The sequence below is a fragment of the Phragmites australis genome, chromosome 6, assembly GCF_958298935.1.
Source record: "Phragmites australis chromosome 6, lpPhrAust1.1, whole genome shotgun sequence".
NCBI classification, from domain to species: Eukaryota; Viridiplantae; Streptophyta; class Magnoliopsida; order Poales; family Poaceae; genus Phragmites; species Phragmites australis.
Genome location: NC_084926.1, coordinates 1,071,404 through 1,206,647, shown reverse-complemented (window position 1 = coordinate 1,206,647; position 135,244 = coordinate 1,071,404). Strand labels below are relative to the sequence as shown.

The window sequence follows — 135,244 nt, the reverse complement described above, 5'->3', positions numbered from 1 at the left end:
AAAAAGACAACATTATCTATTATATACTATTTTTTTTGGGAAACAATTATCTATTATATACTAAAAGTATATAGCAACCTTTTAGAGCTGTTAAATCAAAAAGGAAGAAGACGTGTTGGAAATTCTAGGACCCGTCTAGCTGAAACTCGAGCATCCCACTTTTTTTACCATAGGATCCTTAATCTGTGACTGAGATTAGATTTGACTTTTGTACTAATTAAAAATCGAGTGTTTCAGAGCTTGTAATCACCTGATTTTCCGACCTTCTGATTAGAAAGAGGGTTCAGATGTAACCAGCTAAAGTAGCCATAAACGTAGTATAAAGATATTGATGCACCATAGAAGTGCGGTTGAACAAATATATTAGGAATAATGTCATAGTTTAATTTTATATGGGATCGAAAAAGAAGGAAGATATTATCCGCTAATTTTCTCCTAATCTCTTCATTTACTTTTATTAGTAAAACGGATATCATACTTGTAGCCAGTAACAAGACAGAAAGACTGAAGGACAAAAATAGATGATAACAGTAGGTAAATTATTTGAATCTTACATTTTTTATGTTTCGCATTAGTCATTACTCCGTTGTTTTGATCAAGAACGACAAGAATTACCTGGTTCCAGATCATTTGAGGTTTTTAATTTACTTGATTTCCGGGGTGTCATTTCTACATTCCCACTATCAATTGAGGTTGTTAATTTACTGTTTCTAAAATAAGTGAGGGGTTCCCATGTATTGATCACGGTATAAAAAGGACCAACCAGATTCTGACAACCTGGATGAATAAATACTCGGCAAAAAATAGCATTAAAATTTACTTGATTTCCGGGGTGTCATTTCTACATTCCAACTATCATTTGAGATTTTTAATTTACTGTTTACAAAATAAGTGAGGTGTTCCCATGTATTGATTCTGACAACCTGGATGAATAAATACTCGGCAAAAAATAGCATTAAAATAATTATTCGTTTATATTGTCTATTGAAACGATATATACCTTGTTTCGTCATGTCACAGAGCATGTCTACAAGAGTAAAAAGAATATATTTTTTATTGATTGCACAATCGACTTATGATTTCCAAGATATCTTTGCTGCTATTCCCTGCAATATCTTACATCATTCCAACAGTCGCTTATCCTCAGTGCATCATCCATGCTGATCAAGCACATTCAGGGCCGATCCTGATATTTTGGTGGTCCGAGTTGAGATTAAAAATAGAGCCCTATTAAATATAAATTTTAAAATATTTAAGTACCACAGTGGTTCAAAGCAATAGTATTATTTTTTATATCAAACAAATAGCAGTTGTATGTATCATATGAAAAAAAATAGCATGCCCCAGTACACAATAACATAAATAGAGAAAACAAGATGTATACGAGACATATGACTATATGATAGGAAAAAATAAAGACATACTTCTCAATCAAGTCTCTGTATTTATCAGCACCAAGATTAGCAATCACGACTCCATCACCCAATTTAAAAACAGAAGCCAGCTTATCATAAATCTAAAACAAATATAAGAATATGATTATACATGTTAGACACAATGAATGTAGCTAAGCTTACAAAGTAAAATTGCATATGATTGTAATTTTACCTGTGGAGATCATCCTAAACAATTTCTTCTAACATTTACAGAAGCGAAGTCAATAATGATTGTATCAATATCAATCTCATCTAGTAAATTTTTCTCAATGCATAAGGTCGCCAAACCAGTTAGCCTTTCTTGAGACATTACTGACCTCAAATAGTTCTTCAATAACTTCAACTTTGAAAAGCTTCTTTCAGCAGATGCCACAGTCACAGGTACAGTAAATAAGATTCGATAAGCAATAGAAACATTAGGATAGCAGTCCACTTCTCTAACAAATTCAAAAACCTCCATAGCAGACATTATTCTATCCGACAAAGTCAATTGTATAACCCTTAATTCAAATATTAGATCATTTAAATCCACATCAGATGAACCATGCAGATAGAAAGTTTTTGTAAATTTAGTGCAACAATCTATTAGTTCAATATTATTCAGTGACTTCAAGGCTTTTGAACTCAGTAAAAACCCGAATATACCTTGAAACACTTGGAATTCTTCAAATCTATTTTTCAATGAAGTTGTTGCCATATCAACCATGACCAAAAAGTAATTAACTTCAAATGCCTTCTCGGCTTGCAGTATTTCTTCATTACAATCAATTTCATCAAATTGTTTCTTCCTAAGAGCCCGACGTTTTACTGGAAACGATGGCTCAACACCCATTTCAGATGCAAGGTCTTTAGCAATGTTCAAACTAAATGCATACCCTTCATTTCTGTACTTGTCAAAGTATTGAATCATACCTTCAATTTGGTGCAAGGTAGAGTCGATGCATATAAATGATGATTGCAACTTCTTGCTCACAGTATTTACATCAAATAAAATATCATACCAAATAACCATGCCAAGTGTAAACTCAAAGCTACCAAGAACATCGAATAAATTTTTTGCATCACTCTTGTCCTTGGGTTCGGTATCACAAGCTTGATATAACTCAGACAAAGCTGACCTTAGATAAGAAGCTTGATATCTAATTGCTTTAACACTGTTGATTCGACTCTCCCAACGGGTATTGCTCAATGATTTTACAGTCAAACTTGGAACATGGTCAAGTAATACTTTCTATCTTTTGGTGGAACCAGAAAATAATACATATATTCGTTGCACAATACCGAAAAATAAAATAGCTTTAACACATAATTTTGCCATGTCACAAAGAGTGATATTAAGACTGTGGCAAGCACATGGCATATACAAAGCTCTTGGATTGATATCAAGCAACCTTTTTTTACCCCCTGGTGTTTTCCTTTCATATTTGAAACGTTGTCATAATCTTGACCCCTTATATTAGCAATATTAAGACCAAATGACTTCATAGACTCAAGCAATACATTAAAAAGCTTCAAACCAGATGTGTCATCCACCTTCAAAAACTCAAGAAAGTACTCCTCAATTTTTGTTTTCCTCTTAGACATATTAACACATCGAACTATCAAAGTCATTTATTCTTCATGACTCACATCAGGGGTACAGTCAAGGATAATAGAGAAATATTTAGCCTCTTTGACAATCTTTAAGATAGTATTTGTAACATTGGAAGCTAAAAGAGAAATCAACTCATTCTGAATTTTGTGACTGAGATAATGATAATGAATTTCATTGTTTTGAATGCGCCTAAGGTGGTCTTGCATTACCAAATCAAATTCTACAATCATCTCAACACAAGCTAAGAAATTACCATTGTTATCATTATAAAGCTGCTCACTAGATCATCTAAAAGCCAAATTTCGTTTACCAAGATATTTAACTATGGCAACTATTCGAAACAAAACTTGCTTCAACCGTTCTTTCTCCTTTATGATTTCCTGTTGCAAATCTTTGTCAATTATTTCATTTTTCTCAATCTAGTACTTAATTCATTCCAAGACCTTGTGCTAGTAATATGCTCGACGCTAGTTTCATGTTCTTTGAGCCTTTCACTAAGATGCCTCCAATCTCTAAATCCATTATCTCCTAATGAACTTTTGCTATTGTTAGATTTGAAAATCTTACAACAGAAGCAAAACACTTTGTCAACATGCTTAGAATAAACCAATCATTTTCTGTCATGTACATCTCCATTGCTCATTATTCTAATTATTCTAGAATAATGAGCATACGAAAAATACCTTGAGTTACCATCTAAAGAAAATTTAAGATTTTCTTCTCTTATAGGTCCCTTCTCAACTAATACGTCCCTAGCTTTATTATCAAGATTACCCCAATTTCGTGGATCATAGATATCCATAGAAAAAAACGGTTGTTCATCAACACTAGCAGATGATTTAAATATATGCTCATGATCACTCACATTGTTATCATCCCTATTGGTATCAATATTTTCTTCTGTATGGCATTGGTCTTCTGAATTCTCATTAGGTTGTTCCTCCATAACAGCTATCGCCAACTCATCCGGGATCTTTGAACTGCTCGTATTACTCTTAAAAAATTTATTAATGGCTCCTTTTTGTGATTCCACCAACTCATCTACTCGTTTCCTTTTTTTTTCCTTTTTTCGCTGCCAGATGCGTACTTTCTAGAAGACATAATTCAAGAACATGCTGAAAATTAAAAAGAAAATATATTAGTGGTTGAAATACTACAAGGATCACCAACTAGACGATTAAGACGAGTTATTATCTCAACGATTAGGCCAAGTTACCGTCTCACCGTTGTCCCCAATCACCAATTCGTCGACTAAGACGACTAGACGAGCCACCATCTCGGCGTCTTCCCGCTGAAAATTAAAACAAATTAACAATTGATATACATACTTTGAAAATTGATCACGAACAAACGAACTATCGGATTCACAATTTACAAACACCAAAAACAAATCTATCTCGAAATAGAAATTGGATGATGTGATTGTAATTTGTACAGTGGCGATTGGCGTCTGACGTTCTCGGTCTAGGCGTCCGTGTCTCAGCGTCTGGCGTCGGTCGGCGGCTCGGACGCTCGGTGCCGTGCGTGATGCGTCAGCAGGGCCAGTCACTCAGCAACGTCAGTGATCGGAGAGCACACGCAGACAAGCGTGCGTGGGCGATTGGGCGTGGGCGACAGGCCGAGTGGCCGACAAAAATCAAAAATACAGATTAAAAAAAAACTCTAATGGAGTAATGGGGGCCCTAGGATTTGGGGGCCCGGGGCGGCTGCCCCGCTCCCCCCCCCCCCCCCCTCCAGGGCCGGGCCTGAGCACATTAAAAGTACAGTCACACAACTGGCGAAATCCCAACCAACTGCCGGAAGCAAATTGCAGCGAGTTCCAATCGAAACAGGGAATGTTACATATGATACAACATAAATAAACATAAAACAGTCGGCCCACCTTTAAGCCTTTGTTCTTTTCTTTTTTGTTGTTTTCTGAGCTACACAAACAGCCTATCAAGATAAATATAACCCACCCACAAACTCACTGCAATAAGCTCTAAACAGCTCAACCGCGACAGGCACCTAGCTACTACTCTTCTTTATTTGCCTGAGTACAACACAATCGCCCACGGCACCCAGCTCACCACCATTTATGCCTCTGCCGTAAATATCAATTATCCAGGGAAAAAAGCTATCTAGATGCACCATTAGTGCTGTTATCGTTATTTCCACAACTTGACAGAATTGTCATGGCTCGCAGAAGCCACCATCCCAGTGACTTGTGATTGAGCCAATGCCGCGATTAGACCTTCATGAGCTTGCACCGTCATGCTCTGGTTCTTCACCATGTTCCATAGCTCCAGAGACTGCACGATCAGAATGTTAATGAGAAACTTCCAGAAAATAAGCTACACAGATCAATGTGATCGGACTTGCTGAATCTGTGATCGGTGATTCCAACACCATACGTAGACTATGCCTAGAGAAGGGGGAAGTGCTATTGCTAATAAGACTTGACACAACAGGATGCATTAACAGGCTTCTGCTTGCGTCTCATTGTTAAATAGGAATCTGCTAACTGTCCAACATCAGGTGTATTGGATTATGCATATTCTTGTCAACAGAGATGAAACAAAAACATCTAGGAGACAAGTTTACTTGTACAAAAATACTGCCATACACTTCCTCCAAAAGATCAAGTCAAATTAAAGTAGAGATGATTAGACTCAATAGGAGAGCCATAATTACCTGGTAGCCTCCAATAACCAAGAGATTGGTATAGTTCGGGTGGAACACACAAGAATGGAACTTGTTTCCATTGGAGCTAAGCTCATGAATGCACTCTCCTGATGATATTGACCAAACTTTAACTAGGTCCTGACTGACAGAGGCAAGGTATTCCCCACTGTTGTCCCAGCACACTGACTGCACATCTGAGTTATGGCCCTGAGATTGAAAATCAAGTACATCAGGATCACATTACATGGCAAAACCCAATTAATTGCAGGTCCAACACAGAAAAAGGAAGAGATTCACTACACAACAGAGGAAAATCATGCACAATAATGCAGTAATGTCATATTGAATTGCAGAGAGTATGATGAGGGATCAAGATGTGCATGTGCAGGATGCTGAAGTAAAGTGTAGCAAGAGAACTTTTTGATAAAAGAAAAAAGGAAAGAAAAGAAGATATTCTGGTGTTTAAGAGCAGAACCTGTAGGGTGTGTTTTTTGCCATGCGTCTCAATATCAAATATGGAAACCACATTTTCAGCAGCTGCGGCTAGAAACTGTCCAGCATTAGGTTGAAATCGAACTTGGGCAGTACCACCCTGCACAAGGAAGACAGAATCGGGCAAAACTATGAGTTATAAAATCTATAAGTTCTTTTTTTCCACACAATCATTTAGGGAATTTCAAGGCGTAAAAAGTATAGTACCAACCTTTATGGCACGCAAACACGTACGCTGGGTCACATTCCAGTACCGGATATCACCACTGCCATCACAAGAGCACAAAAGGTCTGTCTTCTTTGGATGAAAATCTAATGATGTGACCTGGAAGTTATGCCCAGTGAACGTATGCAAAGAGAATCCAGGCTGCAAAACAAGTTACATGAGTAATACTGTACCAAATGAAAGTACATATATAAGTAACTTCAAACTCAAGGGTGAAGCCTGGTCACACAAATCACATACTTAACCAATTATCGGATATTGATGTATTGAACTAGGACATTCATAATATAATACAATTTGCAGATCAAGCCGCGAAAAGGGACATACATATAATATTTACATGCCAATTCACTCATGCCATGATTGGGCCTTGTTACCTTCTGAGACATGGACAATATGGAATAGCTGTGATTACATTTACTGCAATGACCAATACTATAAAACAAAGTCCATATCTGCACTAGTGTGCAGAATGCATAAGCATAATGGTAGCATTGCTATAGGAGGCACAATAGCATAATCTCCTGATTGCAAAAGGACATGTAAAGAGAACTTACATCTGCGGCGTTCCATAGTTTAATAGTTCTATCGAAAGATGATGTTGCCAGTTGACTAGAGTTAGGTCTGAAACGGACATCAGTAATAATAAGGGCATGCTCTTCTGGTGTATACTGTGTCTGGAAAGTTTCCATGTTCCAAAGTACAGCCTACAACAAAAATTAAGTAAGCCATATTCAGAAAAGTCAGAGGTGCAAAAAAGGTGCCACTTTCTAATAGAACAGAAATCCCAATTGCATGACATTTACTGATACCTTCTTCTCATGTCCAGCACTAGCCAAAATCTTGCCATCTGAAGAGAAGTGGCAGCAAACAACTTTGCTGTTGCTTGTGCGCCAACAATTAACTTCACTGAAGGTAAAACCTAAAAACAAAAGGCCATGTTATTTGACGTTTGCAAAAACAATAATAAAAAAATGTCACCTTTTGAAGCTGCTGGGTTAGGCTCTGCAGGACTTCTTTTGAGTGCAGCAAAAATATCTCTGGCATCTCCTTCGTCATTGGATAAAAAGGATTCAACATTATCATCCAAAGAGCCAACATCACCAAAATGGTCCAGATCATCCTGTCACATACAACAATTGTGTTCCTTATCCATATAACATATAATAATCATTATATACATCCAGGTGTAAGTTTAAATGAAGAGTAAAAGCTATAACCATTTGATTTGAAGAGGAGGCGAGCCCAGTTCCATCCGCCCCATACATCATTAGATTCTTCGGTACGTGGTGCATATTACCAGCCATTCCAAGTCCATCCCCAGGCGTATGTGTGGATGGTGTAGATGGTGGAGAATTGGCTGAAGGACCCACAGTGTTTCCAGTACCAGTACTATTTGCTGGTCCAGAAGATGCAGGTTGCTTTCTTTTTCTATTGCTCTGGAAAAAATAAATAATTACAGAAACAAGGATCAAATATAAGATAAACGGCAAGCACATCAGTTCTTAAGAACCAAATAGCAAATAACTATCCAATTGAAATAAATATAAGGATAAATAGCCGACTGTTCAGTATTAGTTATTGCAAAAAAGAAATAGTTTGCCATCACGAAAGAAAAACTGAAATAGATTGCCACGGAGCATTAACATTTAGTATGCACCCGTTAAAAGAAAATAAAATCTTTATAAAGTATGCAAATTTATGTCATTTGCCAAACTGGTCTTCAATGTATGAAAAAGGCAACTTTCCTCTTATCCTTTAATATAAGGATAAATAGCCGATTGTTCAGAATTAGTTATTTCAAAAAATGAAATAGTTTGCCATCTCGAAAGAAAAACTGAAATAGATTGCCATGGAGCATTAACATTTAGTATGCACCCGTTAAGAGAAAATAAAATCTATGCAAATTTATATGTCATTTGCCAAACTGGTCTTCAATGTATGAAAAAGGCAACTTTCCACTTATCCTTTAGAGTAAATACCATGTCAGTTTCTTTGGCCAAACTGGCCTCAATTATATGCAAAAGGGGAAAATATCGCAAAAAGAAATGTGGCATATAAATTATAGTAACTGTTATGGGCTTTAGGGCCAATCCACATCAGTAGCAAAAGTATACTACTAAAGTCCTACCACTAAGTTAATAGAAACATTCAATTCATGTAGTTCAACTCAGTGGTAGAACCAGGACTGGGGCATTCCCAACAACTTCCCTGGCTGATCTCACCAGCTTTTCTCATATTGTATATGAGAACACAAAGAATATATGCATTAGAATGTAGTTACAGAGAGTTATAGAACCGATTCTCCTAGGACATACTTGTCACTGATTTCTAGTTTCATCCTGCTGGGATCTGCATAATTGTAAAATTTAGCATCCAAACTTTATATTCCATTGATTCTGATGCCGCCAGCAATGTTCTTCACACGTCACTTCTGCGTGATATTCCCTCTTGGTATCATTATCAACAAAACTATTATTTCCTCCATCGACAATTTCATGTCATTTTGTCATCTTCATAAAAACCATGGTATTATTGAAAAAGACCATATTACCCTCATTGAATGCCTTAGAATAATCAGAATTCAAAAGAATGGTAAGGCTGCAGAACATCACCACCACACAATCTTGTATCTTAAGGCTTTCTCAGATAAACGTCTTAATTCCATTGTACACACTATATCAAAGTACTTCATAATAAGTTTGTAATTTGTTGATAGAAGTGCAGCGATAGAGGCACAAGACACGGTATTGCTGGGAAGATTTGCAGTTTCAATTTAACAGGGACAAGTCCACATGCAAATTACCTATCAAGAACAGAAAATGAAATGCATAGATTGGGCACACTGTCAGTACCTGTTGCATTTGTTGCTGCTGGCTCTGCTGCTGCTGGTGGTTCTGCTGATGCTGCTGTTGAAGCTGTTCCTGCGGTTCCTGCGAAGATGTCTGCTGCATATGGATAGTTTTAGGATACAGTTAGATTCCAACAAACCGGAGCCAGGGAATATACAAACTTCAAGATTAAAACTCTATGCAAAGAAAGCAAACTTCTAAAGCAAGCCAACCTTCATGAGATACTCTTGATCTGGTCTGACTTTCGGTGAACTGGACTGCATAGGGGAACTAATGCACCCATCAGTTCCAGCAGGTTGTCCGTCTTTACCGTTCAACCCACCCCTGGTCAGTGCTGTAAATCTGCGGGGATCAATATCCCCATAATTGGTTGAGTTGCTAAGGTTCCCTTGTGCTTGGGCCTGTGCTAAGAATTGCTGCTGCTGTTGTGGTGACATAAGTTGAAACTGTGACTGAGTTGAAAGAAATGGCTTCTGCATTTGAGCACCTAAATTTGGCCGCAATTGATCAATTCCCTGTAAGATGGTAGCACCAGTATTGATAGGTGGTTAGATTCCAAATAAAAACATGAACACATAAGGCAATAATTTTTTGCAGAGCTTACAGTTAATGGCCAGCCCTTCAACGGTAAACCACTCACACCTTGGTTCAGTCCTGTTGATAACAGAAGGTATCTCAAAAGAAGAACATACAGAACGAGAAATGCACAATCTTCTTGAAATGAATTTTTCACATTATATACGAGAGACGGTCCCCGCCAACCAAAAGAAAAACCATTGTAGTTAGTTAATTGCTTGCTTTCGTATCCATGTGTTGCAAGACTATATTGGTATAGCACAATCTTAGCTGTCAAAAGTTAATACAAGACAACTAACCCATATCTCGTTCTAAAAGTTCTTTATCAGGATTCATTTCCAGTTCAAGAATGATAGAACAATAGAACTGTAGTTACAATGTAAGATGCAGCCAGCTTCCAAACATAAATTTGCAAAACCAAATATTATTTGAGATGTGTAAAATATTCCTATTTTCCATTTTTCCTATTACAGATTGCTATTACTCCCTCCTCCGGTCACAAATAAGGGAAGTTTTGGGTTGTATGCAGTCAAAGTATCTAAACTTTGACCATCAATACCACTATACATTGAGATTGAACATCTGAAAATGATGAGTAGATTTGGTACACTGTAAATATATTGCAATAGAAACTAGTGTTCGAAACTACGTTATGGGGACCATGTCGATGCCCGAAACGTCACTTATATGTGACTGGGGGGGCAATATGTATCTGTAGCAGCAAGGGCAGGGTGTTCTACAGAAGGTGCCTTTATAGTGGAGTGCCAGCTTTAGTGACATAGGAGGAATTCACAACACACTGGGGAAAGGGCGCACCTGCACCACCCAATCCAGGTTTAGGCTGAACTATTCCCTGTCCATATAAGGATGATGGATCCATGGGCAACGATCTCTGGGGCACTCCCATGTTACCTTCACTCTTAATATCCTGTTAGAAAGAACATTTGGGTTATTAGCGCATACATTTAATGAACTGGTGGAAGAAATTGCAAACAGAAATGACACAACATGGGACTAATAACCCACAATTGTTTGCTGATTCCGAGCCTGGATTTGCTGCAGAGTTGTAGACACATTTCCAGGAGTCCCAGGAACTAATTGCCTAATTCCACAAAATGATGTGTTTAGTGAGACTACCACAAACATATCAATTTTAACCTCTCCCCTTTTACTTTTGTAGAAGTGTATAAGAGAAAAATGGGGGGTGGGGTATCACCCTGCATGGTTTGTTGCTGCTGACTTGAGAAGAGCCATTCTGCTAGCATCAAGAAGCTGCGACCCCTCGGCGTCCATTGAATGTGGGTGCTTCAAGCGCTCTTCATACATCTTGGCAGCTAAAACACTAGCTGTTGATGGCCCCAAAATGCCATCAGAGTTTAAAGCATTTAATGGACCATTAAGCGAAGGATGGCTTGCATTAATTCGCTGAAGTTGAGCATGTCTTTGCTGCATGAGTTGCAACTGCTGCATCTGCATCTGCTGCTGGTGCTCTCTTGCTTTTATTTGCTGTGCCTATATTTGCAAAGTGTTGTATAGTCAGTGAGATCAAAATAACAATATATGCATGGTGCATTGAACAATCCCAAGATACCTCGAGGTATGCTGCTGCAACCTCAGAATGCTTCTCATTTGTTCTTGCAATGAATATATCCCAAAAGACAGACCACCACTCAAAGAGAAACCCTCCAGGAGCATCAATTGCTGCATCACAATTTGTGAGTCAAGTACAACATAATGATACTTGGATGAGTCTCCTATGCAAACAAACTAATGGAGAAAGATTGTTCCAAAGAAATCACATAAAAGTGGTCTTGAAGTGGGCAGGTATCTATATATCAGTTATAACTCATAGGTATTCTTGTATCAGATGGGATGTTAGGCATCTTTGCAAGACAGTATCTTCTACATACAAGGGTTAAAGGTTCTGATATGACAGTTGTTAGGGAGGTTTTCATGTGACAAGTGGTACCAGTTAGCCCTTTCTAGCAAGCCTGGATTTGGTAAGCAAGAAGTCTAAAACAGCGATGGTACATTGGTACTATTTCACTCTCCATTTCCTAAGGATATTTACACCAAGTTTAGCACTGCATTCCTGTCATGTATGCTAATTTATATTGGTGCCGCTTTCCACTTCCTGTTACTACAATGCGTATGAGGCACTAGCCATTGAGGAGGGCCTCTTTCAGATAAAACCACCATGCATCAATTATTACTTCTCAAAACATAATATAGAACAGTGTGGTTTCTACTTTCTAGAAGTTACAGATATCCAATTCTGATACACAGCTGCAGTTATATTACCAGCTAGTTGAGTTTCGCAGTTGCTCTACAAGCATGTCACCCAGTTGCATTAAAAAAAATTCTTTTCTACTAAATAAATTAGCAGGTTAATGGTTGTTGTTAATTTCTATTTTTATCATGCTTGCTTGTGTTGAAAAGACACGTATATGAAGATCCACTGTAGCTTCCCCAAAACTACATCTCTGTAGCATCTGTGTAATAAACTCCACTAAACAAGTGATAAAGTAGTTTTCCTACTATCTGAATCTTCAGGCAAACTTTAACGCTTGAGCAAAACATAGCAAGATGAGATCCAATTGAAGAGTGTTGGATAAAATAACAACAGCATTTAGCTAGATCACCACTAGTAGCTTTTCGGTGAGTAGTGACTATATATGTCAAGATGCATCGTGTTTGCTACATGAATGCCACCCATGCAGCTTCTGCCTTGCATGCATCTCCAATCCATTCATACAATAACACCATGCACCTGACAACTACAAATGCTAGCAATTACCTAAATCGATATACTTTAAATATAAATAGGAAAATGGAAAGAACATAAGAAAAGGTAAAACATACATTTCAGATTCTAAAATTATTACATTTGAACTAAAGAACTCTCGACAAACAAAATAACGACAAAAAGTTTGTTATGCCACCGAATGCATCATTAATTGCTGCCTTCATCAAAATTCATGTGCACAAGCATGCAAAACGTCCATAGCACGCTAAGAATCCTCTCAAGTCTCAACAACAATAGCTAACGACAACTCTTTTGTGTGCCTAGCTTGGGAAATAAAATCCCGCGATTTCCCGCGAAAATTATGAACCTATCTCACCTTAAGTTTCACCAACTCCTCATCAAGTTTCAAAGCTACCACATTACTTTAGAGCTTCTCTGCACAAATTTTGCACAAAACTTTCTAGGTCCCTTTGAATTTCGAATCCTCTGTTCTCATTTGGCTGAACATCAATCTATAGATGATTTCAGATTCCAAATCACGCGCCCAATTTTAGGACAAAAAAAACCCCATCTCCTCCAAACCGAAACTCAAATTCACAGTCCTCATTAAGCTCAAGGCTGCGACTTCAAATTCACGCCCCAGCCAATAGCCAAAGTCTCGTCACAAACAAAAAACCTAACCCAGAAGCAAATACAAAGGGAACGAAGTAACAGAAGCAGTGGTGATGATTACCGACTGGATCAGCAGCAACCTTCCCCTCCGCCATGAACGCCTTCGCCGTCGTCTGCAGGTTCCTCTTCAGTAAATAATCATAGATATACACATCGAGCCTGCACCACGAGCACCGAAAATCAACCCTAATCGAGCAGATAAAAAACACAGAAACCAGCCGGAAAACACATCAAAATCGCTCACATCTTATCCGCTTCCCAATTGCTCTGCGCCATTCTGCAACCACGGGAAACCGACCAAAAACAGCAGAAATTAGCGTCGAAGCCAGAGGAATCGGGCTCAAACTCGCGGGAAACGAAGGGATCAGAGCCCACATTACCGATTGAGCGCGATCTCGAGACCCAGGGGTCGCGAAAAGCCTCAAAAACAATCCGCGATGAGCCGCCGAACAGGCGGCGGGCGGGGAGGGATCCAATGCTCGATCGGAAGTGGCCGCGGCGAGCTCGGAGGCGGAGGCGGAGGCGTCGGAATTTGGTGGGTGGAGCGCGCTCGCTCGCTCGCTTCAGTTGGCACCGCTTCGGAAGAAGAGAAGAAGAGTTACTACTACAAGATGAGAGAGAGAGAGAGGGAGATGCATAGGGGGAGAGAGACTGAGAGGCATGTGTGCGGGTTTGAGGATGGCTCGGTATGGTGTGCAAGGACTCAGGTTCGGGAAGGTTCGGATGCCAGGCTGCGGCCAGATATTTTGCAAAGTGGTCCTCGAATGAATTGTTAAATGTATATTAAATTTTTTATCTCGCTATCAACGGAGCTACTTTGGAAGTCACTTCGTCCGGTCAACTAAATGAGTCATTTTATATAGAGATCTAAGTAATATTATGTAGTAATAAATAGAAAATTATGAGACTATATGTTCATGATAAATTCTAATGTTATAGTATGTATGCATGGTATGCTCTCCTAACACTTATTAGGATACATGTGTGCAAAAATAATTCACCGTTGGTATATAGGATGTTTAGAGTTCATCAGACTCCATAATCTATATAGATGTTGCATGCATGTAAATATAGGGAGACATCATTAGCTGAACCAGCATCAAGCTAAGCATGCGTGGTTGTTAGGAAGGTTAGGTAAACCTCCCTAAAGCCACTCAATGTTATTTTTTGGCACTTCTATTTCTTTGCTCCAATGGTTCTATATTTTCCGATCAAAGAAAGTAAGATAAATTATTATAGTGTAACTTGTTGTTTAGATACAAACTTTGTAATTTGTGATATATGGAAGGTGTTTGTAGTTATCTTAAATAACTCGCACAATTTCTTACAAGGAAATAATAAAGTTAAGGTCCATCAAATAAATTATGTTCATTTCTATATATCCAATAATCACAAAACTCATACTAACATATAACAAATTGCCAAACAACTTACAATTAGCAAGACCTAAAGTGACACATGAACATCTGATTTCATTTGCGTGTCTTTTTTTATGCGAGGTGTTACGTGAGCTTTCACGTGATGTGTTTCTGAAATAAATTATTCCAAATTTGAATTGGCAACAAAGGTGTTTTTACTTGTTCGTAATACGCTAAAGATTGAGGGGTCCATGAGGTTTATCACGTCTAGGGTCGGACCCGAAGGAGTAGGCTCGGAGGCGTGGGGATTGGAGCACTTGATTAGGTCCGGACTACCATGGCTCTTCTGGTGCCTCGAGCCTAACACCAAACACAGAAACTGGCCAATTAAATGGAGGAAGAGGGTAACGTGGCCTTGAGTGATTGGGCACTGGCGTGGTTGGTGTTCGCGAGGGGATTTGTGAAAGATAGGGTGAGCTGGTGACCTTTCACAGTAACGATGTCTCGCACGTTTGGGGTTTCTCTGAGGCTGGCCTCTTTGTTGCCTTTGCTGCGGGGTATTGTGTGGGGTTACCGAGATGCAATTTGGTCCACCGTGGAGTACTATTTCTTATCCCATCAATAAATCAAATTAGCACTCCACGTGCTTCCCCCGCTTATTTTTAAAACTTAGGATTTGTTTTTAGTATTTATTTAAAGGAAAATAATAGTACCTAGTGGATATCCATTTGACTTGGAACATAAAAAAGTTACTTAGATAATTATTGGATCGTTCATACTTAACACCTCATCTCTTAGTTATAAGATACTATATATATATGCATCATAAAAAACTCACTTATGGTTAGTGGTAAACGCTGACTTGATGGGTAAGAGGATTTTTTCTTTCTCCTCTCCCTCTAATTCATAATAGAGTTAACAGTTAGTGGGTAAAGAAGGAAGAATGTAATCACAGATCCCTTAGATCTATTTATTTGTAGTGAAATATATGGGTGACAGTCTATATAAGCAATGGTATTATCAGATAGTCGATCAAATAGTTTTTCACATTATGATAAGAGATTGTGTGAGAAAGAGAAGATAAGCGGAGACAAAAAATCATACTTGTCCACGATTATATGTGCTGAGATAGAGACTATGCGTGTGGATTGTTTTTCTTAGTTTTTAATGATAGAATAAAATTATTCTAACCTCCGCATTATAAGATACATATAACTGACCCTAGTATCCTGACATCGGGCTCCTTGTATGCATCAAGCATTATGTATAGGCAAGCATTCGAATGCTTTTCGTTTCCACAGTTGCTATATTAATATGTACTCTGTGGGTCCTATAGTCCTCCTAACTTAAGTTTCTCCTCTCCATAAAAGGACTACGCTGAGATGCTCCGTGGGGTACGCATGCAAAACTTGGCCACAGCCTTGACCACAGCGAGCTGCGGGCACAGAACAGGGGGCAGATCGCGGTGGGCTGACCGGATGGTGAGGCCACCCAACGCTGCACTGGGGCCAGCGTGGTTACACCGTACAGCTCAGAAATAGCTCGCGCGAGATCCAGGCCGTCGATCCTGCGCGGACGGTCCCAATCGCCGACCCTTTTGAAGCGGTTTGCTTACTCCACGGCCGCACAGGTGAAGTGAATATTTCAAATAAAGCTCCGGCTCTACTATTATTTATATAAGATTTAGAGTTTTTAAAATAAAATAGGATAGTTTAAATATCTATTTTTAATTTAAAATAAGAACAATATATTTAAATCAAAGATTGTCCATCTGCTTATAGGTTATAAAAATTTCTAGAGCTAAAGATAATTAGCTTCAATAATTTTTAGAGACAAAGCTAAGCTAAACATACTCTTGCTGTACGGAGCGCCTGATTCCCCCCTCCTTCCCGCAAATAGAAAATACGTTTTTTTATTACTTAATGTGTGACGGAATAAGACGGGTGATGATTTTTATGGTGGCTTTTGGGTCTCTCCATCGTGTTTCCACGGCGCCGTCCCGTTTGGCCGGTCGTCTTCACCTTTTCCTTGCGAGTCCCGGTTGATTGGGTTGGTGTCGGTAGTTTTTATAGTTCTGATTCGTGATGGTCAATTCCGGACTATTATTATCCTATCGCTGTCTTTAGTAAAGATGGTTGGGCTATCATACCTCCACGTTTAACCAACAATCTTTTGTTGTAAACAAGACTTTTCTTAAGCAGCAGGTGAATTGGGCGCTAGGAGTTAACCATCAATCTCTTTTATTATCATACTACAACTTTCTTTCGTCATGTCATCGATGAAAGAACACCGGCATTAGGCTTCTCATTTCCAAATGGGAAAACTAGAGACCTACTGTAGCACAGTACAGTTATCAAAAATATTGTAGGATCAAATCTCATCCATCCGCCTTAAATCTAAAGGTTCACATCAAATTAAAAGTCATTGACTTCATCAGTTGGTAAACAGTTATAACTAAAATAAACTAAAAATTGATCAACATATTAAGATGAGCTTTTCTGTTTTTTTCTAAAAACTAAAAATTTATTATAAAAATTAACAGCCTATCTAAACGGTAACATGCACCGTGAACAGTAACATAAATTCGACACTGTCTTTCCAGAAAAAAAGAGTGTCGAAAACATCTGTAGAAGATGCAAGAACCAGGCAGTAACAATTCAGAACATAAAATTAACGTATCTTGTGAAATTAATCATCCAACGGTGCAAATTAATTAACCTAAAGTACCCACCAATCCTCTTTGATTTAAGAGATCTTTTAGAAAATTAGTATTTTTGATTGAACTAAGAAAAAGGTACGGGCAGTCCGGTTGCAATGAACAACCAAAATAATCAGACAGACAACATAGTCGTAGTTTTCATACGGCGGCAGCGGCACGGAGTAGCAGAAATTCTCAATCTGCTGCAATGCGTTACAGCCTGATGCTGTTTGCAAAGCGCGTCGCAGCAAGCATCCAGAGTGTAGCGTCTAGCCCTGCTGCATTGTGGCGCCGTTGCCGTGGCGCTCCATGACCCGTCGCATTGCCAGCGCCGCCGCCTCGCTCGCCCGCAGCGTCCCGCTAGCCATGATCGCCGCGAACTCCCGCATCACCTCCTCTTGCACCTTTCCCCTCGCGTTCCCGAGCGGATCATTTGGAGAAGCCTTCTCCGCCGCCGGCGCAGGTTCTTCTCTCTTGGCGCCGGCGCCCGCGGCCGTGGTGGAACTAGGCGTTGTGGTCTTCTCCGAGGGGGGCGGCGGAGGCGCGGCCTTACTGGACACGGAGACTGACGCGGGCGTGGGAACGAACTGCGTGGCCTGCGGCGCGACGTTGTTGCGGAGCGTGGCCTCGAGGTTCTGGATCATGGGCATGATGAGCGGGCCCATGGGGCTGGACATGACCTCAGCCGGGAGGTTGAGAATGTAGTCGGGGATGACAGCGCCGACGAGGAACTGCGCGACCTCGTTGCTGAAGTTGTTGCAGTTGTGGGTGAGCAGGCGATACGTCTCGGCCGTGTAGCGCGGCGCGATATCGCGGAGGTAGTCCTCGAACACCTCGCGCGGGATGCGCGTGACGCCCAGCTCCACCGCCCGCAGCGGCCGCCCGTACGGTGTCGTCCCCGCCGGCGACGCCTGGATCCCGCCGCCGAAGTAGTACTCGTTCCCGTACACCACCACGCCCGTGTGCCTGCGACATCCAGATGGCCTCGATAGGTTATGCTTGTAGTAGGATTGAGATCCGGGAAGTAGGGAGCGCGAGCTTACCAGATGGCCTCGATTGGCTTGCCGAGGAAGGAGGTGGAGAGCTGCCGCGCGAGGCCATTGCTCAGGTCGTACACGTTCAGCGTAACCTTGTACCCCTCCTGCCGCCATTAACAGCCACAACCATGTCAGATCTCCCTCTCCACTGCGCACGCCGTGCGACTAAATTCATTGCGGGTACCGAACAACAAATAAATCAAGCAATTGAACGGGTGAGCCTTACCTCCGCCATTAGCCGATTCCCGTCCGGTGCCGCTCGAATCAGGAAGAAGAGCAATAAATCTCCCCGAGAGTCAGAGGTCAATAAACGCAGCTACCTAAACGCGTGGATCTGGGACAGGAGGGAGGGGGTGGAGAGGAGCGCGATAAATAGAGAGAGATTAGATTAGATTGGATTAATGGAGGAAGCTTCTGGAGTCGTCGGGTCCGAGTTGGCTGGTTGCTTCGTGCTTGGAGAAGGGGCCGGGGGATCGGGATCCTCTGCAGTTGCTACTGGCAACTGCAGAGAGGCTACTGTAGCACAGTAGAGTGCATTTAGGTCTGCTCTGAGCCGTTGATTTCAGAGTGGATACATCAGATTCGTATGCTACAGTATCTACAGTAGCGTGCTACAGTACAGAAACGCTGTATATAGAACCAGATATTGTTGCTACAGTAATGTATCATTAACTAATGCACAGCACTGTAGCATCAGACTCATTTTACTGTATAACAGTGATCCTCTGCATTAATGATGTATTAATGCAGAGAATCCGGGTCCGGGGCCGGGGGGGACGGGAGGGAATCGCTTCGCCTTGGGCTCCAGCTTGCGAGGGAGTGGGATGCCTGCCTGCGGGTTCTCGTGGCCGTTGGATGGGGACCGGGCCGGCGTTGCAGCGGGTGGGGACGGGTGGGACTGGGGAGGTAGTAGGCAGGTAGCTTTCGCGGAGGATTCCAAGCGCGTTGAGAGAAGACGGGGATCTTTGGAAGCAATTTTTCTAGAACGCTGTCTTGAAAGATCTATATGAAATTTTATTTATACTATCATCTCTTGATTCAATAGCTGAATCAAAGATTAGAGAGAAAAAATAGGGAATCTTTATAGGATCGGGTGGTGGAAAATTTACTTCTGGAATCTTCTACAACGGAGAGGGCTCGGCTCGAATCCGACTCCGACGCGTGGTTGGTTTGGCTGCCTGGTTGGGGGAGTTGGCGAGGGCAGCGCTAGAGGTGATGACGTGGCTCGTGACGCGCCTCCGACCATACAGAGCAACAGATTGCTGCTCGTGCTCGTTTGACTTGGCCTCGCAGCATGCAATTGCTGCGCACAGTACGTGCTCCAACACAAGACAAAGACAGAGTCGTCGTCTCGCAACAATGAACTTCGCGTGACGTAAACCACGAGTAATCCTGCATCTTGTGTTTATACAGATGCCATGAACACACAGATAACATTGAAGTAGAGATCGATAATCACACGGCAGCTCGTGCTAGCAGAAACAGATGTAGAATGCAAATGTCCAGTGTTGATAAAGAATATCCCAGAAAAAAAAAATCAAACGGTGTAAATTACACAGCAGAACGGTACAGGCATCGCGATCTACGGAAACAAATGAGTCAAGCATTTTCGGAAAATGTTACATTATCCAGCTACTTACATTACTCCTCATGCCACAGCTAATCCGTAACAAGTGCCACACCTTGACATCAAGCAAACTTCACACTAGAGATGCATCGCATCAATCAATTCTTAATATTTGTTGAGCGGTTAACACTCATTTCCTAAATGACAAATCACGTCTAAGGTGATTAATTGAGACCTGTACAATTTCTGACAGGTAATAGTACGTACCGTTCTTCATGACCATTAATTTCTTACTGCTTGATTTCTCAGATAGCCAAACTCGTGTTTACTATACGAATCAGTGCGATCTCATGGCCCTTTCAGCACATTGGAAATACTTATGCTACACATGGCTACCAAGATTTGGTGTTAACAAAAAAACTAAACGGTCCTGGAAATGGCATAGCTTCCATCTTCACCCACAAATAGGTACTGAAACGTGTCGTTTTCAGCCTGGATATACCAGCTTCAAAGATTAAGAGTACCAAAATGCCCATAAGAGTACGATTTGACCTACTTTTGGCTGGGCCCCAATTCATCGTGGTTCTACCATGCCGAATAAATTCATCGCCGATTAAGAATGGGAAATCAAATATCATTCCCATGTGAGCGACAAACCACAAAATTACTCAGCCCAAAACATCTGCAGCATGTGAATAAAACATGCCAGGTACTTCACAGGGCAAAAGAAATAACACTAATGCAACATACTTCAGAGATACTGTTGAAGGAGTTTAGTTGATGTATTTTTCAGTCTGAGCTCATTTCCAGATGGACATCAGTAGAAAATGTCAAAATGTCCTTGTTGCTGGAAACAGTGGAAAACTAGGTTGCAGACCTGTATTCGGTGTTCTGGAAAGCCACACCGAGCCTTTGCATAGTCCCAGCGACAATCTTCGTTTCTTAATGGGCCACGGAAAGCTGTTTATGCATAGGAACTTGAAAACTGAAAGTCGAATCAAGGAACAATCATACTTTTCAAAGAGTTCTAGTTAAAGCAAACCTTTCGTCACAAATTTTGATTTCGAATCAAAGTGCATATCATGCCACATTTCAAGCCACAACTCACGCATTAGAACTGGCATCCTAACAATATTCCTGTGATTTGCTGTTAGGAAAAGCACTTTCATATTAGATCTTCGTAACGAATATGGAACAAAAGATAGCTATGGAGAATGTGGATTGTGGAACACACACGAATAAAAGATCAAAACTAAGAGGATCCTCGCAGGGAAGCAATGCAGAATGTCAAGTACAAGGAAAAGCACTACAACCAAACTACAAAACGAATTAGAAAAGAAACTCTAGATCTGCACCTTTATCAAGCTCCCATACTGCTGTTCTCCATACTGGAATACTTTCAGCATCTTCATAGTAGGTTATGTACTTCACATGTGGAGCTCTCGTCATGTTTGGGAGTATATCCTGGCTATGATGGTGCTCAATGTTCATGCTTGTTTGTAAGTCAGAACCATCACGTTCTGCCTGCAAAAAGAGGATGTGGTTGTAATTATGAAGGGTGCATTAACATTGTGATATACTGCTAGAAAGTAGAAAATAGTCAGTGAAGGTTCCATTAGCGTAAACAAAAGTATGAATATCCAGGCCTCAAGTTTGCCATGCTAAGAATCACACGACTAGCAGAAATAGAATACCTGTGGAGCCCTTGTTATGTTCACTTTTGGACCAAGCCAATTCTTGCACCATGAGAGAGAGGTGTAGGATACCTGCCATGAAACAGCTATTTAATTGCTTAAACAAACCACTTCAGATAGTTCAACAAAGTCACAAAGATGTTGAATTGAACTAAAAAATTCATTTGATAGCACATACCGTTCCATCACCACCGGAATTATTAGGCTTCCCAGAAACAGAATTACCTGATCTGGTAAGAATAAATAATGCTACAAATGTGCCACCAGGTAAATATTTATGCTGATCAAAATTAATGCCCTGAACGTTGTAAGTTGTATTACTGAAAAAATATGAGCTTGATAGTGTTCTCCAGAAAAAAAAAACTATTAAAACTTTCTGAAGACTACAACATTCTCTCAACGTAACGAACAATTCAATGCCTCTTTTAGCCCCAGTTCTGCTGAACATTTCATGATGAGTATAAATATGGAAACTTCAATGCAACAACAAAAAGGTGAACAAAAATATCTAAGTAATGCTTCCCAATTATCTCAAGGTAGCAAATCTCCTCTAATCTAGTTGCCCCTTGCCGATCCGGCGGCCAGCAATGGCCTCAGCCGTGCCCAGAGCCCCCACACGCATGAGCGCAAGACTTGGACCCAGCCGTTCCGCCGCCGCCGTCCAGCACAAGACGCAGGAGCCCCCAATCTTCATCCTCACCTGGAGCTCTTCTCCCTAACCCTAGCAACTGGCGGCTCTTAAGCCAAGTGACTGCAGGCCTGGGCCAAACAAAGGGTGAGAAGGCCTAGCCAACTGCTGAGTTTCGGCCCACAACAAATTTTCCTCACATTAGAATTTCCGAAATTTACAACATAAATATGATATAAGCAATAAATTATTGCATTATAGATTATTTTTACTGTATAACCCATGTATATAATTGCAAATCAGTACTTAGTAGGTATAAGTTTACCTGTTATATAACCAGAGTCCAACTCCGAAATTGCAGAAAGACCACTATTGGGCCTCGACTTGCATTTTGGATGGTCTGTCTGATTATAAGGTTCAAGCAGCATGCATTTAAGCCAGCAATTTACCGCAGAGAAATGCTGCACCGTATTGAACATATCAAAACCAGTAGATTTGGATACCTAAGACCATCTCCAACAGCTAGCTCAAATTTTCATCCTCAAAATACTATTACAGCATCCCCTATCACTATTACAGCATCTCCTATCTCTAACACTGTAGCAGTACTGTATCACTGGATAGAGCATCTGTTGGAGATGGATTTCTAGTACTACAGTATACCGCAAAACACTGTAGCACTAGAATCCTCAAATTTGGAGACTCCGTTGGAGATGGCCTAATAATAGAAGTAGAGAAAATATATCCTCTACACACCAAACATCGTTGCGATGCCCTATCCTAGTGTGGGACGAACAAAGTGTTGCCATGTTATGTAGCGACATTAGTCAGATATGGCTATTCTTGGTGGCATACTGGCATTAGAGACTTGTAGTAGTAGATGATTCCTAGAAAAACTGTCCACACCAGCTCGAGTTAAGCTTTTCTTTTCTTTTGCTGTCGGAAAGTGATGATGGAATTCAAGCAATTGGTGGTTTGCAAATCTCCAGAATAACAAAGGTGTTCCAAAAAATCTTTGTTGGATATCCTAGCCTAGTGTGGGACGAACAAGGCGTTGCCATGTGATGTGACGACATTAGTCATATATGGATATTCTTGGTGGCATACTGGCATTAGAGACTTGTAGTAGTAGATGATTCCTAATAAAACTGTCCACACCAGCTCAAGTTAAGCTTTTCTTTTCTTTTCTTTTGCTGTCGGAAAGTGATGATGGAATTCAAACAATTGGTGATTTGTACGTCTCCAGCATAACAAAAGTGTTCGGAAGCTGATGGTTCCCGCTGGCCAACAGGGAGCGCTGGTGGTGACGCCGGCCACCCATCCGCCCGCCCCGCGTAGGTCCGGGCAGATCGTAATCTTCACCTCCTTCGTCGCTGCTGGTCCGGTGCCGCTATTCTCGACGTTCTTCTTGCAAGTGCTGGACAGCTAGCCCATTTGAGCTCAAACTCAGTGGTCATCCTGGCCGTCTTCGCCCACCTCTGTGAGATGTTCGTGGGGGTGCCGCCATCGGTCGTGCTCTTCTGGCATTTCTTCATCCTCCGAGCGGCCGGGAAGAAGAAGGGGTCGGACGGCGTGGAGGTCGTGGGCTGCTGCAATTTTCGCCTGCGGGAGGGGTTCGGCGACGCCTACATCCAGCAGACGTTGCGCGGCAAGTAGGACGACTGGTGCCGGGACTGGGTCTACGTCGACGTCAGCCCCCATGACCGCCTTTCGCTACCCCAATCGCTGGTGGAGCCCAACAAACTGGTCTGGGAGTCCGCCCCCACGAAGGATGCCCGCCTGCGCCCGGTGCTGAACTGAATCGAAGACCTACGCCGGGCAGGGCTTACCTCAGTCATGGTGGTTGCCACTTCCTGCGCCGCCAGCTGGCCCCCCTGAGGGAACGCGCCCGCTTCGCCTGGATGTACACCGAGCCTCGTGACGTGACAAGGACGTGTGTAGGCGAGGACGTGGACCTCAATGAGGGAGCCCTGGTGACGCTTCTTAAGGTGGTGACCAGCGTCGACGACCTTGCCCGGGCGGTCCTGCCACATGAGGACCTGGCGCTTTGCTCAGACCCGGGCCGGGCGGCCCTACGAGAGTCGATGCTGGCCTTTGACGCCCTGGGGCCGATTGATCGCCCGGGGCACCGAGACCCTGGGACTCTGCACATCCCCGGGGCGAACGACAATGGAGGGCGGGGCGCCGCCACCGAGCCGAGACGACAAGGGGAAGCGTCCCCGGGCGTATATTCCCCAACTGTCCTCATCCTCTTTGTCGTCGTCACCTCCGCGATCCCCGCGCTGAGGACCTCGGCCGATGGCTGACGCGCACTCTTCCGCACTCTGCTCCGCTGTCACGCGCGTGGACAGTGAGATCTCCCTGCCTCGCATCGTGTCGCGTCCTCAGCCGCGCTGCTAGCTGCCGCGCACGCCGCCTCGCCCTGGCCTGCACTCCACCGCGCCCTACTATCCCACACACGCGTCGTGCTGCCGTGGCATCCCGGCCGCCGTACTGCCGCGCTCTGCCTCCCGCGCGCTCCAAGCCGTCCTGCGTCGCAGCTGGTCCGCGCTGCCGACCGCCACACACGCGTCCTCCGCGCCTCCAGCCGCCGACGATCCCAACTGGAATCCCCGGCCGCCGTGCTCGCCCGAGCCTCGAGCCGCCACCCGCCGCTCGGCCGAAGAAGCATGACTGGCCTCTCTTCCTCCGCGCTGCAGCTCCGAGCCGACCATCTCCATCGCCCCTCTCCGGCGCCTCCTCTCTCTCTCTCTCTCTCTCTCTCTCTCTCTCTCTCTCTCTCTCTCTCTCTCTCTCTCTCTTCGCCGTCTCCTCTTACGTCGCCTTGGCCATCTCTCCGACCGACGAGCCCTCTCCTCTCCCGGTCATCCTCCCTTCCGCCGGCTTGCTCCCCCTCTCTGATCTCCCTCCTCTCTCCTTTCGCCTCTCTCTGTGAGCTGCACCGGAGGAAGTGACCCGGCCGGCCTTATCTCCATCTGGCGTGTGGGCCTCACCAACCGGCCAGTCCACCGGCCTGGTCCACGGTGGACCATGCACTGGCCCACGGCTTCGGTCCATCAGCCATGGGTCAAGTCCTCTGCATAGTACCCCTCCGGCCCACGGCTCTTGGTCTACGGTGGACCGCCCTCACAAATTTCCCTCGGTCCACAAATTCTGTCGACCAAGTTCGCAAAATAGTCTCCCTTTTCTTTTTCCAAGATTATCTTTCCGATAAATCTTTTTCCGATAGCCATATTTCCTCCGTTTCAACTCCGATTTTGGCAATTCTTTCGCCGATATTCCTCTAAAATCATAATCTATCTCCTGACCAAATCTTTTAATTTTTGGAGTTCGTTTAATTTTCTCACCCGGTATTTAATTCGTATCGTGGCGTTTAACCTAGATTAGATTTAGTCTTTTATTAAACTAAGTCGAGTTAGATAATTCGATAATTATGTTTAGGTTATAATCGTAATATAGTCTTATGTGATAACCTAACTTAATCTTAGGTTAATCATTTTTTTAATTAGAATAACTAAAGATTGCTTTTATTTTAATTGGAGTGGATCGTTATTTCATACGATAAGCTATAGGATTAATCTTAGTATACTTAATGATAAATTAACTAGTGCAGCGGTTAAATAAATAAATACATGTTACTAGAATATGATAGAATAATTTAACATTGGTAATTAATTAATTGAATAATCTTTTAGTAATTAATTAATTAGATTCAAAGAATAGATTAATTTAATTAATTAATTACATGCATGCTTTTATGATAGCAATAAATATAACTTAAGTAGTGTGGAAATTAAACAACACTAAGTAATTAAGATTAATCACTAAATAACCATATTTAGTGCTATAGATTAGAATAATTAATCTTCACACTTAAAGCATAGATAATCGTCTAGAGTTGTACTTACGTATATATATATACATGCTCATATACATATAGACGTAAGTATTACACCTACATTCATGCCTGTACCCGTGCACTCACCTACACGTAGAACCTCTAGCTGTCGCCTTCCGGCAGTTAATCTAATAAACGCTCACCTATTTAATCGAGATTTGTTTAGGCTTTCTCTTAAGTTAATAAAATAGCTAAGTTACCAGTTTAATCTAGCTTCACTAGATGATCCCGCTATTCTTTGTATATTAGCTTCGTGTTGCTTAGAGTTGCCGATCGTCTTCTGCTAGGTTTAGCTTTCGTCGTTTTCTCCGTCGTTCTTCTTCCGCTTTGGTATTTCTTGGTTTTATTCTGGTGTTCATTTGCTTAGTCGTTGTGCGCTTTTTGTCGTTAATATGTGTAGACTCAAAGTCAAGATTCTAAGTAAGAATGTGAGTAAGAAACTGAAGGCAAGGTCCAACGATGAAGAAGAACCTCGGATGACTCAAGCGACAAGACTAATCATGAATTGACCCCTTCAAGAAGGCAAGTGCTATCTCCTTGATCATACTGAACCTATGTTTTCAAATAATATACATGATCAATTAAAACCAGACTTATTATCACATGTGCTATATATTGTGTTTTCTTTCAAACTACTTGTAGTAGTTAATCCTATCAACACTGCCATGCTTTACATATCATCGTTCAGAATACATATCACCTTAGGAATACCTGTTGTTGAATATATTAACAATAGGTGACGCCTTAATATCTAGCATGCTTAGGATTGAATACATCTCCTCGGAGATGTCACTTTTAAAATATGTCTCATCAGAGATGTCGCTTTTAAAAACACCTCTCCTCGGAGACAAGATTTACTGTTATCAATGACAACTCATATACCATGCCTCCTTGATGGTTGTGAATTCCATGATGGTCGTGAAATCCTTGATGTTATGTGGGACATAGATGGTAATGTGTAAAAATGAGTGAAAACTGTTTTGACGCGGGCAGGTAGAGTGGTCCTCAGGGGAGGATGCTCTTGGGGGCTTGAGTTACATGATGGTATTTATTGCCCATGAAGATGCCTGGCCCAGCCGCTTAAGGACCGAGTCATTTCACCGCCATGACTTAGCAACCCCGTGCAACCATGCGTCCTGTATGGGCAGGACTTGATTTTTTCTTCACCGGACTGAGTTGGACATCATACCAGGAGGCTGAGAGCAACGAGCAGCCAAGGGTCCATTTGTCCCGCTGTTTGGAGGTTTCAGGGACTGGATTAGGCTTAAAAAGGGATGCTGGCCTTCGGAACATGCAGCTCTGGGACTTTGCGTGTCTCGTGGAAAAGCTCGGTAGGAAAGGTGTTTGGAGAGTCTCGATATGATTCGCTCCTCCGCTTTTAACGGTTGGAGGCTGGGCATATCGTATGGGTAAAGTTGTACAACCTCTGCAGAGTACAAATCTATTCGAATAGTTGTGTTCACGGTCATGGACGTGCGAAGGCATGGTCACGCTTGAATAGACTCCGAGTGCGTGCGTCTTAATGAGTGAGTGTGTGGACTAGATGTTCGTGTGATGAGGTTCCTGACTCAATCCACCAGAAGCTGTGTGTTACTAGAGGTACACCAGATGTGATAAAGGGACTATGGAGTGATGTATAGCCCCTCCCAGGACCGAAAATCCCCAGATACAACTCATTGCCTTGGTTTTGGCTTTAAAACTATTTCGACAACTTTATTACCAAGTCACATTCTAATACGTTGGGGACTTGAGGTGGTACTCAGTACCAACAGAAAATGCCTGAACCGTTTTATTTTTAAAACCGTTTGACAACTTTGTTACCATGTCACCTTCTCATACGTTGGGGACTTGAGGTGATACGTTGGGAAAAATATGGTTTTCATATTTTCAGAATGAATTTGATTTATATGGTAGGGGAAGGGTTATCAGTGACAGCTCATAACAAAAAATTAGTATTGATAGTTTAAATATTAGTGACGCTTCTTAATTATGAACCGACATTGATATTTATTATCAGTGTCGACTAATAAACTAGTATTGATAGTTATGGACTATCAATATCAAGTAGACTGTATTAATTTAAAAATCACCATTAATAATATTTTTAAATCGATACTAATAATCCTGTATGTAATAGTGCATGTAGATCCGCCCTGTGTGCAAGCAGCACTCTATACTTTTTTCGTCGGTCTTGGTCCTTGGCGTCAAGGGCAGCGTCCGGCTGCATGCAACAGTGCTGTCAAACGGTTATCCGTATGCTTTGCTTGCACAGGGCTAATGAGATACTTTTACGTCGAATGCTCTTCGCAAACTTTGGTTAATTTCGAAGCATGCATGCATGGCACTATAAAACTACTGAAGTAATCAGATTTCAGATTTCTTCGCGTGTGTATACCTTTTGAAAGTTTTTTTTTTCTTAAAGACTTTGTCCAAAGGATTGGTGGAGGCGAGTGAAACTTGTAAGAGAGCGGCGACGGGATTCAATCATTCAAACTATAGCTAGGTTGGTAGTAGTTGGGTGATACAATGCTATAGCTAGATTGGTAGTAGTTGTTGTTTCTTAAACAGTTTGGATATGTGATTCAATCATCCAACCTATTTCCAGATTGTTAGTAGTTAGGTGATGTGACTTTAGTACTATAGTATTTTAAAGTGAAAGGATAGTTGCAGATGAAACTCTTAAATAAGTTACTAAGTACAATCTCGAACAATCTTATAGGATAGCTATGGGGCCACCGCTCCTGCCATTGTTTGGATTAAAAAAAAAACTCCACCAAGGGTCACGACGGAGCTGGCACATGGTTTTACTGCATCCCATTATTATTAAAATGTTATATGTAATTGGGTTTAAAAATTTTGATACCGTGTCCACGCCAGCTAATCTAAAATCAAAGGCATGCCACGTCTCACGGCCCATCTTATCTGCAGAGCACAGGCACTGGACGTGGACGGTTCTGAAATCCAGGAGCTCCACCAGCCACATCAGTGGCCAGTGAGCCAGCGAGCAGCCATCCATTGGAGCTGGAGAGTCCGTGCTGCGACTGCGAATCTGCAATGGCTGCGGCGAGGGGCCTTGTGCGTAAGCTCCTGAATACCCACCGGCTCTCCGCGATGGGCGTCGGCACGTCGGCTGGCTTCTTCAGCGCCGCGGCCGTCGCGTCGGCGGCGTCCGGCGAGGGGCGGACCACCTGCCCGGCCTACCCGTGGCGGCCACAGGACGGGTAAGCGCTCGCGCTCCCAACCCTCGTAGCTGCGCTTCGTTTACTAGGCGACTAAGAGGTGGGTTTCGAGCAGAGCGCGAGGCGGGCAGGTGTTCATGCAGCACGACTGCGCGGCGTGCCACTCCATGCTCCCGTACGCGGGCCTCAGCGAGGCGGCGGCATGCGGGGCAGGAGGCCAGGTGGAAGCCAAGGCGGTCGAGATCGTGGTCGTCGAAGAAGAGGCGCAGCCGGCGACCGCTGGGCCACTCCACGGCGGCGCCTACCGGCCGGACCTCACCCTCGTCACAAAAGTAAGCTGTTATTAGTTAATATTACTGCGCCTCGATTTCGAAACGAGTAAAAATCCATTGTTGAAACAAGCTTGCCCTATTTATGCAAAAAATAGATGCTGGAGGGGTGCAACCTGTACAGCGCCGAAGAGCTCAAGAGGAGGGTGTCGCTGCCTACCCCTGTCTGGCTGCAGTTTCTTCAGCCATACACGAGGACTCCCCAAGCAGCCTGAACGCCTGTTTGATCTGCCCAACTCCAGTGAAATTCTATGCAGCAGTTTGCCTGTTTCTCTTGGAAGCTGTCATGTATGGAAATGACATTGCACCTGTGCTGGATCCTCTAGTAGAATTGAAATAAATTTGTACTCGATAACGTCGCTATATAGTATGTGTTGTGTTGCTCACAGTACCCTACCGTGACAATAAAATGAATTGGAATAAATTTGTACTCAATAACATCGCTACGTTTATAGTTTGTGACTTGTGTTGTGTTGCTCACCGTACTCTACTATCGACAGAGTGGAAAATGGGTAGCAATAATCCGTATTATCCGATATGCAAAAATGTGAATGTAATAAGGAAAATCTGTATCCGACCATCAAACGGATATTATTCTGGATATATCAGGATTCATTTTTAAGATTTAGATGCAGATGAGGTATCCAAAATATTGTTGAATATGGATATTATCTGTATCTGTAGATAATAAAACAACGAAATCTACAAAGCAACCCACTCTATTCCACTACATGATGCTTGACACTTTAGTTATATATGTCACTAATGGAAGTAAGAATAAACTGTAGTTCACTTTAATCGGTAGTGGTGATTTTTGACAGTTTAGATAAATATGATGTCAAATATCAATCTATTATGACTCGTGATGCCTACAAATAACTAATATATATATGTGGTTGTCTATGTTTAATTATTGTCATGCTCGTGTTACATAAATTTATTCTTCTGGAATTGTCGTTAAAGTTGTAGGATATTCGCATACAACTGAATTGAGTAGATATCCGGATGCGGATTCAGATTTGAACAGTCTGATTTATATTCGAATCTGCATCCGTATTTGTATTAAAATATGTAAAGTGTACTGTTTGATTTGTATCTGTTGACTACTGAGACAATAAAATGAAGTGAGATGCAGATGCCCATTCAGTGTGTTAGATGGACTCCGGCGGTGGCTCTAGGGTCCTGGTTCTTGCGGTTTCACAATGCTCTCTTTGTCAACGGCGGTAGGACGGAACGAAGGTGTGCGCCCTGCTTTTGTCGTCCTCCGCTATTCTGCTCTTGCTCGTCAGCGGGCGGACTGGCGGAGGCAGTCGGAGCGGAAGAAGATGGCGAAGAGGACTGCATTGTTCTCTTCTGTATTTTCTTTGGTTTCCAGGTGCGGTTTGTAATTTGGGGATGTAATGAGCTGTCTTTTTAGTATAATATAATCCCCTTTCGCAATAAATAAATAAATAAAATGAAGTGAGAAAGAAGGGGGATGTGTCTGATGCAGAATGGAAACAGGTCAACAATGGATTGACTCTGATATTGATGAATCATAAAATACAGTCCAATACTGTTTACAAAACAAAAAACCCATATATTGGAAAGTGAAAATATGTCTACCAAAGGCAACTCACAGTAGGAAAGTATCTAGAAAAGTTAAACTCATCAATAAACCAGCTGCGCTAACTCTTATCTGAATAAAATTGGGATCTGCTTTCACTTTCTACAGCAATCAGCGACTCTTTTTTAAAACAAAACTGCTTTCTGCTGGCAGTGAGCTCACGTAAAGTCGCTTTCTATGACCATTTTCATTTTCCCAGTAGTTCTGCTGAATTAGTGCATACCGTCCGTTCTTCACATGCTTTACTGTCACCCAAAACCGGCTGGGATTGATCTCGAAAACCTGGTAATGCTCCGAGCTTTTTTAGGCTTTCACTCTGCTTTGCAATTATCATTTCAAGGTACTTGCTGTGTTCCTCAACTTGCAACTGCAATTTTCTTTGGATCTGTGGAAAGGAAAATATAAGTATGTGCATGGCATGTCTTTTGATTCACCATTCCAAATTTTTTAAAAAACTATCTTCTTGTTTCTAAAAGAATATGCATGCCTCAAGTTGTTCATGAAGTTGTTTCTGCAAGCCAATCTGTGTCCTTAATCCTTCAATGCTCCCCGTGCCTCTGCAGTAGGTACAAAATTAAGAAGCCAAACTGATTCTTAAAAAAGGAAACTTTACTGTCAGTTGGTGTACATAAAAAAATAAAAAATATATTGGACATAATATAGGGCACTGAAAATTCTTCCAGGTTGGTGGATACGTAAAAATCTTATGCATGACTGTCTTCAAAATATGTCAAGAATTTAAGATATGATCTATAAACAGTAGAAAAGACTTGCAAATATCAACTAAAGATCGTCTCACTTCAATTGTAGAAGGGAAACCTCATCAGTTTGGCTGCTTCTCTTTGCACATGCGCCTGCCAGAGCAAATGAACAAAAAAAAAGGTGTAAAATTCAAAATATATTCAATTTTCCCAAGTAATAAATTTACTGTAATATCCTATTCACTAAAATATGACATGCATCACATATCATACAATGATGGCATCAAACCAAAATTACAATATATATAGAGAGACTGACCATCAGATGATTGAGATCGATGTTGAACTGCACGGTACTTCTGCAGAAGAATAACGCATGGCCATCAGTAGAAATGAGAAGAGTGATACAAAAGCATTGGAAACTCAGAAGCACCAAATATAGACCTGTAGATGGCTTTTTACATGGTATATAGTTAACCCTTCGACCTTCATAACCTTCTGGAGAGCTTTTGGAGTTGCTTCTGCAGGAAGAAAGAAAAGGGAATGAAGTTTTCTGGTGAAAAGAGAAGACAACAGACAGTGCAACTGAAATAAATAAATTAATCAAGACTTGCACTTCAATGAGTAAAGTCTGATTGGCGTAAAACAGATCCTAGAAAAAACATCAGCAACCTACTTTCACTTCCACCCAGCTTGTTAATAGCATCAACAAACCGCTCATGGAGCTCAGGTGTCCAGCGTATCCTTGACTTGGTTGGAGTGGTGTTCGAAGAGGGGAGATTATCAGCGCAATATGCATCACAGTTGAAAGGATCAGGCATGCTACTCTGTGTATGGCAATAACAATAATTTTGCGGTGTTGCAGTTATAGCATCAACTGCCTGCAAATAAATAGTTATAACTGTATTAAGCATGCTGGATGAAGTCCCACAGTCTTCTTTTCTATTGGAATCAATGCCAAACGAAAATAGAACAGAGGGGAAGGATTCCTGAACTAAGGCCACAGCATGAGTGAAGTATCGTTAAAACCATATACCTCCAGCACAGATCCAGCAGATCCTAGAAACTGCACTGAACTCCCAGATGGAAACCACTCATTTTGCTTTGCAAGGTGGGTGCTAGGATTCACTGTAATGCTGTCTTGAATTTGTTGGCCAACAGTGGTCGGATTTTGTTGATCGGAGAAATCAAGATTTGTTGGATAATCAAATACTCCTTGGAGTGGTTCTTGGTTCCAACTAATCTGTTCAGATACTTTCGGAAAAGCCATCGTTAGTGAACTTGAGTCACCCTTGAATGATGAGTGCATTGATGGCAATGGAATGTCAGGATCTGATGGTTCAGTAGCATCTGATCCAGAAGAAAGCATCCCATTATTAGGTGATTCATTGATGGTATGAAGACCTGAGGTAAAGTGAGAAGCTAACGCACACGTTGACTGGAGGGCATTACTTGCTGCCACAGAAGCACCGAATGAGGTGATAGAACTACCAGGCAGCTCGCTGTCAACATAAGATGGTCTACGCTCTGGACAACTAAGAAATGTCACTTCTGAGGGTGCTGGCAATAAAACTGTAGGTGATGAAATACATGTAGGAACTCTTGTATTGTGAAGCTGATTCATGGTTGATGTATGGCTGTATGCAGTACCCATACGATGATCCACTTCAATCTGTTAAATTGGAGCTTTCGTCATATCAATTGTCCAAGTACTGTAGCCTATTTAATCAAACATGAAAAGAAAATCACTGAAGAAATAATTTTCTTGGTATAATTCAGAAAATGACTTAGTTTTCAAGGTCCCCCAACTGTGAGAATTAGCTAACAAAGAAATTTCCAAGGAAAAATCATTTTTTTCTATAAACCCCAAATAGTGAATCAGTAAGGCACTTAGGATTCAAATATCACATGCGAATAAAGAAAAAATATTAGCTGAACACCAGAATCTTGCAATTAAACTCAAGATTGTAATAATGAAGTAATAAAGAAAAAATTGAACAGGATCAAGACAAATCTGTTACATGAATTGCAGAGTTACACCACTTTTTAAACAGAAAAGGGAAAAAGAAATGAAGTATTCAAGAACTGACTAGAACAAGTCTCACCTATTACAATCGTTTCTGAATAAAGCCGATAAATGAATGAAGGATAGAAGGAAATAAAAGAACAAGGAATGGGATCAGAGAGGGAAATCAGACCAAAGAAAGCTGCAAAAAAAGAGTAAGCTGGGATTGGCTTCTGTGTTGCTAAATAGTTGGTTACATAATTTGTTGCTACTTACTTGTTTCTTCTGGCAATGGAATCAAAGAAGAGAAGGTGTTAAACTTTGAATCGAAGATGTGAGACTCAGATCATCAGCCATCAGGGACTAAGTTCAACTCATTTTTCTTTAGAGGGTGTGGGATGGGGACTATGGGCTCTGAATCTGGTACTATTACTACTCTCATGTTGTAGTAGTTTGATAACATGTTATCTTAATTTAAAATGGGCCCCACATTGAATGCAACTACCTTGTAATCGAAATTTTAAATCCATGAGCTATTACACACACCCAGAAGCTACATGTATTGGTTCGATTTCCAAAAGCTTTAGGAGTCTCAAGATAGATACGGTAGATTGCTAGTACAGTACTGGGACTGGGACCTGTGGCTTCAGATATACGAGTGCCACTAAAAGTTGTATGATGAACTGAAGGTTTATTTAGTTCATAAGTATAGTTTTGATAATTAATAATAATATCTATGAACTAACAATTGTATTGAGGATTATTTGTAGAATGTTTCATAGGTTTTGCGTGATTGATACAGCATAGATTTATTGAGAAAAGCCATAAAGATCAAAGGAGATGCATCAAGACCAATGAGCTCTAAGTGATGCTCATGTGATGAAGAATAAGTTATAATAGAAGAGAACTCAGAGTTTGAGGATGATCTCAAGAAGATTGACAATAAGTGTGAAGACAAAATGTACTTGTAGAGATCAAATAACTAAAGGTATTGAATTATTAATTGAGTTTTATAGATTAACCCGTGTGCTATGTGCTTGAGAGTGAGTGGGTTCAGATTTCATATGAAGATTGATAATAAGAGAGAAGACCATGTTACTTGTGGAGATCAAGTAACTAATGGTAAGAGATTGTCAATTAAATTTTATGGACTAATCCATGTGTTTTGTGCTTGAGAGTGTGTTGGCGTTAGGATCCATAAGAAATCATGAGTTGAATAAAGATATTCAAAAATGCCAAGTTGAAAGAGCAAGATCAATACAAGTTTAATGGGCAACTTGTGTGCTTGATGCTTGTGGTTCATATTTTAGTGGTGAACCAAATAAAGATAACGTAAAGAGTGAAGGCTTCTATGCTTGGTGCATAGAAAGCTATCAAGTATGCTTCATCAAGCTTCCCGAGATCAAGTGAAGATCGAAGTGGGAAGCGAGGATGATCATCGTCATCAAGATGAAGAGAAGTGATGACAAGCCTAGAAGAGCTATGAGAAGCATCGAGATTCAGATTATGTGTTCGTCAAACCCGATAGGATGACTCAAACAAAGATATAACTAGAATATATTTTCTAGTTTTGCAGATCTCAATGTGCTTGATAGGAGACCGTGCTATAGGATTGATAATCGTACTATCAAGAGGGGCTGTCGGATACTGTCGGTGAATCAGGAACCAGGGGTCCCCGAATCCCGAGGCTAGGCCAGCAATCCGCCACGTGGCACCTTCCCGCGGGGTTCACCTCCGCGAGGTACGAAAAGACTATGTCCCGAGAGAGGGCGCTCGGGGCCACAAACAGTGGTCCCCGAGTACCCGGGTTCCCCGATGATCTGCGAAGACTAAGTGACCGGGAAGAGAGTGCTCGGAGAGGTGAACAGTGACCCCAGAGCACCTAAGTCCCCCGACGACCAGAAGAGCCGAGTACCGGGAAGGGTGCGCCCGGGGCTGCGAACAGTGGCCCCCGGGCACCCGAGTACCCCGAGGACCCAAGGAAGGTAGTTCCGGGAGAGAGAGTGCTCGGGGCTGCGAACAGCGGCCCCGGAGCACTCGGTTCCCCGAGGATTCGAACAGTCAATTCCGGGAGAGAGTGCTCGAGGCCGTGAACAGTGGCCCCCGAGCACTCGGTTCCCCGATGACCAAGAGAGGGCGTTCCCCGATGGCCCAAGAAGTCCTTCGTCGGTGGCCCCCACAGAGGTCCAGCGATGAGGTGTCAGCTTGTGAAAGGCTCGATGCCGCATTTAAGAGCGCGCATGGCCTGTCACCTCCAACTGCTCCCGCCACACTCGATGTCAGTCCTTGTCATATTCTGGCAGAAGGGTGTGGGGACATTTAATGCACGGGTCCCATCCCGCGTCATCCGGCGCGCCTCGAGGCCCGAGACGCCCCGTCTGCCGCCCTGCTGTGGCAGGCGTACAAGACCGAACGGGCACGCCGGGCCGCTCTGCGGCTGCCCAGTGTGCCCTCTCCACGGCGACCGTTGCCAGCGCCATTATGACGACTGAAGACCAGGCGGGGGTGCGTTTTCAACCCCCGTCACTTCGCGCAGAGGCCATGATGACTCCCTTTCTATTTATGGCGCCTTGGAACTCGTGCTATCCCTTTCGGGGCACGCTACCACAGGCGGGTATTTAAGGCAGCCGGCAGGCACGGACAAAGATGATCCAAGCTAACAGAAGAACCCAGAACAGAGGAACGCCCGAACTCTCAGACACTCACTCAGAAACCGAAGAACATCTTCGTACAAGCATAGGAGCTGAGACCACCGAAGAACAAGGAGCCCAAAGCTCTAAGATAGACAAACATTTTTGTAACCAGCAACATTCCTGAGAGACATTTTCAGGGCATTTATAGCATCTACACAGGAGTAGGGTATTACGCTCAGTGCGGCCCGAACCTGTCTAAAAATCCCTCTAGTGCATTTACTGAGTTCTGCATTAGATCATTCCACCCCCACCTGCCATTGCATTTATATCCATTTATTTCTCCAGCAAACATATTCAGAATCATCCCCCCGGACGAATCTCAAAAAGAGGTCCCTCAGGATCCCTGCGATAGGAGTTAACCATCCAACAAATACATAGCTCACAAGATGTCAAATGCTCATGTCATATGCTTAGTGCGTGAAGGGTGTGTGAGTAGATCTTGCTCAGTGTGTCAAGGGTATCTAAACGGTGGTTTAGATTTAACCTTTTGTGTGGTTGTCACCTTTGTGGTGGATATGTGCCTTTGCCAAGTCCGTGTGGCGTTTGGTGTGTCATGTGGTACCTAGTTTAATCTTGCATGATCAAGGTTAGAGCTGTCCAAATGGGTCGTGTCTAATGGGTCGACAAGCGGCTCAGTACTATAGGCACGTCACGGCAAGCTGGGCTGTGCGTGGGCCGATGCCTTGGCATGGCGTACCAGCGCGGCTCGGCCCACTCCGCCCCGCCCTGCCTCGTCACCCCTCCCCGCCCCACCCCGTCCCAGCGATGCAACCGCCCTGCCTCGGCTGCCCCGCCCCACGCTGCTGCTCGATTGATTCGCCCTAGCCACCCCACTCACCACCTCGCCCTGCCCCGCGCCGTCACTCCACCACACCGCCGCAACTGTGCTTGGGCCAGCCTGACATGACATGGTCACTCACGGGCCGTGTCATGGGCCATGCCTCTAGCACGTGGATCGGCATGGCACAACCCGTTTAGTTAACCAAGCCTAACGGGCCAGGCCAGTCTGTCAGGCCTAGTTGGCCAGGTTTGATTAAGCTTAGTAAAACAGGTAGAAGTGTCTGAATTGGTTTTTGGAATGTTTCTAGGTTTGATCTAATGTGTTTGAGATTAAGCAATCAGTTGTTATGTGTAGCCCTATAAATAAGCTTTCTATAGAGGCTAAGATCACCAAAAATCGGACATCAGGTTTAAAGAGTGTTAGTTGTGCTGATAGGAAGTTCTGATCTATGTTTCTATGTGTCGGAAGTTCTGATGGGTAGATCGAAAATTCCAATGTGTATGAACCTCCGATTTTCAAAAACATGGGGTTCTCGGGTCCGGATGGATTTTGGATTGAAAGTTTCGATCCATACATCGAAAGTTCTGATGTGTGCTTTTTAGCAAGTCTGGGTGTGCTCTTTGACCCAGAATACGACCATTGGGATTCATAGTATCAAAAGTTCTGATCAGTACAGAATATGTCCAATGACTAGTTTTTGAGTTAGGGTATTTATACCACTTTGCCTCCTTGTGTGGGGGCAAGCTTTTACAAGGGTTGGAAATTGTTTTACTGTTGCTTGCAAAGGCTTGAGAGGTGTTGAAACTTGGTGTTCCACCTTTGAGTACTCTCCTCTTCTCTTTTGGGTTGATTTTGTGATGTCCAAAGCTTTTATGGCGTAGTAAGGATACATAAAGGTGTGGTGCTTTGGTAGCTCACAATTGGCGTATTGGTTGCGTGTGTTGAGCACTTGGCTTAGCGTGAAGCATGAATTCAAGAGTTTGTTACTCTTAGAGACCATCGTCTGCTAAACGGTTTGGTAGTGGATTGTCGGTGATTTTCTCAAGTGAAGATTATGAGGAGGCACAAAAGTGATAGCGAAACTCACTATCTCTGGAGTGGAGGAAGAGTTGGCCATAGAATAGACGATGAGTGTATTGTGCAATCTCGTGAGGAAAATGGATGAAAGCGACCTGACTCAAGTGTGACCGAGCTTCCTCAATGGAGATGTAGACTATTGGTGGATATCTAAACTTTGGTAACAAATCATTTGTCTTTATATCTTTTTACATTTGTGTGATACATTGATTTAATTGCTTGTATCCTTATATGTATTTTTATTGAGTTAATTTCTAGATATCTTTCTAGCTTGTTTTACTTGTATCGGGATATCCGACAGTGAATCGTAACATCCGATTAGCTATTGTGTTCTTGTATATCTTGTTAGAGTTGAATATTATCTTTGTCACCTTATGATCGTAACCATTCACAATTGTTCTAGGGTGTTAGTGTACTAGTTGAGTTTAACATATTTAAATTTTTAATTGTGAAAAATCGTTAGTTTATTTTCTGCTAGTTTAGCCTAACTATTTAAAAATGGGATGAAGTTTTTAAAACATCTATTCACCTCCTCTAAGCAACGTCGAGGTCCTTTGATGAACCATTATTCATTAGTCATAGTTTTTCAAATTATTTTATGGCGTTTCTTGGTCTGACCTAAAATTTTGCTTACGTGTGACGATAGTTATTGTCATGTATTGGTCAAAATAATGTCCTACAATTGTTTGATTCAAATGTCTTTACAATAACTATCGTCACACGAAGGACATTATTTAACTGATATCTTTGTGCATGGCTATTGAGACATTTGAATGACCATTTTTTTTATTGTTCTTCGCAATACTATATATCATGCCGTATCAGAATTGTAATTGGAAAAAAGAGATATGTCATTAGAATCCTTAGAATTGAGAGGACATGATTCGCATACATACATATAGAAATCGACATCCAACAGTTAATAACCATATATCCATTCCATAATTTGACATCACACAACCTAAAGGCCTTGACTTGCTACTTTCACTAGCAAAAGATGGCTTCTCAAGAGTAGTAGCGCTGGGGCATTGATTCTTACATTTCTCCTTCTGAAGATAGTAGAAGACTAGCTAGAATGGCGGGTATTGCTGCCTTTTGTTTTGAATAAATGTAATACTGGAATGTTATGTGATTTGTAGGCTGTGTTTGAAAGGTAAGATAGGTTTTTTTTTTTTTTTACAGACACGATCATTAAAATGTTATGATTGTAGCTTTTATTTATTACGTAAGACCCATGGATCAATTATGCAGTCTTTTTCTGTCAGGTATTTATGTGCCATGTTGATAAATCGACAACGGTGCAATTTTTATCTATTGTTTTATCATTGCCGTTTTTAAGTATGAATTGTCAATAGTGAGGAAGTGGATTCGGAATTTTGACCCGAAGAAATTGCCCTGACGACTGAAGTTTCTGAAGGGAAACGCTAGATTTTATTTGATCTCACGTGTACGAGGGAATAAATGAGAGAAGTATTAATTTGAAAAATGAGGTTGTGAGTTTTTTTTTTTTGCCAGCGACTAAAGTTTCCGCCGGCAGCTAAAGTTGACTAGAAGAAATTGCCCCAACGACTAGAGTTTTTGGAAGAAAACGCTGGATTTTATTTGGTCCCACGTGTACGAGGGAATAAATGAGAGAAGTATTAATTTGAAAAATGAGATCATGAGTTTTTTTTTTTGCCGGCGACCTAAGTTTTCATCGGCAGCTAAAGTTTCCGGAGAAAAATGTTGAATTTTATCTAGATGTACATGTATGAGAAAATAAATGAGCGAGTTTTTTCTACCGGTGACTAAAGTTTCCAGAGGGAAACGCTAGATTTTATCTGGTCATTCACGACTAAAGTTTCCGGTGAGAAACGCTAGATTTTATCTATGGCATACATGTATGAGGAAATAAATGAGCGAGATATTTTGTTGTTTTTAGAATGGAATAAATATTTTTTGCTGAATATCTAGGAACATTAGTTACAATACGGCACGGTATTTCCTCATACTTGCCATGCCATGGTAGTGCGATGCAGTAGCTCTAGTGCGTTATTTTTTAATTTCTAGTGCTTGGCTGAGCTCATGGGCCGTTTTGTTTTATATATACTCTGAAGACGTGTGAGCACCAAAACTCGCTGGAAGTGCTGATCGGCTGACCGAGAAATAAAGTGGCAAGGCCCAACTGTCAGCACAGGAGCTACAGCGAGGGAGAGGAGCTGAGAGCACGCCAATTCCGCGCCACATAGATAGTATAGTATTGATTCAACCGCTGCTGGTATGGTCCAAACATGTATGTTGTGACTCAAGCAATTACATTGGTCGGGTTATGGTATGGAGTAGCATCGAAACTTCCAACATAATCTTTCTATAAGCAGTCTGAGAACATTATACAACTACCTTGGAAAATCTTCTGTTTGGTGTACTAATTGAGTGGATGAAGCGTAGTCCATAATGAAATCCAAACAATGAGCTTGCAATCTAGGAATTTTTTTTGTGCAACTAGGTGCCTTGGAGTTGACAACCCCAATTTGGCATGTAACAGGAGCTTTTAATGAAAAGCTGGCCTGACAATGCCTTGATCTGAAACCATGCATCTTTTGATTTTTCAAACGAAGAAACAACAGGAATAAAAAATTGGGAGTTCTTAGCCAGCTAATTAATTTACGTTTTGGAGTTCTGATCTGGTGCAGGTAGAATCTAGAAGCGCTAAGAGGCACAAAAAAATAATTGAAAAAAAAAGTGAACCAGGAATTGCTTTCGTTGCTTGTTGGTCTGTCATGGATGCCATCGGACTAAGATAGAGAGGTGAAATAGAACTGATCTTCATCTTGAAGACAAAAAAGGAGGAGCAAGAACTTGTTAAATCTCCAGATTTACATTGCAGTAGGTATCTCTTCCAACTGAACTATTTCCATCATGCAAAAAGGCGAATTCTATTGTTTCTCTGCTGTTTGGGGTTCATCTAATCACTGTCATACATGTGAAATATTGATTGCAGTCAGCTTGGAAAAACAGTTACTCACTTAAAAGTGAATAGTCAGAATTGACGTGCATATTCCTAATCTCCAGCAAGTCTTAAAATATAATTAACGCCACTACATAACCACTAGACGAGGTTGTTGAATATGGAATGTGTAGAGACATTGAATCCTTTCAGCAATCTCACCTAGAAGGAAGAAAATTAAGCTTTATTTGAAGAGTCGGAGCACTCAAATGCTTATTTCATTTGAAATATGAGGAAGGAAGTATTTGCAACTGTGAAATCACTTACAGCTATGATGCTGCTCTATTTGATCTCCTCTGCAGTTACACTTTCTGAAATTTAAACAATCAACATAAACGCATAAGAATTAAATGTGGCATTATCTTGCATTAAACTTCCTTGTTGACAACATACTGATTTGCAGGAGCAGCTTCATGAAATTGCTTATCTATTTCAGCAAGGTATATCTCGAACAAAGTTGACCTATATATATGATCCGTTACAAACATCAAATTATCACAAAAATGATGACACAAATCAACTTAAAAGGCCATCCCATAAGGTAAAAACTAAAAAGCAATCAGCTCACCCTGGTGGCGTCACGGCGGCAGTAAGGACTGGAGGTAGAAGCCAAAATATATACGGTTTACTCTGTAATGACTGTCTTGCATACTCAAGAATATCCTTTTCCTGTTGAAATTCAAAGCTTTGGTTGAAGATGCATTCTTTCGAGATAAGATACAAACAGATTTGAGAAAGGATGTATATACCAACATTAACAATTCATTTACTCTTGCTAACATTATTACATTACCCATTACACATTTTATTTCCACAGAGATCTCTGAAAGGCATGCTAGTCATAACCAATAAAACTATAGGCAGCCAATTCATGAAGTCTTTCTACGTTAAAATTTAAAAGATATCAGAAGACCCTAGAAAGCTCAATAAATTTTGGATCAGTTGATCAGGTTTTGCATGTCAGGTAATAATCACAAAAACAAAGATAGGATATATTATGAACCAATTAAAAGGAAATATGCTAGTCAAAATGAAGATAAAGATATCAGAAAGTAAGAGCAGCACATAAAGTTTGGGAACTAATTCAATGACTCAAGCAATCTTATCTTATACCAAATATCAATTGTACATCGAACTAGGCCAGTGGTATAAACGATTAGTTGTTCCACAACGGTAATAGCATTGCTGAACGAGGGCTAAGCATTGGCAGTAGTATCAAAGACGGTTCAGTTTCAATTTCCTGTCAAATGTGAAAGCATGGTTCCAATAACTGTACTGTAGATCTGATTTGGCCTACTAGTGCTTATTACAGTTCCTTGGAGAGGAGTCTGACCATAGGTATTCCCCAGATTTTAGTAACAGAAGCACACTGAGGATTCACAGAAGTGCCCTTGATAGTTGACAGTTTGACATGATAACACCTGACAGTATTGATTGTCGAGTGACTCAAAAGGGTACAACCCTCTTGTTTCAAAAGGTGCTCATTGAAGTTCACGTTCCCAACACACAGAATACTTGGCAAAACCTATTAACAAGACATAAATTTAAAATAGGAAGAACCTCCAAATCAATAAGCTTTTCTTGGCATTTGTCCCGAGAAGCTCCCTGAAGCAACTGGTGCAGATCAGCGTACTGCTTGGATATAGGAATGAAATCAAAAGTGTGCGACATGAAGCCCTCTATCAAGGGACTCCATCGCCTTGAAATCAAACCCAGAAAGCATAGCTCCTATAAAGACAATGCATACATGTTGATTTGACAATGTAGATTGTTCATGTACTAGAAGTGTCTATGATCAAAGGCCAAACCATGAATAATTACCATGATTTCAACAAGATCACTTTGACAAGATTCTGTTGAACCTTTTAAGGGTTCAAACACTCTCATCCACTGCTCTTTGGGAGCTCTAAAGATCAATCTAGCTCCAGACACAATCCGAACGGTCCTTTCATCAAGCAAGTATGACAGACACTTTGCTCTCCACTGCTTCCACAGGACAAACTCGTCAATCATTTGTGATGTTCTGTGTTGTAATAGTTTTGGGTGAGTTCAAAGTGGAGCATGCTATCATGTAAAATAAAGGACACAGATATGTGGATTAACAACAGTAGCAATATATAGAAGATGAATGTTTACTTCGGAATTGATGGAGCGCACAGCTTATTTCTTGCATCATCAGAGCTGTTCTTTTTCACACTGTTCAGAAGTATTTCCAGTCCTCTCTCAGCCAAAGAAGTACAAGATGCTGAATCTAACCCTTTCAGAAATTCTTTAACTAGAATCCATGAATAACCCATGGGCATGGATTGTGCATACAGTTCATCAGAACTGGTGGGAAGTCCAACATCACAAGTATTCGTGGTCCGTGTCAGACTTGGCAGATCCATATCCAATATCGACTTCACGTACTCTTGGCACGCAGTGTGCACACCACCAGCACAAATGCCATCAATATCCATTTCAACAACTGCTTCAAGAAGAGCACCAAAATTCTCTACACTCATTGTTTTTGGTTTCAGAAAATGTCTTATAACCAACATACTTGCCATGGATAGCGTTTCCGACCGTACATCAGCAAGACCCTGAACACAGAGGTAGAACATCACTACTTGCAAAAACCAGAATCAACACATACACCAAACACCTTGTTCAAAAACCAAAAAAGCAAACAGTTTTCGGAAAGCACCTTTGGGAACTCCGGACTTGAAGTGAGATCAACGAGGGCTGCATCGAGCTCATTTGCAGAATGCTCGTACTGGCCCGAGTCACGCAGGTCCTTGAAAACCTGAACACAATGCAGGTACAAATGAGCAATTCACAAGCTATGTGTCCTCTAGCACGCACTGATTGGCACTACATACAACGCACAAATTCTGCAGGTGGCTAGTATGCGTACAGCGCGCATCAAGGCGCACCAATTCTGAAGCCGTTAACACAATGCGTAAGCGGCATTGCGAAGGCGGGAATTCAAACCCCGAAGTACGCAAGCTACCACTGGAGGCGGAAGACAACACGGCGAAGGGCAGGACCGCAGGAGGCGAAACTAGCGCAAGGAGCAGTTAAGCGAGAGGAATCGCCACAAACCTCCTCGAAGAAGAGCGCCCACCGGAGGGCCTTCTTGACTTCGTCGGAGCTCCAAGTGGCAGCGGATCCGGACGAGGTGCGGCCGCCGGCGAGGACGAGGACGTCGACGAAGCCCCGCACCAGGCCGAGCACCTCCTCCATGGCCACCGCCGGGTGCGCCCACCCCATTTTCGTAGCCCCTTTATCACAATTCTGACTTCTGTAGGGACTAATGAGTAAAAACCCTCCACTGCACTTTCTACTTTATATTCAGGACCCCATGTTTATGCGCTTTCGTTTTTCTTTCGCGCGCGTCGTTTTGGTTCGCACACTATACTAGTATACTAGCCCGAGGACCTGAAAAATATTATTGGAAGTAATGAGGGTCAAATCAAATAATAACCGCAAAACCCTAAGGCCAAGCCACCGTATAAACCAGCCAAACGCCCAAAGCACTGCGCCGCCGCCACGCGCCGTCACTTGCGTCTCCTCCTGCTGCTTCCAAGATGTCGAAGCGAGGTAAATTTCCTTCTCCTTTTCCGATCAGAGCTTCCCCTGTATGCCTCGCTGTTGTGCTATTGTAGTATCGCATGCTGGTTAGATCATGTTGTAAGATGTTTCGATCTGGATGGTCTCTTGCTAATTACTGTACGTAGTAAGCTACAGTGTGCCGTTTTGATGCGTCGTTCGAATCGTTGTGATCTTGTATCTGCTGGCTTATATTCGCGGTATTTTTCTCAAATTTTTCTTCATGTTGATGCGTATGATCATGAGTTAGATCTCATGTTTCACGTGGTGATTTCTGTTTAGCTCGCTGTTGGTTTAGGGTTGTTAAATTTGTATACTTGCGTGCAGTTCTGCCGCTTGTAATGTACATCTGCCTTGTTTGTAGATAGATCCACTCTCAGAGGCTTGGAAATGAGAATGCTTATAATTTTATAGGTTTTAGATGTTTGTAACGATAGCTTCGCTTAGCCTAGCATGGTAGGCGTAATTATTAAATGTTTATTCATACACGTTAGATGTTCTGAGTAGCTTAGCTGCCATTACCCTCCTATGAGGAACACAGGAGCATCATAGTTGACGTGGTAAAAGGTTTTGTATTTTGTATTTTTTTCAATCTTCTCTTAGTATATAAGATATTTCCAATGGTGTTCCCTTGCTTCTTGTTCTAATAGCTATTCAATTAGATCTTAAGTAAAGCAGCGAGTCATTACATGTCACATTTCTCTAACTTGGTGTCTGTAAATTTCCTCATTTCCTTACGTTGCTCTGCTGATAATCAGATGAAAGCATTCTATTAACGAACTATTAGGATGATGTATAATTTCTCACACAGAACTTGTGCTTTACATGTGGCTGTTATGCATCTCAAGCTTAGGTACTTAGTTTACAACAGATGTATTGGAGTTCTCTTGTCTAAATGTGTGCTTGCTGGTGTTCTTTTGTACTGCAGGGCGTGGAGGTAGTGCTGGTAACAAGTTCCGGATGTCACTGGGTCTACCAGTGGCAGCCACTGTGAACTGTGCTGATAACACTGGAGCCAAGAACCTGTACATCATTTCTGTGAAGGGAATCAAAGGTCGTCTTAACAGGCTTCCTTCTGCCTGTGTTGGGGACATGGTTATGGCTACTGTGAAGAAGGGAAAGCCTGACCTCAGGAAGAAGGTGATGCCAGCTGTCATTGTGAGGCAGCGCAAGCCATGGCGCCGAAAGGATGGTGTCTACATGTACTTTGAAGGTACATCTCTTATCAAACTGGACGGATCTCTTGAATTTGTCGCTTATGTTTTGGTTTTGTTTCTGTAGAGTTTGCTGTCTACTGAGCTATTATTCTGCTTTGATGTCACATCTCAATTTTGATAAACCTGTTGATCAACATATCATATTCATTTTCTGCGAAAGTATATTCTTCACCTTTATTCCGAGAAATTATGATGAGATGTTCGGAAGTTTGTTATGCTGTGGAAAGAATCTCAATGTACTCTGTTCATATCTGGTACTGTTGCTTCGTTACATAAAGAGTGACCTTCCACTCTGGTCATTTGTCAGAAGGAAGCATAGATGCAAATCAGCCAGTATTAAACAGCATAGTGCATTCTTCTCTTGTACAATGTTACCTGTCTCCCGGCACATGTTATCTGTATTTGTGGCACAATACCTGGTAGTATACATAAATGTTTAAGTAAGTATGTTTCTTTCTGTGCACATATAGTTCATTGTGGACATTAGAAATTTAGTACAAGCTAGATATTGCATCTGGGCTGGTTTGTATTCTAGTTATGGTGTTATAATATAATTTGGTATAATGCGTAGCTGCTTTGAATTATCTTTTGTTTGTTGTCTGCAATTTTTTGTATTTCCTGGTACTGTGTAGATCATTTGTTTGTAAGATCACAATTACTACTTTAGTTATGGTTCATGTTCTGATGTTCTGTTTATGACATTTGCAGATAATGCTGGAGTGATTGTGAACCCTAAGGGAGAAATGAAAGGTATATTCCTGGAAGTTTTTATGGTTTTATACACAATGCAGCTAATTTGTAGTTGGAAACCTGAAAATCATCCTAGGATATTAGTGAGCTGTTTATGTTCGAGTTGTGCTAATTCAAGCATTCTTGAGCTAGCATTGATCTTTAAGTATTCATAGAACTGTTTCGTAGCTGGATGAACAATTTGAATAATATGTACTTCTATGTTGCAGGTTCTGCCATCACTGGACCTATTGGAAAGGAGTGCGCTGATCTGTGGCCTAGGATTGCTAGTGCCGCAAATGCGATCGTCTAATGGAAGCTTAATAGCATTTCCTTGTGTTAAAACTTAATGGGAGAGTTCTTAGCTAGTGGAGAATTTGATGGCCCTAAAGAATTTCCCTGAATGCTGTTTGTGCTGCTGGATGTTTTCTCTACTAGCATCGAAGACATTCTCCCAGCATCGATATGAACTTGTTGCTTAGCCTGACACTTGGCAGAGTTCAAACTTTATGCTAGGTTTTTGTATCGTGTGCTGATTTCCCTTTTTGCTTTTCGTTGTGCGCTTACCCTTCAATGACTTTTATTTGGCTCTTCGCATATTGCCATTCGATGATGTTGTCGAGCCCTGCCAAGCTGCCATGCCTGATGGAGGATTTCATGGCCAACCTGCCATCGCTGTAAACTAATCTTGCTGGAGCCCTGCTAAATAGAGTCTAAATTGATAGAGTTCAATATGTGTGTAAGCCTGGCCAAACAGAGTCTAATTTTAAAAAAGTTCAATAGAGTCTAAATTTATAGAGTTCATCTTGTGTACAAGCCCTGCCAAACATAGCCTAATTTTAAAAAGTTCAATCGGAGCCTAAATTTATAAAGTTGAATATTGTGTATAGCTTTAACGTTTGATAGCTTCTGGGCTTGTAACTGGGCCAATATCAGCCTACTGGGCTGGGCCCAGACTGAACCATTACCCCTTCTGACTCCCGAATCTCTCCGCCAGAACGGATCGTAAATATTGTCCGCGATCCAAATTCGGGTCCGGCCCATTCCAACCTCGCCTAAACAGCTCCACTCAGAGGTGAGTGCTCTATCTCTCCGGCGGGCGGCCGCCGGCAAAGACATCAGACATGTGGGCCACACCACCTCCGCCGCTCCCCCTCCATCTCCGGCGAGCGCCACCTCCCCCCTTCCTCATCCACCGCCGCTGCCGGCTCAACCGCATCACCGCCTCACAGGACCCCCTCACCGCCCTCTCCCGCCTCCTGTGGGGGCGCGCGCTGCCCCCGGCGCCCCTCGTCCTCGCCGTCCGACACAGCTGAACCGCTGCGTGGCGCCTCCTCATGCGCCAGCTCGCGCCCTGCGACCCTGCAACCGGTGCCTTTACCCGCACGCCGTCCCGCTTCCCCGCCGTCGTGGGGAATCCCTCCGCCTGCCTCCACCTCTACGTGGGCCTCCCCTGCCCCTGGGCTCACCGCGCCCTCCTCGTCCGTCGCCGTCCCGGGCTCCCGGTCTCCGTCGCCGTCCCGGGCGACGACGGTGCGTGGTCCTTCACGTCGGACAGCCCCGACGGGCTCTACGGGAAGCGCAAGCTCCGGGAGGTGTACGCCGTGCGGAGCGGCGGGTTCGAGGGCAGGGCGTCGGTGCCGATGCTCTGGGACGCCGAGCGCCGCGAGGTGGTGTGCAACGAGAGCATCGAGATCGCCAAGTTCCTCTGCGGCCTCGCGGATGCCGAAGGCGGCGGCAGCGGCCTGAACCTGTGGCCGTCGGAGCTGCGCCAGGACATCGACCTCAAAAAAATTGATTTAAAAACAATAACCATGTTCCCAGGCACTCCATTTCTCGCTTTCGTCGTTTCATTTCAGACCATGAGCTCAAGGATATTCCTTTGTTCGGGCGGCGTTACACATGGTCGAACGAGCGCGCTTCCCCGACGCTCGTCCGCCTGGATAGGATGTTGTGCTCCCTGGAATGGGATGCGTTGTTTCCGGATTGCTTTCTTCAAGCACTGTCTAGCGATTCTTCCGACCACTGCCCCCTGCTTCTCTCGACCACGCTGCAAATCCCCAGCCGTCGCCGCTTTCGATTCGAAGCCTTTTGGACTAGGATGCCCGGCTTCCTGTCCGCGGTGGGTCAAGGCTGGAGGTTATTGCCTCAGGAGCGCTCCCTCCCTCCTTTGATTCGGCTAGACATCCTTCTTCGGCGCACCTCTGCCCATCTGACTAGTTGGTGCGCCAGAAATGTGGGCAACGTTCGCGATCAGCTTCTCATGGCACGGGAAGTGGTCTCTCGTTTGGATGCCGCCCAGGATTGGAGGCCTCTGTCGGTGGATGAGGCGCAACTCCGCAAACACGTCAAGGTCGTCTCCCTCGGCCTGGCTTCGCTGCAGCGCTCGATTGCCCGGAGTCGCTCCCGTCTGGCTTGGCTGCGGGACGGTGATGCGGACACGCGCCTGTTCTTCGCCTTTGCCAACTCTCGCTCCCGTAAGAAGCTTATTCCGTCTCTTCTGTCAGAAGACGGTCTGATTTCCTCGCATCGTGGCATGGAAGAAGCGCTGTTCCAGCATTTTGACTCCATATTAGGCGTCGCCACCGCGAGGCAGTTCACGATGGATCTCCCTGCTCTTGGTTTTGCTCCGCTGGATCTGCAGTCCCTTGAAGCCCCTTTCAGCGAAGAAGAAATTGCCCACGTCATTAGGTGCTTGCCGGCTAACAAGGCTCCCGGTCCGGATGGCTATACTGCGGAATTCTACAAGTCTGCTTGGCACATCATCAAAGCAGATGTATTTGCTGCGGTGTGCGCGGTTGGTGTCGGCGACCGTCGGGGTTTCAGACAGCTCAACAACGCTTTCATCTCTTTGCTGCCCAAAGTTCAGCCGGCTACAACTCCGTCCGATTTCCGCCCCATCAGCCTCCTTCATAGCTTTGGCAAGATAATTTCGAAGGCTCTGTCCCTCAGACTCGCTCCGCTGCTTAGCCAGTTGGTGTCAAACAATCAGAGCGCTTTCATTGCCGGTCGCTCCATACATGACAACTTTAAATTCGTGCACTCGTCGGTTCGGGTTCTGAAGCGGTCTAGGCGCCCGGCTATCCTTCTGAAGCTCGACATCTCTAAGGCTTTCGATTCAGTTTCCTGGCCTTTCCTCCTTGAGGTTATGCGGTCTAGAGGCTTCGGACAGCGGTGGTGCAGCTGCATAGAGAGTATTCTAGCCTCCTCTACCACTCGTGTTCTCCTCAACTCGTATCCAGGGCGGACCATTCAGCATGTCAGGGGCTTGCGGCAGGGTGATCCCCTGTCGCCATTCTTATTCGTCATTGTGATGGACACCTTGTCTCAACTCCTGGTTAGAGCCGAGGAAGCCGGGGTTGTTGATCCAATTGGACATGCCTGCATCAAGCACCGGTGCTCTCTCTACGCGGACGACGTTGTGCTCTTCTTATCGCCGTCTCGGCGAGATATTCTGGGCCATCTCGCCGTCCTCCGCTTCTTTGGGGAAGCTTCTGGACTCCGAACTAATTTGAACAAAAGCACGGCGGCCTCGCTTAACTGCTCTGAAGAGGAGATCAGCCGTGCCCGGGAACTCCTTCCTTGCGGGCTTTCTGATTTTCCACTGCAGTACTTGGGTGTCCCGCTGTCTCCCGGCCGCCTCCGTAGGTGTGATCTTCAACCTTTAATCGACAGGGTGGCGGCCAGGTTGCCGACTTGGCAGGCTAAGCTGATTTCAAGACCCGGCAGAGCGGCTCTGGTGCGTTCTGTGCTGTCCTCTACGCCCCTGCACATCATGCTGTCCATTACCGTGCCGCTTTGGGCGATTAAGGAGGTTGACAGGATAAGAAAATCCTTCTTATGGGCCGGAGAGGGGACCTCTTCCGGGGGCGGCAACGCCGTCGCTTGGTCCAAGGTTTGCCGGCCCCTGGACTATGGTGGTCTCGGAATTCTTGATCTCCGACGTGCCGGGGTGGCCCTCCGCTTGCGCTGGCTGTGGTGGCAGAGGACAGACCCGGATAGGCCGTGGGGCTCTCTTCCTTTGCAGCATGAGCGCCAGGTTCTCGCTCTCTTCGACGCTTCGACGACTGTGGAGGTCGGCAATGGTAGAAGAGCGCTGTTCTGGCGAGATGCTTGGTTGGACGGGAAGTCTATTCGCTCTCTGGCTCCTGATCTCCTCCCTTGCGTTGCGCCGTCGGTGCTCAACTCAAGAACGGTGGCTGACGCTCTGTGTGGGCGGCGTTGGACCAGGGACTTGTCAGGGCCGCTCCATCTGGACATGCTTGCCCAGTACATGTGGCTTTGGGTTCGGCTGGATTCTGTCCATCTCTCTTCTGGTGTAGACCGGCCGGTGTGGAGGTGGACCGCAACTGGCGAGTACTCGGCCCGCTCCGCCTATAGGATGCTTTTCCAGGGTTCCGAGTTCTTCGTTGGGGCGAAGTTGATCTGGAAGTCTTGGGCGCCCAGAAAGGTGAAATTCTTTGCCTGGCAGGGTTTGATAGGGAGGTTGTGGACGGCTGATCGACGGCGGCGCCACGGGCTGCAGGCGGATGGCTCCTGTGCGTTCTGTTCCCAGCTCCCTGAGACGACGGACCACTTGCTTCTCCACTGTGTCTGGGCGAGGGAAATCTGGTGGCGACTGCTAGGAGTTCATCCTCCTTTGGATCAACCGTCTTTCGGTGATTGGTGGCTCGACTTGCGAGGTGGCGTTGTTAAGGACCTGCGTCGTGGATTGGACTCTCTTATTCTCCTTGCTGCCTGGACAATTTGGGTGACGCGTAACAGCATCGTGTTCAGTAACAGTCGTTCTTCTACCGCATCGTTGTTGGCTTCCATCTGGAGTGCGGCGGAGCAATGGTGCGCAGCCGGAGCAGTTCACCTAGCTACGCTTTTGGCTCACTTGCGTAGCTCTCGGTCTATCCATTAAGCTGTGCATCGCGTGGTAGTTGGTTTCTGTCTGTTGCTTTCCTCCGTGTTCTTCTTCCTTCCCTCTTCCTTTCTTTCTTTCTTTCTTTCTCTCTTTCTTTTTTCGTCCGTGGTCCCTTGGGTCCATTGTATTTAACTTCTTTTTTTGGCCTCCGGACCTATCTCTTCCGGGTCCTTCTTAATGCAATGATACGCACGTCTCCTGCGTATTCTAGAAAAAAAAAAATTGATTTTTCTGCAGCATTGCTCTGATCAAATGATTGAGATGAACTGCAGCGACTGGATTCTTTCATCCTAATTGTGAAAAGATTTCGATGACGCAGGTGTGGCTTCGCGCAGAGCCAGGAGGCGTACGACGCCGCGGCGAGCGAGCTGTTCGGCTCGCTGGACAGGTTCGAGGACCACCTCACCGGCTCCCGCTACCTGTGCGGGGACAGGTTCACGCTGGCCGACGTGTGCCTCTTTACTACGCTGATCCGGTTCGACGCCGTCTACAACCCGCTCTTCCGGTGCACCAGGCGGAAGCTGGCGGAGTACCCCAGCCTCAACGCCTACACGCGCGACATCTACCAGATGCCCAAGGTAGCCGAGACCTGCGACATGGAGGCCATTATGGCGGGATACTTCAAGACCCTCTTCCCTCTAAACCCCGGCGGTATCCAACCCCTCGCGCCGTCGAGCTGCGACCGTGAAACACTCTTGAGGCCGCATGGAAGGGAGGCCTTGTCCTCTGCTGCTGGTAGGCCGATAGAAGCAGCTGGTGCTTCATAATTTTGGCTATGAACAAAGCTTCTGAAGAACAGCGGAAAGAGTTTGCACGGGCGCTAGTTGCTCTTTGTAGTACCAAATACTGATGCTCCACGTCACATTAGTAGTAGCTGTAATTTGCAAATTCTTCCTTGACCATATGAACTGCAGCTTAATATGTTTTCAAGATCTCATCATGTTTGTCAGTGATTTTTCGTGATACAGGCTGTTTTAGATCAGATAGAATTGGCTCTTCGCAGTTCTCCAAACTGTGAATTTCCACATACTTCTTACGAATCCCTGGTGTATCTGCCATACCCTTGCAGTTATGTAAATCTTGTAATAGTAGCTGAGTTGTATAAAGGCTGACTTTATTGATTGACGGCAGGTGTGCTGTTTCGTATAAATAATTGTTCATTACAAGCTGAGCTGGTTGTACTGTGTTCTAGATAGATCATCATCTAACTATGCATCAGAATTGTGTGTAAGTGAAACTTCTCTGATATCTTAATGTACATAACAGCATATCCACACTCGCTGGTTCTCTAGAATCAGTATTAGAACATCGGATGGAACTGACAAATAAGTAAAACTGAGCATCATATTGTTGCGAGTGAGAATTTCATATGTAGCAGTTGCTTCAGCAATATTTTCCGCTTGACACCAAATTAACGAAGATACAAGGATGATTTTAATATTGTTCGAACCATATATACAACAGATGAGAAGTGTACTCTCTAAAATTTCCAGTCGCATTTGGTCAAAATATTATTTTAATTGTCAGCCCCTTTTATTTCATGGACTTTGTGTCGAACAATTGCCGCTCATCATGCACGATCCAGATGTTATCCCAAGATAGACGTCCATAGCCCATACATTTGATCATGGCAAAAGCATTTAACTGCATAATATTGAAAATCTGCATCAAAACCACAAATTCCAATTCGGATTCAGATTGCGTGTGTGATCTACAAACATGATATATGTTCAAAGATGGAAAAGAATTGCATATGAAAATACCTCCAAATACCACCATTGTCACAATCTTGTATCACTGCCTTCAGCTTCCATGAAAAGCTTGTGTTCTCTAATGTATTCAATGACTTCATCACAAGTAAGATACTTTATTGACAGACATCTTCTTATGCAGTCTCTGCAATTTAATCATACATAGATGCATCGATATTCAATAAAGGATTGTGAACAGGAATAGCATAAAATTATCCAAAAATCAATGTCTGTAAGACTGATACCTTACTCTGGATGAACTGATCTGATTTGGCACAATCTCTTCAACCAAGATGATGTTATCCTGAAAAGGAGTTCAGAAAATGGTAATATACATACAACATCCTGAAAAGATGATACTAAAATCCTCAGACTATAAGTTTGTACCCTGCATTCTTGCAGTACTTCACTGTTGGCTATCAATTTTCCAACATCTTTCCCTTCTCTGCGTATACATATGACACCAAAGTCCTTGCATATGGTTCTGACCTGGAAAAAAAGCAGGTGTCGTAAAAGTAAATTGATCTAGAAAAATCAAAATGCAACTAAAAAGGGCACCATAAGTTTGCAAAAAGGGTGCAAAGTTTTGTATTGTTAGCAAAGTTCAGATTTCTACCTGATCTGGGATCCAAACTCCTGGAGTACTGAATGACTCAAGCAGGTCAGAACCGCATAAAAGCATTACCTTCAGGCTGCCTGAAATAAAATTCTTTGTCACTACATATCGAACAGGGAAAGGTCACCTGTAAAGTGTGCATTACGTTCGCGAGGTCCAACAGTATGTGAAAAGGGGGATGCTATGTTGGAACAAACAATCCTTATATACCTTGGTCAGCTAAACCATCCTTGTGCAAAGAGTTTCGAATTCTCGAAAGAACGGTCAAAGTGCGTTGATAACATTTCTGCATTGCCTATCAAGGGCAAAGCATTCATTTGTGTGAGATGCTGCAATACCCAAATTACAAATATCGTATTATACATAGCAAAACTCTAAGAAACTTATGAGTGGGAGTATGTAAAATCAAGTTACCTCCCATGAATCAACCATCACAAAAGATGAGCTTTTGCATGCAAGTTCACAAAAGTGAATGCGGTGAGCAGCCGGTAAGAGGTCCTACACAACTTCAAGATCTGAACTCAATCACAAGAACAGCAGAGACATAGTTCCATATGCTCTTTGCGAAGTCACAATATACCTTCTTCTTATACGCATCATTCACCGGAGACATGTAGCCACCCAACACACGATACCCTCGCTGCTGAAGCTCATCCTTTGCCAGCTCTACAGGAAACATACAAAAAGAGAGACACACTCTTTACTGCTCGCTCCCAATCTCAGGCTATTCTTGGGGTACGCAGAAATTAACAAACTTTTAATCTTACCAAACATGCGCAGGTGCATGTAGGTGGGAGGATTGAAACTCCCGGTGGCCACGAGCACGACACCACCCCAACCACCTCCATCCCTTCCGCATCGAAGAGAATCAAGAATCAGATGACAGACGAGGCCATCCGTCACACGATCGAAACAAGCCAAGATGAATTTTTTTGCTACCTGTTCGTGTCAACGGAGAGCTTTCCCGTTGGGAGAGGCACCTCCACACCCACCTCATCCATCGCCGGCGACAAAAGAGAGGCGCCGCGCGGCCGTGCGGTGGGAGGAGAAACGAGCTCGTCGGCTCTTTTTCCCTTTTTGTCGTCGGCTGCTGCGTGGGGGTGGGGGGGGGGGGGGGGAGACGCTCGTACGTACGGGCCTGAATGGGCCCTGGCCTGTTTAGAAAGCAGAAGGCCACGAGGCCCATTCAAGGCCCATTAGCGACTAAACCTTCCGCTCTGCTCTATAAAAGCTTCTCCCTTCCGCTCGCTAGGTTTTGGTGCGCTCTTCTCCTCGTCCTCCTCCTCGGCGGCGGCAAGCGAAGGAGGCGTAGGCGAAATGGTGAGAGATCGGAGCACTATCTCTCTTGGTGGCGGCCTCGTGGTCTTCTCTCCTAGATCGAATGAGCTAATTCTTTAGCTGGTTGGCGTGTGCAGGGCAAGGGTACCGGGAGCTTCGGCAAGCGCCGGAACAAGACGCACACGCTGTGCGTGCGCTGCGGCCGCCGCAGCTTCCACCTGCAGAAGAGCACCTGCTCCTCCTGCGGCTACCCCGCCGCCCGCATCCGCAAATGTAAGATCCCCAGATGCTTGATTCCGTCCATGTTCGGTTTCCTTGTGTTTGTTAGATTCGACGTGGACTCTGTAGTATGGTTAGATATGACTGTGGAAGCAACGCAGCGACCCTTGGTGTGTGCCTGGGATCGGTGTTCTTGTGCGAAATTGTTCGTGCTTGGGTTTGATAGATATGCGTTTTGGATGTGTTATTTTGATGAAATTGCATGTTAACTTTATGATTAAATTGATAGGATGTGGTTTGATATTTGAGTAGTCACTGTAAAAGCAGCTATATTAATCTAACCGTTAATGTTTGTAGCCTGTAATCATTAGGTTTAGGCCATAAGCAAGGTGTTGACCGATTTATAGATTTTGGTACAAACTGATATAAGATTGAACTTATAATTTTCATGTTTAATTACATTTTATTAGCACTTGAAGCCACTACTTGCTGAATTGGTGGTAAATTGGCTGTACTTAGGTATATGGCTCTGCCTGTTTTGGACTGCTTTGTAGACATGTTTTTGCGCTTGTATATTTCCTTCAAGGAACTGTCATGTTCAGTGGTTATTGTTAATTCAGCTTAGTTATGATTGATAGTTAGCTAATATTTGTATTATTATCATGCATTCATGCTGCCTAATTCCTATCCTCGTTAACTGGGCACATATCTGTAGCTAACCTTTTGTGATTAATTTGCAAGTTGCTCGTACTACCTCCATTCTCAAATAGATGTCGTTTTAGAAATTTGATTTTATTCTTAAATAGATGTCGTTTTAGGTTTTCAAGTGGCGTTTAACTAGAGTGCTCATATTAAAAGCTATTGGAAAGTGGAGTTTTAATTCAATGAGTGTGGTGGATTGGTGGCTTATGTGCCATCGATTCAATGTTGAAGGAATCGAGAGAGGTAAACATGTCATGCATGAAAGAATTTATTGCAAACTTGATCTGTGTGCCAATGGCTAAAATGACATCTAAAAGAGAACTGAGGTAGTAGAAGGTCTAGCTAAGTACCTAGTACTTAGGATGAGTGTGCTGGACATGTATTTAGGATTCATGAGGGGTTCACACGTTGTGTTACTTAGGTTTGATATGTGCATCTTTCTTTGAAATGTCATGTGGTTCTGATCCCTTCATTATTTCTCCAAAAACAGACAACTGGAGCGTGAAGGCCATTAGGAGGAAGACTACTGGCACAGGGAGGATGAGGTACCTTCGCCACGTGCCCCGGAGGTTCAAGAGCAACTTCAGAGAGGGTAATTTCTTGTTCTCTCGTCTTGTTATATCATGAGATCCATTGATTATTGATGTTGTCATAACTATTGCCTGCAAATACGGATCAGGAACTGAAGCTGTATCAAGGAAGAACGGATCTGCTGCTGGCGCTAACTAGATCTGGTCTCCACTTTGAAATGTGGGTCTTGAAACTAGTGTTTTTGTTGCTTTTACTGAAATTGGTTGTTCCTAAGTTGAGAAGCAAACGATGCTTGGTTATGTTATTTCACATGAAGGATGTTAATCCTTGAGTTTTGAATGTTGAATCGTGCTAGATTGTTAATGTCCATCCTGAGTGTTAGATCTACAGTTTTTTTCACCCAGCTTCTTTTGTGATGTGTGACGGGCGCAGTCTAAATGAATCTGTGATCCCTATTGCGATGCGTGAACTAGACCAACCGATCGTGTTTGTGATGTCTAGAATGAACAGGTGTAAGTGACATTCTCCTGGTGAAGAGTGCTGGCGTGTGCTAATTTGTTGAATTGGCTGGAAGTGTTACAGCTTATACTGTTTAAATGGTGATGTGTGCTCATCGCTCAGGTCTCGATCCCGGTGTTTATGCACTTCATGGCGGGGTATAGTTTTAGATATGCAGCTTGATGCCTCCTCCGATCGCCCCCACCCGGCCGTGCCATTCGTTGCCCTCCATGGCCGGGCGGACGTGGAGGTCGTCCGCTGATGCACGGCTGCATCTGATGTGCCGAACGCATCAGGCCGCTGTGAATTGATATGGCCATTGTGAATTGATTTTGGGAGATCGGATGGCTAGATAGAGTAAATAGAGTGCTCGTGCTTTTGACAAATTCGACAGATATAAACTGTTGGAAAACATACCTTTTCAAATCCAACCTGGAATACCCCAAAAATACACGCAGCAGACCTGTGGGCAACTCTGCAACCAGCCTAAACTTGGTTGACATATAATTTTCCTCTTCGAAGGCCCGCACCACAAGTTTTTCTTGTTTCTTTGTAGTAATTCATTTGCCCGTCTCGTTCGACGTTTTGATCTCCAGCCGGCGCGATGTCGGCGGGAGGAGGGCACGGCGACGGCTGCTCGATGCCGCCGCTACTGTCTCCGTCCCCGTTCCACCTGCTGGAGGTCACCGTCATCTCGGCGCAGGACCTGCACCGCCGCCGACTCGGCCGCCGGGTGCGAGCGTACGCCGTGGCGTGGGCTGACGAGGCGCAGAAGCTGCGCACCGACGTGGAGCGCGCCGGCGGCGCCGTACCCACGTGGAACGACAGGTTCCTGTTCCGAGTGGACGACGCCTTCCTGCGTTCCGACACGGCAGCCGTCACCGTCGAGGTGCGCGGCGCCCGGAGCCTCCGCGCCGACCTCGTCCTCGGCTTTACGCGGATCGTGGTGAGCACGTTCGTGCGCACCTCCGGGCCGGTGCCCACCCACGGCCGGCAGGTGGCGGCGCTGCAGCTCCGGCGGCCGCGGTCGCTACGGCCGCAGGGCATCGTGAACGTGGCGGTGACGCTGCTGGACGCCGCCCACGCGTCGCGCACCGTGCCGCTCTACGACGCGCCTGATTCACCCGGCGCGTTCGCCGTGAAGGACCTCGTGATGCAGAGATCAGCGTCGCTGTGCAAGGTCGCCGAGGACAACGATCACGAGCCGGACGACGAGGACCAAAAGCCGGTAAGCGTTTATCACTCCGGGCGGCTGGACCCCAGGAGCGCGGACGTCGAGCAGAGGAAGCTGGAGCTAACGCTCGAGAAGTGGAAGGCGGACCTATCGCCGGGCCGGAGGGAGGACGGCCGCGGCGGCCTGCGGAGGCGAGGCCGGGTATCGTGCTTCCGCGGCAGCGGCGAGTGGGACAGGTAACAACGATCATCCAAGCTCTGGACGGCCCAGGACGCGCGCGGTTGATGCATGCATGGGCTGCATAGAAAGCAGCGCGGCAGGAAGCGCATGTAACATTGGTGAGTAGATGAAGTCCGGAACAGACGGAATCGACACCGTTGAATTGGTGATCGAATTGTTAACCACAAATTGATCATGGAATTAGCTGTTTTGAGTTTGAACGCCCTAACTAAAGATTAGCTTGCAGCGACACTGAACATGGAAAATGCGTTGCAGAAAATTGCTGTGATTGTGCACAAAGTAGAATCTTTGATATTTTAGCACGTGATCCTATACGGAAACAAACACAAAATGGAAAGAAATAATACTGTTATGACTTTAGTATGCCATGACTCTTTTAATCTTTAAACTTCGTATTTTCGATATTTTTTTAAAAAACAAGAACCACAGAAAAAGGGCCCACGTGTCAATGGCTCGTTTCACACCACCACTTATCCCCTCTTCCGTCATCCCTTCCCACTGGCCTTGCGCCCCTCCACATCACACGCTCACCGCGACGAAGGCGAGAGGGAGCCAGTCAGCCAGCTCGTTTCTGTACACCCAGGACTGTACAGTATCCCCGTCCCTCTCCTCCACCTTGCAGAAACCATGGCCAACTCCTGCCTCTCCACCGCCGCGCACGCGGCGCTGCGCCTGCCCTGCCCCAAGCTCTTGGCCGACGCCGCCGGGACGCAGCTCCAGTACGCGTCCGTGTTCCCGCGCCCGGCGGCGCGCTCGCACCTGCACCGCCGCCTCCTCGTCGACCACGTCACCGCGCCCGTGGTGCCCGTGGCGCGGAGGCGCGGGCTCGCGGTCACCGCGATGGTGTCGCAGGAGGAGGCCGCGGCCACGGCTGTCGAGGAGGAGGTCGCCGAGGGACAGTTGCAAGAGCAAGACGACGAGCAGGAACAAGACGGGGTCGTCGAGGCTAGCTCGGACGAGGGCGGCGGCAAGGAGGAGGGCGAGGGCGGCCCGTCGGAGGAGGAGGTGAGCACTACCACCACCAAGCTGTACTTTGGGAACCTGCCGTACAACTGCGACAGCGCGCTGCTCGCCGGCATTGTGCAGGACTACGCCAGCCCGGAGATGGTCGAGGTACGTGAACTGTTTACAGAAATGCTTAGCTGCAATCAGATGTCCGCGTAAGAATGTGCGTGTGCTTCTATAAAATTAAGGGGCAAAACAAACTTTGCAGGTGCATCAATCAGATGTCCACGTAAGAATTAAAACAGTATGTTACTGAAATATTTTAGTAAGATTCTTTATGTAGTTTGAATTACAACCAGTTGCAGTTTTGATTCGAGCCTGTTGGTTGATGGCCATAACTTACCACACTTTTGTGCCATAAGTGTGGTGGACAAATCGTTCACTACAACTGTGACAAATTTTGCAATAAAACTAAGTTTATGACAAATGTATCCGACCAGAGAGAAGGTTTGGCGCGTCATAATTGTGCAACAAAGCAAACACGTGTCTTAATCGGTGAAGTTTGGCTACCTAAGGTGTGGCCAACTGCGGCAAGTAACCAAACATATTCATTTGCAGATTGCGCACTCACAGCAGTGGTTATTTCGATTGACAGCTCGAGCCTTCAGAATGTCATTTCATAAAAAACACACCTTTTTTTTAGGTGCAAAACGCACAACTTAATCAAACAGAGACCCTGTGGACCCTATTTCTAGACAGTTGTTCCTAGAACAAATTAAAGAGGAGAAGCCATTCGCCCAATCGGTAGTTTGTTGCTCACGAGACCTGTCCGAGACTGGATAATTTGATCTCAAGACTTCCATTTTTAGGTGTTGTACGATCGGACCACGGGGAGAAGCCGAGGGTTCGCCTTCGTGACGATGACCACCGTTCAAGACTGCGAGCTAGTTATCAAGAACCTCGACGGCAGCGTAAGTATTGTACTCTCAGCTACCACAATGCTAGTAGCATTTCCATCACCAATCGACTTCGTCTGTGATGGGCTTTGATCTCCCTTGGATCATCAGCTGTACGGTGGCCGCACGATGAAGGTGAACTTCGCCGACCGGCCGAAGCCCAAGCTGCCGCTGTACCCAGAGACCGAGCACAAGCTCTTCGTCGGCAACCTGTCCTGGACGGTCACCTCGGAGATGCTCACGGAGGCGTTCCAGAGGTGCGGCAACGTGGTCGGCGCGCGGGTGCTCTACGACGGGGAGACCGGCCGCTCCCGGGGCTACGGCTTCGTCTGCTACTCCACCAAGGAGGAGATGGACGAGGCTCTCTCCTCGCTCAACGGAATGGTACGTAATGCGTATTCCACAGTATAGATTTGTCCTGCTTGATTTGTCAAAAACTTGCTCATATGTGTCTCTGAAATACACTTGTTAAGCTTTTCGAATCCAGCATAATCAAGCTGATGATTCAAGTAAACCTGTTCAGCTTTGCAACATAGACATCAATGGAGGAACGCATTCAGATAAACGTATTGTGCTGAAATATGTTTGCTGAGTAGTACAAATTAAAACACTGCAAAACGAATTTGTTTTCATGAATCTTTTGTTCGTATAATTGTAAGACTTAGTTTTACCTGTCGTTTCTTTCGACTGAATAAATGAGCATACTTTTTTCTTAACTAAAATTCCTCGAGTGTTCGTTGATATAAATATGCAGAATACATTGAGCTGACTAGTGATGTGTCTTTCAGGAAATGGAAGGCAGGGAGATCAGGGTCAACTTGGCCCTTGGAAAAAAGTAGTAGAGTTCAGATAGGAGAAAGTTGCCTTAGATATGTGATTCTCCCTTCCAATGCGAGTTGAAAGCAAGCAAGGGGGCGACGCTTACTCATGGAAGCGCATTGCAACAGCAAGCACAGGAGAGGACATCTTTCAGATTCAACATTGCAGAAATGCAGACATGATATATCATGCATTTTTTTTAAGCTGCCCTCAGATGTATATCTATTGAAGACTGCTCATACCTTGTGAATTGTGATTCGACGATTTTGAGATGCTGGTTACCGGAGGTTCATAGACTCATAGTTCCATCCTTTTGCTTGCTGGAACGGAAATTATCTTTCTTTCCATTGGAACTGAAATTTTCAATCTGCCTGCACTTCCTTTTGCTGTTTGATTGTCCAATGTGATGGGTGAACATTATGCAACTGTTATGCTTCTTCCTGTAATTATTCTAGCAGACATTTTGTTGGATCCACGCAGAGTTGAAGCTGCTGTTTGGCGCATCAACTAAAGATTACACTGTTACTGAACGATTTCATAGACTGAAGTCTGAAACTGTCAGCTGGGTATCACGTACGCGAATGACAATACTGACTGGTGCCGCAAAAACAAGAGAGCAAGAATGTCTGGAGATCATTATCCATAGTCCATAAACGCACAATTCCGGCTTCTGAGAAAATCTTGGTTGCTCCAGTTAAAGTGCCGGACAAAATTCAGAATTTTCTCGTCATCTCAATTTCAGCCATACAACTGAATAATTCCTTACCAGAGCCAAATTTCTTCCGTTTACAACCTTTACAAACCTACGAGATTCTAATGATTTCTCGAGAATAAGCAGGATCGTGACATACATATATACGTTATACGTAGACAGTTCCTCTATCAAACTCAACTGAAAAATGATGAGAGATTTTCTTTCTCACAGAAAAAAAAGAGAGAATAAGAACAACGAAGGGAGAGCCACATGTGTTTGTTTGCGTGGCATGCTCGCATCTCGTTGGCGCCAGGCGCAACCACCAGTCCACCACATCCTGCACCAGACAGCCTCCGCGCCACTCACCACTCCGCACGCCTGAGCGACCAGAGGTTTCTCCACCATGGCCATCTCCACCGCCTGCAGCATCCGCCTCCACGCCGCACCCGCGGCCCACCGCCGTCGCCGCGTCGTTGCCTCCGCCGCCGCATCCGCCGTGCGGTTCGATCGGCGCTCGGCCGTCCTCCTCCTGCTGTCCGCCGCGGGGGCCGCGCCGGCGGCGGTACCTCCCGCGAATGCGGCGTCCATCGGGCTCTTCGGCATCCGGAAGAAGCTGGAGCGGGCGGAGGAGGCAGCGGCGGAGGTGGTGAGGGAGGTGGAGGAGGCCGCTGTTGAGGCGGCAGAGATCGGCGGGGAAGCGGTGAAGGAGGCGAAGGATGTCGGCGGCGAAGGCCTGCAGCTGGTGGCCGGCGCGGAGCTCGCCGGAGACGGGCTGGTGCAGGCCGCGGTGGTTGCCGGCGCCGAGGCCCTCGGGGTCGTCGTGGGCTTGTCCGTGGTCAGCGGCATCCTACGGCCCGAAACATAGATGCTGTCCTGTATGTGGTCTGTTGTTTAGGCCCATCAAGTGTTTGGGCTTAGTACTGAACTCCTATTATTAATTTTTAATAATTTTCTGTTGTGAATTAATATCGGATAAGTCTTTGTTGTAATATGTGCGATATAACGAGCATATATATACATATTCCAATAAAAAAAACACGAGTAGAAGGAAACACATGACAAATAAATGAATATGAGTGACATAACTGTCATAACACGAGCACAGAAAATATTAATCATGTATTTAAAACTGAACTGAACTTGATGTGGTATTAAAATGACTCTCAGAGGATTCTTGTCAGCTGGCTCCAGATCATTAAAGATAAACTCCCACACTGACCTATTAACCATATCACAAATTAAACTAGAATATGAGATCACACCTAGATAACAACCTTGATATGCAATTCTCTGAATTCTACAAACTCTGGACAGAATTACAAAAAGTATTATAACTGAAAACCAGAATTCAGCACTTAGGCAACTCTCTGTTCTCACAAGATAGAAGTTCAGAACACTAGCACCTCCCTGCGCAAGTGATAGAATGGAGTACACAAGCATCTCCAAGCAACAGATTGCAAAGCAATCTTCACAAACGTGCTGAACACAGAGACAGTTACCACTCAAGCCCAGGAGTACAAGCAAATAGGCAGTGACAGACAACTAAAATCAGAATCGGCTAACAGGAGATCAATGTTCACATAAGCAAACTGAAAATCCTATCACTGCCTATGCCAATTGCAAACAGAGAATCAAGGTTGTATCTATTGTACTCAACATCCTAGTTCAATTCCAATGAAATTAATCATCACTGAGAAAGTATACCAGGCATCCAACAGTTCAGATCAGAGGGAGAAGAAAAGCTCACAGTGAGATATGTTGGAACGAGCTGGTGAGTGAGGCAAGGCACGGCTCAGTTGCCGCAGTCCGAGAAATCCAACCACCCACCGTTGCCGCCGGAGGGAGGGATGACGGAGATACAATACCTCGATCGCACAGCCACTGCAGTGCGGGCGAGCCTTGGCAGCGCAGCTCCGGCCACCAACAAGTCACCTTCCTAGTGCCGCAAGAGCTTCAGCCGAATCACAGTTGGAGCTCGAGCTCCAAATTGCCAAAGCTCAAATCATAGAGGGCAGAGAGGGGAATGAGAAAATGTGAGATGCCCAAGTTTTCCTCTGTTCCGAATCAACTCATAGCCGCAATAGAAAAAAGGGAAGGCCGGCAGCATCCTCACGGCGCAAAGGGGCCATGCCCTCCAAACCCTACGCGCGCACCTTCCCATCGGGCTGCTCCATGTGCATCAAACGGCCAGCACACGCCTGGTCGACGCCCAGCTCGGCCCTGAGCTGCGAGATGCCCGGAGAGGCAGTTTCTGCCGCCGCCATGCCCTCTCCCCCGAAGGGGATTTTTTCCTTTTCTTCACCCTGTCAGCCAGCACCCCTTAGGGCACACCAGACAAGGGCCTGAGCCCAAAACCAATAAGAAGGCCCAGCTGCTAATGAAATTCGGCCCAAAGAAGCAATTATCACATTAAAATTTCTAGAGAATATACAACAGTCTTTGCCACAGATACAACTTTGTGGAAATCAGATCTTCCACATTTCATATATTTTACCTTTCTTGATTGCTCTCTCACTTTCAATTTCTGATGAACTTGCTAACGCACCACGAGTCGCACTAGATACAAAACGCGCGAGCCCCGTAGTCTGGCGTCATCTCCTCACTGTTCACGAGCCCCTCCAGAGTCATCCCCACCTGTGCTACTGTCCACCCAATTTATGTATACTCTTAGATTGATCTTCACTGTTATCTACCTATAGCGCCGAGTTTATTTATATGGTGTGTTGTCTCCTACACTTCGCCTATAGTGCTGGCTTTTTTTGAGAGGATGTGTCGCCGTCCGCACGTTATCTACCATGGAAGTCGCCTTTGTCAAACTTTTTTACACAAAAGGCACTATACGAGAATTATTTTTATCCTCTCATAAATCGGTCACCATTTTGATCATGCTCATAGCGTTACTACGGATGATCAACTCTAGATGATATGGTCTCCTCCACCCTTATATCCAAGTACTCGCAATTCTCCTCCCTCCTACATGATTATGTTGTAAATTTCATGTATGCAAAACTTTATTTTATTATGCTATATTATTTTATTTATTCAGATTGCTATATTCTTAATTAATTTTACGTACATAAAACACATGTGTAGTTGCTAGTATGTGCTCGGAGGGAGTAGCTCTGAAACTTCTAACCCCCTAATGTTTTTTTATTCTCAGCTTGCTAATGGATGTAGATGGATACCAACTTAAAAGAGTTTCTCTCCTCTACCCACTTAGCATGTGTGGATGTGAGAACTAGAAGAACACAGAGTGTGCTCACTCGCCTCGCGGGGGTGCGAGCGTATGGCACAAAATGATCGATATTCAAACAGTAGTTGAGCATGCTCATGAGATTCAGTGCATTGTAAAAGAGCTCGAGCTCCTAAAGTGTACCTTATCCGATAAGTTTATGGCTAGGGGCATCATTGTCAAATTACCTCCCTCGTGGAGGAATTTTGCCACTGCTCTAAAACACAAGAGATAAGATATTTCTGTTGAGAATCTGATCGTGTCTCTTGACGTTGAGGAGAAAGCTCAAGTTAAGGATGTGCATAACGGATGCGATGGACAGTCTAGCGCAAATATGGTGCAATAGTCCTCTAATGGTAAGTACAAAGGGAAAAATAATAAGATCAAACAAACTACCACTTTAAGAAGAAGAAGAAGAACAAAAATGATAAACCTTGCTCCATGTGCGATGAGATTGGCTATTAGGCCAGAGATTGCCAAGACCATAAATGAAGAAACATTAATCAAGAGAAGAACATTAAGTTTGTCAACGTGACCATTGGCAACACTGGAGATGAAACTTGTAACATCCTGAGTTTTAACATGTGAATTAATTGCAAATTTTGCTCCAAATTAAAACTTTTTATGATCAATTAAGTCAACTAAAATCAAGAAAAAATACATATTCAAATATATTAAGTTGATTATGTGTTCTAAAATGCACTAGAATTATTTCCAAAATAATCCTTGTATTAAATTAATTTATATGCATTGGTTTATAGTTTTTTTTCTTTGTGTAGATATTTGAAATTGAATGTCTCTCAATTGCAAATCTACTCTTAGATTATAGTCAGCTCAATTTCAATTTGAATTCAAATCTTTTGATACAAATCATCTTTAAAATCTCAAGATCCAAATCCAAATCACAATTCAAATGTCCCTATTTGAATTTATGCAAAGACCAAACTCAAATCCAAATTCAAATAATCTGTTTTGAATCCATCCCAAAACCAATTTCCCTTTTTCTTTTTTCTTTTCCCCTTCTCTTTTCTCTCTCTCGGGTCGATTTCCCCTCTCCTTTCTCATTTGCGTGGCCCAGCTGGCCCGGCTCCCTTCCCCCTTTCTTCTTTTGCGCCTGGGCCGCAACCACGCTGCCGGCCCAGCTCTCGCGTGCGTCAGCCCGCTAGCGTGCCCCGCGCTCGCGCGCGCTGCGCCAACCACGTGTCGCCTATCCCGCGTTGTTATTTGATTTTCCATTTGGTGCTATTTGATTCTTCTCTAGTATAGCTCGCAATTGATCGTAGTCGTAATTGTAGAGTTGTCAGAGTTTTACGAGCATTGCGCAGGGAGCATCAAGAGCGAGGAAGATCTTGACTTCAACCAAGATTTAGAACAAAACATCGGAGAAAGCAAGTCATATCTCCTTGATTGTATTGGAACTAAAATATGACTTATTATCGCATGTGTTATGTATCGTATTTTCTTTAAAACTGTCTGTAGTAGTTAATCCTATTAACATTTGTCATGCTATAAATGTTATCATCCAAAATACATATCACTCTAGGATTACTTGTTGTTATCTGTATTAATAACATAAGACACCTTGATATCTAGCATGCTTAGGAGATAAGATTTACTATTATCAATGATAACTCATACACCATAAATCCTTGATGTTTGTGAAATCCTTGATGTCACGTGGGATGTGGAGAGTGGTGTATAAAAATAGGTGAAAATTGTTTTGGTGGGGGCAGGTGGAGTGGTACTCTTGATGAGGATACTCTTGTGGGCTTGAGTCACCTCTGTGGTGTTCATTGCTAGAAGATATCTGCCCCGACTGCTTAAGCATCGAGTCATTGCGTCGTTTGGTCTAGCCACCCCGTGCAACCATGTGTCCTGAATGGCCATGACATGACTTTTCTTCACCGTACTGAGTTGGGTATCATACTAGTAGGCTAAGAGCAGCGAGCAATCAAGTGACTATATGGCCCTTTGTCTTTATGTGCAGAGACTAGCAAATGATTAAAAAGGGAACCTAGTGTTCAGTACAAGACCACTAATACTTCGAGGTAAATCTCGTAGAAAATCTCGGCAGGAAAGGTGATTGAAGTGTCTCGGTATGATTCGCTCCTCTGCTTCTGACGTTTGGAGACTGAGCATATCGCGTGGATACAGTGTACAACATCTACAGAGTGTAAACTTATTCGAATAGCCATGTCCACGATCGTAGACATGCGAAAGCAGCAATCGCGTTGACTAGACTCCGGGTGTGTGTCTTGATGAGTGAGTGTGTCGACTAGATGTCCGTGTGATGAGGTTACTGGCTCAATCCGCCAGAAGTTGTGTGGTACTAGTGGTACACCAGATGTGACGATAGGGACTATGAAGCGAGATGTAACCCCTCACAGAACTAAAAACCCCATATATAGCTTGTTACCTGGTTTTGAACTATTTGAACTATCTTAAAGTTCATTCTAGATGATAAAATTGGATGCCTACATAAAATTGCTTTGCGCTAACTAAAATCGTAAAGTCGCATCTTTGAATTACCCTTTTATGCATCTATCTACCAATTGAAGTAGTATAGGGTTTGTTGAGTACCTTTCGTACTCACTCTTGCTGTCATTCAGATGAGTAAGTTTGTAGGACCCGCGTTACCGGGATCTCCTGTGCCTCCTGTATCAGTCCCTGGATTACGTAGCTGATACGCACAGTACAACAGTTGTAGTATTATAGTCAAACTTCGTACAATACATTAACGTACAGTGTACTTTAAGTTACAAACCATATTGTCCCTTACAAATATGGCCTAGCGGCCTTCATGAAAAGCACAGCGGAAAAGGACCCAAGCCACAAGCAGCGAGGGTGAGAACACGACACTTAGACTACTCTTCGTCTCCGGCTTCGCCCCCGGCAATGTCGGCATTATCTTCTTCATCTGAATGACAACAAGAGTGAGTACAAAAGGTACTTAGCAAGCCCTATACTACTTTCAAGGGTTTGATAGATGCATAATGATGTATTTCAAGGATAAGGCTTTACGGAATAGTTTTAGCGTAAAGCAATTTATGCAGGTATTCAGTTGTATCATCAATGATTAACTTTAAAACCGTTTTAATAGTTCAAAACCAGTAACAAGTTTTATCTGGGAGTTTTCGGTCCTGGGAGGGGCTATACCTCACTCCTCAGTCCCTTTTTACCACATCTGGTGCACACCTAGTACCACACAGCCTCTGGCGATATCGAGCCAGGAAACATCACCATACGGACATCTAGTCCACCCACTCACTCATCAAGACACACGCACCCTGAGTCTAGTCAACGTGATTGCTGCTTTCGCATGTCCATAACCGTGGACACGGCTATTCGAATAGTTTTACACTCTGCAGAGGTTGTACAACTTTACCCATGCGATATGCTCAGCCTTCCACTGTTGCATGCAGGGGAGCGAATCATACCGAGACCCTCCATAACACCTTTCCTGCCGGGCTTTTCCACGAGACACGCCCAAGTACCAGAGCTGCATGCTTCCGAAGGCCAGCATCCCTTTTTAAGCCTTGGCCGGTACTAGAAACCTCCAAGCATGCAGGACAGGATAGTACTTGCCTGCTCGTTGCTCTCAGCCTCCTGGTAGGATGTCCGACCCAGTCCAGTGAAAGGAAAGTCAAGTTCTGCCCATACAGGACGTATGGTTGTACGTAGTGGCTAGGCTAGACGGGTCGCAATGACTCGGTCCTTAAGCGGCCGGGGTGGGCATCTCCCAGCACGAGTATTTCCACAATACCACATGCCCCCAAGAGCATCCCCTCCCACAGAGGACTACTCTACCTGCCCCCGTCAAAATAGTTTTCACCAGTTTTCACACATCTCCCACCATAACCCACACACCATCAAGGATCTCACATCTATCACAGAATTCATATCCATCAAGATTCATGGCATGACTTTAATACTGGATAATGGTAATTTGTCACCTCCGAGGAGATGCAGTTTAAAAGCGACACCTCTGAGGAGACGTATTCAATCCTAAGCATGCTAGATATCAAGACGTCTTCCATCGTTAATATATATAACAATAGGTAATCCTAGGGTGATATGTATTCTGGGTGAAGTTCGTTATGGCATGGCAGTGTTGATAGGATTAACTACTACAAACAATTGCAAAAGCATAATACATAGCACCTGCAGTAGTATTCCCAGTTTTAGTTGAGCATGTAGATTATCGGAAAACATAGGTTCAATATGATCAAGGAAAATAGGACTTACCTTCTCCGGAGTTCTCCTCTTGATTTTGGTCAAAGTCAGGATCCTCTTCAGCCTGAATAATCCCAGCACAGATCTCGCAAAACAAATGTCCTTGTTCCCGCTCTTGCTCCTCTGTAATTCACAACTACGATCAACACGGCTAAACTAAAGAAGAACCGATTAATACCAATTGAAAAGCCAAACAAGTCCTAACGAACACCACGAGGTGATCAATGAGTAGATCTTGATTTTTGATGAATTTCGGCGAAAGAATCGCCGAAATCGGAGCCAGAACGGAGAAGTTACGGTTCTGAGAATATTTAAATCTAGAAAACATGGAAAGACACTATTCATGGGTGGGGCCCACTGAACAGTGAAAGGGGCCCATATGAACAGTGACCAGGTGGGGCCCACTTGGGCTCCATCCGGGCCTGGATGGGCCGGGCCTGGGCCTAGGCCGAGCTCAGATCTACAGTAATGGGCCAGCATAGTGCGGCCTACAGAGTCATCGGGCCGGCGGCCTATGGCCTCTAGAACCTGGGCCGGCCCAGGGGGCATGGCCCATTTGCGGTACAGGCCGGCCTGGCCGACTGGCCGACCGGTGGGCCAAGCGGGGGTGCGCGGCAGGGCAGCCCACGACGCACGCGCGCAGTGTGCGACGGAGGGGAGGGGATTTGGCGTCGGCGGCGAGGGCTACGACGGCGTGGCGCGGAGAAGCTCGCCGGTGACGAGTCTTCGCTAGGGTTTCGCCGCGAGAGCTAGACGCCGGGGCACTACGCGGCATGACGAACTCGACTGACTGCACGACGACGACAGTGAGCGGCGGCGGCGGTGTCAGATCAGTGCCGGAGGGGGAAGCGACGGCGCGGCAAAATTTGGCAGCACCTCCCCTGCATGGGGAGGCGTTCTTCCTGCAAGAAAACGGGGCTCTAGGTCCCGAAGACCTTGGCACGATGGCCGGAGAACACACATACTACGCAGGCACGCGCCGGCGGCGACCAGACGCTGCGGCGGGAGAAAAATGCTCAGCGGCGCGCGACTAATAGCCTCTAAAGGGCTCGGAAACTTCCACTAACTAGCCTAGGGGGATCCTAGGGGGCAAGGGGCTCACCGGAACGGCAGGGACGAGACGAAGGCCGGCGGCGAGTTGCGAAGAGCGGTGGCAACGCTTGCGGCTCCTCTTCGCGGACGGCTTGCGTCGGTTTCTGACGAACGGGAGGCGGCACGGGAACGGCGTTCGACCTCCGATACTCCTTGACAGCCCGTCGGTGGTGTCGACTAATCGGCGAACGATGGTGGCGTAGATTGAGACGGAGGCGGCGGTGATTTGGGCAGCGGTGTGGATGAGGTACGGTGGGGGGGCGAAAAAGGGGAAAAAAAAGGGGAGCCAGAGGCTCATATTTATAGCCGGAGGGGAGCGGGGCAGCGGCAATGGCGCGAGCACGCGGCGCATTGTGCTGGCCCGGTGAGTACGGCGGCGAGCGGCGTGGAGGGCAGCGAGGCGCGCGGCGTGGCAGCTTCGCGCTGCTTTGGTATGGGCGCGGGCGCAGAAGTCTCCGCAGCAGGGCATGGGCGAGTGGCGCTGTGAGAGGGAGGGGGAGAGAGAAGAGAGAGCGGTAGCTCAGGGAAGTGAAGGACGGCGGTGAGCGGCGTCCTCACTGGCGGCGGGAGAAAGGAGAGAGGAGAGAGGAGGCGCTTGGTCGGGCGGCTGGATGACGCGTGTCGCGGCGAACGGCTAAGAGGAAGGCGTACACGGGCGCGGACGCCTTCGTGCGCAGGCGTGCCAGCGGCCGAGACGTGTGGCGGGCTGGGCCGAAAGACGGCCCAGGCGTGGGGATAGGAAGGGCGGGGCGGCCGAATGGGCTGGGAGACGGTATGGGCCGCGCCAAGGAAAAGAAGAGAGGCCGATGTGGGCTAAGGGAGAAGAAAGGAAAAGAAACCGGCCCATGGGGAAAATTAGAGAAGTAAAGAGAGAAGAGAAAAAGAAAGAGAGAAACAAACATGAAGTTTGAAAGAATTCAATTTGGCAATTTTTGAATTTGGAATCCTGACTTTGGATTAAGATCAACTTCAATTAAATTGAAGTTGATTCATTTTGGATATCCGGTTTAAAGGGGATTTGAATCTAAAATTGATTTTTGAGCTGACCAGAATCTAAGAGTAGGTTTGAGTTGAGAGACATTCACTTCAAACCTCCACACAAAGAATCATAAAATCCAATAATGCATGACAGTCAACCTAATGCAGTGATCTTGCTAGAATTTGCACTGGTAAACTTTGGAACAACTAGTCAACTCCATACCTCCAACATGTGTGAAGGTGTATGTACTGGCATACATACACATCCCTGTACATGTACTAGCTTACTTAATTATCCTCAAAAAGTTTTAATTTGGAGCTAATTCTGTAATTATACAATATGCTAAACACAGGGTGTTACAAAGTTGGTGCCGACTTCACCAGAGGTGCAGGCGAGGATGAATAGTAGTTGTAGAAGTCGTGTTCGCACCCTAGCTGCTTGTGGCTATGGGGTCCTTGCTTTTTGCTTTATTTTTTTGCCGTTTGTCCAGGTTTGTATTATACTATATGGTTTGTAAACTTTTTGTACTTTAAATCTTAATATTTATATACGAAGTTTGATTGTGATACTACAATTGTTACACTGTTGGTATCAGCTACTTGATCCAGAGATTGATACATTAGGCATAGGAGAACCCGGGTTCGGGGTCTGACAGAACTAGCAGGTATGGTAATTTACCTATTGTTTTTTCAATGAATCGATCTACCAGTAAGTAGATTAATACTTGGGCTAATGTACACGTGTGTGCTGATAGTTCAATGTTCTCTTCATATCAGACCACTTGGGATTCTTCCTTCTTAATGGGGAATGGATCTCGTGCTTCTATTCACGGTGTTGGTACGATAGATCTGAAATTTACTTTGAGAAAGATTATTCAGCTGAGGAACATGCAGCATGTCACTTCAATAAACAAGAATATAATTGGCGGTTCCTTTCTCTGTAGAGACGAGTTTTAGGTGGTACTCGGGTCCAATAAAGTAGTCATGTCAAAACATGAACTTTTTATTGGTAAAGGTTATGAGTGTGGAGGCTTGTTCCACTTTTCTCTTTTTAGTTTCTGCAACAAATATGTGAACCATATTTGTGGTAATATTAATAGAGATGAGACTAGTGTTTGACACTCACGGTTATGTCACATAAACTTTGGTTATATGACTCGACTTTACAGCTTGAATTTAATTCTGAATTTTCCATTGCTAAAAGTTCTAAGTACCAAAGTTGTGAGCAATCTAAGCAACATCGTAAGCCTCACAAGGCAATCGAGGAGAGAAATTTGGCAACATTAGAACTCATACATTCAGATCTTTACGAGATGAATGGTGTGTTGATAAAGGATGGAAAAAGATATTTCATGACTTTAATCGATGATGCATCTATATTTTGTTATGTGTATTTGTTGAAATCGAAAGATGAGGCTCTAGACTACTTTAAGATCTATAAGGTAGAAGTTAAAAATTAATTGAAAAGGAAAATCAAAAGACTTAGGTCGGATAGTGGTAGAGGGTACTTCTCGAGTAATTTCGACTTATTCCGTAAGGAACATAGAATTATTCATGAGAGAATATCTCCCTATTTGCCCCAATAAAACAAGATAGTCGAGAGGAAGAACCGCACCCTAACTGGCTTGGTTAATGCCATATTAGACACTGCGGGTTTATCTAAGGCATGGTGAGAGGAGGTCTTATTGATTTTGTGTCGTGTTCTAAATAAAGTTCCTACTAAGAATAAGGAGAAAATCCTATTTAAAGAATGAGAAGGGAGAAAATCATCACTTTATTATTTTCATACTTAGGGATGCTTGCAAAAGTCAATTTACCAATAACTAAAAAGCGCAAGTTGGGATCTAAGACAGTAGATTGTGTCTTTCTGTGATATGCTCATCGGAGCATTGACTATAGGTTTTTAGTAGTTAAATCTGAGATATCTGACATGCTAGTCGATACAATTATAAAGTCTAGATATGCCACTTTCTTTGAGAGCATATTTCCTATAAATGATATATATATATATATATATATATATATATATATATATATAAATATAATTCTTGAACCTATCACACCACTCGAGTATTTGAAACAACCATTCGAGCCAGTTCCTGAGGATGATGACAGTGAAGCTCCGAGAAGGAGTAAGAGACAAATGACAATAAAATCCTTTAGTGATGATTTTACTGTGTACCTTGTGGATGACACTCCTCAGTTGATTTTAGACGCATATACATCTCTAGATACAGACTACTAGAAGGAGGTTGTTCGGAGCGAGATGAATTCCATCTCGCCAATGTGACTTAGGATGTCACATATCGATCTTATGGTTGTAAACCTATAGGTTGTAAGTGAGTGTTCAGTAAAGATGGCAACAGGTATACCCTCGTTGGGTTTTGACATCCCACACCCAGTTCATAAACTGATTCTTCAAACCTGACCTGGCCTCAATCAATACCAAGCACAAAAATACCCACACCCTCAGCCCCGACGGGGACCCAAAACCCGATGGATCAACCCAAATCACGACCACGTGTGAGGTGCACACGGGCATGCGGTGAGGCGCACCGGGGAGGGCGGCGCGAGAGTGCAGCGGGGCTCGCTGGGGAGGACGGCATGGGCACTGGAGCCAAGGAGGAGGAAACTGGGATGGAAGCCCTCGCCATCACCGCTCCCACCATCGCCCACGCCGCTCAAACCGCCGCCCGTGCCCTTGCTGACGCCGTCCCACGCTTGTCCGCGCTCGTGCTGATGCCATCCCGTGCTGTCTGTGATTACGCCCTCCTGTGCCCACACGCGTCGCTCACGGCTCCTGACTGTGCCACCGTGTATGCCCACTACCCGCGGGCGAGGTCGAGGTGGTGCGACCTTGGGAAGAAGCCGACGAGGGAGCACGAATGAGCCGCCTGCCAGGTAACGAATGTGAAAGAGAGCGTAGCAGCGTCGGGGAGGATGTCGTCGTCCGTGCCAGGAAGCGGGAGTTGAGGGACGCGGAGGCGGGGTAGAGCAGTGTGACACAGGGTGAGAACCCATCGCGGCGGAGGAGGCAGTCGGGGGTGGAGGGGTTGCACCAGAGCATGACCACGGAGAGGACCAGTGGGTGCACAATGTACGCACCTATGATGGCGTGGAGGAGCGGAAGCCAACACTCCGAGTACCCACTCAGGAGCACCGTTAGGCGATCCAGCCAACACCACGAGAATGAGATGGAGGCGGTGATGCGAGCGCGGCAACATGGATGAAGACACAACGGTGAGATTTGCTCAATGCTTCAACTAGACGAGTTGGGTGTGGAGAATAAGGTGCCACGTGAGTGTATAAGGCTTGAGGGCCAGGTGAGTGGACAAGGCAGGCCGGGATTTTCGGTTTTCGGGTGCCCTGAGGGTGGAAAACCAGATCTAGACCCGAACCTGGTTCGGGTCAGGGGCCTGACACGACGACCTCGTGAGGCCATTTTTTCACCCGAATCTAGCCCCGTCAGGTTTGAAACCCACGGGGACCCGACCCGATGGGGCCAACTGCCATCCCTAGTGTTCAAGAATAAGCTTAGTCCTGATGATACTATTGAAAAGTATAAGGCTCAGCTTATGGCCAAGGGTTATACCAAAAAAAAGACGAATATTTCTTTGATACTTGTTCACCGGTCGCTCGACTGGCCATGATAAGAGTACTACTTTCCTTAGCTGCCTCACATGGTCTTATCGTTTATTAGATGGATGTTAAGATAGTTTTCCTTAATAGAGAGTTGGATGAGAAAATCTATATGAATCGGCATAATGGGTTTGCAGTAGAAGGTCAGGAGGACAAGGTATGTAAGTTGCTGAAATCTTTGTATGGCCCCAAACAAGCCCCTACGTAATGGCATGAGAAATTCGATAGAATGTTAACATGTGTGGGCTTTGTTATTAATGGAGTTGATAGATGTATGTATTATCGCCATGGTGGGGGTGAGGGAATTATTTTGTGCCTGTATGTTGATGACATCTTGATTTTTGGAAAAAATCTTGATGTGATTAATAAGGTCAAATCATATGTATCTAAAATTTTTGATATAAAAGATCTGGAAGAGGATGATGTGATCTTAAACATTAAGTTGATTAAAGGTGAGAATGGAATTACACTTCCGTAATCCCATTATGTGGAAAACATCTTTAGCCGTTTTGGTTACATGGACAGCAAGATCGCTCCAACATCTTACGATACTAGCTTAATACTTCAAAAGAATAAAAGAATTGCTAGGGATCAACTAAGATACTCCTAGATAATCAGATCACTCATGTACCTAGCTAGTGCTACAAGGCCTGACATCTATTTGTTGTGAGAAAATTGAACCAGTTTACTTCTAACCCGAGTGATGATCATTGTCATATGCTTGATCCAGTCATGCACTATTTGCTCGGTACTATGAATTTTGGACTTCACTACATTGGGTACTCATCTATACTCGAGGGTTATAGTGATTCAGATTGGATATCCAATATTGATGAGATAAATGCCACAAGTGGATATGTATTCACTCTTGGTGGTGCTGCAGTTTCATGAAAGTTTTGCAAACAGACCATATTGACAAGGTCAACCATGGAAGCAGAACTCACAGTGTTAGACACAGCCACTGTTTAGGCAGAATGGATGCGTGAGCTCTTGATGGATTTGCCAGTGGTAAAAAAATTTGATAACGGCTATCCTTATGAATTGTGATAATCAAACAATTATTATTAAAGTGAACAATTCTAAGGACAACATGAAATCCTCAAGACATGTAAAGAGAAGATTGAAATCTGTCATAAAATTGAAAATCTCCAGAGTGATAGCGTTGGATTATATCCAAATGGCTAAAAACCTGGTAGATCAATTACAAAGGGACTATCACGAAATATGATAGATAATATATATAAGGATATGGGTATGAGATCCATATGAGTTATACAGTTATGGTAACACAACTTATATGATCGGAGATCCTGTGAATTAGGATCTATGAAGAACAAGCTATTGATTAACTCAAGGAGAGTACTACACAACTCACTCGAGTAAAGATGCAAGACTCTCAAAATCTATAAGGCATGTTGGCTATTGCCTTAATGTGTTCTATTGGCTTTAATTAGCGAAGATGCTAACCTATATGGTATTCTTGAAAGAACACACCTATATGAGTCTGACTGTTAGTCGCAATATATGAGACTCGGGTGATCTCTAATAAACTCATGAAGAGACCATGGAGTACAACTTATATGCTCCATCGGCGGGGTAGCCTACTGTAGCCAAGTATCAATTATGACTTCAAGTGAAACTTATTTGCACAAGATTTGCAATTCAAGGCTTAGTCCATTGTTGTGAATAAGTGTAGCTTGATGTCCTAGGTGAATGTTTAATTTAACAGTCTCCACTGGAACACTGGTACATCAAAAAGTATTGAGAAAAAAGTTAAATCTTCGTGGGACTTTGAGATCTAGTAGGGGATTATTAGAATATATGGGCTTAGCCTATTATATTTATATAATTTCAAATAAATCTCAAAGACCTAACCATGTGAGGGATGCATCTTTCTTTAGTCTCACCTTGCCCGTGAATGTTGATGGATACCAACTTAAAAGAGTTTCTCTCATCCACCCATTATCATGTGTGGATGAGCGAACTAGAAGAACATGGGCGCGCTCGCTAGCCTCGCCGGGTAGGGGCATATGCGCACGTCACCTACGTGAATGGTCTGCCGAAATCGGGTCTAGTTGCTTACGCGGGTCCGACTTCCTTTTGCAATTTTATTCTTTTTGTTATGTGGGCAAACAGATAAATATATGGAAATTATGTCGGTCAAGACTTCGATCGTGGCAGCATAACCGTCTTCGATCATGATGCGTCTCAACCGCACGACTCTCTCCCTACATATATTTGTCATCCGTCGCAAAAAGAAGATACGTGAGTTGCATACACTCAATTAAGGTTTTGCCAATATCTCTCTACTACACTGTCGCATGTAATCTACCCCATCCCGTTGCGCCCTTAGGATCCTGCACTAAAAGAGTGTGAATAAGTTTTTTGGGAAGTGCTCGTCGTGACTGCTCACGATCTACTTCATTTATATCATCGCGATCTATTTCGACTACTTCGTCTTTATCATCGCCTACTGGATCGAAATCATTGTGGCCTTTTGTCGGTGAATCAGGACCCAGGGGTCCCCGAATCCCGAGGCCGGGCCAGCAATCCGCCACGTGACGCCCTCCCGCGGGGTTATCTCCGCGAGGTAAAAAAGACTAAGTCCCGGGAGAGGGCGCTCAGGGCCACAATCAGTGGTCCCCGAGTGCCCGGGTTCTCCGATGATCTGCGAAGACTAAGTGACCGGGAAGAAAGTGCTCGGGGAGGTGAACAGTGACCCTCGAGCACCTAAGTCCCCCGACGACCAGGAGAACCGAGTACCGAGAGGGGTGTGCCCAGGGCTGCGATCCGTGGCCCCCCGGTCACCCGAGTACCCCGAGGACCCAAGGAAGGTAGTTCCGGGGGAGAGTGCTCGGGGCTGCGAGCAGCGGCCCCCGAGCACTCGGTTCCCCGAGGATCCGTACAGCCAACCCCGGGAGAGAGTGCTCGGGCCATGAATAGTGGTCTCCGAGCACTCGGTTCCCCGAGGACCAAGAGAGGGCGTTCTTGGGAGAGAGTGCTCGGGGAGGTGAACAGTGACCCCCGAACACTCGGTTCCCGGACGGCCCAAGAAGTCTTCCGTCGGTAGCCCCCACAGGGGTCCAGCGATGAGGTGTCAGCTAGTGAAAGGCCCGATGCCGTATTTAAGAGTGCGCGTGGCCTGTCACCTCTAACTGCTCCCGCCACGCTCGGTGTCAGTTCCTGCCATATTCTGGCAGAAGGGCGTGGGGACATTTAATGCACGGGTCTCATCCCGTGCCATCCGGCGCGCCTCGGGATAGCATCGCGGGGCCCGAGGCGTTCCGTCTGCCGCGCTGCTGTGGCAGGCGAACAAGACCAGGCGGGCACGCCGAGCCACTCTGCGGCTGCCCGGTGGGCCCTCTCCACGGCGTCCGTTGCCAGCACCATCATGACGCCTGAAGACCGGGTGCAGGGCGTGTTTTCAACCCCCGTCACTTCGCGCAGAGGCCATGATGACGCCCTTTCTATTTATGGCGCCTTGGAACTCGTGCCCTCTCCTTCGGGGTACGCTTCCGCCGGCGGGTATTTAAAACGGCCGACACGCACAGATCGAAGAGGGAGCCGAAGTTGAAGTCTACGGTGAATCCAAGCTCAGACAAGCGCACATAGAGCCAACAGACTCTCGCTCAGAGATCGAAGAACACCTTCGTATGAGCATAGAAACTGAAGAACAAGAAACCCAAGACTCTAGAATAGACAGAACCGGCACATTCTTGAGAGACATTATCAGGACATTTATAGCATCCACACAGGAGTAGAGTGTTACGCGCAGTGCGGCTCGAACCTGTCTAAAAAGTCCCCAGCACATTTACTCTTTTCTGCATCTATTCTAGTTCATACTATGTTAGAAATTAAATTAAATTAAAAAGTGCTTTTATTTTCAACAGCGATCGGTCATGTTGACTTATCCATTTGCGATAGCCTGTAACAGGGCTCTTTAGAAGAAAAAAGAAATATTTTACGTACAATTTATTGTACATCTTTGTTGCCCTGAGGTGTTTTGGCCCTTTTGATTTATAAGGGAGCCATTACTCAAGTGATATGAGACTCTCTTTTTTTTATCTAGTTGTAAATAGTTGCACATACCAGTGATATGAAATGAGATGTTTGATTCCATTTTTGGTGAAGTGAGTGACTTCAACGAGCTGCGTTGATTTGAGATAAATAGTTAGATTTGATGTTACAATGTTATAAACAGTAAAAATTATTATAGTAACGGATATATTTGTTATAGTTTTGAGTGATATATATTGGGCACTGGAAAAAAAACACCTCGTTCTAGTCGCGATCCATTTTGAAAACGAGTTTAAGCCACGTGTCTCGTGTGCGATCCTCTTTGCGATCCATTGGAAGCGAAGAGATAGCGTGGGCCAACGCAGAAAACATGAGATCTTTCCGTTTCGAAAATAAAACGGAATCTAGAACGAAAAAGGCAAGAAAAGATAACAAACACTGCCGTTTTCGAATGGCCACGGCCGTCGTCCGCCGTCCACTCCTCGCCGCGCTTCTTCCCGCCGCCTCCCGCCCCTCCCGATTCCGTATCCGGCGGCGTCGGTCTCCGCTTCCGTTCCTCGCCGTGTCCTCCGATTCCCCCAAACCCGCCACCTCCACCTCCTCCTCTTCTGCCGGCGGCGACAATCCCGACGAGGAGCCACCTGTCCTACCGCTCCTCCAGGAACTCGCGGTGAGCCGCCGTTCTCCTTAGATATAGGTTGCACTCTGTTTAAAATTTAAGTTTTTAAGTTGTTTGCTTGTGCTGTTTGGTGGTAGGATTGCTTGGTTCTTCCGCCCAAGTTCCTCTCTCAGCTCCCCGGCGACCTTCGTCTCGACGTAAGCGGCTACTTCGGTTCATCATTCAATTATTTTGGGTGCTTGGGTATCTGTTATGCTGCTCCTGCATAAGGCAGCACAACAGAAACATTTTAAAACAGTTATACTTTATATGAAACTCTACGGCTAGCAGCCTAGCACGAAGGAAATTAAGAGAAGGATTTAAATTCAGTAGACAATATCTACGACAGTTACATTGAAATGCTAATATCTAGTAGCAAGTATGTTTCGTTCATTTGATTCAATAGGTCTTTGTTTTCCTTTCTTGAAGCTCAATGATGCAGCGTTTGATCTCTCCAATGGGCCGGTTCTTGACGAGGTGGGCATTAAGGAATTCAGCCATTGGATGTGCTATAAGTTTTAGTGTAACCACATTTACAGTACTCTTTTAACCATTTCTTGCTGAGAAATAGTGCGGTCAAGAAGTTGGTGATCTGCTCCTGAACCTGGCGAAAGCATGGGAGATGGCTGACACATCAGCGTCAAATAACTTTGCCAAGCAGCTTCCATCAATGGAGCCCTACTTGATGGCCAGCGCCAAATCAGGCATGAATTGCATTCATATGATGTTGTCAACTTTCGTGTCTTTGTGCAACATGCTTTCTTGATTGAAGGCTGCTTTGCCGTTTACTTTACCTAGTGTAGCATTTGGCAAGCGGCTGGTGTCAGCTGGAAGGAGATTTCAGTCAATGGGGCAGTACAGCAAGGGAGAGCTCACGACGGTTAGCCACTTGCTCACTAACCATGCTGCTATTCCTTGAATTAATTTATGTAAGCCCGCTCGTTCCTGGCTAAGTACATGATATGTCTCAAAAATAACACCATGTTGATCTTATGATTGGGTCAGTAACCAAATTGTTTCAACATCAAACATTTCTGTACAATAGGTTCTGACTGGACAAAAACATCAGGAATGTGGATGTATTACTGACAGAATCTAACCTGTGAAAAACTGTCAAAGTCATCCTGTCATGGTGCCTCAGCGTTGCTTCTGTCTCATTGCTAAATTACTAAATTACCTTGTATCAGTGATTATCAAAAAGATTGAACAGGACATGTATATGCAAATGTAACATGCTTTTGCAGTACTTTTGTAGATTGCTGAAACAATGATCAAGAATGGTACGTTACTATCGAAACGCCCAGTGATTCAGTCTGATGTGCAGGCTATGAAAGAAAAAAGAAAGCTGAAGGTAAGGGCTTCTCTACACATTATTGACCATTAGGTGAATGTGAACATGGATTAATTGCCATCCTGCGGTCTTGCCAGTTTGGAGAACTTGAGTTAGAACTGACAGCTGAAAAGGCCTATATCGGTGCTGCAGTTGGAGCAGTGTTCGGGTAACATTCAGACTCACACAACATTTCTTTTGTTGAAAGTACCATTTGGATTAATATTGGTCAATTGCCATGTATACATGTGAAGACAGATGGATTGTTGAAGTATCATTGAATTGCCCATATTTCTCTATCAGTTTAGTCTTTTGGGTGAATTGGTTGGTACATGTAGCTCAATATGATATTAGAGCTAGATGTCTCGAGTTCAAGTTCTGACAGACGCAATTAAAAAAAAATACATATGACTTCTATTTCCACATCTAAGGTTTGAGGGAGCCTCCACGTGAGAAGGGAGGTTGAAGTATAAGTGAATTGCTCACATTTTCCTATTTTCGCTATCAGTTTATGTTTTTTGAGTAAATTGGTTGGTGCATGCAGCTCAATATGGATGATAGGTGGTTAGATATAATACTAATGTCCCTTTTCAAGTGACTACATATTATAGGTTGACATGATTCTCTGTTGAAAGATTTGTCTAAGTTATCTGCAACTAGCCAGTACCATTTATCAAATAGATAGTTGAGTTGTATCCAATGATGTAGACTCACGCACATCACGCTCAAGATTATTCATTGATTTCATTCTAACCATGCTCTTTAAAGAATTCAACACCCTACATACTTTGCATTATAATAGGAATGTCCAACTAGCTGGTTTAGTACTTCTCTCATGTTGTAAGGTAATTACATCTGACGTTATTCGTTTGAGCCAGATTTCTCTCATGGCAACTAGCCCAAGGTGTGCAAAGCATTCCAGATAATTCGATGCAGTATGCAAACGGCAACGCACCGCAGCTGGCTACGGTAACTTTTTTATAGTAAATTTGAAGATTACAAGTTCCATGTGAATGCTGTTTTACCGTCCAGCTAACATCTCACATACCCATTTCCCCCCAACACAGTCGCTCAAGGTCGCACTTCTTTTTCTTGTCTACACTTCCACCGGCCTATCCGTATTCACGGCGCTGGGGTTGCTGATACTAGCTCAGCAGATCAACCCCGAGAACAAATCGGAGTAACTACATACCATTTTCTGAAACTGTGGATATCATGTCTTTGTATGCTCGAATAAGGCAACGCTCATACGTTCTGGCGTGTGAGCAGCTGGGCTTTTGACACTGTAACTGTGAGAATGTATGCAATGGTTTGTACAAAAATAAAGAGCTATTTCTTTGTGATTATGAATAAAATTTATCGAGATCTTAAAGCAAATAATTGAGAAAGCTTGGGAATGGCTGATGGCTACAGAGCTTTTAAGTGTGCTCATATCTGCACTTTCTTCAAAACTAGTTTTACTCAACCGTTGAAGCCCAAAACGGGAAATAACTTTTGCTCAAAATTGTACTTGAGGCCATGAACTTTATTTTACATATTTACCAATGTTGTTATGGCATTGGTATGATGATCTTTGAAGCTCACAACAAGAGGGTGCGCAGGATACAAAGAGTTGACACTTGAAAGTACCTTATTTCCCTCGTGAACCTCTTTTTTCGAAACAGAATTCCCATAAGGACCTCAGACCGATCCGCCAGGCTGGATATCCCAACAATTCGGAGTATTTTTTATTTTTTTAAATAAAAAATTACAAATATGCGCATCCGTTTTGAAAAATTACAGATTTAGACTCTTGTAGCTTGTTGTAGCCTATGCTTCACGTGGGGCCTACAGAAAAGCTATCGACCTTCGGATAGCGCTACAACTTTTCTTATGTAATGTACCGAGAACTTTGTATTCGTTATAGACGTTTAACTCTGTGAATCAAATTGTCAGCTTCTACTCTTCTCGTCTGATTAATCTGCAACAATTCTAATTTAAAATCAATCCTAATTTCATTTTTAAAAATAAACATGTCACCTTTTAGAAGGGTAGCACACCGGTAGCAAGGCATGTCCACGTTGGCAACAGGCGACATGAGTCTAGAGGGATGTTTGGTTGTTGCCTCTAAAAAGACAAGCTAAAATTTGGCCACATCTAGAAAATTTAACTTTCGTTTGGTGTTATATCGGACTCCGAAAAATTTGGTTAGCCAATTTTTTTTTCTATAGCAAAGCTAGCCAAGATTTTAGCGTCCAAAATGGCTGCCTTGATTTTTGGCTAGCCAAGATTTTGGCTTAGTCTCAAACCAAACATTACTTAGCATGGCCAATTTTTAGCATGATCTCAGTTTTGGTATGACCAAATTTTAACTTGGCTTTCCGAGGGCTAGAACCAAACAACCTGTAAGGATCCGTCTAAATTGTATTCGAATTAATCAAATTGGATGATTATTTAATAAGATGAGAGGTAGTAAACTTCCATTTTTTGACATGCCATGTACTAACCCATATCTCACCATAACAATCGCAGCTACTAAATGATTAAAATGAATCCAATCTCGACAGTCCTGGTATGTGTGTTTTGATAATTCTCAAGATAGCTATTATCCATACATATCTCTACCAACATGTACATCATAACATCACGATTAAATAAGGATTCAAGTCACTACAAGTCGATAAAATAGCAAAAGACAAGTATCAACTAGCGTAAATATACATAAATCACAGTAGAATAAACATCTACAAGAAAATGAAGATCGGTAGTGCCATTTACCCATAAGAAAACCGACCAGGGTTAGTAGTAGTATGTTAACTATTCATCACCACACCGCTCTCGGTGGGACATAAGTAGTTGGCTTCTAAACTTTTTCTGCAAAAAAAAAAAAAATCAACAAAGCATGATGAGTACAAAGGTACTTGCAAGTCTTACTCGTATGAGTATATATATTCCTGACTCCAAGTATAATATATTTGGATAAATTATCAATGAATATGCCACTGTTAAATTGAATTATGTGAAATGTAATTTAACCTACAACTTAAAATGTGAGCACTTACATAACTTAGCACTTAAGATATCCTATCATAACCATAAGAACATAATCATATACGACAGGTGAATATGATTATCCCAATATAGAACATAACCGAAGAATCTCATCTCATCCCACATAACATCCACATCACCAATATCAAACGAGACTCTACGGTGATGTCTAATGAACATTAAGCTTGCTCATAACCGAAAGTGTGACAATTCAAATTGATTTTACACCCTGCAAGAGAGTACATATATACCCACATGATACAAGATCACCCTCCACGCAGTCTGTCGGTTGCACGCGATGATTCACATGACAATTGTTCACGTACCCACTCCAAACATTTGTTCTCATGCCCAAGTATACGGATGCCACCTAGGTCTACTCACTGAGCAACCTCATGTGCCTCTACAAACTCTATCGCTCACATCACGGGCGCATGAGTCAAATGAATGCGGTGACTTATGATACTTGGCTTATCTTTACCCTATTTGGATATATGGTAATACAGAAAGGTGCTTAAGTCAACAACGCCAATAAACAGTGCTTAAATGATGCAAGTGGTCTATAGCACCCGAATTTTTCTCCCGATCTGCCTCTATCGCTGCCCACATCTCGTCTTATGCTCACAACTCATAATTCCACCCCCATTCTCATAGTGAAAGTAATTAAACCTATAGCTCACAAATGATGAAACGTTTCACCGCTCGACTTCTACCGGTGACCTATGCATTACTAAGTATTTCAAATAAAATTTAAGTTAGACTTTAATATGATTATCCTCATATTATAAGGATTGAGATCATCAATATACCAGGTAGAAACATATGCAACAAGATATGTTCTACCCGTTTCTCAATATCAACTAGCTAAGTATGCATATACGTCACATAGAAATATTTAACAAGTTGATCAACAATTCACCAAAACATAAGAGAAATATGCATCGGTACTTGTCTTGGTGCTCGGCTTCATAAACAAGATCAACCACAAAATCTTCTTTAAAAAATCCATCACTTTTCGGTTCGTCAATCACTAAAAGAGAAAAATACGTCGCAATAAGCATGATAAAATACCATAAAATATACTTTATGGTGTATGATTCATGAACGAGATGCAATGTGAAATTTTATGAAAACACTTTTCCTAGCTACTACATATCATAAGAAGACTAAAAAATTGGTAAGAAGACTAAAAAATTAGTTTCATCAATTTTGGACTTGTAATGAATTAATGATGAATTAAAGCATTAACATGATTAATATATCTCAGAAACTTAATTAATTATTTCATGTATATAGATATTTTTAATAGGTAGAGTATATTATTATAAAACCAATAAAATTGGTTTCACAATTTGTAGTAAAGAATTTATTATGAATTTTAAAAGTTTCAATAAAATAGTAAACTGCACTAAAACGATTTATCTGAGTTGACTGCGGTCAGAATGTTGGGAGTGGCGGTGGTACCATAGAGAAGGGCAGTCATACTCCTATTAAGTTTGTTGATTTGATATTCAGCGTTCAGACTAGCTCGGGGGCGATCTAACTATTGGAATGATGGTCAGATCACTATGAGACACGGTCAAACCACTGTGCTTAGCCGGTGGCACTTGATGAGTTCAACGATGACGATCCGATGACAACTTCGGCCAAGGCCAGCACCTGAGCACTCTATATAACTGAAGGCTATTTTAGGTGGGTTGAGCAACATGTATGGGGCCAAAAGGTTAGGCCCCATGTATCAACGTCTATAGTTAGGTGGAACTCGGTCCTATGGCTGCGGGGAGTGGCGGAACTCAGGGGAAAAGAGGGGAAAGTGGTTGGGGAAGCTTCACCTTGATATGTGAAAGCTTTCTAGAGCATTGGCCGGCTCCGGGGAAGTTTCAATGTGAAGATCTACTTCGGGGTGCTCCAATTGGCCTAGAGGTGAAAAAATGCTTGGGGCTTGCTCGGGCGAGTGGATGAGCTCGGGGACGACGTGGGAAACTTGTGAGCGACCTCTTTCTTCAATCTTCAGCCTCCGTTGAGCTCGAAGTGGAGGAATGATGAGGGTGTTCTCCTTTCTCTCTCGGCGGGGGAAGAACATAAACAAGTGGGAGAGTGAGAGGTGATCAATAGGTCTTAAGGGGCCGCTCTGAGCCCTAGCGGTTAGATCATGGGCTAGACTTACATACAAAAAGTTCTTTTTTTTCCTATTTCTTCTAATTATTTTTTTATTTTTTCCTAAATAGTTTTAGGCTATCTAAACTATTTCAAAATGATTCTCACTCATAAGTATATGGTGGGAACTCGTGTTAATTAACGACGTAACATTTCCAAAACGTTTTTGAATACTTAAAACAAAACTAAAAGCATAAACATAATGTCATAATGCATATACAGATTTAATGACTAAGTTAGGATTTTTGAGGTTAGAGTGTGACACGGCTTTGGATCTACCATCTCTAAAAACGGACGCATATATTTAGAATTTTTTATTTTAAAAAAGCAAATAAAAGCTTCCAATTGGGAGAGCCCAAATCTAGTTGGCCCGGCCCAGTTCATCATCCACTTCTCCGCCGCCTTCTTCTCCCCTTCATATCCCCACCTCACAGCCACATCCTCGCCGCTCAACTGCTCACTCATCGCACTCAACCTCAAGGAAGAAATGGCGTCTTCCACCCAGGGTCAGGTCATCACCTGCAAAGGTAACCTACCTGCTTTATCTTGTGTTCTTCTAGTTTACATCGGTGGTAGTAGTGTGCTAGTGTTGTTTGTTGTTTCTAGGAACGGTTTGGTTTGATCTGACGTGGGCGGAACTCATGGTGGGTGCTTGCGTGCAGCGGCGGTGGCGTATGAGCCGAACAAGCCTCTCGTGATCGAGGACGTGCAGGTGGCGCCGCCGCAGGCCGGCGAGGTCCGCGTCAAGATCCTCTTCACCGCACTCTGCCACACCGACCACTACACCTGGAGCGGCAAGGTTTTTGTCTTCTTCCCCAACTAATACTCGCTTGGGTGTTTCTTCAAATCTAGGTTTCGTCGAATTCTAAGAACCGGCCACTCAGTCACTCACACTGGTAGCGTAGTAGTAATACTACTATTCCTACTTCCTAACCACTGAACTGGGGGCTGATGGACGATGGTTAGCGGCTGCCCGCCTGTGATTGGGTTCTTTTTTCATCGATATTCCAGTGCATGGTGTGGCTTTGTTTCTAGAATTTTATGCTGTATAGTAGACGTGATGCTACCAAAAGAATGGGAATGGGTGCAATAGACAGTAATCTTGGTCCAAAGAATATTTTCCAGATCGCAGAAACCCTGATAGTTTAATTAGATGTGTACGCGCCGTTGTAGGTATTTACTAGACCTTGTGGTCATGTCACAACTGTACTATTAATACCCCATTTGATATGCAGGATCCTGAGGGTCTCTTTCCTTGCATTCTTGGTCACGAAGCTGCTGGGTAAGCATATAGATTTATTTCAGTTTCATATACAGCTATGATAATTGGGTATTGTAATGACAGATTTTCTTCTGCTTATATAACAGAATTGTTGAAAGTGTCGGCGAAGGAGTAACTGAAGTGCAGCCTGGGGATCATGTCATTCCTTGTTACCAAGCAGAATGCAGAGAATGCAAGTTTTGCAAGAGCGGAAAGACCAACCTCTGCAGTAAAGTTCGTACTGCCACAGGGGCAGGCGTTATGATGAATGACCGCCAGAGCCGGTTCTCAATAGATGGGAAATCCATTTACCATTTCATGGGGACATCAACATTCAGCCAGTACACTGTAGTGCATGATGTCAGTGTTGCAAAGATCAACCAACAGGCACCTCTAGAAAAAGTCTGCCTGCTCGGCTGTGGTGTTTCTACCGGTAGGTTCTTTATGTGATTTCATATATTTTTACTGGGTTGTAGGAGTTTTTTTTAAACAAGCTTGGTTGAGTTTTTTTTAAACAAGCTTGGTTGCAAGATATAAGTTGCTAATTCTAGCTAAATAAATGTTTGTCCACTAATAAATTGCCCACCATAATTTGCATTCACAGCTTTGAGGACTTGTTTATGCGCAGGATAGTTTTTTCATCACACTGGATCATTTCGTAGCTATATATGGTACTGAAATTACTTTGCATGCAGAACACATTTATTTGTTTGCCTCAATGTGCTGTTGTATCACTACCAATGCATTTATTTTGTTCACTCTGTGCACCTGAAATGCAATAGTTAGATCAATATGCTCTCTAAAAAATATTTACACCAAGATGTCCATTTATCTGTTTATTGTTTCTTTTTTGCAAAAATGTAGCAGTGAATTTTATCACACATAGAAATTCTCACACTCCTAGTGTCCATGATGCCTCAAATCCCTTCTCATGTTCAGTGGAAGGGATAAACTACAAAGGATCATGATATTGTTCCAAGGAAAGTTGTTATTTACTTTGTCTATACATCTAACATGTTATAATAGGAACTGAGCTTAGCTCAGTTGGTTGAGGGAGTGGATGTATGCTTAAACCACCCAGGTTCGAGTCCTCTTCGACACGAATTTGGGTGCCTATTTCTTCTGATTTATAATGCCACTTAGTTCCTTGTTCGAGTTTTTTTTAACATGTTATAATTATGTAGGCCTTGGAGCAGTGTGGAATACTGCAAAGGTCGAAGCAGGCTCCATTGTTGCTATTTTTGGCCTTGGCACAGTTGGACTTGCTGTAAGTTCTCATGTTGGGACATTCTCATATAACCGACTCAGGAAATATGACTTTGACATCGGAGCTTTCTGCCTTTTTTAGGTTGCTGAGGGCGCAAAATCAGCTGGTGCTTCTCGGATTATTGGCATTGACATTGATAGTAAAAAGTTTGATGTTGGTACAGTTAAAATCTTGTAGTTCTGTTCATCTTACCTTTTTTCCCTGTTAAGTTGCATGGGTTTTTGATCATCTGGTGAAATAAGCAAATCAAATTCCTGTTATTTCAAGAAGATGAAAGTCTCTTTCCCATGTGCAAGTTGTGGAACCTTTTACTAAATTTCTGTTGCTTTGACTACAAACAGAGTGCTCCCACCTGTGTCTCATATGGAATAGAAAATCTCCAACATCATGCTTGGTAGGGTAAATCAAACATATAATTTCTACCATGTAACTAATAGGAAAAGGTTCAAATTACTCCCCTAAACTATGCTTGGTATCCAGATAACCCCTTAAACTATTAAACCGTTTATTTTACTTCCCCGAAGTTCAAATACCGGACTACATAACCTCCTGGAGTGGTTTGCAACAGCGGTTTTGATGACATGGCGACGGTTTCATTGACGTGGCAGCCCACGATGTCATTTTTGCTGACATAGTAGTGCACACGTGGCGAGTCGCCGTCGCCAGTCCACGCGTTGCTCTCCCCACCGTGCGTGCTCTCTCTCTCTCTCTCTCTCTCTCGGGCTGTCCCGCCACCACCACTATGCATTGCTCTCCCTGCCATGCGTGCCTCTTCATCGAGCGCCATTTCCTAACGCCTCTCCCTCCCTCTGCTCACTCCCTCCCTCTCATCTCTCCCTCACAACCGACATAGAGAGCAGCACACCAAGCTGTTGCTCGTCGAATCCCGACGCACCGTCGCCAACTTCGATGTGCCGCTGCCAAATCCGCGAGCCCTGAGCCGTGAGGAGCAAGAGAGCGCAGAGAGACTCGCCAATGTTTCCCTGCGCGAACCCTGCCGATTCCGTGCCGGATTCGAGCCTGCGGCATCTTCTTCCCCGGCACCAGCCAATCTCTCCGCCTCTCACCATCACATCGTCCATTTGCTGCTCCTCTCTCGGGTCCATGAATATGGTGAGCACCGAGCGTCCTTCCTACACCTTCCGTGCACGATGGTTTTGCTCCGGCCCGACGCCGACGCACATCTTTGCGGGACAGTCGTTTCCTGCTCAGCTGAGTTCCCTGTGAGGTGTTGATGCTGGTGCCACCCTCCCACAACTGGTTGGCATCGTCGTTTGTCGGCGACAAAGAGCACCACCGTGGTAGTGTGCGCACCAGCAGGAGGCCTGCTGTGGTCAAAGATTTTGATCGGGCTTGTGGTCCTCGGCCCGCCCGCGCACCAAGCCGCCCAGCTAGCAGGTGACGCTTGCACGCCCCGGCCCGACCTGCACTGCTGGCTCTGCTGGCCTCCTTCCTCTCTGGCACTACTTCCCCTCTCTGCTCTTCCTTCTGCCGTGGTGGACTCCCGCGCCGACCGAGACCACGCCGCACCATCGTCCTGCGTCATGCGTGCAGCCCCGCCATCAAGCCGCACGCCATCCCTTCGCGTCGAGGAGCGGCAAGGTGGAGGCCAGCAGGCTGAGAGAGAGAGAGAGAGAGAGAGAGAGAGAGAGAGAGAGAGAGAGAGAGAGAGAGATGACGCGCAAAAAACCGGGTGACATGGCAGCCACGTCATCAAAACCGCTATTGCAAACCACTCCAGGGGGTTATGTGATCCGGTATTTGAAGTTTGGGGGAGTAAAATAAACTGTTTAATAGTTTAGGAGTTATCCGGACACTAGGCATAGTTCAAGGAAGTAACTTGGACTTTTTCCTAACTAATATATCTAGATCTAGCATATATAAGTTTGGAAGCATTTTGTTCTTAAAAGTGCATAGGGAAATTTTGATGCTGCATCAATAGATACTGAACATTATAGAGCACGAGTTCAGATAGTAACATTTTTATCATGAAAACCTAATTTTCCGATCTCAAGATAATGTATACGCAATGGTCGAAGGTGTATACTGGGGTTGTTGTCAACTTGTCAATGCCCAAAACCACCCATGAGTACAAATGTATTCTTGCAACTAATTACTTTGCTTGGTGATCACATTGCTTTTAGTGACCTTGCTTAGTTATCACATTGCTTATGGTTACCTTGCTTAGTGATCACATTGCTTCTAGTGCAGGATGTGCGGTTACTTGTGCTGGTTGAGCTATCATTCATAATAAACAATGTATTACATTATTACCTTAGTTGTCTATGCATATCAAACACAGCATGTTTTCTAATTCTTCTTCAACTGCTCCTGCCTGCCTGCAGCAAAGAACTTTGGAGTTACAGAATTTGTGAATCCAAAAGACCATGACAAACCAATCCAACAGGTCATAATTGATCTTACAGATGGTGGCGTGGACTACAGTTTTGAATGCATTGGAAATGTTTCTGTTATGAGGGCTGCACTGGAATGCTGCCACAAGGCAAGTATTATTTCCTTTGCAATATCTGTAGAGTTGCTGCTTGTGTTTGAGAAATTTTTATGAACTTTTGGACTGTAAATCCCGCATACTATTTCACAGTGATTCCTATAAATAGCCCTTGATGCTGTCAACCAATATATATTTCCAAATGAATTAGAGATATTTGAGCTGAGCGGAAAAGGAACAGCATTGCATTATAACATGGTTTATATCTGTATTTTAAGGGAAGTATGGGTTGACTGTTTCAACTTTTCACCTAAGGTATCTAATATTGTTCTTCAAATATCTTTGCTTTCACTGATTTGAACTCTATGGGCTTATATATAGGGCTGGGGAACCTCTGTCATTGTTGGTGTTGCCGCATCTGGCCAGGAGATCGCCACACGGCCATTCCAGCTTGTCACTGGCCGTGTCTGGAAGGGAACAGCTTTCGGGGGCTTCAAGAGCCGATCCCAGGTTCCATGGCTTGTTGAGAAGTACATGAACAAGGTATTACACTGAACAGACAAGAATCGCGTGTTGGGTGAGTTTTCCATTTCTCACTCACAAAAAATTCCGATTGCCATCCGCAGGAAATCAAAGTGGACGAGTACATTACCCACAGCATGAACCTCACTGACATCAACAAGGCATTCGACCTGCTGCATGAAGGTGGCTGCCTGCGCTGTGTGCTGGCAATTGATTGAAGTTTCTTTTTCATGTGCTTCTAAGCCAAGCAGTTCCCGTCTTGTCAAGTTATTATCCGTATCTAACTGTCTCTGGATGAAGAACTCTTTTGCCCCGTTTGGCCTGGAAACACTCTGAATGTAAACCTGCTGTTATAATAGTATGTTCTGATGGATGGCTGGTGTGTTAATTACTGCTGGAGTTCTAGTACGTGGTACACGTTTGACTTATATCTCCATTGCATTGCAAAATGTGCCTTTTAAATTGGTGAAATTTCCATGCTATTACAAACTGATCTTTATTTGACAACACAGTTGTTGAGTTTATCCAAAAGACGACCTGTAAATTTCGGTGTAAAATGTGCACCATACACTTAGAACTATTCTAGAAGGATTCAGTTAGTGCAACGTTACAGTGTGGCGAAGGAAAGGGTACAATATACAGCTATAGTAATACATCATTTGGCAATTGGTTTGTTTGATGATGAGAGCAGAGTCATCTGACGCCAACAAAAACTCATGCCGCTGGTATCTTTCGATGCGTACAAAAGCGCATTGGACAAGTGTCAAAAATTCTGAATGCCATGAATATATTCCCGATACCTTCGGCTCATTTCACAATCGCACAACATTGCTTGACTTCATCGCTTCTGCTCTACTTTCATACTCCGCTGCCTGCTGATTAGAGTTGAAAATAAAAACATAAATAATTGGCAAACAAACTGATGGCATTAAAATAGGGAATTACACATTATCATGCAAGAGTGACCTATGAAATAAACTACCAGCAATTGACACCAGAGTCCAGAACTACGCAACGTGGATGTACAGAAAACACTACACAAACACTAGCTATCCTAGATCCCCAGGACAGTTGATATTTAGACTAAGGTGATATTTTCTGCACGGGCAATAACATCTCCCAGCTATTGATCAAACAACTAGAACACAAGTACACAACTAATGTGTAGGGCTGGAAACATGAAACCACAAACAACTGTATAACTGTACAGCAATAGAAGGAACTTCTAGATGCTCAGTTTTATTTCGTTTTTCTAGAGAATAACAAACAGTCATATTTCTCTTTGTACTACTACAGCAACAAAGCCTTTTAGTCCCAAGCAAGTTGGGGTAAGCTAGAGACGAATCTTTCTTAAGTTGGGGTAGGCTAGAGACGAATATTTCTTAAGTTGGGGTAGGCTAGAGATGAATCTTTCGTTTAGGTTTCATCTCCGTAAGAGTGGCTGGGTTTTTATGTTGGCTCGCCAAGCCTATCACAACCGTCCTTCTTAGCCTGGGCTTGGGACAAAATAGTAATCTTTAGATATAACCCCATTGCATTATGCTATGTTCCTTCATCTAAGTATGATTCACTATTGTCTTAGTTTTTACCTTTTAGATTTGTCGTTTCAAGTTCAAAATTTCAATAAACAACAATGAAAATTACCCCCTTCTGTTCCAGGAAGGACATTAGTTCACAAAATTTACCATGTGAAAATTTAGGCAGCGGAGAAGCATGGTACAGCATTGAGTACTTTAACATGGACCTCGTTCAAAAGCAGGATGTATGTATTTATTACTTGTCAATTAACAGTGATTAATTCGACACACACATAATACCAATTAATTAACCAATCCTAAGTGCAAGACATGATAATACGCAGAGGGTCTGAGTTCTAGTGTGCATGATAATTGATAAGAACAAGATAAAAGGCAGATGGAAGCTGTATCTGAACTACTAAGAATTGGAGTGATTACCAATCCGAACACGCGGCTTTCTCTCGCCAGTAGAGGGCTTCTTCTTCATATAGCAGCTATTCCAATCGCCTCCGTCTTGTGAATAATAATCCATTGGATACTCACCTCCAAAATCCTCGCCAGAACAATCACCAGCACTGCAATCACAATTTCCACAAGTTCCTCCTGATCCCGGACAGCACCCACTACCACCTTGGCCACCCCATTCCCTGCTCCCCTTCTCCCACCACCCAGGAACATAGCCCAGCGCGACATCAAACTCGAAGGTCGTCAGCACTGGCTTCTTGAAACCCTCCCCCCAATCGATGGACAAGCGAGGACACGCAATCTGCACCCAAGCATCAACTGAATCCCCAAATAGCTCCATCCTTGCCGGGGACAGCTCCGACATGAGCACCACCGTGTACTCCAACCCTTTCTCGTCCAAATGCTCCATCACCCTGTCAAGAACCTTGACGCTCCCCTGTCTCCCGAGCGTGCCTAGTACAACTCCCCAGTTCTTGGCCTTCCTCGCCGCCAGCACCGCCGCTTTCCTTGCCTGCTTCATGCCAACATGATCATACTCCTCCAGCACAAGGACCCCAAGAAATGGGTCAAACCGGTAGGCCTTCACCCCGGGATTGGCGATCATAAACGCCTCGAGGTGGAACCTCCCGTCCGCGACGAACACCACCGCGCCTACCCCCTCCGACTTCTTCAGCGCCGGCGCGGTGCAGCCAAGAATCTCGCCAGCGGACAGCGGCTTCGCCTGTGGCACGACGATGTCGCGGTACCCCTCCCTCGTGAGCATCTCGCGCGCGGCGTGCACCGCGGAGATGAACTGCACGGTCCCGGCGATGGCGAGGCGCGGCGCGGCGTCGGCGTCCGGGAAGGCATTGCGGACGGCGGCGGCGAGGCGATTGGCGTCGACACGGATCTCGACGAAGACGTAGAGCACTGGGAGTAGGGAGGATGTGACGGGGACGAGGCATGAGTGGCCGTAATGGACGAGGACGTCGGCGGCGAGCGCCTTGGCGGGGCGGTCGGCGAGGCAGCAGGCTCCGTAGGTGGCGTCCGCGAGGACGAGGACGTCGTTGGCAGGGTCGGGCTCGAGGTATGGCGCGAGGAGGTGCGAGAGCGGGAGCGAGAAGAGGAGCAGGCCCTCCGGAAGCTGCAGGGCGACGCGGCGCGCGCCCGCGGAGCGGATGCGGTGCGCGGTCTTGGGGAGCTCAAAGTTGTAGTTGGCGGGGAGGAGGGAGGTGGCGGCGGCGGCGAGGGTGGGGTCGGAGAGGATGGAGGGAGGGATCGGGGTGTGGACGAAGCGCTTCGGCGGGTTGGCCGGCTTCTTGTTCTTCTTGGTGGGGCTCAAAGGGGATGGCTCGATGGCGGTAAGGGCGAGCGAGTTGGAGGGGTCGCCAGCGTCCATGGCGGCGGGTGCGAGAGGCTGAAAAGGGTTCAGGAGCACCGAGCGGACTTGCCTGAGACGGAGCATGGTATGTACCCAGAGGAAGCCGACGAAGCGAGGTCGGAAGAGCAGGCCGGGCCCAAGATGACCGAAACGGCCCAATAATCCAGACCTGATTCGGCCCGACCCGCGGCTGAGTAGGCGTAGCCCAATCCCTCTCGTCGTCGTCTAGCTCGGGTGCTCTCCCCTCCCTTGACAATTCCGTGGCCATTATCCACCCCCGCTAAAAATTCTGCAATTTCGCGTGGAGCCGAGTGGAAAAGCGGCGACCCCAGAAAAGGATCGGGATGCCTCTCTCCCTCTCCGAGTCCTGTCCATTCGAAAAGCCATCGCCGACGCCGAGTGAGCGAAAAAAGGGGAGAGACCAATGGCGACGTGCTCGCGCCCGCGCTTCGTCTCCGCCTCCGCCTCACCGTCGCGGGTTTCCCTTCGCCGCCTTCACACGGTGGTCACCTCATCACGCTGCTTGCTTGCGCGCTCACCCATCAATCTCTGGAGATCTCGTGCTAGTATTTTAGTAAGCAATTGGGCACCGGTCCGTGTGGGCCGGTGTTGGACGGGAGCCAGCGAGTTGGTTTTGTTGCTGCTGCTGCTAATTGGTTTTGTTGCTTGGTTGCTTCTACTATGACCTTGTTGATGCTGCGATTCCAAACCATACTAGGCTATCTAGGAATGAATTCGGTGACTCGGCCTGTAGAGTTGCTAATGACTCCGTGGTGCAATTCGTCCATTGATATTTGCTTACTTGCTACTAGTAGAAAATGTACTAATGCCGCTGCTTGGATTCCCAGCTTACCTTTGTGTTACTGCAATTTTTTTGTTGGCTTATGTAGTTATGTTTTGTTTACCCTTCAGAGTGATCACCATTTTGAACCATTCTTGATTGAACCACAGGTAGCAGTTGTATCTATATGGGAACCTCGTCCACCACTGCGAGCTGCCGGCTGCTGCTTTTCTCAAACGAAGCATTGCTGTATGAGATCCACCAAATGTTTAGCGAGTGGACCGTCTGCCTCCATATTGAAGCGGCCAATAAAGAGACTGCTGTCTCGTTACTCTTCCCTGATTATCATATTGCGTGGTAATCTCGACCGATGTTACAATGCTGTGACCTCAATGCGCCAGGATGGGGCATCCAAGCACTTTATGTCTGTCGGTTTTGGACGCATGGTTTTAGGGATGGTGCTCGTCATGTCCATCTCGGCAGCCACCTATACAGCACCGTCATGTAAGTTCTAAGTTTCCAACATTGGGAGAAAGCTGCAGCTTTATTCTTTTTCTGAGTAGTTATGTCTACTGACACCTATTTGTAAATTTGTCATTGGGTAATCCAAGCATCGGCACTTACAGAGGAAAATTTGCTTTTCCTGGAGGCTTGGCGTGCAGTTGATCGCGCATACTATGACAAATCATTCAATGGACAGAGTTGGTTTAGATACCGTGAGAATGCTCTTCGCATTGAACCAATGAATACACGAGAAGAGACATGTATGATTTCTGAATTTTGCCCTTTCTACTTTTTATCTAGAAATCATCTTGCCTTTCAACCTGATATCTGTAACAAAATCACTTTTTTGTATGGTGTATTTAAATTGTGCAAAGTATAACTGCATCAGAGCTTTGACAGCCATTATATAATGATTTCAAATACGTTTTTGATGTCAAGAAGGACATAAGAATTCAAGTGTCCAAAAGAAACCATCACTGCATATTGCCCCAAGCTTTTGTGCCACAGACAGAGACAGGAATTGCAGGGTGCCTCCTTTGGTAGGAGCTAAAATTCAGAACTGCAGTGTTAGTATATATCTAATTAGCTAATGGGAGTGCTACGATCCAGAACTCAAAAGCATTATAGATTTGTGCGAAAAGCCAAAAATGAGCCTTCATACAGTTAGTAGTTTGATACCATATGATACATTTTGCTTAACCAAGATTGTATTTCAGATGCAGCAATCAAGAAAATGCTTTCAACATTGGATGACCCATTCACTCGTTTCTTGGAACCTGAGAAATTGAAGAGCTTGCGGGTATAAAACTCGATCATTTGCATCCATAGAAGCCATAAGTGCAATCCAGTTAGTTAGTATAATCTGCTTTATAAGGCACACCATTGTCTTTTCTGAAGGAAGTCTGGCACGCAAGGCACACTCACGGGTGTAGGTTTATCGATTGGCTACCCAATGGCACTTAATGGATCACCTGCAGGGGTTGCTGTTATGACAGCCACCCCAGGTGGTCCTGCAGAAAAAGCCGGCATTCTTCCTGGAGACATCATTTTGGCAATTGACAACAGAAGTACAGAAGACATGGATATATATGATGCAGCACAACGCTTACAGTAAGGCCAATTATCATTATATGTACTATATGATCAGTGACAAAAATGCAGTATACTTGATCAGCGTTAGAAAAACAGATAAGTTGTATACTTGTACGCCTTAGTTTTGCCCTTATTTGATGCTTCTCGATAGTTTTAAGAGGTGATGTTCTTCTATCGACTCTTTTCTAGGGGGCCTGAAGGAAGTTCAGTAGATTTGTCTATTCGTAGTGGGGCCAATACCATGCATGTCGTTCTGAAGTAAGTCCCTGCATACAATCCATTTTTACATCTTGAGAACAAAAGGATCTAATTTGTTTAATGAAAAGTATCCCTTTATTCCATCCTGTTTGATTTTGCCAGGAGACAAACAGTCACTTTAAACCCAGTGAGGTCGAGGATGTGTGAGATTCCTGGTGCAAAAGATAGCTCAAAGATTGGTTACATCAAATTAACAACTTTTAATCAAAATGCTGCAGGTTTGTAACTTCAATCTCTATTGTCATTGGCATCATAATGTTTTTCAGATGCTAAGTCCTGCTGATCATGTTAATCCTCCCTCAGAATCCGTTAAGGAGGCCATTAAGACATTAAGGGACAACAACGTTAAATCCTTTGTGTTGGATCTGCGGAATAACAGGTTTGGGCCTGCAGAAACTGGGATGTATTTTCACCTTATCTTATTGGAATCTTAACATGGTTATGTCTGATGCAGTGGTGGCCTTTTTCCTGAAGGAATTGAAATTGCAAAGATTTGGTAAGCTTGTTTAAATCATATTTTGATTCATGATGTATGAGTTTTATGCACATATATTGGTCTGCTACTTAACTGTCCATGTGCGCATGCACGTATACACCTAGAAAAAATCACTGGAATACTGATTGGCCTCCTAAAAACTTGGAGCTTCTATCTGTCACATTTATGTAGGTTGTACAGGTTGCCGTAATATATTTGGCAGCTCATGCAGGGCTTAAAATATTTAGCAACTGCTCTCTAAGTTGATTAAAGTGGTAAAATTCAACTGCTATCTAAGTTGATATTAAAGTATTAAATTTTACTCCTGCTTTGCCAGGATGGACAAGGGAGTTATTGTATATATATGCGATAGCCAAGGCGTTCGTGACATTTATGAGGCAGATGGAGCTGATACAATTGCTGCATCGGAACCTTTGGTTGTGCTGGTATGACCTAGCACTGCTTAAAGAAAACAGTGACAGATAGATTCAGTTAATTTACCAGGATGATTGCATTGCCTGTATTTTATTTTATTTTTTGAGGGGGAAACAGTAGGGGAAGCCCCTACTGTGATTGCATTGTCTGTTATTCTGCTTTCCCTTTTTTGATGTTGCTTAGGATAGTACACATCAAACAATACCACTTTTGAAATTGTTAGGTAAATAAAGGAACTGCAAGTGCAAGTGAGATCCTTGCTGGAGCACTGAAAGACAATAAACGGGCAGTCGTATATGGGGAACCAACATATGGAAAAGGGTACTGCTTGCCCCTCCCTGTGTCATCTCCTTGTTCTAATTCTGTATGCTTACTATCTTGCCTGCAAACATTCAGGAAGATTCAATCGGTGTTTGCATTGTCTGATGGATCTGGCTTAGCTGTGACCGTAGCGCGTTATGAAACTCCTGCACATACCGACATTGACAAGGTAAGCACTGCCCATTGGATTTTTGCAGAAAAGATGACAGGTGGATGGACTCATTCTTGGCCACATTTTTTTTTAACCGAGTATTTGATGAAAACGAACCACTTTTGGTTTTGGTTTGGTTTCTTCTGAGTTGTTCTGAATGATATTCTTGGTAGGTTGGTGTGATCCCAGACCGACCACTGCCATCGTCATTCCCGTCAGATGAAGATGGCTTTTGCAGCTGCCTCAGGGATTCAACGTCCCCTTGCAACCTGAATGCTGCGCAGCTGTTTGCGCGATCATGACCAGACCATTCTCTCAACATTTCTGGGTTGGATGGGTTGTACAGATGAGCAGGGTGCTTCTTAGGTGATGCTTGTATGTGTCCGTGCGTGCTGGGTAGTTTCGCGTCCGTAATTCATTTCATTAACATTGATTCTGATTCCAGTTTTATCTCATGAGTGTAAAATGAAAAGGTATTATCTCTGGCTGTAAGTCGTGGCTGTGTTGAATGGAAGCACTGCGAAGATGTGCAACTTTTCTTCCATTGGCGCAGCGTCGCTTTCACTGGGCCGCTCGGCCACAGCAAAGATGCTCATCAATCAAAGACTCAAAGCCCAAATGCATCTTGACATATATGGTGCAGATGAGGAGTGCATGATCCCAGTTGAGAAGTGGCCATCTCGCGGTTCTTTAACACGGCTCCTGTCGGAATGGAGTTTACAGCCATGCGCCAAGCAAAAACATGAAGCTTGGATGGAACACGGATTGCAGCATACATCCACTCTTCATGCATTGCTGTACGCGCGAGCACCAACACTCAGCTTGGGGATGCGTTAACGCCGCCAGAGCGCTTTGCACGGGCGCTCGAGTCCACCGCTGCGGAAGCGCTGAGCCCCGCCGTGCGCACCATCGCCCAGTTGAGCACGGTGAAGCCAGCCTATGGAACCCCGGATCTCGGCCGCGTACTCGCCCCGCGGCCGCTTGCGCAGGGAGGTGGAGGCAAGGCCGGCCCTGCAGAGGGTAAGCAGGGTGGCCGCCCTGGCCCTTAAAACCAAGTGAATGATGAACCCAACAGATGGTTTGGTACTTAGCAAGATGTGTATACCGGAGTATTTTTTGGAGAAATATTTTGGTGCAGAAGATTTGCATACACTGGATTGTTCGATGTTTAGAGAGGATATACACAGCGGAGCATTTCTCCAGATAATTGTTGAATATTGAAAGATCTACACGTTGAATGGTCCGGTGCTAGGAGGTGTACATGCCAGATAGTTGCACCGGTTCATTTTTCAGGAAAAAGTCTCAACGGCTAGTTTGGTATGGTTGTACATGCCGGATGGTCTGGTGTCGTGAAGATCTACACACCGGACAAATGCACAGTGTGATGTGGCTCGATCAGCTCGAGTATACACATCGGATAGTCCAGTAATACAGTTTAAGGTTACATTGAAACATATGGTGTCCACAATGAGTTTGAGTTCAGGTCCAACGGTTAGTTTCTACTGCTATACATATCGGATGATCTGATGTTTGTATTGTTATTAACGTCAGATCATCTGGTGTTCAGAGCCTGTCTGAGTCGTTAAAGCAACGACTAGTTTGTCAGCTTGAGGCTATAAATACCCCCCTCACTTGACCATTTGAGCATGTTGTAATCCAAGAAAGCTCATAGACACTTGAGAAGATGTACAAGCTACCAAAATACTAAAACTGATCATCCAAGCAATTAAGCACAAGATTAAGAGAGTGATTAATGTTAATAGGCCTAGATAGATGATCAAGGAGTGATGAAAGTGCATCTAGGCCTCCTAAGTATGTTTTGGCTTATTAATAACAAAACGATTAAGGGACTAATGTATTTATTGAAGCTATGAACAAGTTTTAGTCTCATTGGTGAAGATACACGACGTTGACGTCCCTCGAAAAAAAAAAGAGAAGCGGTTTGTAGTACTCAATGGGATTTAAATTGATTTTATCTTTAAAATTGAGTCTAGGAGAGCCGTACTATCAAGAGGGATACAATTGTTAGTTTTGATGGTGTCTCAATGCTCAAAATAATCTACTGGAACCAATAGTTGAGAGACACATTCACCCACGAACACCGGGGTATAGGCAGAATGTCCTGAGTCCGGAGTCTCCGGTATACTCCGGTACTCAGTGTTTTAGGCTGGAATCTTCGAGTGAGACTCCGCCAGAGAGTCTCGGTTCTGAATTAATTTTAATTGTCCAGAGACTCCGGTGTTCACCGGATACTCCGGATAGATGTAGTTTTTGGCGGGAGTCTCTGAGTGAGACTCCGCCAGAGAGTCTCGGTTAGCATTTAAATTAAATGGTTGGAGTCTCCGCTATTCACTGGATACTCCGGTACCTGGAGAGGCCGGAGAGTCCGACAAGTTTACCGGAGTATCCAACCTTCACCGGAGTGTCCAGTCTCTGAATAATCCGCTGGTGAGTTTTAATTTTCAGAAACGCCTATTCACCTCCCTCTAGGCGACTTTAAGTAAATTCAATTAGTACCAGAGCTTAACCTCCTACAAGGCTTCACTGCTTGGAGGAATTCGATATGTCAACATCCGGAAGCCTGAGAAGTCTAAAAGATGATCCGTCAAAGAACGACCAACATCCGGAAGCCTGAGAAGTCTAAAAGATGATCCGTCGAAGAACGGTGAAGGTAATAGTAAGGGAAAAGAAAGTGAAGTGCCTTTCAATTATGATTGTTTAAATTTCACACGGTGCCAGTGTTAGACGTGGAGAAATCGTTCTTTTGGGAGGTTAGGTTCTTGCGGCAGGGTGGCAACGGCAGTAGACTCGGCCCGCCTCTGTGTTCTTTTACTGCATCAAATATTATCTTTACAATCTATATATTAATTAATTTTTTAATATTTCAATTTAATATATTATGTTTTTAGTTTCGTATGGGGCCACTGAAATCACAAACCAGCCCTGGATGGAGGCCGATGGCGCGGGTGGTCCAGAACCAAACAACAGCCATCGGAGAATCTCGATTTGCCAGCGACTTGTATGTCCAAAAATACCACAAAAGTTCATGGAGAAGGGGAATAGTTCATCTAAGTACCATACAAAATTTCAAACTATAAAATGATCTATAAAAAGAGAACTCAAAAAGAGAAATTGATGCCTGAGCCGCAACCATGAAAAATCCCAATTTGCCAATGGAGTCGACATCAAAAAATCCCATAAAAATTCATGTAGATGGTTAATATAGTTACACATCATCCTACAAAGTTTTAGACTCCGAGACATTCTCTAGTGGGAGTAATGGAAAGGAAAAATTTCTGCTCAGGTGGTCGGGGAACCAAATACCGACCAGGTCCAGGAGTGCAGACTCGTGTATGTCCTCTGCTGACTGATCTCGTGTGTGCTTGTGCACGGATGCAGAGCATCTGCGATCTGGACGCGCGTCCCGTGCTGGTGACGGACGAGGGCGGTGGGTTCCATTGGGTGCGTGCCGTCGGAGCTTGCGCGCTGCACAGCCTGGGCGGGAGCTGCGACGACTCGGAGCTGCATGTCACGGCTGAGATTTATGAACCGCCACCCGCGGCTGGTGGCATGCTGGGCGACCTGAACGAGCGGTTCTGCGATGTGTTCGTGGGCATGAACATGCAACGGATCCAACCACCTACCGGGTAACCGCCTCATCGCCCAGTAGTTCATGGCCGGATCACGCCCATGAAAGTCAGCACCATCCTCGCGGTCGACAGCGACAACCAGCTAGCTGCAAACTTACTCCACTGCATCGAGTCTTGGCGACAGACTAGCAACTCAAAGACTGTTTATTTGTGTTGAGATTTGTATTAGAGGGATATGTAAAAAAGTCATAAGTAGATAAGAGAATCGACGGATAGATGAGTATTAAGTGAGAGATATAGACAAACAGGATAGACCGTGCGTGCGTAACATATTGCAGAGTTCACAGGCTGAGATGCACGCGCACCGTGACAACTCGATCACTCATGTGACTGACTATCGATCAGCAGTGGTGGGCTAGTGGTCATCTCTCAAATCTTTAACACACACACACCCTGGCTGGGTCACCTGAGCGCCAGCACGGGCGAGTCCCCTGCCGCGCCGGCGCTGAGCCCCAGCGCGCGCCCCGACCGGCCGGGAGATTGAGCGAAGGCCACCTAGTCATCGGCGACCTCGGCCATGTACAGATGCCGAACCTAACACGGGCTCCGCGTGCTTGCACGATTGCACCAGGCCGCTTGCGCACGGAGGAGGAGGGCGAGGCCCGTCGGGGGTGGTCGGGAAACCAAACAACGACAACGAGAGAATCCCTATTTGCCGATGGTGCAAAAGCTTAAAAAAAACTGCAACAAAATCGTGGAGAATGTTAATGGAGCGCTTGTCAATCATTCAAAATTTCAGACTCCAATACGATCTACAGACATGGAAATCAAAATGAGAAATTCTTGGCATCGTAGCTGTGCTTTGGTACTTCGGTTTGTCCATCTGTGTTTCATGTGCACCGGCACGCTGCGCCGGTGGCTGGAAGAACCGTGCTTCCTTGGCGAGGCGCTTCAGGCAAGCGTCAAGGCGGCGGAGCCCATCTCGAGTCGTCAAGGCTTGATTGCCGTCCTGTTGCCTGGATACACGCGCGTCGCGACAACTAGACCACTCCTGCGACTCGAATTGTTTACTCGTGGAGACGATGCATTCGCACGTGCCGTCTGGACATACTCCACAAGAGACCTGTTTAAAATCAGTACGTGCTATCCTCAAAAGCCACAGAAAACAACCCAACCTGGTGCCGCGACGCCAGTGGGAGCCATTTACCGTCATGCCAAGCAGAAAAAACACAGTAACATCTCAAAAATTCTCAACAGCCAAAACTTCCAGTGTATAAAGCGTCAGCGCAACTGCAACATCACTAGCTCACAAACTACATGCAATAGGGATAACATTACAGGCTCTATCGTTAAGATTATCGGTGAACAATCCTCCACTAAAATACAGCCACAGTTGTGCAGACTAATGTTCTCGATCCAATGGTAACGACTTTGAACTTGCACAATCAGTAGTTCAAGCCCAACGACCTCTATCGTCCACCATCATGACCTGTAATGAGAGAAGAAAGGGATTCTGATAAGAACGGTCAATAAGTTTCAATCACCTTAGGATGCGACCAAATGGAACAGGAGAGAGATGAGCATTTAAAAGCGTAATGCGCCATAGTGAGCAAACAAAAATCAGTCAAATTTGCAATGGGTTATTAAAAATAGCATCGGAAATTTGTGCAGCGCATCATGTCATCAACACTAAGACTGCAGTGAGAAATCGGACTTTGTTATATAGAGGTTCCTATATTCTATACATAAAACTGCAGGAGAAAACTCTTAGGGTTTCAATACACTGTATGATCTACTAGAATATGAGGAGTTGCTTCCAGTGAGAAATTGCAGAAACAGAAACAAGTTTACCTTTGTCAGAAGAAGCCAACACATCTACTCCACCTTGGCAACTTTCCTTTGCTCAATTTGGCCGGTCAAGTCACATTGCATCTCTGTCCAACTGATTGGGATCAATGTACCACCTGATGAAACACATAGGAATCAGCACTAATAACAACTTCTGCTAAATCACAGAATTGTAGAAACAGTTCTAAGTACTTCTACAAATAAATTGAATGATGTGCCCTCGCGTACCAGCTACACTTTGGGCTGAAACAACTCCAAGTTCATTCTTCGCAGTGGAAAGGTAATATGCCCTTGCATCACCAAGAGAAAGCTTTGACATGATTTAAGGATTTCAAGCCCAGCCAAAAATATCAAGTACTCCAAACAGGCTAGAGATTCAAAGCAAAAGTCCAAAGACAAGATGTAGTCAATTGAAGCAAGCAGATGCATATGACCCAAAAGCAAGTGAAGCATGTTTGATAACAAAAGAAAACAAAGATATCTGCATCAGATATTTTCGTCTGAAGGATACAACCATAGCTCTAACAATGTCCCCGGGCCGATATGACTGGTACATATCCACCTTGTCAATTTCAGTTGCACGAACATCTTGCTGCCTGCCACAACAACGGAAGAATTGCATGAGAAAATTTTCCTCTGATAGATTGTCTAGGATGAATAAGAGAATGAATTCATGCATGCACTTCGGCAACAAATTAAAGCAAATGTTGTGCAAAACGTCCATTGAAAACAATAACATGGCAGCAACACAAGCAAAAACAAAATCATGGGCAAGGCACCACCTTATCATGCCAGTGAACTTTTCCTTGACAGCCTTTGAATCAACACACATGATGTCTGCAGAGGCCATTCTAGCCATAACCTTTGTTACCTGCAACAGTAACAGGCTAACAGCTTTCAGCAATCAGGGTTGAAACTTCCACCGTTTAAAACAAGGTGACGTTCACAACTATGTTAGATAACTGCCTTCAGCAACAGATGGCTGACAAGTACCACTATCCACATTCCAGTACAGCATACCTGTCCAATTTAGAAGAAGAAAAATGGCAATGGTGGTAGAAAAGAGAGATGAACAAGAGAAACCATTAACATCTCTCTGGTTACTACACCTGTGTAAGATCTCTCCCCTAATTTATTTTGTGAAGTCATATCTGGAAGATGCCAATAGGAAAACAGTGCATGCAGAACCTTCGCAAAAACGCATGAAACGGTACCAGAATGGAGTCAGTTTCCTAAAGCTGCTAGGCTCAACACCCGCCACGGAGGCACAATCAGGCTGAATGTTCACACACACCCTACCACTAACCTGTAATTACTAAGTTTGAACCTAGTCTGGATCAAACACATGCATCGCCCCACCCCCAACCTGAGCTAGAGGAAGTATGAGGCGATCGGAACATTCACATTTCACACAAGCACGCCTGAGACAGTGAGTATTTTGACAGAAACAAGTACACTGTAAACCATCCATGCTGCGGTTCAATCAGCAATATTTACACGCTGCATAATTAGACACAGGAGCACTAGCCGCCCACTAATTCAGCCATGGTATTTGGTGTGTGAGTATACGCATCCACACAGCAGCAACGAGCTCTGGTAATAGCTGGGAGATCTTACACGGGCAATGACGACGCTTCCCGGCTGCGGGACGGCTCCATGCGCCTTGTGACCGACCACCTCCACCGTGGACCTCTGCAACCCAATCGAACCGATTCCTCACACGCAGCAACAAAAAGAATCCCAAAACCCTAACTAACTAATCAGCTCTACCTGGTCGGAGGAGCCGGGTGGGGGCGGCACGATGCGGCGGCGGCCGGTGACCGACGCGCGCACGGAGCGGCCGTCAGCGTAGGCGCCGCGTCCGGCCACGAGGGTTAACGAGTTTCCTAGGAGCTCCCCCGGCGTGACCGCGTCGCCGCCGTCGTGGTCCATCGCCGTGGCCGCCATTGGCAGTTGTTGGGGTTAGGGGCCAAGCGGGGGAGGAGGGTTTTTGTTGCCTTACTCACTCGACATCAATAGACTCGAGTGCATTGGGCTCCCAGGCCCAAAGGTAAAAATTGGGCCCACTGTTTTTCATCTTTTCTTATTGTTTTTTTGACGAGTATAAGCCTCATAAAAAATTGTTGATATGTTTGGGTAGCTCAATTCAAAATCAAGTCGCCAAAATCGAATAAGTTCAACGAAATGTTTCTAATATGTTGCAATGATGCAAAATGTCTAGTACAATAAGAAATATTCTATATATTACACGAGCTTTTTATACATAACCATCGCAACATCTTACATGAACTAAAACTTGAAGCGTACAATGGTCGGAGATGAAAATGTTCTGTATGATGCACAGGATCGTACGATTGTGCACATTCAAGTCCTGCGTGTCCGGGCATGATCCCACCATGGGCACAAAGCTACGGACTCAAAACCATAAGCAGATAAGAAGCATCAGGAGCATACACCCAATGAAACGTTTTCAATAAGAAAGGCAAAGCAACCAGGCGAGATTACGAACAGCTGACATGAGGAGCTGAGCCGACTGTATAGATCACCTCGCCACTGCGAGGAAGATCTCTAGCATTGTATACAAACCAATTGCATCCAGTACAACAACATGGTGCCCAGAATTTCGGCAACAAACTTTCCTACCCAGACTACACGAATCAGATGCATGAGGAATGAACCGCAATTTGCAAAATTAGAGAGCATCTGCCAACCCCATCCTCATTGCTTCAGGGGAAGCAGAAGGCAAATGAAAACATCTATACTGAAGGCACCAGCTGTACACTAACTTGAGGCAAGAATCATCGAGAGGTGATGACATCCCCCAGCCTCAATTCCAAGTCAACCGAAGCTAACAACCTAACACTAAGTTTATTGATCAATGGTGAGGCAGGTGCCCATGCTCGCTAATGCTGCCTCTGGAACGGTAGAAGGAGGCAAGCTTTTTCTTCATCCGCAAGGGGCCTGATCTATTCTGCAGCACTGGTGATTGCACATGGGAGCCCGTTGAAAATGCCGCGCGAGGGTCATGCAGTCCTTCAATTCGGCCCGAACTGTACTCCATAGTTACAAATGGTGGGGAATGCCGGTAGTCTAAACACCCAGAGGCCTCAATGCCCCAGCTGCCGCTCTCAAAGACCAGGCCCCCTTGGTAGTCACCGTCTGGGTCACATGATGAATCCCTTGGGCTGTAAGAATCGTCACAAGCCTCATCTGCATCATTGTAGATAAGCTTCAGTGCCTGGACCACTTCACCCATGAATGGCCTCTGTGACGGATCAGTGTGCACGCACATGGAAGCGATGGATGCCACTTTAGCTACATTGTCAAAGTTGAAGTTTCCATCCAGAGAAGGATCAATTAGCTTCTCCAAGCCCTCCTTATGGGATAGCAGAGGACGGGCCCAAGTCACAAGGTTCTCAGGATCCTTGGAATTAGAGATGCTTACAGGCTTCCTTCCTGATAAAAGCTCGAGCAAGACAACCCCATAACTGTAGACGTCACTCTTCACAAGAAGATGCCCCGTCATGGCATATTCTGGAGCAACATACCTGTGCGGTCACAGAGAAAAAATAAAATATAATCAAGTAAAAGCAAGCTGCTGTGAAGTACAAAGTGGACGTAAAACCATGTTTGTATTGTCTAGCCAAAAAAAGTGTGATTTGTAAAGAATTCTGCCAAGAGTTATCGTTGTTCGGCAACAAAGTGGTATGAACAAACTCTAGGGATTATCATTGTCAAAAACTCTAGGAGTTGAGTTGATCAAGAAAATTTTACAGACTGCATTTTCCCCAATTGCAACATCAAGAAGTGCATCCAACACTTTTATCGATCACAATTCGCAAAGAGAATCAAAGTCAACTGATCATGATCTCACATAATACAAATTCAGCACATTATACCCCTCATTAACTAATGATCTCATGGCTACTGACACCATTATATTGAATGGACATAAGCAGTGAGTCTTACCCAAAAGTACCCATTACCCTAGTAGATATGGGTTGAGTTCCATTGGATGCTTCCCTTGCCAAACCAAAATCAGTAACCTTGGGAGTGAAATCTTCCTCCAGCAATATATTGCTGGCCTTGAAATCACGGTGTATAACATGAGGGTTTGAATCTTCATGTAGGTAAGCTAGGCCTCTAGCGGCCCCAAGAGCAATTTTCATCCTGACATCCCAGTTCAGCATCCCCTTAGTCTTGTCAGCACCTAGACAATAAAAAAAAAGGATTGGGATTAACCAAAACAATCGCTAAGTCAAAAAATCCTAAACCTAGGAACAAACGTCACAGAAAATATGGATTTTCTGGACTTCTGTTTCTGAGTGCAGTAGTTTCCTTGAGCCACATCATTGGAGAATTTTCAACTGCTAAATTGGAAGGGATAGTTGATGCTGTCTATATATGCATTTCCTTTTATATCATTGTAAAACTCAAAGAATGGCTGCTGCAGCCTCATCTAGTTATTTATGGAGATAAATGTAGTCAACGCTTTCCATTCAAGGTTATCAACCATAGCTTACAGTAACTATTATTTAGAACATACCATGAAGATGGGATTCAACACTTCCATTGCGTATGAGCTCATAAACAAGACACCTTTTGCTCCGCTCGATGCATATACCAATCAGTTTGACAAGATTACGGTGGTGTAGTCGACTGAGCATTTCCACTTCCGCAATGAACTCACGATCACCACTCCTGTCCTCCCTTGTGAGCAGTTTAACAGCAATTTCGTTTCCATCCTCCATTGTCCCATGATAGACACGTCCAAATCCACCTTGACCCAAAACTCGTTTTGAATTAAAACCATCTGTGGCCTTTTGAAGCTGGGCTAGCGAAAATGTCTTTACAGATGTCGTGCAAGTAGCCACTGTTGAAAGCATCGATGCTGACGCAGAGCTCACCATGCTAGTTGACAAAGTTGATCTGGCGCCTGCATCATGCATTGAGTTGTTAGCATAATTGCAGTCTTTTTGTTAAGTAGCAATGATTAGCGTAGTGGATAAGTTGGAACACATAGGACTTAAACCACCATCTTTTGCTTTTATACACTAATAAAGATTTAGAAATTTATATACTATTAATGTATTTTTGATGATAAATACATTTATGCTGTTATGCATCTGCTTGCAGCCAATCTATATAATCAGAAGCATATTCATGAACGGAGTATTAAAAACTTTGACTGGTACGTATTCCAAAGAGACAATTTTATTGTATTATACGGAATAACTAAGTGAAATCATCAAATGATCGTTTCATACTGAAATGGAGATTTGGTACATTAGTGACATAATTAGCATACAATTTTTATTTTACCCAACCATGTTGAAATAGTGAGCAATATCCCTCCACCTCCATTGTGAAGTGGTGTTCCGATATACAAGCAATCAAAGTTTTTTCAGCCTTGACCAAAAAAATCTAGATTAACCACATATTAGCCCGCTTAGCTTCTGTGCCCAGATAGACTTTGACTGATCTTAAATGTTCTAGCTAAAAGAGCGATGCTAATCAATTTGCAATTGAAAGTTCTATCACAACGTTATACTTCTACATCTTTTCACTAACACTGTAACACAACGTTTAAATAAAAACTGATAATCAAAGTTGTATCTTGGATATCATGGAAAATCAGATGTATTAGTTATTTTATATCGAGTGTGGTGGTAAACTGGTCAAGCAAGAAAATACTTGCAATATTGTTGATATGCACCCAAAGGAAGTGGATTCAAACGTCAAGGTTCACAACATTTCCAAGCAAGCATAAACAAAAGATAGCTAACAAAGCATAAACAAACAAACAAACAAACAAAGGACAATAGAAGTAGCAGTAATAAACAGCAAACTAACTACGACAAAATAATTTCAATACTACCATACCATATCTTCTATTAACTGCTGTGTTAGTTGCAGGGCTCTTAGCCTCATGAAGCCGTCCATGTTTCATCCATTTTACTATTAAAATCATGAGCCCGGCACATGCCAAAATAAGTGCAAGAGAAGACCCTGACACTACAACAATGACCCAAATATCTGATTTCTTGTGTTTTTTCTTCTTATTGGACACTTCTGCAGTTATAGGATCTTCTTCGACTCCTGAAGGATCTGATCCCCAAGGCAGAGATGGTGACTGGGATCGCAACCCTGTGGTGACAACGATGCATAATTAACAACATAACTCAAGCAAATAGCATAAGAAAAGAATATTCCATGTACAAGTTTTTACCTGGATAGCTGATATTTATAACTTTATAATCTCCAAAAATAGATGAATTTATCTGAACCTTATTATCCATGAACCTATCAGATATTAGGGATGCTGTATAAGTATCAAAGTGTTCTCTTAGTGGCACCAAATAAATGGTCACCCTTGTCTTCTGGTCATCTTGGATACTTGCAATTGCAGCCATAATTTTCACCTGACTTTGTTTAAGAAATGTCCCAGCTGCAACTTCAACTTCTAACTCTGCTATGCGCATGAACAGTAAATACGGAGCAACATCCAGATCAACTATAACACTAATTGGCAGGACACAGCCACATGGGGAACCAATCGGTGTTGCAGTCATTGGCTCGGTGCAAGTATAGCTAGAACAACCTGCTCAAGATCCAAGGAACTATTTAATGAATATCAATAGCAGCAGTACTAAAGGAATCATCCACAGAAAGATGACAGAAGCATAGGATTTGATAAAGTAATATAAGGATGCATGATAACATTTAAATCATAAAAAATGCAAATGAATTGCAAACCTTCGGCTTCGGGTGGGGGAGATGAGGATGGTGAAGGGGCATGATTTGACTCTCTACGGTGCAGGTGCTTGTGATGATTACGACCAGCAAAGCCTGCAAGAATAAAAAGATATTAAACACTAACTGTGCAAAATTAAAGCTTGAAATTTTAGCACTTAAGTTGTCACAGTTACGCACCAGGTCCAGGAGATACTGGAGACAGTGCCCTAGGAGAAAATGCTGGGGAAATTTGAGGTCCAGACATTCTCACTTCAGGGGGATTTGATGGATTTGGTGCTGACCTAGGTAATACGGTAGCTGGAAAATGGAGAGGGGTTAGGTTTAAATCAAAGAAAATAATAAAAAACTGATGGAAGAAAAATCTGTACCAACCATATAAAGCATCGTGTAAGAGTAAAAGCATAGAGGCATATGGTACATTAGAGTTAGATGCTAACACAAAATACTTCATGATATGGAAAGATAAAATCTCTTGCAAAAAGCTTGATTACGAATACACTGCATCCAAAAATATTGGACTTTTGCAAATATTATTTTACTACTGCAGATTTCACACTTGTAATTTGCTAATACCCGACAAGAATGAATTTATTTTCTTCCTTACGGAAACTAGACAGAGAATACCCTTTGGATGCTACCCCAGACGAAATAAACCGCTAGGCATATTGTACTTAAGATTTTATGCACCATTTCGCATAGACTCTATTCTCCCTAGGATTTTATGCCTGGTCAGGAGGCTCAGATGGCGCACACCGCATTGTTAGCATGCCATAACAATGCAAATTAAATTTCCTTGAACGAACAACTTGGTGCAACAGGCACTTTCAAGGTCTAGTTGAGTACAGGCTACAAAAGCATGCATGGTAAATAAGCTCAACTAGCCATCACAGCTTCCTTAAACAAGCCGCATTTCATGGCAACCTTTGCACCCAACAATCCCATGCACCCTGAGTCTTTAGCATAAGTAATAAGCAGCAACATGCCAACATCTACGTGGAGCATGAACACCCTTCAGAAGACATGACAATCTAAGTAGAATCTCTCACCATCTCCTCCTTCCGAGCATACTGACTTGGTCGGCCACAATTCCAAAACTCTCTCTACAGAGCCTCACGGGGGCGGAGTTGCAAGTGGCAACCCGACTCACCGACACTGCCGTAAGCGTCACATCTCACTAGATCCTCTCCACTACGCAAAAATCATCAACCACACCGCAATCTCGAGCTTTTCCCCCAAAAACGTGCTCCTGACAACTGAATTCCGGTTGCCACCCAAAAAAAAAAAAGCAAACCCCAGCACGCGCGCAAGCTCGAGGCGGCAGCGTCACTCCCCGATTTCAAGCACCCGAGCCCGTGCCAGGAACATCGCACCATATCAGATCCCCTTGGAAGCTAGGAAGCAAGGATTTGAGCCGAAATGCAGCACGAGCAACGCAATCCCCGCGCCTCCAAACCCCGTCTCGAAGCGCAGGCGCACCGACCCGACCCCGAGCAATCCACGAACCAACCCGGTGCAATGCCAGCGAAAGGAGCAAGCGAAGAAGGAACTGTCTGTACCACGGAGGGTGGAGGCCGCGCGGAGCAGGAGGAGCAGCACGAGGAGCAATCCGCCGCCAACACCGCCCATCTCGGCCCGGGCCGCTACAGCATTGCCCGCTTGGCGGATCTGGAAGCGCTGGATCGGCGCTGGGAGCGACGAGGAGATTGGCAGCGATGCGAGGCCAGCTCTTTCTCTCTCTACACAGAGAGAGAGGGGGAGGAGGGGAAGGCAATAAATTGGCGTGGCTGCTCTCGTTGGGTTTGGTGGTTTTGCTGGCTGGCTGCTGTGGATGGACGCGGATTAATTTGGAGTGAAATCAATGAGCTGCTCCTGCTAATTGCGGGGCTTAGAATCCGGGGAGGGAGACCCAACCCAAGCAGCCAGCAGCGATTCTAGAGCAGCCAAGCAATGTAGTACGAGAGAGTGATGCTGCTGCCAGGGGAGATAGAATATTTAATATTTTGTTATTTTATCGGGTAGCAATTTCTCACTAGACTGAAAATTTTGTCACTTTACTGGCAAAAAAAATCAAATACCCGAGGGAGGGAGGACACATCACAATGAGAGGGAGGATGGTGGGGCCTGCCTCTCAACTGTGGTCAGCAAAGTGGCAAATGCGGTTGCTCGGAAGTTTTACTCCTTTTCTAGAGGATCGAGCGTGCATGCAACACTGCATACGTTGTTGGATTTGGATTTGGTTCTTAGAGTCAAAGTGTTGTTCTTTTGTGGACTTTACACTATTTTAGTTTTTCTGTTTGGGTTTAGTCAAAAAGAATATTAAAGTCAATGTAGATAGGACGAGTGGAGTGCGATAGCAGATAGCAAATGATGGTTATTTTCTAGGCAATGAAGGAGCGGCTGTGGATTGCTGGTGACAAGTGGAGAAGAGCGAGAACGATGTCGGACACTTCTGCTTTCCTCGTCCAGAAAGAAAAAAGTGGCTAGTCATGGCGGGAGATTGGTGAGCATATGCAGTAAACGGTGACTAGAGCCGCCTTTAGCTTAGAGAAACCAATCAAAAACACCAAAGGTGATAGCGGTTGTTGTTTCTATATGACAACAATATAGAGATAGAGTGGATCAAATATAAGATAATGATGCTCGGTTTGTTATTTTTCTTAGTGTACAAGAGGACATAATGACGTGGCCAGATGCAAATCAAAGAGAGTGGTTGCTACGATGAAATGGAAACGGCAATGTAGATTCGTTCAAAAATATATGTGCATGAGAGTGTTAGGGCACCGCTATTCATTAATAGTGGTGTTATTATAGGTGTTACCACAACAATTTCAATAGATCGTGTGCACTTGTTGAGAAAGATTTAATAAAGTGTTCCAATTAATCTCTTCTTAAAAAAATGGCATTGTTTTGTAAAATATCTTTTTGTTCTATTAGTATTCATATACAGATCATAAATTATTTTTTTTTTCTTTTGATGAAAGTTTTCAAAAAAGGACAATGTTTCAATGCTACAACTATAAATAACAAGGTTTTAAAGCTACCAGAATAAGTCAGGTTTTTCTTGGAAATCTACAATTTAGAGGTCAAGCATTTAGGAGGTTCTACAAAACATTTTCCGTTCGAAATTTCAAAAAAAAATGTGTGCTTTATTTTGATATTTACATGTGTATTTGACAGCATATTTGGTATAGCCTAGCTTGAATATATCAATATACAGTAACAATCTTACAGATAAATATGAGAACGATAATTTCTCAGGGGAAGAAAAAAGAGACGAGGTTGCATTACCATTGTAGGATTCATTATATTATTCTTAGCACGAAAAAGGTCTAACTAGAATTTTTAGCGGTACCTTTGTTATGATAATCCGAAATACCGTGGTCAGAGAAGCAGCCCAAAATGGAGTTACATGGCAGTAAGCACATTCAGATAAATTGGAGCTACACGAACAATTGTCCAATCGAAGTGCAATCGAAAGGAAGTGGGCGATCCAACGGTGGTGAGCATCACTTGGCTATCAGAGACGTGCTGTGGGCATGGGTGTGCTACCATACATACACGCGAAGTGTGGAAGAAAGGCTAGTGTCAGGTACTACAGGTGTAGGAGAAAAGAGAAGACTGACGACGCCTCGAGCAAAAGCGTGTGTGCATGACGAGGGACGACGACTCTTGTACGTGTGACCAGGCTGCAGCTTCTGACTTCTGAATCCGCAGCAGCCGGGCCCTGTGGACGCCCTGCATGCATGCATGCATGCATGGCAGCGTTGGACGCATCACTGACATGACATCGTCGTGGCCGGTGGCAGCCTCATCCTAGCGGAACAGATGAGCTCGTTGCGCATTTGCCGTGATCGCGTCGTTGGGCCTCTCGAGAACAAGATGCACAACCGGACGTTGTGAACTTTTCAACGTCAAAATAGACCGTATTTGACAGCTAAAACAGGGCTGTGACAGTGAGTTTGTTTGGACTTTTGATTTTAGATTTTTCTAAAAAAAACTATGTTTTTATTTGTCTGAAAAGTTATTTTAAATAATTTGTTAGCTTCTCAAATAAATTTCTCAGAAACTCATTTGTTACATTCTGTCTTTTGGTTTTTGACAGCAGCAGAAACAAAATAAAAAACACAAAACAAACATGAGCTAAGTATGTCGCCAGTTTAGATAAAGATCTGCTAAGTGGTGTTAGACAGATACTAGCGCATCAATCTGTGTGACTGCACAGGCTAGAAATTTAGCTTACAGCTGAATTTTAGATATTTGTATTAATAATGGTTGTATACAAAGATACATCAGCTATTTATATTTAAATATTAGAATGTAAAATATAAATGTAATTTTTATTCATAATATTGAAATCATATTTATTATTTGTGAATAGATCTAATTTATAATTTTCATTTTATGTGTTATGCAAATTTATTTTTATTTGTTTCTTGATTTTTTGAAATTATTATTATTATTAATGTCGTCGCCGTATCTCATATTATTTTTTTGAAATACATTGTAAATTCTTTGATATTACTTTTATGTGATAATCCGTAATATGTTTGCGTTCTGTTGTTTTAATTTTGTAATATTTGATTACACGTATATTTAATTGGCATATTTTAATTGATTTAGAAAAGTGTGTTTATTGCTAACGTAACTAAGTTGGAGTTTACTAACGTAACCTCGTTAAACAAAAGGTATCTATAAAAAAGAAGAAGGAAAGACCAAGAAGGAAAGAAGTAGTCTTAGAGTTGGACTCTATAATTTGTTTTTTAATCTTTTGTTTTTTGATTGTTGATCTATAGTTACAGTTAGTCAATCAATTAATTCGACGGTTAGATGTTTTGTTTTTTTATGAGAATTTCTAAGATTTTTTTAGAATTAATATAGAGGCACTTAAAAAAAGTCTCCAATTAGTAAATATAAGATGCCCGTGACACGAAGCAGTGAACGACTTATGCTTGTTGATGCCCTTACCAAGACATCGAAGTCTCGAAGTTAAGCTTGCACTTGAAAAATTGTTCTGCCCCATTTCAATTTTAATGGCCGAGCTACATGATTTACTTCATTCGGCCACGAAGGATCCGGCCCAACAGCTTATCATGGGCCAGCACGGAGCTTGTAAATGGCGACACTTTAATCTTTGGGCCGTGGTGAGGTACTCAACGTGAACAGTGAAATCGCAGAAGTACTGCTCCGGAAGGGAAGTACATCAACGGTGGTCTTTATCCAAATCCAAGACGTTCACCATCAGCATTTTTCGAAGAAAAAAAGGCATTCTTAAAGGATGGAAAAGCAGTCGCCATCAGGGACAGGGAGGACGAGAGGTGAAGGAAGCTCGTCGTGCTGCACGCCTGCTGGTGCTGGCAGTGGCATCACAGATCAGATCAGTCTGACGGCGACAAAGAAAAGCCCAGGGGAGGCCAGCAGCAACAGGTAAAAGACGCCACGCTCGTGCTGATCGATCGCGAGGACCACAGTCCAGTACTTGGCTTGGTCATCCGCATGCCCAAGCACAAGGAAACCACGGGGCAAAGCTGCATGCTCTGCCTCTGATGATCCTGCTCAGCTCGGCTGCCATGGTAGTACTCCTACGTAGCAGCAGCCGTCCTGTCCTGCGCGGCCCTTGAAGCACGGGCACGTAGCGAAGAAGCCAAATGGAGTGACAGCAGGAGAGGCGCGGCGCGTGCATTGCTGGTGCTGCCTCGTCTTCGTCAACCCAGCTTTCGTGTGATGGTGTGCCGTAGCAATTGACGGCAAGGTTTACAAATTATTTTGACGAACAAAAACCGAGACTTGCCGTTATCGAAAAACCGTGTTATCGTGACAACCGTTTTTAATTTAACAAAAATTCGTGCAAATTTAATTGGGCAAATTTGCAAATTAGTGCCAAAACCCGACCGAATTGGATTGTCGGTAACCGAGCAAATTAGACTGGTAACCAAGTAGTTTGTGCGATTTATCGATTGATTTTGATGATAACCAAACTGATCAAAATGTAAGCGTTTTTTATGTTAACCGATCGAATTTTGACGGTTACTGCACGTATTATTTGAATTTTTATGAAGTTCAAGAAAAATAAAAAAAATCATTAAAAATAACAAAAAAGTTAAAAAAATGTAAATAAATATGGCATGAAATTTGCTATGTTTTGTTAATCATATTATATACTCCTTGCATATATCATACATATGGAAAAAAATTGTAAAAAAATGAGAAATTTTTTTGACATGACCTTCGCTATATTTTGAACATCTCAAGAAAACAAATAGATAATAATAACAATACGAATATGACCATATAATTGTTTTATCGAATATATACATACATTACGTAAGTAGCACCTCAAATTAATAAATTTGTTAAATTATCCATATAAAAGCTAGAAACACAATCACATGTCACCCATCAATACTTACAAAAGTGATGTTTAATGCTTAAAATATAATTTGCATGTTATTTACGCCACATGCGACCTACAGGATGAGAACAAATTAGTATAATACCATAGTATATAAATAAAGTAGTTACAGAAATAAATTATCATCACCTTCAGTACCACTAGCTTCTAACGGGGGTAGGGACGATTAAATACGACTGTCTTGTATTCCTCGGTGGACATGAACATTATCTGTCGTGTAGATAGCAACTATGTCTCAAACTCTGTTCAACTTTGCCCCATCCATAAAGAAGTGGTTGACCATTGTCCTTGCAATATGGTATAAAATTTAGAGTTTGTCTCTCATAGACTCACTGAATAGGAAGCTCTCGCTGAGTATCGAGGATAGGATAGTCATACGGTTACGATCTAGAACTACTTTTCATGTCATAGTTGCCGGAATAGCTCGTACTATCTTGTGGTCCATCACACATGGCTTTGTAAGGAACGAGGCATTGTGGTCCTCATCTTATGTGGTATGTGTGAACTGACTCTCACAAGTGTATTGTACGGGAACAACAACATAGAATGGGTGTGGAGGAGCACTGCCTCCCTGATAGTCATTGTCACCGCTATATGTCTTTGAGCTGTTGTAATTAGACTCTTGGTAAGTTAGACTCTTTGAGACACTATTCGTACTCTCATCGCTTTGCACTTATCTTTAATCTTTTTGATCTTCTTTCGATGCGTAAATTACTTCTTTCTCTTTCTTATGTGTGTATCACCTACCACTTTAGCAGCTCATTGTGATAGTGTATGTTGCAAATCATGTGGGTTCACTATATCTATCACCATATGAGTTGACAGGAGTATGTCATTGTCCGTGTCCTCCTCATCAAGCTCTGGGGCAGCATTTGATCTACCGATCTCCATCCAGTCCTAGAGCGGATTGTTTTCCTCATTCAATATGAGCTCCATAAGCCGCTGAAATAGATCATCATTAACAGTCGACCTGATGCATGTATCCAAATTATTCTATATTCTCAAGGTTATAGTTTACATATACCAACTTATGAAGTTTCTTGTAGCTTAACCGGTTACGAACTTTCGTGTGGATAGGTGCAAATATACTCCAGTTCCTCTCACACCCACTAGATGAAGCGCACTGAGATATTAGGCGTCTAGCAAGCATCATTAGTGTAGGTGCTGATGAACCGAACAGAGACCATCATTGCGCTGCAAGTAGATAAAGAGATCTAACCTTTAGAAAAATAGATAAATAGATGTAACGGTTAGATATATCAACACAATTCGTGTCAGGTGGAGTCCTGCCGTCACATGCCATTCGTGAAGTTAGCGAATCAGCAAATAACCGAGACTTTGTTTGATACATTTCAACCTCTTTAAGTTCTTCTGTGGCAGTACTAACATCGGTCATCATCTCGAATGCCTCACGGAGATCTTCTAACAAGGTAGGACTCATGCCATACGTGTAGTGCGTCTGGAGATTCAATGCAGCCACTGCAAGTTGATGATCAAATAATTAATACCATAAGCATTAATACAATAAGAATGCAATTAGTAAGAGTGTATTATCGACATTCAAGTAGTTCCCATACGTTAGACTATACATTCTGCGATCGACAACTGCTATGTACTTTTCAAAGGTATCTCTATCACTGTGATATATCATCTCCTATTATACAATAGATAGTCATAAGCCAAAAAGAAAGAAACATGACAACAATAAATTTCATTACAACTTTATCACTCGCCCTTTTTTGTGTTTCTTTCACTGTAGCCACAAAAAATGCATTGTCCGTCCTTCTATCGAGAATACCTAAAGTGTGAAATTTTTTGAACCATGCCAAACTAATAGCTGCCTTTGCATTCTTTCCCTTCACACTCCATGATCCGGTGTCAATCCTCTATTGCACATGAGCTTTTGCTACAATAATATTGTAATCCCTGGCATTTGGTGGTGGCTCCCTGTTTGAAGATGCCCTCCTAAGCATCCTTTTTAACATATTGTCTCATCTGGCACTTCCACTACCACCTTCATGCTCGTAAGACTCACCTGCCCTCCTCCTGAACTCTTCCTACTCCCTAGACTGACCCATGGCACGCTACAACTATTCCTCTTCTATCTCCTCATTATCGCGTGTCAAATCTACTTGAACTCTTGTTGACTCTGCATCCGAAGCCTCTCCTCAGACCTTCCCTTCCTCTTATGTTTTACCCTATCCAGCTCACGCCTGAAGTAATCACACATATTTGGAGGCACCATATCACAATATATAAGATTCGATCTGTGCCATGCCAAATGTTCTTTCACCCTTATGGCACCACTACCTTTCTTTTCCTTATTGCTGTAATTGCACCTAAACCCCGAGGCCAAATTATCCCTATGCGGCCACACCACATTTCTATCCACCATCGATTACTATATAACAACATATATCATCCTATCAGCACAGAACAAATTCCAACAACGAGTAAATATTAAGCCAAACTAAGTACTAGACGCTAACCAATGCTATCGGACACTAACCAGCCCTAACAACCTAAAAATGGATCATAATCGATATTAACCACTTTGAACTAACCCTAACCGAGCGCACATCGTTTAAAACCGACTTCATACGACCGATAACTAAGTGAATCGCACAATAAATTGATCGCATCGATGCTGAACCGCACTAGTGAGCTCATACTAACGGTAACCGACCTATTTAAGCAAGAAATCGCTCGGATTTAGCGACTTACTGCACGCACAGCCTCGATTAACGTTGTGATGTGCTCGGTCGCCAGACGTGCGAACTTCCCCACGATGCGCTCGGTTACCGCCTTCTCCCAACCAATTTATGACATTTCTCTTCCGGATTGCCTCGGCTACGTGACGAATCTGGCGGAGCTCGCGGCGAAGGTGATGTTTTTGCTCTGGCCGAAGCGATGAACACGAGTTTTTTGCTGTAGCCGAAGGGGATAAGCCAAGAAGTCTTATCCCATTGAGTTGGCCGAAACGTGCCGTTTGTACTGTGCATTCGGCCTATTTCGGTATTTTTTTAGCCTTTTTTCCAATGTTACAATACTTGAGCACATATTTTTTTAATGCAAACATCATTTTTTTTAAAATTTGTTTTCACAGATAGTCTTAGAATTGCATCTAGTTTTTTATGGATTTTTTTTATAAATCTGATTTGAATTTTTTGAATTCAAATTCGATAACCGTTTGTATTTCAAAATCGGTTCGGAGTGGTAAGGTCGGTTATCGCAAATTTCCAGCAGTAACTTTCGAATTTTGAAAACTTGATTGACAGTCGTGTGCTCCTGTCCACGGGGCTGAGGATTTAAAAAGCCAGCGTTCTCTCTCGTCTTGTTTTGCCATACTCGTACACGAAGGAGAAGGCAGGGTGTGTTCGGTTGTCCCCGATCTTCCTCAGTCTAGCTAGATACATGCATACAATTTTAAAAAGAAGTGGATACAGATTCAGTGTAGGATCCCACATCCGTTCGCACAGCTCACGCGGGTGTGCATGCGTCGTCTGCTCTGCTCTGCTCCCTCGCACGGCCCTACTCGAGAGCAGGGCGACCATGCCGTGCGCACGCACACGCAAAAAGGTCTTGCATATGCAACCAGCGACGACGAGCTAAGCGTTTTTCAAGGACACGGGTCCAATTCCAATTCAAAGCTACTCCACTCATGCGTGGCAAAATGAATCCAAAGCTACTCAACTCAACTCATCCATGGCGAAATGGCGCTTTACACTGCACCCCTCCACACTCTAGCTAGATGTCAAACTGAAGATGGCACGAAGATCGATGATGTACCTGTTGAGCTTAATGGGCCAAGGCGGAGCGTGCCAACAAGCGTGTAGGCGTGTAGCTAGCCCACATGCCACAGTGATGCGAGTCTCGCAACGAGTGCGTGCGTGAGTTGCCATATAGGCTCTTGGTCGATCACCGTTTGAAGCCCTCTGTGATTATACATCGAGACATTATGGTATTGAGGCTGGGCAGGCTTGTCCAGTTACTGAGTTGTCGGATTGGCTACGGGAAAAAGGAAACGATGAATCGATTCATACAACAACATTTGCTTCGGGCTCAACGTCGAATCGAGAGGCAAGCCGGCAAGAAACGTTTTGAGTGTTTCTTCAATGTCGATAAGTGGGTTTACTTAAAGCAGCAACCGTATGTTCAGCCATCCTTAGCCTCGAAAGCAAATCAAAAGTTAGCTTACAAGTTTTCCGATCCTTTCCGTATTATGGTCAAGATCAGCTATGTAACTTACTGTAATATCTCACCTTCAAAATTCGTTTATAGTTTAGCCTGTCTACAATATAGGTCTACATATGTATAACATATTTCTTATATTTCCTCTCTTGATTTGTGTAAAAGAGTTAACCTAAAAATATTATGTTTGAAACGAGAAGTATTATAAGTTGATACTAACTTACTAACTCCATTCTTAAATAGATATCGTTTTAGTAATTTGATTTTGCTTTTAAATAGATGTTGTTTCAGGTTTTTAATGTAGTATTTTACTAGAGTGCCCATATTAAAGGGTATTGTAAAGTGGAGTTTCAACTCAATGAGTGTGATTGATTGATAGTTTATGTGCTATTGATTGAATGTGTGAGAAATCAAGAGGGGTAAAATGTCACGCATGAAAAAATTATTGCAATCTAGTTCTATGTTTCGAAGGCTAAAACGACATCTAAAACAGAATGAATGCAATATCTAAATTACCAAGGTAGTACTAAATCCACCACACCGAAACACTTGAGTCATATGTTTTAAAACCAAAAATATTAATGGATCAGGGTATTACACTCTCCCCTTCAAAATTGATGCCCTCAGCAACTTACTACGTACATGACAGACAAATAACTGGTATCTTACATCGATGTCATGACCATGACATGCCCCATCCACGGATAGACATGCATATCCTTGTGCAACGAGAGTTGGTTCTAAATAACATATGTGACATATTGCCTTCAAAATTTATTTACAGTCTTGCTTACCTATGAACGGGCCCGCATACATATTGCACATCTCTTACACTTTTTATCATCGTTTTGTGTAAAAGTATTAACCTAAATGTGCTAGTTTTGAGTGCGAATGTTTACAAGTTAGTCATAACCTATCTAAACTACCAAAAATGGTACTAAATCCATCGTACCAAAATACTTAAATCACACAGACTGAATCTAAAGCCAATAATAAGTCGGGGTATTACACTAACAAAGTAACCAGTGAGCTTAATGAGCCAAGGCAAAGTGTGCGGTCGATGAAGCCCAACACGCCTGTAACTGGCTCATGGTGATGAGAGTCTGGCAAGGAGTTGCATGCGTAAGTTAGGGTTTAGAGTTACCGTATAAGCAACAATTTGTGTTAAATAGGAGTAAGGTGAGATAGAGATATAATATGTTTGGTAGAGCTTTAATTTAAAAGATTCTTAGAGCAGATCATTTATAACTATAAAAAAATTTAGAGCTTAGATCTATAAACAGTTAGATAATCTTTAGTTAAGATATTTTATTCTTATTTTAGACTCATAAAAATAGATATTAAATTAAGTTATTTTATCGTATAAATTCTAAATCTTTCGTAGATCTTAAAGTTAAAGCTATGACAAATAAGATTATAACACCATGTATAAACAAAAACAAATTCGTCGCCCTGTCAGACCCATTCTTCTCTCCGTTCTCACTTGCCCCCTCTTTATTCCCTACCAATTATACTCTCAATGTACATGGTTGCTATCACCAAAAACAAATTCGTCGCCCTGTCAGTCCAATTGCTCTCTCCGTTCTCACTTGCCCCCTCTTTATTCCCTACCAATTATACTCTCAATGTACATGGTTGCTATCACTACCGCCCGGCGGGGGTCCATGCTAGCATGCGTCGCTGCTCACGAGGGAGGGAGGACGGAGCCGGCGCAGGCAGCAGCAGCGGCGGACATGACGACGACGTACCTTTTCACGCGGGAGCCTGCTTGACGTTGCGTGGTCCCCACCGTACCCCCCAAGCTCGCACGAACCTCGGCGCTATCCCCGCCGCAGGGCAGTAGGTCTGCTTCACTTTAGAGCAGCTGCACGCGCTCCCCTCAACATCCATCCATGCATGCGTAGCCTTTTGGAGTTCGGCTACGCAGAACGGATCAACGCAAGAAAGACATTCGTCGGCGCAAGGAGAGGTGGTTACTGTAGCTCGGAGTAATTAAATACGCCTTTCATCTCGAGCTGACAGCCGATTAGAACAAAAGGCAATGAAACGGGACCCAACGTCTGTAGCAGCTGACCCCATCTGCAAGTGCTATTCCTCGAAAAAACAAGTATGCAAATGCTGCTCCCAATAAATCGAAACAACAAAAGGCATTTAAAAACCAGCAGCGATAAGAACAGGCGGGCGCAGCCATGCGGCCGGCCATGCATGCTCCCCAGGCGGGACACGGCTCCCGTGCTTCCGGCGGCGGCCCCCACCTGCTGCCACTGTATCGGGCTGCACGTCGGCAGAGGCGGCCGCTGCTGCCTGGGGAGCAAAAACGCGCTTGCTTGCATTCCTTTGCTCGTGTTGGGTTGGGTGGCCTCATCGCCGCATCGCGCGAGTCGATCCTCGTCCCGTTCACACCACGCGAGGGGTGCAAATTTGTTTTTGACACACGGAGTATCTCCAACCTATCCTCTATCTCACTTCTTATCCTTTTTTTTTTTGCAAAATTAACTCAAAATCCTTCTCTAACCCACTCCCTATCAGTTTGCTACTTTTAGAGGCTCCCTATCCTCTCCTCTTGGCTCATCACATCTAGCTAACGGGAGAGATCGCTATCTCCTATTAGCACCCGCTGTAAACAGTACTCTCCAATTATTTCTCCCATCTCTATTTAAAATAGTGGTTTTTTGTTGCTTAAAAAATTTAATTTTTTTATATGTGTTCTATAATCCAGGTATAACTCATTTTGATTAGATTCATCCAAAAGTCTTGTGTAGAATTTAAACTAAAATTCTTTAAAAAATGCTACTTTTAAAATTTCTAACAATCGTTAGGATCTCAAATAAATTCCTAAAAATATTTAAAAAATTCACTAATATTTTTCTTATGTAATGGACTAATTTCTAAAATTATTTTCAACCTAGATTATATGGTGAAAAAAATAAGTTCCTTTGTAATGCTTCATTTATATGCATTTTTATCATTTCATGTAATATTCTTCTTTTTAATACAATTTGAATTCAAATAAAAATTCAAACATATACAAAATTTATCTGTTGGAAATATAGATATTGTAAATATTTTTTATTTATATGATACTAATAAAATATAGGTGAGTGGAGAATAGAAAATTAATTTAGGAAGTGGCTGGAGCACGCTAAGAAATAGGGAAAGAATCAAGATAGGGAGTTCCTTATATGGAGAAAATAGGGAGGCAAATTTAGGGAGTGAGTTAGAGATGTTCTAATGTGCTAGCGTCGTGCTAGCCATTAGTGCTCGTTTGGTTGCGCGAAAAAGGTTAGATATGATATGTTTATTTATATTTTGTTGGATATTATTTAATTTTTATTAGATAATATAGATAGTAGGGTCTTTTGATAGTTTAGTCAAAATTTTATGGGACCCATTTATCATATATTGTGCTATTTTAATCAAAATTTTGATAGTTTAGTCAAAATTTTGTGAGATAATATCATTTAAAGCGTGTTAAAAAATATATTGTAACTAAACAGAATATATCGTATTAGCATGAATAAAACTCATACATGCAGTTGCAGGTGACATATTATTGGTTGAAGGCAGCTTGTCATGTTGTTTAGTCACATCAGCAAGTAAATATTTGGTTGACAACTTAGATGGGATGACTAAGTAGTAAATAGGCTCATCCGGTATCTTAAAAAATATTTTAAAAACTAGCTATACCATCCAAGCTGCCTCCAACTAAACAATCTAAAAACTAGATAGCTAGTATATTCTATTCGAGAATATCTTACATGGCCGCCTCCAGCTCCGCCGCCAGTTTTCGGACCAACAATCTGCTTCGCTTGCGGGTTCAAAGTTTTTGGGGTGTTTGCTTCGGACGGCCACCAGCAAAACGAAAAGAAAACCGATCGTTGTGGCGCGAGCCTTTGCGAGTAGGCGTGTAGCGAAATGGCGGCTCGTACGGTGCGGTGCCCTCGTCGTCGGCACCGCCACAACTCCAGACTCCACAGAACCAGACTGACCCCGGCAAATCCATGTTTTTTCCGCTGATTTTTTTAGTGGAGTTGCAGGTGGTGCTGTACTTGCACTGGTACCCCTGTTGCGGAAGCAAAGCAGGTCTATCCAATCCGATCCAATCTAATCCCAGTCCCCAGCACACGGGACAGGAAGACACGGCACGGAGGAATTCCGGCTCCAGCCTCGCTTGCCTCCGTTCCTGGGTTCTCGCGCCAATAAATGAAACCAAACGGCTTTTGGTTTTATCCGTCGGATTTTTTTTCGATCACAAGGTTGTGTATAGGTGCGCACCAGTGCACCACACCCACACACCCTTGTGTCCGTATCCAGTGCAAGTTTCACTAATGCTTTTAGACCTCAAAAACCGTCCGCCGCGGCAACAACTGTAACCACATAACTCAGTGAAATTCAGTAAAAATTTATTAAATTTTGTCAAATTTTTGATTTTTTGAATTTTAAATTTGAGTTTGATCGATAACCGTTTAATTTATGAATGTGGTGTGGACCGAATTGTCTAGTAATCACGATAATCGAGTGGCTAACGATGATAAAATGAACCTGATCTAGTGATGGCAACGAAGACAATCGATGTATATGAGAGAAATTGTGAAGTTGCCATGCTTAGCGTCTAAAAGGATATTATAAAGTTTATTTGTTTTAGTAATTCATTTTGGAATGTATATATCGCTACATTTACTGCCACATTTGACTAACATCTCAAAATCGTAGCTTCTTATAGCAATTATTAATGAAAGCAGTTCTTTTGAAATAAAAGGTGAAATTCTAATATGCATATTATCGCATTTGAGTTATCTAAAAATGTATTTGTCAGCACCGCGAAGACTTTTCTAAGATATTTTGTTTTATTTTTTTCTAAGTTATCCCATTATTTGATTTGGGGCTGTTTAGAAAGGGTTTAGCAATTTAGACGAAAAATGTAATGTCTGCAAAAATGCTAGTGCGTCCTCGTCAAACTCATACGGACACAAAGGTAACTCATAGTTGAACAAACCCGACCTGAATTATTTTCATTAAATTTATCATGGAACAACAAATATACATTCACTGTAGTTGCTTATCAAATACAAGTTCTACACTTGTTCGTTTTGTTGCCAAACACCTCAAGACCCCCTTTTTGAACGCCAGAGTTTATCTCAAGTTTTACAAGATCAAACTGATTCCTCTGAAATCTATACAAAAATTCTTATGCAAATTGTGGCGTACATGTAATTTCATCACACTAACTGAATAATCTTTGATCCGAATATTTTATGCTAACATGCATTTATCAGAAGATCAATCCCATCAAAACGGTCTCAGATTTCACTTTGGCAGCAACCAATCAATTTTCCCCTTCAACTTACTACATTGAAGAGAGGACCCTGCTCACCCAATAGTGCTCATCAAGTTCCAGTAAACACTCGCTCACCATTGGAGCAGTAGAATCCTATGCGGATTGAGGAGTGACCTCACCACCATCCAACACCCACCGGAGCCTGTTTCTCGCCGCTGACAGGATCTCTCCAAACCCAGTCAATCCATCATCAGCCGAGGCAAACAAAGCCAAAGCACAGAGAAGAGAAGAGAGGAGAGGAGAGAGCCAGCACAAGCAGAAAAACCCAAACGGCAAAACAAAACCCGCGCCTCACCTCAAAAACCACCCAAAGCGAAGACCGCAGCAGAGCAAAGCAACTCGGCAGCCAGAGCACCAGTCCACCACCACCACGGCACACCCAGAGCACTCTGCACGAGCAGCGAGCAGCGAGCAGTTGAGCACGGCCCACCTCCTCCTCTCCTCCCTTCGAGCCCCTGACCTCAACCTCATCGATTGCGATGATGGAGATTCCTCCACGCGCGCCTGCCCCCTTCTCCTCCTCGCCCCCATCCGTATAAACCTATCCCCCCAAACACACGCAAACCAAGAACAAGAACCCTTTGCTTGTGCTGGGCTTCCAGCTTGAAATCTTTGGAAAGTTTGAATCTTTGAGAGGAATCTGTGGTGGAAAGTCACCTCCCGGAAGTGCAGGGGAGATGGCGAAGGCGGAGAAGCTGGTGGTGGAGGTGGCGGCGGCGCACAACCTCATGCCCAAGGACGGGCAGGGCTCCTCGTCCGCGTACGTGGAGGTGGAGTTCGAGCACCAGAAGCGCCGCACGCGGGCCAGGCCCAAGGACCTCAACCCCGTCTGGAACGAGCGACTCGTCTTCCCTGTCGCCGATCCCGACGACCTGCCCTACCGCGCCATTGACGTCGGAGTCTACAACGACTGCACCACGTCCGGGGCCGGCAGCGCGGGCCCGCACGGGCGGAACTTTCTTGGCAAGGTGCGCGTTCCGGCCGCCGGCGTGCCGGCGCCCGGGGAAGAGGCCGTGCCGCAGCTCTTTACGCTGGAGAAGCGCAGCCTCTTCTCCCACATCCGCGGGGAGATCACCTTGAAGATTTACCGCATCAACTCCGGCGACGTGGTCGTGAAGTCCAAGCCGGAGAAACCGGCGAAGGCGGTGGTGGCTGGGCCGGAGGTAGTGGCAGCGCCGACGGTGACGGGAGGCAAGAAGCAGCAGCAGCAGCCTGTGGTGGCCGTGCAGCCACCGCCTCCGCAGCCGGAGCCGCCCATGGACATAATGCAGCCACCGGCACCGGCTGCCATGAAGCAGGTAATGCTCGCGGACCCCTACCCCGTCCCGGCCATGTTCTCCGGCCCGGGAGACTTCTCTTTGAAGGAGACGCGGCCCCGCCTCGGCAGCGGCGCGGTCGCTGACAAGGCCAGCGCGACCTACGACTTGGTGGAGCAGGTAGAGTACCTCTACGTGCGCGTGGTGCGCGCGTGCGGCGTGGCGATGGTGGGCGAGGCCGTTGCGGAGGTCAAGCTCGGGAACTACCGCGGCGTGACACCGGCCGTCTCCGCGCACCACTGGGACCAGGTGTTCGCCTTCTCCAAAGAGACCATCCAGTCATCGTTCGTTGAGGTATTCGTGCGCGCGCGCGGCAGCGACGACCACGTCGGCCGCGTCTGGTTCGACCTCTCTGAGGTGCCGCGCCGCGCGCCGCCGGACAGCACGCTCGCCCCGCAGTGGTACAGCATGGAAGACCGCAAGGGCCAGCGCGGCGGCGCGGAGGTGATGGTTGCCGTCTGGTTCGGCACCCAGGCCGATGAGGCTTTCGCGGAGGCCTGGCACTCCAAGGCGGCCGGCGTCCACGGCAATGGGCCACTGGGCTCCATCAAGTCCAAGGTGTACGTCGCTCCCAAGCTCTGGTACCTTCGTGTCTCCGTCATTGAAGCGCAGGACTTGTTTCCGATGGACAAGGCGCCATTGGCGATTGGTCGATTCCCGGAACTCTTTGTGTGCGCACAGGTGGGGAATCAGATTATGCGCACACAGCCAGCTCCAGTGGTGTCCAGCCGGGGACCTTCGAGCCCACTCTGGAATGAAGACCTGATGTTTGTGGTGGCCGAGCCATTTGAGGAGTTCTTGGTGCTATCTGTGGAAGACCGGGTGTCCCCTGGCCGGGATGACATGCTTGGCCGCCTTGTTGTGCCGGTATCGGCCATCGAGAGGCGGTGGGATTGGAAGCCTGTTGTTTCCAGGTGGTTTGGGTTGGACCGTGGCACGGGTGGTGGCAATGTTGCTGGCAGCAATGTGCACAGGTTCGGGAGCCGCCGCGTGCATCTCCGTCTAAGTCTTGATGGGGGTTATCATGTTCTGGATGAGGCTACTGCTTACAGCAGCGACCTCCAGCCTACAGCGAAACAGCTATGGGAACCACATGTTGGTGTTCTTGAGCTCGGTGTTCTTGGTGCCACTGGCCTAATACCAATGAAGGCCCGTGATGGCAGGGGTGCAACGACAGATGCGTATTGTGTTGCAAAGTATGGCCAGAAGTGGATCCGCACACGCACTGTTGTTGACTCCGTGTGCCCCCGTTGGAACGAGCAGTACACTTGGGAGGTGTTCGACCCCTGCACTGTCATCACTGTTGGTGTGTTCGACAACTGCCATGTCGACAAGCCAGCATCAGGGAATACTACTGTGGCTGTCCGTGATAATTGCATCGGCAAAGTTCGCATTCGGCTGTCGACATTGGAGACTGATAGGGTGTACACCCATGCCTACCCACTGCTTATGCTGCATCCATCGGGGGTCAAGAAGATGGGGGAACTTCACCTTGCTGTGCGCTTCTGCTGTGGCAATGCTGGGAACATGTTCCATGCCTATGCACGCCCATTGCTTCCGAAGATGCACTATGCAGAGCAGCTGCTTGTGCGCCAGGTTGAGCGTCTTCGGTTCCAGGCCACCAGTGTGGTAGCAGCCCGTCTTGGCCGTGCTGAGCCACCGCTTGGCAAGGAGGTTGTTGAGTACATGCTTGATCACCGTTCACATCTGTGGAGCATGCGGCGTAGCAAAGCAAACTTCTTCCGCCTTGTCAGCGCGCTCTCCGGTCCAATCACCATTGGCAGGTGGTTTGAGCTTGTCCGCTCTTGGCATCGCCCGGTGCATTCATGCCTTGCTGTATTCACATTCCTGGTGTTTGTCACAATGCCGGAGCTGATTCTTCCAACAGCCTTTCTGACCATGGCGTTCACCGGGCTTTGGAGGTATCGAGTCCGTCCAAGGCACCCACCTCACATGGAGATGAGGCTGTCTCATGCTGATGCAGCCAGTGCAGATGAGCTGGATGAGGAGTTTGACACATTGCCTTCGAGCCGGGGAGATGTTGTGCGCTTCCGGTATGACCGCCTCCGCAGCGTGGCTGGTAGGGTACAGACTGTGGTCGGTGACATAGCAACACAGGGTGAGAGGATGCAGGCCCTCCTCAGCTGGCGTGACCCGAGGGCGACACTGCTTTTCTCCATCGCTTGTGTCGCTGCTGCGGTCATTGCATATTGTGTACCTATGAAGGTGCTGATTGGGCTCTGGGGCCTGTACGCCATGCGGCCACCAAGATTTAGAAGCAGGATGCCGTCTCCGCTTATGAACTTCTTCCGAAGGCTTCCTTCCCGGGCTGACATCCTGCTCTGATGCTAGTGATTTCTGCTGCGGGTTGCTGTGAATTAGCAGCTAGCCTTCTGATTGGATTACTGATTTTGGCGGGAAGAGGAAGCTTCAAAGGAATCTAAGAAGAAACAAACTAGGAGTCTGTTGTAGGTGCCCGCTGTGGTGGTTTCCTAGTTTAATGCTGTTAGCCTGTTAGGTAATGTATGTTGCTTTATGGTTGCAGTAGTAGTTGTAGACTTGCAGTAGCCGCTGCAGTGATGCTGTTCTTGCGCAAAGACCAACTGAGTAGATGGTAATGTATGTTATGATGATGAACTGATGAGACAATCAAGTTTAGTTTATTAGAAAAGTACTTGCATCTTTATGTCCTGTGTTCAAGTCTGCAGTTGCTGTGTGGCTCACTATGAGTAACAAATGTTCAGTGTGTGTGCCTTTTAGACTTTTGTAGTACAATTCCGTTCTTAAAAGATGCCTATAGTTTGTAATACTTTTCTTAAAAGATGGCACGGTCATGGCTCCAGTCCATTCACGTGTGTGTGGCTTTTTCTGTAATAGTATCATATTCGCTTGATAGTTCAGACTAAACTCTTTGTTTTGTTTGTCTCCATTCTATCCCCATGTGGCTGCAGGCTTAAAGTAACGGAAGAAGGCATTGTTGCTCCTGGTTTGAACTTTAATGAAGTGTTTTCTGTGGATTAACTCCATGTTCTGCATAGAAGTTGCAGAGTGAACATGCTAGTGGCATCTACTCGCCTGACTACTTGAATACTTATTGGTCAGCGATTGCTGGTTGATCCATGCTTAGATCGTCTTTTGAATGGAATAAAGTTAAGAAAAGAGGTGTTGTGGCTGTACTAGTATTGTTCGTCCCTTTTTATGTTCAAAGGTTTTGCTGTGTTGGAAGAGCACATGTTGCAGAATGGACCTACGAGACCATGGACCATTGTGATAGTTGTCTGCTTGCTGTGAATCCTCAACGAAGAAAAGCAAGTGTTTTGGTTGGGGACCTTACCATGCATTGTGACAGAAGTGAACAACGTCTTCCCAAGTGCATTTTGAAAAATAGCAAGTTTCCACACTGTTTTCCTTAAAACAATTTCACAAGGAGTTGAGGAGAGCCTGAAATGCTTGTGCAACGATGCTCTGGCCTGTTATCCCTGAGCTGCCTCCTCTCGTGGTCTCGTAGTCTGAATACAACCCGGCTACCTCTATGGAGCGACTCTATCAGGACAGCCTCTTCAAAGCAAAATTATGTATTAATCTGATTCTCAAGACCGAAAAGGACTAACCTACCTTAGGTCCACCAAGTAGAACAAAATGACATGCCAGATTAGAGACTGATATTTTCTGAACTCCCAAAAATTCTGGGCGATTTCAGTCGCTAAATCACGCGACAGATTTAGTCGTTTACAACGTAATGTAATAGATCTACAAGTACAACAAATCAAAGCCCTTGACAACCATTTCAAAGGCAATCCACTTTTGCGGCAGCCATCACTTTCAGCCTGCATTACGACTTCTGATACTTCAAACGCCATCACAACACCCATATTATCGAAGGTGTTGGAAACCGATTTCACATTAGAAGACAGGTATCTAAAACTTTCCTGTCATATTCTACTCTCAGTAGGCACCGCTGTCAATTCAAAATGCTTTTCCAGCACGGTGAATACATCGGTAAGTGAAGACACCTTGAAGTCTGGTCTAACGTTCTCAGGCAAAGAATCGTGGGGACCATATCGCCCTGTTTCATCGAGCAAGCAAGTAAAAGCTCCTGCCCTCTTTCCACAAACAACTTGCCAAATTTTCAAATGGCAAGTATATAAGTGAAAGGGCAATGTCCAGTTCCAGTACTCTAGCAGTCTAGCTAATGTAAATGATTAACATCTAGCTAATTGCTCAAATGAAGTTATGACGCAATAGTATGTAGACAAAACGAATTTTCTGATTGTTGCATGATGATAGTTGAAACCATGGGAGAGAAGGTACTATATTGAAATCCTTTAAATGCTAGAGTATGTAATGAGATGAGGAATGCTCACATCATCCTTGAGACTGTCACCAACCATGATCATTTCATGTGATGGAATGTTCCAAGTGGAGCAAATGTGAAGCAGTGGAGCTGGATCTGGCTTATAGGGGCGAAATTCTCTGCTCAATGCAGGAACAAATGTCATCTGCGGAAGATTCCAACACGCACCTTTATAGACAAATAATTGTATTAAAAACAATGACGTAATTACAATCTTTCTAAAGACAACAGGTAGCAATGAATCAGATTGGCGAGAGAACAAAACAATATCGACATAATCTCATAATCTGGCAATCTTACAATATTATTATCTGATAGATTCAACAGGTATGAGCAACAAGGATAACCATGAGCATGAAGAATTAGAATCAGCATGAGGGTAATGCAGCGACTTCCACCAAATCTTTGGTGAAACAAATCAACAGCATCCTTCACGTTACGGGTGATAAAACCTCTTCTGCAAAAAGATTGAGCCCATGAATAAAGGCTGCAGTAGGCACACTAAACTCAACTTCTCTTGAAAAGTGACACCAGCGCAAGCTAGACATGAACTCAATGCCATCTGTTAAGCAAAGCAACCCTCTCTCTGGTCTACAAAACAAACTAGTGAAGAAGTGAAAAACAGCTTCTCTGCACACGGCACCGATGCTAGTCAGCTTCTTTCTGATCACTCCATTGCTAGCATTAGGAACACAGTCACAGAATCGCTATATATGATCTATTAAGAATCTAATCAAGAAGGAAATGCATGTCTTAATTACACGATACTTATGGCTCCTCGCAATCACCGTGCTGTGTGCATGGGCCTTTTCTTTTTGGAGTGGCACTATCGCATCAAAAACTTCACGGAGCGCACTAGTTATATGATTATATCATAAGAACAAATAAATTACTTGAGGATGATGCAAACATCACAAATGCATATTGTGAATGAACACTTAACCAGCAGTACACACTACACGCAATTGCAGAACAAGCACTGTCAGGCTTCAAGGCAATCAATTTCAAATTTAAATGCACTCCGCCTATCATTTGACAACCACTCATGTATTTTTTTCAAAATATCTATTATCTTATTATTTGAGGGGAAAAGTAGCCTCCACGTTAGTTGTCAAGCCGACGAAATTATCATGTTAATCGAAAGAAAGAAAATGATTTAGACCACTAATTTTTATGAACATCTAACGGTCTATATTAAACCAAAGAATCTATATCAAATACGATTAATAAATAGATAAATTTGTAATTAAAAATTATAAAAATAGGTTTGCAGTAAACCTATTTACACGATACAGTACAGATCCTACTAAAAAGCACCAGAAGAGCGTGAAGGATATTCTGCGTTACTTACAAGATAGCAAGTATCTGGATCTGTTCTATAGAAAGAATTAGAACCTAAATCTGGTTAGATACGTATATGTTGGATATCTATCTGTCCCGCATACAGCGAAATCATGGACTGACTATATTTTCCTATGTGGTGGAACTGCAATATCCTGAAAAATCGTCAAAGCAAAGTCTTATATCTACTTCGACGAACCACTCAAAAATAATAACTTTATATGAAGCTGCACAAGAATGTGCATGCTTATAAAAGTGATCAATTATATTCAGCAATCATGCAGTTTGAATACTACTAACACTCTCACCATTATCTATGAAGATAATATTACTGTGTTGCACAAATGCAATCGAGATATATAAAAAGCAACTTAACGAAGCATATTAAACTCAAGTTCTTTTATGCTCATGAATTGCATAAAACGAATGAAATAAAGGCAATGCACACCAAATTATGTGAAAATTTTATAGATTTATTCACTAAGTCTCTCCATGTATCTAGTTTCGAAATAT

The 135,244-nt window shown here is 44.1% G+C and overlaps 19 protein-coding genes, 1 non-coding gene and 1 pseudogene across 32 annotated transcripts; 12 read left to right on the top strand and 9 right to left on the bottom strand.

Moving 5' to 3' along the window:
* Positions 1 to 4,810: 4,810 nt before the first annotated feature.
* On the bottom strand, positions 4,811 to 13,925 carry LOC133920951 (transcriptional corepressor LEUNIG_HOMOLOG-like). 4 transcript variants are annotated; one of them, XM_062365612.1, is made up of 18 exons: positions 13,639 to 13,925; positions 13,503 to 13,535; positions 13,320 to 13,417; positions 11,432 to 11,541; positions 11,057 to 11,352; positions 10,867 to 10,942; positions 10,657 to 10,768; positions 9,869 to 9,921; positions 9,477 to 9,779; positions 9,268 to 9,357; positions 7,633 to 7,851; positions 7,394 to 7,535; positions 7,225 to 7,334; positions 6,970 to 7,119; positions 6,398 to 6,553; positions 6,170 to 6,286; positions 5,704 to 5,901; positions 4,811 to 5,321 (listed from the first exon to the last, which is right to left on the bottom strand). In XM_062365612.1, exons 2-18 carry the CDS (start codon positions 13,532 to 13,534, stop codon positions 5,178 to 5,180), a joined length of 2,406 nt encoding a protein of 801 aa, XP_062221596.1. In that variant the 5' UTR covers position 13,535; positions 13,639 to 13,925; the 3' UTR covers positions 4,811 to 5,177. The 4 variants fall into 4 exon arrangements, with proteins under 4 accessions (XP_062221596.1, XP_062221594.1, XP_062221592.1 ...); XM_062365610.1 differs by having other exon boundaries at positions 9,268 to 9,360; positions 13,634 to 13,923; XM_062365608.1 differs by having other exon boundaries at positions 9,268 to 9,360; positions 13,639 to 13,923.
* A 3,335-nt stretch (positions 13,926 to 17,260) lies between these two features.
* Positions 17,261 to 18,797, bottom strand: LOC133920950 (uncharacterized). The gene is made up of 3 exons (XM_062365607.1): positions 18,578 to 18,797; positions 18,358 to 18,455; positions 17,261 to 18,280 (listed from the first exon to the last, which is right to left on the bottom strand). The coding sequence occupies exons 1-3, from the start codon at positions 18,584 to 18,586 to the stop codon at positions 17,584 to 17,586; spliced, it is 804 nt and encodes a 267-aa protein (XP_062221591.1). The 5' UTR covers positions 18,587 to 18,797; the 3' UTR covers positions 17,261 to 17,583.
* Positions 18,798 to 19,870: 1,073 nt separating this feature from the next.
* LOC133920949 (phospholipid--sterol O-acyltransferase-like) lies at positions 19,871 to 22,741 on the bottom strand. 3 transcript variants are annotated; one of them, XM_062365605.1, is made up of 6 exons: positions 22,566 to 22,741; positions 21,791 to 22,408; positions 21,613 to 21,684; positions 21,274 to 21,442; positions 20,961 to 21,065; positions 19,871 to 20,878 (listed from the first exon to the last, which is right to left on the bottom strand). In XM_062365605.1, exons 2-6 carry the CDS (start codon positions 22,058 to 22,060, stop codon positions 20,736 to 20,738), a joined length of 759 nt encoding a protein of 252 aa, XP_062221589.1. In that variant the 5' UTR covers positions 22,061 to 22,408; positions 22,566 to 22,741; the 3' UTR covers positions 19,871 to 20,735. The 3 variants fall into 3 exon arrangements, with proteins under 3 accessions (XP_062221589.1, XP_062221590.1, XP_062221588.1); XM_062365606.1 differs by having other exon boundaries at positions 21,791 to 22,405; XM_062365604.1 differs by having other exon boundaries at positions 21,791 to 22,371.
* A 6,343-nt stretch (positions 22,742 to 29,084) lies between these two features.
* LOC133920948 (cytochrome c1-1, heme protein, mitochondrial-like) lies at positions 29,085 to 30,103 on the top strand. The gene is made up of 3 exons (XM_062365603.1): positions 29,085 to 29,359; positions 29,433 to 29,649; positions 29,745 to 30,103. The coding sequence occupies exons 1-3, from the start codon at positions 29,193 to 29,195 to the stop codon at positions 29,859 to 29,861; spliced, it is 501 nt and encodes a 166-aa protein (XP_062221587.1). The 5' UTR covers positions 29,085 to 29,192; the 3' UTR covers positions 29,862 to 30,103.
* Positions 30,104 to 31,384: 1,281 nt separating this feature from the next.
* Positions 31,385 to 34,402, bottom strand: LOC133920322 (protein PHOSPHATE STARVATION RESPONSE 2-like). 4 transcript variants are annotated; one of them, XM_062364931.1, is made up of 9 exons: positions 34,235 to 34,401; positions 33,385 to 33,625; positions 32,990 to 33,303; positions 32,630 to 32,834; positions 32,398 to 32,474; positions 32,273 to 32,312; positions 32,052 to 32,106; positions 31,740 to 31,809; positions 31,385 to 31,637 (listed from the first exon to the last, which is right to left on the bottom strand). In XM_062364931.1, the coding sequence occupies exons 2-9, from the start codon at positions 33,605 to 33,607 to the stop codon at positions 31,440 to 31,442; spliced, it is 1,182 nt and encodes a 393-aa protein (XP_062220915.1). In that variant the 5' UTR covers positions 33,608 to 33,625; positions 34,235 to 34,401; the 3' UTR covers positions 31,385 to 31,439. The 4 variants fall into 4 exon arrangements, with proteins under 4 accessions (XP_062220915.1, XP_062220916.1, XP_062220914.1 ...); XM_062364932.1 differs by having other exon boundaries at positions 33,406 to 33,625; XM_062364930.1 differs by having other exon boundaries at positions 32,990 to 33,672; positions 34,235 to 34,402.
* Positions 34,403 to 41,408: 7,006 nt separating this feature from the next.
* LOC133920943 (uncharacterized) lies at positions 41,409 to 44,771 on the bottom strand. Of its 2 annotated transcripts, none has more exons than XM_062365597.1 (9): positions 44,580 to 44,771; positions 44,182 to 44,280; positions 43,632 to 44,077; positions 43,317 to 43,518; positions 43,056 to 43,223; positions 42,064 to 42,164; positions 41,889 to 41,957; positions 41,763 to 41,806; positions 41,409 to 41,657 (listed from the first exon to the last, which is right to left on the bottom strand). In XM_062365597.1, exons 1-9 carry the CDS (start codon positions 44,745 to 44,747, stop codon positions 41,587 to 41,589), a joined length of 1,368 nt encoding a protein of 455 aa, XP_062221581.1. In that variant the 5' UTR covers positions 44,748 to 44,771; the 3' UTR covers positions 41,409 to 41,586. The 2 variants fall into 2 exon arrangements, with proteins under 2 accessions (XP_062221581.1, XP_062221582.1); XM_062365598.1 differs by having other exon boundaries at positions 43,056 to 43,127.
* Positions 44,772 to 44,924: 153 nt separating this feature from the next.
* On the top strand, positions 44,925 to 47,554 carry LOC133920946 (large ribosomal subunit protein uL14). The gene is made up of 4 exons (XM_062365602.1): positions 44,925 to 45,077; positions 46,015 to 46,299; positions 47,012 to 47,053; positions 47,263 to 47,554. The coding sequence occupies exons 1-4, from the start codon at positions 45,065 to 45,067 to the stop codon at positions 47,343 to 47,345; spliced, it is 423 nt and encodes a 140-aa protein (XP_062221586.1). The 5' UTR covers positions 44,925 to 45,064; the 3' UTR covers positions 47,346 to 47,554.
* On the top strand, positions 46,563 to 46,696 carry LOC133923298 (small nucleolar RNA snoR137). Its single transcript, XR_009910560.1, has one exon. It is a non-coding gene; the product is annotated as a small nucleolar RNA snoR137 (small nucleolar RNA).
* A 149-nt stretch (positions 47,555 to 47,703) lies between the features above and the next one.
* LOC133920947 (uncharacterized) lies at positions 47,704 to 53,170 on the top strand (annotated as a pseudogene).
* A 99-nt stretch (positions 53,171 to 53,269) lies between these two features.
* LOC133920945 (nicotinamide/nicotinic acid mononucleotide adenylyltransferase) lies at positions 53,270 to 55,392 on the bottom strand. 2 transcript variants are annotated; one of them, XM_062365599.1, is made up of 10 exons: positions 55,248 to 55,392; positions 55,076 to 55,158; positions 54,889 to 54,974; positions 54,723 to 54,806; positions 54,519 to 54,603; positions 54,309 to 54,388; positions 54,080 to 54,181; positions 53,938 to 53,996; positions 53,705 to 53,837; positions 53,270 to 53,603 (listed from the first exon to the last, which is right to left on the bottom strand). In XM_062365599.1, exons 1-9 carry the CDS (start codon positions 55,307 to 55,309, stop codon positions 53,723 to 53,725), a joined length of 756 nt encoding a protein of 251 aa, XP_062221583.1. In that variant the 5' UTR covers positions 55,310 to 55,392; the 3' UTR covers positions 53,270 to 53,603; positions 53,705 to 53,722. The 2 variants fall into 2 exon arrangements, with proteins under 2 accessions (XP_062221583.1, XP_062221584.1); XM_062365600.1 differs by having other exon boundaries at positions 53,270 to 53,585.
* Positions 55,393 to 55,533: 141 nt separating this feature from the next.
* LOC133920942 (large ribosomal subunit protein eL37x-like) lies at positions 55,534 to 57,437 on the top strand. Its single transcript, XM_062365596.1, has 4 exons — positions 55,534 to 55,628; positions 55,724 to 55,859; positions 56,998 to 57,099; positions 57,187 to 57,437. Exons 1-4 carry the CDS (start codon positions 55,626 to 55,628, stop codon positions 57,234 to 57,236), a joined length of 291 nt encoding a protein of 96 aa, XP_062221580.1. The 5' UTR covers positions 55,534 to 55,625; the 3' UTR covers positions 57,237 to 57,437.
* A 144-nt stretch (positions 57,438 to 57,581) lies between these two features.
* Positions 57,582 to 59,310, top strand: LOC133920941 (uncharacterized). Its single transcript, XM_062365595.1, has one exon. The coding sequence runs from the start codon at positions 58,141 to 58,143 to the stop codon at positions 58,948 to 58,950; it is 810 nt and encodes a 269-aa protein (XP_062221579.1). The 5' UTR covers positions 57,582 to 58,140; the 3' UTR covers positions 58,951 to 59,310.
* Positions 59,311 to 59,438: 128 nt separating this feature from the next.
* LOC133920940 (28 kDa ribonucleoprotein, chloroplastic) lies at positions 59,439 to 63,330 on the top strand. The gene is made up of 4 exons (XM_062365594.1): positions 59,439 to 60,063; positions 60,765 to 60,866; positions 60,963 to 61,235; positions 61,640 to 63,330. The coding sequence occupies exons 1-4, from the start codon at positions 59,578 to 59,580 to the stop codon at positions 61,688 to 61,690; spliced, it is 912 nt and encodes a 303-aa protein (XP_062221578.1). The 5' UTR covers positions 59,439 to 59,577; the 3' UTR covers positions 61,691 to 63,330.
* On the top strand, positions 62,768 to 63,229 carry LOC133920763 (uncharacterized). Its single transcript, XM_062365357.1, has one exon. The coding sequence runs from the start codon at positions 62,768 to 62,770 to the stop codon at positions 63,227 to 63,229; it is 462 nt and encodes a 153-aa protein (XP_062221341.1).
* A 16,615-nt stretch (positions 63,331 to 79,945) lies between the features above and the next one.
* Positions 79,946 to 82,923, top strand: LOC133920939 (uncharacterized). Its single transcript, XM_062365593.1, has 9 exons — positions 79,946 to 80,225; positions 80,312 to 80,371; positions 80,643 to 80,690; positions 80,785 to 80,917; positions 81,017 to 81,093; positions 81,469 to 81,564; positions 81,642 to 81,712; positions 82,422 to 82,512; positions 82,611 to 82,923. The coding sequence occupies exons 1-9, from the start codon at positions 80,007 to 80,009 to the stop codon at positions 82,725 to 82,727; spliced, it is 912 nt and encodes a 303-aa protein (XP_062221577.1). The 5' UTR covers positions 79,946 to 80,006; the 3' UTR covers positions 82,728 to 82,923.
* Positions 82,924 to 87,108: 4,185 nt separating this feature from the next.
* Positions 87,109 to 92,678, top strand: LOC133920938 (alcohol dehydrogenase class-3). Its single transcript, XM_062365592.1, has 9 exons — positions 87,109 to 87,257; positions 87,393 to 87,529; positions 87,966 to 88,012; positions 88,099 to 88,424; positions 89,176 to 89,258; positions 89,340 to 89,415; positions 91,604 to 91,761; positions 92,089 to 92,250; positions 92,334 to 92,678. Exons 1-9 carry the CDS (start codon positions 87,218 to 87,220, stop codon positions 92,445 to 92,447), a joined length of 1,143 nt encoding a protein of 380 aa, XP_062221576.1. The 5' UTR covers positions 87,109 to 87,217; the 3' UTR covers positions 92,448 to 92,678.
* Positions 92,679 to 92,744: 66 nt separating this feature from the next.
* On the bottom strand, positions 92,745 to 95,833 carry LOC133920937 (uncharacterized). 2 transcript variants are annotated; one of them, XM_062365590.1, is made up of 2 exons: positions 94,185 to 95,833; positions 92,745 to 93,104 (listed from the first exon to the last, which is right to left on the bottom strand). In XM_062365590.1, the coding sequence occupies exons 1-2, from the start codon at positions 95,653 to 95,655 to the stop codon at positions 93,088 to 93,090; spliced, it is 1,488 nt and encodes a 495-aa protein (XP_062221574.1). In that variant the 5' UTR covers positions 95,656 to 95,833; the 3' UTR covers positions 92,745 to 93,087. The 2 variants fall into 2 exon arrangements, with proteins under 2 accessions (XP_062221574.1, XP_062221575.1); XM_062365591.1 differs by having other exon boundaries at positions 92,745 to 93,101.
* A 9-nt stretch (positions 95,834 to 95,842) lies between these two features.
* Positions 95,843 to 100,130, top strand: LOC133920936 (carboxyl-terminal-processing peptidase 2, chloroplastic-like). Its single transcript, XM_062365588.1, has 13 exons — positions 95,843 to 96,073; positions 96,523 to 96,856; positions 96,964 to 97,116; positions 97,573 to 97,655; positions 97,758 to 97,966; positions 98,138 to 98,206; positions 98,309 to 98,424; positions 98,510 to 98,585; positions 98,661 to 98,702; positions 99,019 to 99,127; positions 99,340 to 99,437; positions 99,513 to 99,606; positions 99,762 to 100,130. Exons 1-13 carry the CDS (start codon positions 95,996 to 95,998, stop codon positions 99,888 to 99,890), a joined length of 1,590 nt encoding a protein of 529 aa, XP_062221572.1. The 5' UTR covers positions 95,843 to 95,995; the 3' UTR covers positions 99,891 to 100,130.
* Positions 100,131 to 104,418: 4,288 nt separating this feature from the next.
* On the bottom strand, positions 104,419 to 107,023 carry LOC133920935 (uncharacterized). 2 transcript variants are annotated; one of them, XM_062365587.1, is made up of 7 exons: positions 106,797 to 107,023; positions 106,644 to 106,718; positions 105,809 to 105,897; positions 105,538 to 105,622; positions 105,255 to 105,336; positions 105,030 to 105,142; positions 104,419 to 104,691 (listed from the first exon to the last, which is right to left on the bottom strand). In XM_062365587.1, the coding sequence occupies exons 1-6, from the start codon at positions 106,971 to 106,973 to the stop codon at positions 105,054 to 105,056; spliced, it is 597 nt and encodes a 198-aa protein (XP_062221571.1). In that variant the 5' UTR covers positions 106,974 to 107,023; the 3' UTR covers positions 104,419 to 104,691; positions 105,030 to 105,053. The 2 variants fall into 2 exon arrangements, with proteins under 2 accessions (XP_062221571.1, XP_062221570.1); XM_062365586.1 differs by having other exon boundaries at positions 104,419 to 104,667; positions 106,797 to 107,022.
* A 433-nt stretch (positions 107,024 to 107,456) lies between these two features.
* LOC133920933 (receptor-like serine/threonine-protein kinase ALE2) lies at positions 107,457 to 113,730 on the bottom strand. The gene is made up of 8 exons (XM_062365585.1): positions 113,339 to 113,730; positions 111,960 to 112,079; positions 111,783 to 111,875; positions 111,256 to 111,627; positions 110,910 to 111,173; positions 109,573 to 109,962; positions 108,996 to 109,236; positions 107,457 to 108,574 (listed from the first exon to the last, which is right to left on the bottom strand). Exons 1-8 carry the CDS (start codon positions 113,406 to 113,408, stop codon positions 107,902 to 107,904), a joined length of 2,223 nt encoding a protein of 740 aa, XP_062221569.1. The 5' UTR covers positions 113,409 to 113,730; the 3' UTR covers positions 107,457 to 107,901.
* Positions 113,731 to 127,752: 14,022 nt separating this feature from the next.
* LOC133920932 (FT-interacting protein 3-like) lies at positions 127,753 to 131,722 on the top strand. Its single transcript, XM_062365584.1, has one exon. It carries the CDS (start codon positions 128,398 to 128,400, stop codon positions 131,380 to 131,382), a length of 2,985 nt encoding a protein of 994 aa, XP_062221568.1. The 5' UTR covers positions 127,753 to 128,397; the 3' UTR covers positions 131,383 to 131,722.
* Positions 131,723 to 135,244: the final 3,522 nt, after the last annotated feature.

What these genes read in the sequence shown, in the direction of transcription:
- LOC133920951 (XM_062365610.1), bottom strand. Translation starts at nt 13,534, where the DNA reads ATGGCGCAGAGCAATTGGGAAGCGGATAAGAT. An exon ending in CCTCCTCTTCAAATCAAATG is followed by an intron (nt 7,536 to 7,632) that starts GTTATAGCTTTT and finishes TGTATGTGACAG; the next exon opens with GATGATCTGGACCATTTTGG. An exon ending in TGGTTATTGGAGGCTACCAG is followed by an intron (nt 5,322 to 5,703) that starts GTAATTATGGCT and finishes CTGATCGTGCAG; the next exon opens with TCTCTGGAGCTATGGAACAT.
- LOC133920950 (XM_062365607.1), bottom strand. An exon ending in AAGCCAATCGAGGCCATCTG is followed by an intron (nt 18,281 to 18,357) that starts GTAAGCTCGCGC and finishes TGGATGTCGCAG; the next exon opens with GCACACGGGCGTGGTGGTGT.
- LOC133920949 (XM_062365605.1), bottom strand. Translation starts at nt 22,060, where the DNA reads ATGTTCAGCAGAACTGGGGCTAAAAGAGGCATTGAATTGTTCGTTACG. An exon ending in ATTCCGGTGGTGATGGAACG is followed by an intron (nt 21,685 to 21,790) that starts GTATGTGCTATC and finishes GTTTCATGGCAG; the next exon opens with GTATCCTACACCTCTCTCTC. An exon ending in AGTATGGGAGCTTGATAAAG is followed by an intron (nt 21,066 to 21,273) that starts GTGCAGATCTAG and finishes TTTTCCTAACAG; the next exon opens with CAAATCACAGGAATATTGTT.
- LOC133920948 (XM_062365603.1), top strand. Translation starts at nt 29,193, where the DNA reads ATGGCTGCGGCGAGGGGCCTTGTGCGTAAGCTCCTGAATACCCACCGG. An exon ending in CCGTGGCGGCCACAGGACGG is followed by an intron (nt 29,360 to 29,432) that starts GTAAGCGCTCGC and finishes GGTTTCGAGCAG; the next exon opens with AGCGCGAGGCGGGCAGGTGT. An exon ending in ACCTCACCCTCGTCACAAAA is followed by an intron (nt 29,650 to 29,744) that starts GTAAGCTGTTAT and finishes TGCAAAAAATAG; the next exon opens with ATGCTGGAGGGGTGCAACCT.
- LOC133920322 (XM_062364930.1), bottom strand. Translation starts at nt 33,607, where the DNA reads ATGGGTACTGCATACAGCCATACATCAACCATGAATCAGCTTCACAAT. An exon ending in CTGCTGGATCTGTGCTGGAG is followed by an intron (nt 32,835 to 32,989) that starts GTATATGGTTTT and finishes ATTTATTTGCAG; the next exon opens with GCAGTTGATGCTATAACTGC. An exon ending in GTTTCCCTTCTACAATTGAA is followed by an intron (nt 31,810 to 32,051) that starts GTGAGACGATCT and finishes TACCTACTGCAG; the next exon opens with AGGCACGGGGAGCATTGAAG.
- LOC133920943 (XM_062365597.1), bottom strand. Translation starts at nt 44,747, where the DNA reads ATGGGGTGGGCGCACCCGGCGGTGGCCATGGAGGAGGTGCTCGGCCTG. An exon ending in CAAGTCCGGAGTTCCCAAAG is followed by an intron (nt 44,078 to 44,181) that starts GTGCTTTCCGAA and finishes CTCTGTGTTCAG; the next exon opens with GGTCTTGCTGATGTACGGTC. An exon ending in AAAAGCTTATTGATTTGGAG is followed by an intron (nt 42,165 to 43,055) that starts GTTCTTCCTATT and finishes GAATTTCAACAG; the next exon opens with GAAAAGGATATTCTTGAGTA.
- LOC133920946 (XM_062365602.1), top strand. An exon ending in TGTCTACATGTACTTTGAAG is followed by an intron (nt 46,300 to 47,011) that starts GTACATCTCTTA and finishes TGACATTTGCAG; the next exon opens with ATAATGCTGGAGTGATTGTG. An exon ending in CCCTAAGGGAGAAATGAAAG is followed by an intron (nt 47,054 to 47,262) that starts GTATATTCCTGG and finishes TCTATGTTGCAG; the next exon opens with GTTCTGCCATCACTGGACCT.
- LOC133920945 (XM_062365599.1), bottom strand. Translation starts at nt 55,309, where the DNA reads ATGGATGAGGTGGGTGTGGAGGTGCCTCTCCCAACGGGAAAGCTCTCC. An exon ending in CTCTCCGTTGACACGAACAG is followed by an intron (nt 55,159 to 55,247) that starts GTAGCAAAAAAA and finishes TCGATGCGGAAG; the next exon opens with GGATGGAGGTGGTTGGGGTG. An exon ending in TGATGGTTGATTCATGGGAG is followed by an intron (nt 54,604 to 54,722) that starts GTAACTTGATTT and finishes TGCCCTTGATAG; the next exon opens with GCAATGCAGAAATGTTATCA.
- LOC133920942 (XM_062365596.1), top strand. An exon ending in CGCCGCCCGCATCCGCAAAT is followed by an intron (nt 55,860 to 56,997) that starts GTAAGATCCCCA and finishes CTCCAAAAACAG; the next exon opens with ACAACTGGAGCGTGAAGGCC. An exon ending in CAAGAGCAACTTCAGAGAGG is followed by an intron (nt 57,100 to 57,186) that starts GTAATTTCTTGT and finishes AATACGGATCAG; the next exon opens with GAACTGAAGCTGTATCAAGG.
- LOC133920941 (XM_062365595.1), top strand. Translation starts at nt 58,141, where the DNA reads ATGTCGGCGGGAGGAGGGCACGGCGACGGCTGCTCGATGCCGCCGCTA.
- LOC133920940 (XM_062365594.1), top strand. Translation starts at nt 59,578, where the DNA reads ATGGCCAACTCCTGCCTCTCCACCGCCGCGCACGCGGCGCTGCGCCTG. An exon ending in TCAAGAACCTCGACGGCAGC is followed by an intron (nt 60,867 to 60,962) that starts GTAAGTATTGTA and finishes TTGGATCATCAG; the next exon opens with CTGTACGGTGGCCGCACGAT. An exon ending in TCTCCTCGCTCAACGGAATG is followed by an intron (nt 61,236 to 61,639) that starts GTACGTAATGCG and finishes TGTGTCTTTCAG; the next exon opens with GAAATGGAAGGCAGGGAGAT.
- LOC133920763 (XM_062365357.1), top strand. Translation starts at nt 62,768, where the DNA reads ATGGCCATCTCCACCGCCTGCAGCATCCGCCTCCACGCCGCACCCGCG.
- LOC133920939 (XM_062365593.1), top strand. Translation starts at nt 80,007, where the DNA reads ATGGCCACGGCCGTCGTCCGCCGTCCACTCCTCGCCGCGCTTCTTCCC. An exon ending in CGCTCCTCCAGGAACTCGCG is followed by an intron (nt 80,226 to 80,311) that starts GTGAGCCGCCGT and finishes GTTTGGTGGTAG; the next exon opens with GATTGCTTGGTTCTTCCGCC. An exon ending in ATGGGCCGGTTCTTGACGAG is followed by an intron (nt 80,691 to 80,784) that starts GTGGGCATTAAG and finishes GCTGAGAAATAG; the next exon opens with TGCGGTCAAGAAGTTGGTGA.
- LOC133920938 (XM_062365592.1), top strand. Translation starts at nt 87,218, where the DNA reads ATGGCGTCTTCCACCCAGGGTCAGGTCATCACCTGCAAAG. An exon ending in ACTACACCTGGAGCGGCAAG is followed by an intron (nt 87,530 to 87,965) that starts GTTTTTGTCTTC and finishes TTTGATATGCAG; the next exon opens with GATCCTGAGGGTCTCTTTCC. An exon ending in TTGGCACAGTTGGACTTGCT is followed by an intron (nt 89,259 to 89,339) that starts GTAAGTTCTCAT and finishes TGCCTTTTTTAG; the next exon opens with GTTGCTGAGGGCGCAAAATC.
- LOC133920937 (XM_062365590.1), bottom strand. Translation starts at nt 95,655, where the DNA reads ATGCTCCGTCTCAGGCAAGTCCGCTCGGTGCTCCTGAACCCTTTTCAG.
- LOC133920936 (XM_062365588.1), top strand. Translation starts at nt 95,996, where the DNA reads ATGGCGACGTGCTCGCGCCCGCGCTTCGTCTCCGCCTCCGCCTCACCG. An exon ending in CCCTTCGCCGCCTTCACACG is followed by an intron (nt 96,074 to 96,522) that starts GTGGTCACCTCA and finishes ATTGAACCACAG; the next exon opens with GTAGCAGTTGTATCTATATG. An exon ending in CACCTATACAGCACCGTCAT is followed by an intron (nt 96,857 to 96,963) that starts GTAAGTTCTAAG and finishes GGGTAATCCAAG; the next exon opens with CATCGGCACTTACAGAGGAA.
- LOC133920935 (XM_062365587.1), bottom strand. Translation starts at nt 106,973, where the DNA reads ATGGCGGCCACGGCGATGGACCACGACGGCGGCGACGCGGTCACGCCG. An exon ending in CACCCGGCTCCTCCGACCAG is followed by an intron (nt 106,719 to 106,796) that starts GTAGAGCTGATT and finishes ATTGGGTTGCAG; the next exon opens with AGGTCCACGGTGGAGGTGGT. An exon ending in ACATTGTTAGAGCTATGGTT is followed by an intron (nt 105,337 to 105,537) that starts GTATCCTTCAGA and finishes ATCATGTCAAAG; the next exon opens with CTTTCTCTTGGTGATGCAAG.
- LOC133920933 (XM_062365585.1), bottom strand. Translation starts at nt 113,408, where the DNA reads ATGGGCGGTGTTGGCGGCGGATTGCTCCTCGTGCTGCTCCTCCTGCTC. An exon ending in CGCGGCCTCCACCCTCCGTG is followed by an intron (nt 112,080 to 113,338) that starts GTACAGACAGTT and finishes TCCATTTTCCAG; the next exon opens with CTACCGTATTACCTAGGTCA. An exon ending in AGCAGTTAATAGAAGATATG is followed by an intron (nt 109,963 to 110,909) that starts GTATGGTAGTAT and finishes TGCATGATGCAG; the next exon opens with GCGCCAGATCAACTTTGTCA.
- LOC133920932 (XM_062365584.1), top strand. Translation starts at nt 128,398, where the DNA reads ATGGCGAAGGCGGAGAAGCTGGTGGTGGAGGTGGCGGCGGCGCACAAC.